Source organism: Dicentrarchus labrax, unplaced genomic scaffold (assembly GCF_905237075.1).
Source record: "Dicentrarchus labrax unplaced genomic scaffold, dlabrax2021, whole genome shotgun sequence".
Lineage (NCBI taxonomy): Eukaryota > Metazoa > Chordata > Actinopteri > Moronidae > Dicentrarchus > Dicentrarchus labrax.
This window is the reverse complement of record NW_026136715.1, coordinates 10,156,028-10,298,882: the sequence shown is the minus strand read 5'-3', so window position 1 is coordinate 10,298,882 and position 142,855 is coordinate 10,156,028. Positions and strand designations below refer to the sequence as shown.

The following is a 142,855-nucleotide window of genomic DNA, read 5'->3' as shown; positions in this document are numbered from 1 at the left end:
CTAGTAAGTTGAGGCTATGATCAGAGAGGGGAAAAGGTATCATACAGACTTGGCGGAGTGAGTCAGCGCACTAGCAGGTAATTATCCTCTGTGTTACCTTGGTGACCTGACGGGGCACCACCTGGCCTTCCACCATTCACAGCCCTCTGTCTGCTCCCATAGGAGCTGCCACACAGTTGTCTGCCAGTTCTCTCTCGCTTTATAGAACGTGTTAATAGGAAGGTAATGGAGAGCAGAAAGTGGAAGAAATGCCTAACTGGTAAATTAGTTTGGATTTATTAGAGGCTTTGGCTTTCAGACAGCATTGTGTCACCAGCTCACACAGTCCCGGCTGCGTGCTCAGAAGCAGTTGTGTCACTCTACAGTCACGCTACAGGCACGCAGCTGTAGATTTATAGCTGATAGCAGTGAAGCGGAAAGGTCCACATTAGTAATTTCAAATGAATAGTTCCAACATCCCCCATTTAAAAAAAATATATACTCATATCATCCGTTTATTCTCTCCCCACCCTTCTCTCTATTGCTCCTTACATTCCTCTCCACAGTGGGCTGCCCATGGTGCTGAGGTTAATACAGATGTTTCTCTCTGTCTGCAGGCCAAAGCAGCTGCAGAGAGAAACTTTATCTTTTCAGAGTCCAACAAGTCCCCTCATCTCGACCTCCAACATCATGTCTGGCCCTGTCTCCAATCGGTCCCACACGCAAGACCATCTGATACCAAATTTCCCTCCCTACCCTGCTGAACCAACAGTATTGATTATCAGCACTGGCCTCCTAGTTTTAATTAGTTAGTTATCATATGGTCCCAGCGGTGTTGTGTGGTGTTTAGTCTCCAACCTCCTGCTCTGGCCCTCACCTCCAGGGGTTTAAACCTCCCGTGCTTCCAGACATAAAACATTTCAACACTTTCTCAAGTTCTTTTGTGTATTTTTCCACTCCCCACCTCTCTTTCTCACATACATACACACAGATACACACATACGAATATTTTCTCTGAACCCAAACACAGCTTTCCCTTTCTTTCTACTTCATCTCTCACGCCTCTCTATCATAAACACACACACACACACACACACACACACACACACACACACACACACACACACACACACACACACACACACACTCTTGTACTTTTTCTCCATCGTTGAGTTGTGACAGATTTTTCTGTCTCAGTCTCTCCATGTCACAATGAAGGCTACTTCTCCAAATGTGTTTGAGGAGGTTTCTTGTCACATGAGGACCAGAAAATTAAAACACAAGTATGTGTTGAAGGCCTGTCATTCCTCTGTGCATGCAGCCTGTCCTTGACACTGTTAATACGCCTTCCTCCCTCCCTTAGATTAGTGTAAACGCTTCTGTTTACACTCCCAATGGACTTAAAGCACATGCATGTGTATGTACACGCATGCATATGTGTGGAGAGAAATTTTTTTTTTTGCCCAAAAGGAATGTTTCTGGAGCTAATTAGTGTTCTTGAGTGCATGCTTTATTGCCTTCTGCTGGACAGGGAGTGAGCAGAAGCACAGGAATGTAACAGTTGGTACAGATAGCCCTGCCTTCCTGTCAGGTAATTTCTCTTAATGTTCTCCACAATTTGATGTATTATGTTGAGGTCTGGTGTGTAAATAAATACCGCAAATGGAGACAAAGAGTCTCTACTCTCATAAGCTTCAGGCAACTTTACAAAGTCCACAGCCACAGAGATCCAGGAAAATCATGTTTTTTTCCATTTATTATCTCTCAGATTCACCTGTTGAACCCAGGAGTCCAGAATGACATCTGGATGTACGTAGCAGAGCCTCTGTGCTCTTGGCCAGGCTAAGGCACTTGCTGGGAGAGATGATGAAACACTCTGCGGGTGGGACTTGACAATGTGGCAAGTGGTCAAAAGGCCCAGATGTACTAAGCAGCAGGCGTTCTACCTCTGCTTCAATGATGGACGGACCTCCTTCATTGCCAGGAATGTTGGGCTCATTTTAGTTTTTCTAATAATTTCACTCTCCTGATCTGACATTTTCTTTTTTTCTTTCTATCTGTCCAAAAGTAGCTCCAATTTTGTGGTAAACTACACATCGTTTGCGCTGTAGACAATATGTGAGCACTGAAAAATGCACATAGAAAGAGGAATAATTGATACATTAAAGTGAGCGGGGAGATTATAAAAAAAGTGCAGAATGAGTGATATTTCCACCCGTTTAGCCACTTCTCTTTCATCTGGGTTACTTTGGCCTTGCCTTATCAGTGACCGGCAGCACATAAGACTCCCCTGCACTACTATGACGGCGAGTACCAAGCAGCGAAGCTGAGAGAGCAGATGTGGGCCAGAGCACAGCCAGAGATCCTGGGACCAACAGCTCCGCTGCTCCAAAAACAAATACAGCGCTCTTCGTTGGTACTGGGGCACTGATAGGGCCAAGGGAAGAGGGGGAAAGAGATGAGAGGAGAAGGAAAAGAGAAAAGGAGAGGGGAAGAAAATGAAACAGGCGAAGGAAAGGTGGATCACGAATGGATGCCGTGCATTTCTTGAAATTTAGTGCATTTCTTTATTTCTTTTCCTTGTGGGAACATAATGTGCTTTAGAGCATTCGTGTTAGTGCAGTTATGCGTGTTTGTGCATAGTAAAACACTATTTTTGAGCCACCTACTCTGCCCAGTCACCAGCTGCAATGTGTGATGTGTGTTAGTTCTCCTAGCGGAAGATTGCGTTAGCGGAAGCCCGTAATACTGACCAGATTCCTCACTAGGTTCCAACAGCCAAATCAAAGCTTGTAAAAGCCAAGCAACAACTGTACGCAAGTGTTTTTATGATAAGTGATGAAATTTTGCAGCATGGAATATGAAATGCATGCGGCAGGTTTCTATTTATTTAGGCAAGCGTGCAGCTGTATTTCCCTTGTGTTTCCTCCACAGCTATTTTGTTTATTTTAAAAAAAGCAGTGGGCTGTAATTAAACAAAATAAACAACAAGCTGTTAAAATCAGGGTGCCAATGTGCCCGTCATGTGTGCCTAAGATGCCGCTCTGGGATGCAGGAGGAAATTATAAAAAGTTTTATGTAGACACTGTGTAGACACATCTGTGTGTCTCTTTGTGCCAATGTGCGTATTGTATGTGAATTTTCCTGAGGTCTATAATAAGAGGCGGCTTGGCTCGTTGAGGAGGGTGTGGCCCCTGCGGCCACAAAATTAAAGAACATAAAAGCAAGGGGATGAGGGGAAGAGTGAGTGGGGGAAACTGAATGGCTGTGGTTCCACGTCTCTGAGTTGTTTTATCCTGCAGTTAAGAGGAAGTGCAGATGGTTACAGTGGTATTAGCAAAGAGAGATCCCTCACTGCTTGGCACAGATCTCTCCACATCCCTTCATCCCTGTCTCTCAACACATCATATTATTCCACAGAACAATGAAGGCTAAAGATTTAGGATGTGGTTTCTTTGTTGTCACCATTGGCTTTCACTAATGTACAATCTCTCTTGACAGACCTCTGAGGGAACATGATGATGTCTAAGTTCCAATTTCCAAGATGACTCAATTTGTCCTGCAGGCTCTTCAGTCACTGTAGTGTCGGCTCTTCAGATTCACCACTTTGGCTTATGGTAAAGGAGGAACTCATCCAAATTATACAGATCTGAACATGAAAAAATAGAAATATCAAATTATACTTTCTCACTCACCACTAATGGTATTGAAGAAATTGTACTCCACTGTGTATCTCTTGGGAGATGTTTTTTTGTTTTTTTATGTTAAACAATATCCATCCACCACCGTTGTATTGGGGGTGTAGACATTTTAGAGAAAGCGATATCTCAAAATCTTTGCAAATTAAAGGATTAGTTTGACATTTTGGAAAATAAGCTTATTTGATTTCTTGCCTAGAGTTAGATGAGAAGATTTATACCACTCTCATGTTACAGCTAGCAGCCAGCTAACTTATCTTAGCACAAAGGCTGGAAACAGAGGGAAACACCTAGCCGGGCTGTGTCTGTAGGTAACAAAATTCGCCTGCCGACACCTCTGTATCTTCTAATTAACATGTTATATTTCATTTGTTTAATTCAAACAAAAACCAAAGTATAAAAAAACACTGGATTTGGGGGTTTTGTGGGCGGTTGGCTGGGAAGGAACGGTCCGGCACAAAAAAACGAGCAAAGTGTTGTTTTTACACTTTGGTTTTTAAAATAAGATGCAACCTTTTAATTAGCTTTAGTGCTGGCAGATCAATTTTGTTATTCCCAGACACAGCCAGGCTAGCTGTTTCCCCCTGTTTCCAGTCTTTATGCTAAGCTAGGCTACCCAGCTGCTGACTCCAGCTTCATATTTAACAGACAGACATGAGAGTGGGATTCATCTTCTCATCTAAGCCTCTGCCACAAAGCGAATTTACCGTAATGTCGAACTGCTCCTTTAAATCAAAACTATCTGCATGGCGAGATACCAGTAGAAGTAGGTAAGTGAGAAAATATGTGATTTTGTAGCTTTGGATGAACAAACCTTTTAAAGACAGCTGCTGTGTGGTGCTCTGTAAAGGACAGACGTAGAGCGCCAAAAAGAGGCTTTACAGTCAGATACATTCCTGTGAGTTCCAGGCTGTTACATATCCAGTATAAATCTCTGGTCCACGATGCCCAGCGAAGCATGAGGTGGAACCCAGCACTACAGTTTACGGGTGCAGAGGGCAAGCATGTTTGATGGCCTCAGTGAGAGGGAGAGAGAGAGGTCAACAAGGGCTGCTGTGAGTATAATCTGAGACCTCTCGGTTGCCTTCAGGCTAGAAAACTCAAGAAGGTTTTGGTTTGACCGCAAGTCTTAAATGTAAAGACTCTTCTTCCTGTGGTTACTGCTTCTTCTTGCACACAGGCTCAAAGGCAAAACGTGATCGTGCACACACGCACACACACACTGCGGTGAGTTAATGATCGTTAAGTGCGAGTTAGTTATAGCATGAAACTCCACTGACCCATTCCCAGGGAGCCTGTGCTGTCAGGCCCTACAGCAGTACAAATACATCACACAGGCATGATGTCATCAGTAGTCGCCAATGGGCAGGATGTTTCCTAACGTGGTAATCGCCCTACTGCGGGCAGTCACCCGGTACCCAAGAGATCAAACCCTTTTTACTCTTTATAGGATAAACATCTTGAGCAATCTGCCCCTTCCTTGCACTCCGTTTTTCTTCCCCTCTCTCCTTTTAGCTTACGGAAACTATGACTTACTTGTTTCCAGTACTGTACTATAAACATTGTTGGAGTAAGAGCAACAGAAAGAAAGAAAGAGATGGATCATTATAGTGCATCAATCAAATGCATGCCTCTACATAGTGTTACAGTCCCTTTCATTTACCTCCATATTCTCATCATGAAAGGATCTGACCCTGCTTTGATTGACTCACTGCTTTTCTAGTTTCTGGTTTTGGGTATCAGGTGTGCTGTCAGAGTTAATGGGCTCCACAGGGGATGCAGAATAAGGTGCACATAATGGTGGTACAGTTATCTCAAGAGAACTGAAGGTGGGATTGGAGGGGGAGGGAGCTTAAGCCTTCAGTTCAGAGAAGTGAGAGTGGTGCCAGGGGTGAGATCCCCCCCCCCTGCAGAGCAGCGGAAGCGTGCAAAGCGGGACTGAGGGGTGTGAGGGTGCCGAACAGACACTTGGGCTAATGCGAGTCGTCAGATTTGTCCACTGCTGCTCCGGAGCCTGAGGTGTTGGAGAAGTGTCTTAGGTCTACAGGCTCGGCAGGAGAGGAGGAAGAGTAGAGAGAGGGGAGGGAAAAGGGAAGAGGAAGAGAGTGACATGCAAGGAATGAGAAAAAATAGTAAAAGAAAAAGGTTGATGATATTCTGTATTTTTGATAAAATAAATAGTGCGCTAGTCCGTCTCTCAGTACTTTCTCCACCTTGTCCATGGCTCTCAGCCTTAAGCATATTTGTTATCATTGAGGACATAAATAACAGTGTGGCTCACTGATATGTTTTTAACAGAGTCTGGAAAGAGTAATAAGCTTTGTTAGGCTTTGACTAGATAGACAACACTGTTAGGTAGTAGGATTGGTTCATTGGTAGACAAGAAAAATATAGAATATCAACAGACTAACCTTTAAAGACGGTAAAAAGTTTACTAGGGGAAACAGGAAGGTTTTGATTGATTCCAAACTTTTTGGATAAAACTTATAATAAAAATGAAGTTCCATTAAATTAAATTCAAAAATCACTGCATGGCTGTAGAGTAGTGAACCTCAAATCATCGTTGATTATTTTCTGGAAGCAGATCAGAGGTTTTGGCTGTTAGCAGGCACAGAGAACATGATAAGGAAGCTGTGTGCCCCGTGGGGAAGCATAAATCTTGAAAGATGCTAACACAGTGTTCACGCTGTAGTAAAGCTCTGGCTGCCAGGTGCACAGTAGGTTTAGAGGATGGAGAAGTCGTCATCATCCCAACATCTCTGATGTGTGCTGCTGTGCACGTGTGTGGCCTACACAAGTCAAATGATGTGGGATAACTGTGCATCATCAGCAGTTTGTATAAAAAGCAAATCAGATGTCAGACCAAATGATAAAAGCAGCACACTGTGTAAGTGTATACGTTTGTGTACTTGTGTGTGTTTGTCTCTTTGCATGTGTGCGTTGTTGCATCTCTAATTATGGATTACAGAAACCCATAATGATTGTGTTACCGGGCTGTGACGCACAAGACCGTTCGCTTCACAGGAAATACTTTGTGATAGTTGTTAGTGTGCATGTGAGTGTGTGTATGTGAGGAGCAGCGACCGATCCGGACGCTGGCTACTCTGAATGAATGGCTCATGTGGCATGAGGGTGTGTTCGCCATGTTTGTGGTGTATGTGCGCTTGCGACACAGGTGGGGCGATGGCTACTCACTTCCTCCCAGAGGAAGTCATAAATGCACCCGCTTGGCTTTGACTGTGCCTCTTCCCCTCATCTAATGACTGCCATACTGCTATAATGGCCTGTGAGAGAATAGAAAGAAACAGAGACAAAGGCAAAATCATGGCAGAGGCTACTGCTAAACTTTGTAGGCTGCTCTCATTTTCTCTCAAACTTTACAGATTAAATTCACGCTTTGAAGAGTGGAAATAGAAAGCGATGCAAGAGAAATTGTTAGTGTGGGAGTTTCACAGCAGCATCCAGCTGTTCTCTCAAGCAAAGATAAAGAGCTTTTGCAGTGAAGAGGTGGGCTGCTGCTCTGGAGGCTAAAGAACAGGTTTGGCTCTCTCCCCAAAGGGAGTGCACCTGCACTGGGCTACAGGAGGAGGGAGAGGTCCCTGGTGTGGTAAAAAGACAAGCAAGCCGCAGGCTCTGGACTGGAGGTAAAAAAGAGAAATGAGAATGTGTGAGAGGGTACATAAACCATAGAGCAAATCTTCCCTGGTTGGATAATAAAGTGAAAATAATAGTCCTAGTTAAAAACTCTAATTTGCTTTGAATCTATCATTTACAAATGACCACACAAAGAAATGTAAAACAATGACATCATCTGCTCATATCACCTTGATATAAATCCAGTGAAAGGCAATGATTTTGAGTTACTGCCCTGGCCTAAACAGTGGTTCCCAGGGTCCCAAGATAAATCTGAAGGGGTCATAAATTGACTAAAGAATATGACATTTTTCTGCCTTTTCTCTATTTTACATTGGACACTTTGCCTCTTCTGGCTCAGTTATAAGGCCTCTATGAATCATTCAATATAAGTAATTTGAGAAAGAAAAACATTTGGTTAAATACGTCATGCTTTGTTTTTGGGTGTAATACACCAAAAAGGTTGGGAACCAATGGGTGAGCAGCAGGTGAAGAAACATGCAGAAGACACCCATTAGCTTTGGACTTATTCAGAAGTTCAATGTATGCAACACATTCAGTGTAATGTTGTAAAGGGTGACTTTGAAGGTGGGGCTTGATGAAAGCCCTGATTGACGGGGTGGTCCACAGTACAGGACTGGTTCAAGTGTAGACAGAGAGTGGGCTTGTACAGTAGAATGGAAAGAGGTAATGAATAAGTTGGGATGTTGGTGGAAGTGACATTGAATTAAACAAGGTCTACACTGCAGTCCACATAACCCTGATCTCCATTGTTTTCAGGAAGAGTCGAACAGCTTATCAAACCAGTCCAATGTGTGCCCATAGCAGATGGAGGACAATGGGAGCCTAAAGCTAGGCCATGTAATGGCCCACAGAGAGCAGAGCTGTCCCTCATTGAAGAGTAATTAGATCCATTCTTTACTCCTGCTCTGGCCAATCATCTCACAGTGCTGCCTTTGTATAATGTCCTTCAGCAACTGGGTTTAATAGAGACATAAATGAAAGGGGATGTAGGGGAGAGTCCACCGGGAAAACTACATATGCGGGAAGAGGGGAAACAGGACTGAGGAAGACAAAGAGGCAGGTGTGCAGTGAAAAAAATAACAACATTTACATCATTGCACACTTATATTACTGACAGCTGGTATAGACCAAGTATGCTGTCATCAGAAATTCTTTTGAATTGTAATATTTGTGTGTCTGTGTGTGTGTGTCCTTGGCAAAGATCCTGGGACTTTTCTTGCCAAAGTTGCACAGAGTTCAGAGGCAGTCGACTCTGATAAAGAATTGTTGAGTATGGTCCTGCCCTACAGGGGCATGTGGTTGTTATATAACTTTATTAGTACTGTTTTTTTTACAATTATTTTTCATTATTGATTGATTGGTTAATTATGTTTAGCCATGCTGGCCCTAGGGATGTCTCCGTTGGTCTGTTGGTCACTTAGTCCGTCCACCACTTTGGTCGAGACTGAAATATGTTAGATGGATTCCCTTGACTTTCCCTCTAGCACCACCGTGAGGTTCACAGTTGTGGTTTGAGTGAAACATCTCAACAACTATTGGAAATTGAAGCTTGGCTAGGTAATGTTGGAGAAACTAGCAAGAGACAGCTAAATTTTGAAAGTATCCAACCAAAAAAATCCTACCCCCTACCCTCAGGTCTCCTTCCAAAGCCGCTCACCTAACACACATGAACACGCAGTGCCTGAGAGGAGCACAGTGCAGAGTTGTCATCACTAACCGTATCCAACTACCTCATGTGTCATTCATACATATTTCACATAGTTCAGGAAAATAATAAATTCCCCACAAACCCTCAATCCCTTGGTTCTCGCCATTGTTGAAAAGCCACACTGATGTTGACTTTGGTTTGACCTATTGATTCGTCCAAACTAATTTTGGGCCTTTTATTCACTGAATAAATTAATTGTTTCAGCAACCAGCACTAAACTATATAGACAGGGGTTAGACATGGACATAGACATGGTTTTTGCTAGGTTAGAAATCACTGAGTGTGTTTATGTTGTGCGTGTCTTTATGTATTTATTTGTATATCTATGGATGCATGTACGTGTGGGGGGTCTGTCTGACAGTTGATGAAGAGAGGTGGAGGGAGAGCCAAGAGATGATGAGAGACAAGGCGCTGACCCCTGGGATATCCTGCTGGGACATGAGAGGAGCAGGGTCAAGGGGGCCACATCTTGGGGGTGCAGGGAGGAGGTGGAGAGCGGGAGCTGGGATGAGGATGGGGTACGCCAAACATGGAGCCCCAACTCATGAGAACCAGATGAAGGGCAGACTGGATGACTCTCTGGAGCTATTAGAGGAAGAGAGGGAGAAGAAAGGGGCTCATAAAGCTGTCAGAGTCCGCCTGCATCTCTCTATCATTGGCTCAGTGTGTGCCAGATGCATTGCTCCTAGTGCTAGTCCTCATAAATGTTTCGATCATAAACCAACATGTGTACTGCATATCTATAGATGTTTTTAATCTGGAACTGAGCCAGAGTCTGAAAAGCTGTGTCAGCTTCTTGCTAACAACTGAGGTTGATGGACTGTGGAGAAAGAATAAATTGAGAGAAAAAGATATTTGCTCTCTCTACCTCTTTTGCAAACATGTTTTGTTTCTCTATAAGAGCAGCTCAGTACCACATGAAGTGTTTTTTGTTTTATACGATACCCCTCTTTGTCTTGCAGCACACATTTTGTATCCCTGTTGGTAAAGATAGATAGATAGATAGATAGATAGATAGATAGATAGATAGATAGATAGATAGATAGATAGATAGATAGATAGATAGATAGATAGATAGATAGATAGATAGATAGATACTTTATTTATCCCAAGGGAAATTCAAGTATCCAGTAGCATACAAAATGCTAAACATACATTTCATACATTAAACATACATTAAACTAAAATTAAAAACCCTAACCTTAAGAATAGAATTTAAAATAAAAGATAAAAATATAAAATATTATATATATATATATATAAAATTAACAGTGGCTACAGTAAACAGTGCAAACAGTAAACAGTGCAAATGGAGTGGAGTGCCAATGGAAGTAAAATAGTGCAAATGGAGGTAGAAATTGTCCATTGTCTATTATCTATTGTCCTCCCTGCCTTTACTGAGAGGTGTTGTACAGTCTGATTGCCAGGGGGACGAAAGAGTTTTTGAGTCTGTTGGTGGAGCTGGACTGGGACAGCAGTAAAGGGGGGAAACAAAAGAGATCATGAAAAGAAGCAACATGATCTGCAAACATACACTGTCATACTTTTTATGTTTCATTTTTATTTAATTTTCTTTTTTGCAGTGGAGCATGATAAGGAATTCCTACCAGTGCGGCGGCATCACAGAGAGTTCAGATTTGATCTATCACGGATCCCAGAGGGTGAGGCGGTCACTGCTGCTGAGTTTCGTATATATAAAGACTTCATCCATGAACGTTATGATAATGAGACCTTCCGCATCAGCGTCTACCAGGTGTTGGAGGAACACTCTGATAGGTGAGCATGGGTATCTGGTTATGTGTTTGTGGGCATTTTCATTTCTCTTAACAGGAAAAACACTGGTAATACTAATAACATTAACAATGGCTCCGTTCTATTCGAGTGTCCGAGTAAGCGATGACCCAGGATGCACAATGCCAGGACCCCAAAACTAAAGTAGCCAAATGGAATTCAGCCATCAAATGCCACACACCACAGCATTTATAGCCTAAGCTGAATCCAATGCCCTTCCCAGTTGGGCCTTTAAAAAATATAAAGCTTTAAATAAGTAGTAATCATAATTAATAACAATTAACACATAATTTAGGGATGTCACGAACCAATCTAAAAGATTGGTATCGGCACCAATCAAGGAATTTTTTAACTGATCAGTATTGGCCATATTGAGCTTTATTGACCCGAGCCAATCTTTTGTTTTATGTCTGCTGTCACACAGCTGTTTTTACTCACAACGCTTTCATGCACGGGGCAGCCATCGTCAGCTCTCTCTGCTGTCTGTCTCTCCATTCTGCTGAGCTGTGTGTCAGTGTGCTCATGGTGAAACTCTGCAGTGGAGGAGAGACAACGATAGAGATCTGACACAACCACACTCACCATGCTACTGCAAGTGCAACAAAAGCCTTGCAAACAAAAAGTCAATAAGAGTAATAATGTACTATATGCAAAACACAGCGTAAATAAACAATCAACAGAATACAGACAGTTCATTCAGGTTAATCAGGCAATAAACACTGGAGAGAGAAACAAACTCCAGACAGTGACATAGAGCGCCATAACAATTACAGAGAGAATTTGATATTTTATACTTTATAAAAATATATATTTTTAAAACCCATTAAGGAACAGCTTTGATGCAGGCATTTTTCTTGATGCATTGCAGTGCTATTCAGTTTTCAAGCATATACAATGGATTTATTTTATTAACTTTTATGTAGTTAGTGTGCACTTTGCACATGCATTATCTAAAGTATCAATAATGAAAATAAGAATAAATTGCAGCCCTTATCTGGAAGCTGTTCTAATCAGAACAGGTCTAAACCCATCTTCTCCTTGGGGTTAATCTGGGCCTTCCAGAAGGTGTATGTAACTCGGGAATGGCCCGTGTCCTGTTCTCCTTGACCCCTCCTAAAGGTTTCTGTTGTCCAGGGGGAACAACACAGTCATTTATTCCTTTGCCAGAGACAGGCCTGGGTACATGAATGAACCAGAGAGTCTGTGACACACTATCTGCCCAGTCAGAAAATAGGTCGGGATACATGAATGGCCACATGAAGAACAAGGGATTTTAGTCTCCAATGGTGGAAGAGTAGAAAATGCAGAGTTCATTGTTGGACAATGGGACTGACTTGGATGTGCACTATTTCACTTGCTACTTTTCACACAGTTTGTTCCTCTTTCGCAGCTGTGTTTCTCTCTCTCTCTCTCTCTCTCTCTCTCTCTCTCTCTCTCTCTCTCTCTCTCTCTCATTCTTTCCTCTCTCTTTCTATCTTTCTGGCTCCCTCACAAAATTCCAGCCAGTGATGGACTGTGTGTAGTGTGTGAAAGGACCGGTCGTTTATAAAGCCATTATTGTCAATTAAGAAAATGAAGTGTTCCCCTGGGCCTCACCATCTGGAGCCCTCCCTTCCTCCCCACCTCCCTCACTCTCTTTCTTGCTCCATCTCTCTCTCTTTGTTTCACTCCGTCACACTCCTCTGACTCCCTCTCTCCACTCCATTACTTTGCTTTGCGCTTCGGTCACTTAAGTTTATACTCTGTCACATGGTTTCAACCTATCTTTTGTAATTGTGCATATAATCACTGTTTACCTTTGTCCATATCTGACTTTAAGTGTGAAATTGTGAATTTGTGCTCCTTCAGGGAGTCGGACTTGTTTCTGTTGGACTCACGGGTGATCTGGGCAGCCGAGGAGGGCTGGTTGGTGTTTGACGTGACAGCCACCAGTAACCACTGGGTCCTGAACCCTGGCAGGAACCTGGGTCTACAGCTGGCCCTGGAGAGCACAAATGGTGAGTGTCTCTTAGATCAGTGTGTTCCCTGGCACATAGGGAGTCACAAGGGGCCATATTAGCGGTAGACAGCTGAAGATGAATAGTCTGAGAGTGTAAACAAGAATTATAAGCTTCACACAGATATTATTCATTGTTGGGTTGTTTATTTAAGATTGCATAGGTGTATTGTATTGCAGTATTGTATGAATCAAAGTAGCTTACACTTAAAGTAGTTACCAGTTATCCACCAGTTACCACTAAGAAAACCTTAAAATGTACTTATAAAGATTCTTAAGTGGATTGAGTTCATTTAGATTTTAATAGCTAAATAAAGGGGAACAAGTCATGTTAGATTTGTGTGGCTGGTAGCATTTATACTTTAAAATGTAGTGATCAACACCACATTGTTAAAAACATAATTACAAGACAGATCTAAATGTAATTAGTTGCCTCCATCCTTGAGGTAAACCATGCAGAAACCATTAAAAGCTGTTAAAGCCTCACAACCATCCAATCCACATATTATTCTCACAGACCCAAATGAACTGTATGTATCACTGTAATGTAGAGTTGATATTATTTGCTTAAAGGTCGAAAGAATCAGTTGATTCATACTTTGTGTGTACACAGCAAAGATAAATCAAACCTTGCCCCTCATCATTCATCATCATTCACCCCTGTCTTCATCCGTCATACCCTCAGCATCATTAGAAGGCATGCAGAAAATACACTCCGTTATCATAAAATACACTGCCTTATCATAGAAAACATTGTGTCATCATAAGGATAACATCTCAGCTGGAGTTTGTCATCACAAGGCCTGGATGTTAGTCAGTGGAACACTTTATCAACAAAGAGCGTGTTTGAGAATATTATCTCTCACAGGATGGCAGGATGTTACATGTTAGGTGAAAACAGACACTGTATTTCTTTCATGTTATCGGAGGGGAGTGCTGGAGAGGCTGTATCCATGAGTGTGTGTTTGTGTGTTGGATCGGGTATGAAGGGTTATGGGTGAGCATGTACAGACAGGCACACGGGACGTCCCGTCGCCAGCGGCGACCAGAAGCCTTGATTTACCACTAGACGGTGATCAGACACACATTCTTCTGTGAGAGAACTAGATAGACACTGCTGGTGTGCGCACACACATGTGCAAACACACACCCACACATTACATGCACACAAACACAAGTAGAGAGGCTTTGATGTTCAGTGCTACGTTTGTTCTTGGCATTTCAGAGGTTGAGAAGGGATGAGAAAAAGGGAAAGGAATTCACTGAGGAAAATATCATTTGTTAAACTGAATGCAGTATTATTGACACAACAAATGCTGTTTTGGTGAGTAAATAGAGGACCGCACAAATGCAAAATATACCCCAACACAGGCACACCAAGTGGGCACACATTTATTTGAGTTCAAAAGCATTCCCTGTCTTCTTATACATCACCCTGTATGAATGAAATCTACATTTCTGTGACCCCAGCACCTGTTGTACTGTTCTTTCTGTCTCCGCCTACAGGAGAGAGTATCAATCCTCGTGTGGCAGGGCTGATTGGTCGCAGTGGGCCTCAGAATAAACAGCCCTTCATGGTGGCCTTCTTCAAAGCCACAGAGGTGCACCTGCGAAGCATCCGCTCAGCGCCAGGGGGGGCCAAACAGCGTAACCCCAACCGTTCCAAAGGGGCAAAGAGCCAAGAGGCACTCAGAGTGGCCAATGTTGCAGGTAAACATGCAAAGTGTGTGTGTTATATATACAGTCAGTGCTGATTTATACTGTTGTGTTGTGAGGAATGTAAAGCTGGTGGTCTGGTTCTTCCATGTTAGCATTCTCTGCATTTTTAAGGTAGTGCCAACACATATAGTACGTACTCACTGACATGCAAACAAGCACAAGCATCCACAAATATACAATATATCTGGAACCGGAATAGCATGCCATTGGAACTGATATGATTCTCGCACGACAAAACATGCGATGCATACTCGGGGCCTTTGTTTTAGAGGTGTGAGAGGGCTGTGTTTATGTGAAGTGCTGAAACATTAGACTGTAATGCCTGAGCTTCAAATATCCCTCTGCTGTCTTTGTTTATTTACACAAGCATTACAGAACAGTTGGGGCCAAGTTCCCTGCATGGAGGTAAGGCAGCGCAGGCTTTTATGGTAGAACACATCTGCGGTGTGCTGTGGGGCAACCGGGGCCACAACACATGGGCCAAATGTGCCTGTTTGGAACTTTGGATAGCAGTGGTCTTTAACTGGATGATGAGAACCAGTCGCTCATGATCATTTCCAATGTGAACCGCTCTCAGGAACTAATATACCACAGAGCCCCAGAGGTAACCAAAAGAAGAGAGAGATACCATTAGATAGAAAACAGACAATTCTTTTTAACACACAAATGGGGTAAAGGGAAAAAGCAATGTTGAAATGAGTTAAGAGGAAAGAGAAAGAATAAATAAAGACCTGAGGTATGAAAAAAGGGGCGAGTCTACTCTGTGTGCACATCTGTTTCATCCAGTGGAAACTCAAAGCCCAGCAGAGTGACCTCTAAGCAGGGTGGCCCATTCATTTGAAACAATTACCAAACTGCTGCTGTATCTGGAGGTGATTTCCTTCAGCCATTGTTTAAAAGTTAATGTTTTGTATGAGGATACTGACTGTGTTTAAGTCTGTTCTTTATCATCTCGGCCTAATTGGGGTCTGACTACAGTAAATAGTTACTCTTGTAGCCGAATGGGATAATAGCACATGTATTGTAGTGTAATCTCTCTCTGTCTTTTTCTGTGTGTCTGTCTTTTTCCTCAGAAAACAGCAGTACTGACCAGAAGCAGGCGTGTAAGAAGCATGAACTCTACGTCAGTTTCAGAGACTTGGGGTGGCAGGTACGGAAAGCATTCCTCTCCCAGGTAGCCAAAATTGCTTGGCCCAACAGAAGCCTAAATAAGACACTCCTGTTTGCTGGTTGTATCCCAGAATCTTGATAAATGACACACTAGAATCAGCCAACATTATACTTGAGCCCAAGGGTGTAATTTAAACAGGGGACAAGTCAACCACTCTTTTATAGTTTCAGCTTGATGAACTTACTAAAGTCTCTGTGTTGAACTGTGTCCTCTTTCTGTCCAGCTGTTGATAATCCATTAAACATTTCAGTGTATTTAAGTTAAAATGCCACTGGTTCCAGCTTCAAAATGTGAATATTTTCTGGTTTTCTTTGTCTTCTACAACAGTGAATTGAATATGGTTGGGTTCTGGATTCTCTGTATGGCAAAACAAGCAATTTAAATAGTCAAATTTGGGCTGAATTCTTTTTATTTTTCACTATTTGCTAAACACGAAAAGCGAGTGTCCCACAAACACTGACCACCTACTTGTAATAAACTTCATGAACCCGGTATAATTCAACAAGTTAAATGTGTTAATACTAGTCCTACTGGTAAATTATATGAACGTTGGTGAGCAAGTGCTGTCCTGTATTGTCAAGAAAAACTTCCTGGAAAAATATTTTTTTTAAAAGAGGTGGACTCCTGCCAGGGTGAGTAAGGTTAAAGTATTCCGTGAAAGGTACAGGCTTAAACAGGAAGTTGTTACAGTTTGAACTGCGGATGTGGCCCTCACACCAAGACAATCAACAGTAGCGGCAGTGGTTGTGACACACAACTCATAGAGGCTGTTAAGGTACTATAAAAACCCTCAGCGTCCAATTGTCACAATTTGCAGCAAAAAAGCATACTCCTTAACTGAATCATGTTGTAGTCAGATCTGAACACACATTCAGTGTAACTTACACTTGAGCGTATCATTATTTGCGAAGTCCGAGCCCAAGTCTGTACTGGAAAATCCTATATCCAGCTATAAGTGGACCAGATCCATTTCAAATTCTGCACAAACACTGTGTCAATACTAAGGCATACTCAGTCTGACTCCACTCTCTACTCTGGTCATGTGGCCTCTTCACTCCTTAAACCTTCAACTCTCTTTATCTCTTTCTCCCTGCATTTTAGTTTGCTGCATGCTATATAATTCTCCAACCTAAATTTCTCTCCCTCTCCCTCCCCACTCTCAGGACTGGATCATCGCTCCAGAAGGATATGCAGCATACTATTGTGAGGGAGAGTGTGCCTTCCCACTGAACTCCTACATGAACGCCACAAACCATGCCATTGTGCAAACCCTTGTGAGTAACCATGAAAGCAGGGAACAAAAACCCAGCAGTCATGTTAAGAGTCTAATCATCTCCTCAGCTGTCAAGACAATGTAGCCGCTGTTTGAACTACTTTATGTAATGATCCAAAATGGTTGCATATTGTATTTTAGAGTAAACTGTGACACAGGATAAGGCCAAGACGTGGAATAAACTTTTTCCAACAGTACTTAAAGTCAGTGTACACACTGTGTGATGCACCCTTTATAACCAATTGTCAATATCCATTCATGGTGTAATGATTAATTAAACTTTTGAATTCCCTCTGCTCTCCCCAGGTTCATTTTATTAACCCGGAGACAGTTCCTAAGCCTTGTTGTGCCCCCACACAGCTTCACGCCATCTCAGTGCTCTACTTTGATGACAGCTCCAACGTCATCCTCAAGAAATACCGCAACATGGTGGTCAGAGCCTGTGGCTGCCACTAGACTGTCAGCTTCTTCACAAGGAGACACACACATATGCACACACACACACACACACGCAAGAGTAGAGAGGGCTTCTCCTTGCTGTCAGCGACCATTTGAAACGTTGAAACGATTACAAACTATAGTACACACACACAAATATGTTATGAACATTCAAGCGAGAGTTCAAGTGCAGAGTGTGGAAGAGATTCTCGTTACGTTTTCAAGGTTGTCCTGAAGTAAACGCGATGTTGAGTGGCTGACTAGACTCCTCGCCACAAGCGCGCACAAGCAAACAAACAAACACGCACACACACACTCACGTTTGTGCTTTCTACTGTGTATACAAGACATTAAAAGCAGTGATTGTACTGTATATTCATTCACAGTCAACAATCTTTTGTTTATTTCAATAATTGTTATTGTAGTTAATTCTCTTACTGTAGATTTTATTATATTATATATTTTTATGACTGAGAGACCCAGATGGATGTTCTGAATTTCTTCCATGTACAATACTGTGTAAATAATTTTTTCAAACAAAGCAAGAAGTGTATTTATTTCCTGGAATGTCACTTGGGTTTGTGTTTTCTCCTGTATGTAATGCTGCCTGTTTTCTCTCAAATGATAGTACACACTCTGAGGAAATGAAAACAAAGTTGACAGAAAACTACTTTGACATGAGTTCAAACGCAATGTGTCTCTTTCTCTCTGCCTTATGTGTATATGTACGTTACACACTGATGGTGGGAGGCAACTTGGACCTGTGGAAATGTCTACATATTTCATCAGTCGGCGCTACCTGACGCACATTTTTATAGCAACAATCAGCTGAACTGTCAGAGAAAGGGGGAGAGAGGGAGCTTTGTACAGAGCATTTTGTTCTCTGTGTAAGACATTTTCAGGTTTACATTCCTCTGCTGTAATACAATCTCTCATATTTAAAAGGTCTATTTATTGAAAGCTGGCTAAGATGTTCTACAGTGTGCTCCGATGTCTCAACCATGTTTTACTGCTGAACTGGTACAACAATAAACTGGGAGAAAAGCAACAAAAACCACCTTGATGTGTGCTGTTTAATCTGGATGGAAAATGGAATCAAATTGCCAAGTTGATGGAGGACACATGCTGGTGTTGCATTTTCTTACATGTTCCTGCACAAATATTTGCTTTGATTGTAGCTACATCTTTCTCCTGCTGACCCGAGATCTGTCTGAGAAGTGTTTCCACGTTCAAAAGCAAATTGAAAACCTTTCTGTTTTATCAGGCTTATGATTGATCTCATGGGTGTGTGCATGTGTCTGTGGTTTACGTCTGTGTGGTAGGTGTGGTTTTCTTTCTTTCACTGGGTGGGTGTCTTTTAATGTAAAGCACAATGAGTTTACCCATAATGAAAGTTGCTATATGAATGCATATTACATGACATTGTAAGAACTGCAAACTGCACATAGTGTGGCTTGTGGGAAAATACTGGCAGCTTGTGTGGGTGGCATTTCTGCCTATATAAAACCTTTTATAGCCATTTTGATGTGGAAGAACTGATTTCAAATATTTTAAGAAAATAGGGGCTCAGTACAATCCAATACTGTACTAATTATCTATTTAGTTCTTGACACTGCACAAGAGAGCTGTTGATTAAAATCTATGTTTAATTAGTGCTGGTGGTGTTGTATTAGACTTGCTATCATGTCCCTAATATTTTTTCCCCTAATCTATCTGATTTACTCATGCAGAGGAGCAAAACTACAGCATTCTGAAATAAACTACATACAACCTTTTAAATTGACATAATCAACACCTGTCTGACTGCATGTCAACAATTAAGAGTTCTCAAAATATGTATCACAAATCTGCTCTTCTGGCTTCTGTCCTGGTCATTTGGTGCCATTAACACCAAGCACCTGCAAGCTGTTATAAGACAGTCTTTTGGCATATGGTACTCCAGTACCTGAACAAATAAAGCAATTCTCACCAAGACCAGCACTACCAGTGAACAGCAGGAGTGACTGACAAACCAGCTGTTCTCTGATGGAGCAGGTCCTCTGACTAATGGCACTGGATACAAATGAGCCTCGGGTATTAATAACTAGGAAGATGTGTTTGCATCCTCCTCCATACAGCATGTTCTGTCTCTAGCACACAGTTGCCTGGTCTATCAAATGAACAGATAACGTTGTGTGGGAAGAGGCATCAACACAGTTCAATACCGCCCTCTGCTGGGGGGAACTACACTGCGCAGCGTGTTTACGCAGGTTTCATGTCTTTTGCTGTGAGCCCTTGGTCCATCTGTCTACTGTCTGTCTGTCGAGCTAATTGTTCACAGGTTCAGTATTATTACTTGAACTTAAGAAATACTCTTACCTTCAGTCAGCAACCTTAACAGTAAGGACAAGGGGAGGAGTCAATGAGAGAAAAAAATCCCTTAAACCCACATACTTTCATTTTCGCACGAATGTTTCGTTATGATTCGTGTCTGTATCTCTCTCTCTCTCTCTCTCTCTCTCTCTCTCTCTCTCTCTCTCTCTCTGTGTGTGTGTGTGTGTGTGTGTGTGTGTGTGTGTGTGTGTGTGCGTGTCTATGTGTGGGCTTTGGTGCTTTACTTTGGTCTACGTGATCATGCGTAGGCCTTACGCTGCCCTGTTTCCCACATGCTGATTCCTGAGGGGGCAAAGGAAAGGAGAATTTTCCAATTAAGAAAACAAAACTCTCATTTAATTAGTTATTTAGTAGCCTAGTTTGGAATCTGTTTGGAGTGTACAACTTATCTGTCCTTACCTTCCTTCCTTCCTTCCTTCCCTTTGTCTACTTCCATCGATTATGTATTCTTCAACATTATAAGGACTATTTAGGTGACTGAGTTTTGTGATCAGTGTCATATAATAAAGATTAAAGTTTGTTTTGCCTTCTGGCAAAGTTAAATAGACTCTAATAGAATAGAAAAACAGGGAATTTGCATTTTATTGTGGTTTCTTTTCACACACAGACATTCTCTCACGGGTTTATAATTCAGAGACCCACTCATTTATCACCCTCCTTCTTACACCTTACTTGGAAATGATTAAACTTTCGCTGCAACTCAGCAAGCAGTGGGAAACCGAAAGTATCAAATGAACTAAACTTTCGCTTTCGCTCCTATGAGCGCACAATTTTAGGTCGGACTTCTGCATTTAAGTTTGCGGCGAGGTCTGTTTGTCTAGAACTTTTATAAACTTGATTATATTATTTTGCTACAGGTTTGGGATTAAAATCGGTTCAGAGGCTTGAGGAGCAGCAGAATAAAACATTGTTTTTTTTTTCCCGTTTGCAAGGTGGGGACGTGATTAAAGTGCTCGAGCTATTGTGCACATGTATCTGTGACATTTGAAAGTGATTTTATTCTTCCTGTAAGAGACAGTCTGTGTTGAAGATGGAACCAGGAGCTAAAATGCACATGAAAGAGTGGCTGATAGCCCAGATAGAGAGTGGGAAATATGAGGGACTATGCTGGGAAGATGAGGACAAGACTATGTTCAGGATCCCGTGGAAACACGCAGCCAAGAAGGACTACAAACAGACGGCGGATGCAGCTCTCTTCAAGGTCAACAATTTCAGCCTGTTTCATAATTTAAAACTTATAAAGAAGATTTTTGTGAATTCAGTTGCCAGGTTTGGTCAGATATAATTCTAGCAAGTTTTGAAATGAGAAAGAAATTGATCTAGGTGTCCGAGTCGAATGAATTTAACCGAATTTAACTCCTTTTTGTCTTAATGTAGCCTATGTATATAGGATTTTTATTTAAGGCATATAACAAGTTTCTAAATTGACTGATAATAAAATAAAACCACTGCATATTGTAGCCTACAAGTTGAGCTACTAACATCGGAAACATATGAATTACATATCAGGCTAATAGCCTAAGTAAAATATCAGCCCAGTATAGACCAGAGTGTTTGGTGTTAATTGCCTAATTAGAATATTTACTAGGCTTGCCTTGAAGGCTACTACTGCAGTGCTAACAAAAAACATAATCATATGGCAAAGTTGTCAGTGGTCTCAAACAGCCAAGAGACAAAAGTGTAGCTATTTATGTCATTTAATTGGTTATCTCAGCAACATAGATTTGCCTGCATCCAAAAATATTGATTTTTTATTCATTATTGTTATTTGAATGTATGAATATATAAATTAATGAATGAAGCCAAATTCTGCCTTTCTAAGATCTGCTGGTTTCATTCACTTAAAGGTATTTAGTAGTAAAAATGTCAAAGTCTACATAATGATTTAATTTAACTAAATTAATTTAACTGATTATTATTTAATCATTAAGTAAATGTAAATAACAAGTTAGTTAATTTCAAATCTCAGATTTTCAATCATCACAATCACAATACCCACGCTTTATATGGCTATGACAAAACCAGGGCTCAGTACTAATACTGATATGAATTTGGCTTTTAAGAGCACAGCAAAAGCTGTAGGCTGTGTGGTGCTCATGGAATGAAACTTAAAAATCCTTCACTACTGAATGAATAAACCAGAATGCCACTCTAACCCAAAAACTAACCAGCGGCTAACAGAACTTAATAGCTTAAAGGTCCAGTGTGGAGGATGTAGTGGCATCTAGCGGTGTAGTTGCAGATTACAACTTAATTGCTTCGCAAAGCCTTACCAGGCATGTGGGAGAAACTGCGGTGGCTGTGAAATGCGCGCAAAACACAAATGTTCCTATGTAGAGCCAGGGTTTGGTTTGTCTGTTCTGGGTTACTTTAGAAACAAGGCGGCCAACATTTTCAGGTGACTATATGCGAATGACAACATACCTATGAATAATGGATTCCATTTCTGCCAATAGATCCTCCTAAATGTTACACACCTGACCTTCTCAACTTCACTGAAGTGAATGCGACTTCTGTTCATGTAATCAACAATCTGAACGCATTATAGTTCAGTGAACTCACCATTTTAATGTTGATCGGTGAAAAAATTTTAATTTAAAAATTAAATTACTAATGATTTTCTTACAGTGTACATTCAGTTTGCTGCTTTCACAATGTTCTGGATGCATATAGTTAAAGATAATTAACAACAAAACAACATATATTCCCGGGATACATTTCTTATAAAGAAAACGACCCTGCTCATCAATGATTTGCAATAAAATATAGTATACTTGAAATACATGATTAGATAATCAACCCGTTATTCCAAGAAAACAAAGGGTTTCCTCTTATTACTTGTAATGTTTATCAGAGATCATGCCAGCATGCAAAATGGCATATTATAGGTGTAGCATTGGTTCAACAATGCATGGAGGAATGACATGTAACATACAAGTTAATATTGAATTGAATTCAATTAAATTTTATTTGTATAGCACCAATTCATAACAGAAGTTATCTAAGGACACTTTTCAAAAAGAGCAGGTCTAGGCCGAACTCCTTATAGCATTATTTACAGAGACCCAACAGTTCCCACCATGAGCAAGCACTTGGCGACATTCTTATTCTTTTTCGTACTGACCAAAATGCCATATGCAACAGCCAGGATTTGTCAGTATTGCATCACATTGCCAAGAAATGAATCACTTCAGCCTCTCAGATCAAGGCACTAATTTTTGAGTTCGCCATAATTAAAGGCAAAAGTCGTTTTCTCGTGATAAATTATCTTGGTATCTCAAGAAGTAAGACTTGTTTCCTTAAGATCACAATATAAATTAACATGTGATTTCAAGATAACAGCGTTTAAAAAATAATTGCAAGCACAGCCGTTTTTGGCTTCTATAAGTTCCTTACTTCCCCAAACAGATTTTTTATTTCAAAATAGTTATTCATACAGACACATCTAATATTTAAATGCTCACATTCAGGCCTGGGCTGTGTACAAGGGGAAGTACAGGGAGGGGAGGGATAAAGCTGACCCCACCATGTGGAAGACCCGTCTACGCTGTGCACTCAACAAGAGCACAGACTTCCAAGAGGTGCCTGAACGCAACCAGCTGGACATCACTGAACCCTATAAAGTCTACCTTATCCATCACGACAATGTGCCAGCCAAGCCACCAGGTAAAAACCTTGAATACTTCTCCTTTCCATTCATATTGTCTTATTAATGTCTTAATACGTAAAATTACACCAAAATAAATAACAAAAAGGCCAATCAGAGGAAACTAAACAAGGAATAAAATGCTGTATTTATAGAATGAGCGAAGGTTTTAAGTATTTTGACCTTTTCTTTGTTCTTCCATCAGCTTTTCACCAATAGAGAAATCATTTTTGAGTTTTTTATTTGCTCTCATTTTTGTTCCCACTTATTGCTCTCTTCAGAGCTTCCCCAGATAAAGGATCAAGTGATCATCCAGGCTAAGAGGTCTCCAAGGAGCCCTGGTTTTCCGGACAAACAGGTAAGCTAAAAACATAGAGCCAATGAGCTATAAAATGACAAAATATAACACTGAACTTGCTGAATACTGGATTATATACTGATATATATACTATGTAGTGGACACTGTTATCCACGATAGGTGATTTCAGTCAATTCATGTGTAAGAACACTGTGTGAGTGCAGTCACTTTCTTATAAATAGGGCTAATTATTTCTGCTTTTTCCTTTTCTTTTTTTAATGTAATAGGTGAAAATTTGGAATGAAAATCATATTTTGATGGTATAAGTTATGTTTATAAAAATGAGACAATCCCAGTAAAAAGGTTAAGCGACCATTCTCACTGTCTCCAGACAAATTTTTTTCACCTTATGTATTTTTTGATACAACAACAAGACTATGAGTCACTAAAGTTAAACATTTTCATGGAAATGGCCCTCCTGCTGTATTGTTTGTTTAATTGGTTTGAGGGACTTTGTATTAGTGGAAGTATTTTTTTGAGCTGTCCACATTTGAAGATGACTTTACACTGTGGTGAAGAACAATGTGTTCTCGCAGCAGGAAACACAGGTTTTGGAGTGTGTGGGAAAATCAGTTTAAACTGATTTAATATTATAAAAAAATACCTGTTCCTTAAAATCTTCCCATGCTATGTGTACCTAATTTTGCTTTTTGTTTTTGTAGCTTCCTTATCAAAAGGAATCATTTCAAGCAAACAAAGAAGAAGGAAAACCATTTACTGGTAAGAGCGCACTGAAACTAGCACTTTTCAATAGAACTATAGAGGAACATGGCCATAGATAATAATAATAATAATAAACTTTATTTACACAGCACTTTTCAAAACAAAGTGCTTTACATGGCTAAAACAGGATTAAACATTTCAGGACCAAGGCAAATAAAATCAGACACTTTAAATAATACAGTTAAAGTAAAAGGTATAAAATATCAAACAGTAAAGATAAGAACATAAATGATATATCATATAATAATATATAATACTAAAAGAGATAAGACATGATTGATATAGTGGTGGTAGTATTAATAAAAGTCTAGAATATAGAAGATATTCTGCAAGCCTCAGATCCTCTGTCAGGGAGTTCAAGAGCTAAAAGCCCTGTCACCCGCGCTTTTTAGTCTTGAGCCAGCAGAGCCTGCCTGAGGATCTGAATCTGCACTCTGGAGCAGAAATTCAGCAACAGAACTGGGAGCTAAACCATGAAGTTCTTTAAAGGCAATCAATTAAATCTTAAAATCTGTTCTGGTAACCAGTGAAGTGAGGCTAAAATAGGAGTGATTATGATTTTGTCTTCTAGTATGTGTTTCAAAGCTGAGTAACTGCGTTTTGTACCTGCTGAAGGAGTAAGATTTTGTTTTGTGGCTTAACCCTGAATACAAGGAGTTACAGTAACCTAGCTTACAAGAAATAAAAGCATGAATGATTCTCTCAAGATCAGTCGGAGAGAAAAAAAAAAGACTTTTTTAGATGCTCCCTTAATTGATAAAAACAAGGTTAAACTTTTTTTTCATTTTCAAATGAAATGTTACTCCCAAGTTTCTGGCTGCAGGTTTGCCATTTGTAGACAGTGAGCCAAGATGTTTTTGCAAAATAGGCATGAAAAAAATGAATGAAATAAAAATGAAAATGATTTATTTTCATTTAGCTAGAGAACATTTTGGGACATCCAACATTCGGACAGAAAGGACAATAGCTTATGAAAATTGCCTTTTTCACTCGTATTTAGTGGGACTGAAATTTGTATTTCATTTGCATTACAATGGTACTGAATTTTGCATTTATGTATGATATGTAGCAGCATGTATACAAAGAATAACAGAGGGCCAGGGGTGGAGCCATGGGGAACAACACTGGTGCGACAGAAGATAAGGCATCACTGACCACTACTGAAAAAGTTGTATTTGATAAATAAAATTTAAAGGAGTCTTGGGTGGTCCAAAGTTCTCACCTACCACTTGGTGGGTAATGGGGTCAGAGTATTCATATAGTATTGAGAAAGTACTGATTGTATTTCTCTATTCTTCTTTAGAGGACCTGATGAGGGAGCACATGTATTGTGAGCTCGTAAGACAAAAACCTCCTGTAGCCTTCATCAGCCCTGCAATTACAATATCAGGTAAGAAAGCTTATTGAATTATACACAGAATAAAAACACTGCCACTGGCCTTTTTAACTGTATGACCTGGAACACAAGTTGCATTTTGTGTGTATAGACTTTCGTATGCAGGTGACATTGTTGTACCATGGCCAGAGGGTGATGAAATTGACCACCAGGAGCCCAGATGGGTGCTTCATCATGCAGGGAAATGTCCCCTTGGGAAATGAACGAATCTACGGGCCCTGTACTGCCCAGCAGCTCTCCTTCCCTTCCCCAGGCTCCGTATCCCTGCCGACATGCTTGGCTGAAGCAATGAACCGCCTTCTTTGTCATCTGGAGAGGGGTGTTCTATTATGGGTGGCCCCAGATGGGGTGTTCATCAAGCGATTCTGCCAGGGCAGGGTGTACTGGAGTGGTCCCATGGCCCAACACACTGAACAGCCCAACAAACTGGAGCGAGAAAAGACCTTCAAACTGCTTGATATACCCACATTTCTTAATGGTAAGGCAGTGCGTGCATACTTAAACAGAACAAAAAATGCGAAAACAGTTCTTTAGCTACGGGTCATATAAACCTATCTGGAACAGAATATATATAATACACATTTAGAGACAGAGACAGATTATAAGATCAAATCTGACTTTTCCAATATAAAATGTTTGTGTACAGAGCTCCAGAGCTGTTTACAGGGGAAGGGTCCTATACCTTCTTATCAGATTGAGCTCTGCTTTGGAGAGGAGTATCCAGATCCCAACGTATCTAAAACTAGGAAGCTGATCATGGCGGAGGTGGGTAGAAAAAGAACTAAGAATTGTTCAACTTTTTTTTCATCATCTTCTCTAGCACATTTACCCTGAAAGCATACGTGTAGATGTTGTTGTACATAAGGTGTCATATCTCAATTATTGATTTTACATTTGACCTGTAAATCAGGGATTCATTTTATAAAAGGCTTTATTTTTACATTAAGATTTTAAGATCTTTTGTTTAAATTTTACTATGACGGGAGGGAAAGCAGAGTTACACTCTTAGAGTGATGTGTGTCAATCTCATTTCCTGTAGGGTTTAATCAACAATCTACTTTCTCAAATGCCAAACACTGTAAGCTTAGTCTGACAAAGTTGTATGTGAGTTTTATGACATGTTGAACAGTATATCAAGTATTTCATACATAACAATCCAGGCACATCTTAATAATTCCTGTGTGAATGCTGTCAGTCAGAGTGTAGCGGTAGCATTTTCAACCACCAGTAGAGGTCCTCATAAGCATACTGATTGTGTACTACACTGTGTCCTGCTGGCCAGGTGGTGCCCTTGTTTGCAGTGGAACTGCTGCAGAGGTTCAACTTGGGAGAGATTGAGGAGAGCGGCTGACTCTCACCTCCAACACACAAGGAGAGAAGATGTAGGAAGACAAAGAAAGCTACCCTGCACCAGGGTAGCCATGAACAATATACAGGTGGATTTACTGAAGCTTTATTCCTTCCCTGTCATTACCATAAAATATATCCTAAGAGCAGAGCAAAAAAATACAGAGTATTTCTTTGTGGAGATGTATATAGGATAAAGAACAATGGAAGTGCTGCATTGTTGATGTATTCACAATGCATAAAGCAAAAGTAATTTTCTTTATTTTTGCCTTGTATTGATTTATTTTCCGTCCTCCATGCAGCTAGACTGGCAAGAGTTATCAGTTGCTGTTGTTATTACAGAAAACATCTTGATTAACCCAGTAGAACACAATGCTAACATACTATTAATGTAAATAAATTCCTAATTTTTCTGTGAACCCATATTCAGCATATGCATTAAATGATAATTTAAGTGTATAATACTTTACAACACATGCAGAGAATAAATTGACACCTTTAATTAAATCTATAAAGCTTTTTTCCTTTATTTCTAGCGAACATCATTTAACAGATTCACAATTTTTAAAAATATACATTTTTGTAGCTATAACATTTAAAAAGAAAAATCAACAAGTAAGGTTTTCTTTTTGAAAATAAAAAAAAAACAAACACAAAAACTAAAGTGAGAGAGTGTGCTGAATCAGAGGAGATACCCGTATCTGAGTTTAAAATACTTTCATCATTTTCCCTGCCTTCAAACATATACAGTACGTAAAAAATGAGATGGGAACAGAAGCGTACAGTACACAGGGGTCAAGAGTATTCACAAAGCATCATGTTCCAACGTGTTATTAGCACCATTACTCTTCAGCCGTACTGCACTTTTTACTCTTTCCATCATTCAGTTTTTAATGGAAAAACACCATGAGTGTCGAGGCGATGTGTCACAGACCTGTCTGTGTGGGTGGGATTGTCTGTTACGCAGTTTTCATTAGTGTTCTCCCTTTCTCAGAGATAATGTTAAGAACATATTGGAGGGTAATGCCTTGACGAACAATTGTTTGAAATGACTCCCAGTGATTAGAATAAAAAAGGCGAAGAGTTGCTCATACATTCACCTTGCCTGCCCAGGCCGACATGTAGACATCGGCTCAGAAGCAAGAAAATAAAAATAAAAAAAGAAAATGCATTGCAAAATTGACAGAGATTGCATTAAATCTGTTTAGCATATTTACTGTATATAACATCTGTAATGTAATATATATATTCAACTTTTGTTCATATATATCTGCACTTCTTCAATAGCGTTTACTTTCATAACACTGATTGAAAATTGATACCCTGCAGAAAACACTGTCAGTAAGTAGGTGTGTGGGACAACCATTACAAAAACAGAGTGAACACAGACAAGTGCTTGATTGTCTCACTAAATGTCTTCAGTGTGTCTGTAAGGAGCCATCCAGAGATCCTTCAGCTGCTGCTCCTTTCAGGGTTGTGCTAAGTAAGGTTAAGGGGAGGGAAGGAAGGGAAAGGAAAAGGAAGGATGGGTGCAGTAAGGGCTAGACTAGGGTGGACGAGGTTAATATTTGGGCAGCAGTGTGGACACCCGTAAATTGTGTTTTCTATTGTTTTTTATTCCTTCCCTGCAACCCTGCCTTGAGGTCTCTCCATTGTTTGTCTTGGTGGGTGCAACAGAGACAAGGAGGGTGTGTATGTGCTTATGTGTGTGTGTAAGTATGCATGTATACATATGCATTTCCAAGTTTCTACTGCCACTTCATTAGCTTGGAGCCATGAGGTAAATCCAGGAGGCCAGGAGCATCGCTTCCGGTTGAGGGAAGGGTGTCCGGGGCAGACCAGCGGCGTTTGCGTGGACGGGGCTGCTCCGGAACAGGAGGCTCTGCGGCCAGAGTGCGTGGAGGGGCCGGCACCGTAGGAGGTGGGTGGTGAGGAAGAGGAAGAGGAGGGGGAGGAGGTGGAGGTGGCATCTCCTCCCTGTGCGAGCTGCTGGACTCTCCGGCGGCCCTGGAGTGGAGTTGCGTGCGATGCGCCCTGGAGCCGGTACGTGTGTGTGTCCGGTGGGTTTGGGTGGGTGTGGGGGTTAGAGCCAGGCAGACATCCCCCTCCATGAGCTGGCGGCAGGGCAGGCCATACAGCTGGGAGGTTCTCTGGGGACAGCAAGAAGACCAGCCTCGGTCCTGCACAAAGAATGGATACTCCACCAAGACCTTCAGTAACTCCTACACAAAATCACAACATTGTTACACACTCAACCAAGAAGTCTCTCTGTCACTTATTATCACCACAATCTGACTTTGGTGCTTTAATCTGAGAAGATCAAGGCAACTTGAGCCCTACACTATGACTGATTTGTAATAACACTCTTATTATGTCATGCAGTCATTCATTAAATAATTTCTGATTATGCTGTAATGTAGAAATGTTTCTCAAGTGTAAGTTGAAGCATATATTTAAAGAAAAAGCTGACCTGAGTGTTGAGGTCTGTGAGGTGGACTTGCAGGTGGCTGAAGCCCTGTGTACTGCTGGGGGAAATCAGCAGCACAGTGCAGGTGCTGAGGTGGAACTCTGGGGAGGTATCTGCACTCCTCAGGAAGTCCTCGGTTCGCAGCTCCTCCACTCGCTTCAACCGCCCGCTGGCCAACTCAATCAGAGAACCCTTGGTGAAGTGAGGTAGGAGCGCAGGGGGAGATGGGTGAAGGGCTGGCGGTGAGGTGTGAAGATGAGAAGGAGATGAATCTCTCCCTCTGTCTCTTTCTCTGTCCCTTCGTCTCTCGCGCTCACTTTCTCTTTCTTGGTCTTTGTCATGTTGTAGGTGCTTTTCTTTGTCTTTGTCTTTACATCGCTCCCTGTCCCTTTGTAGGACTTTTTCTCTGTCTCTTTCTTGGTCTCTGTCCCTGTCTCTGTCCCGGTCTCTGTCCCGGTCTCTTTGCGACCTGTCATGGTTGTTAGGCAGACCCAGGGGTGAGTGTGGTGAGTTCCTTAGATTGTGCTGCCTGGGGCCTGGCTCCCTGTGCAGGTTGTACAGAGGTGTTCCTGAGGGGCTGTAGAGTGGGTAGGCTTGGGCCTGAGGGCTGGGGTGACACACTGATCCCAAGGAGTAGTATATCTGGGCTTCAGCTGGTGTGGCCCCAAGAGTGTCCAATAGCCCCCCTCTACCTGCCCTGGGGACTAGTCCCAGGGGATGGGGACTGGTGGAGAGTAAATTAGAGCTGGTCTTAGCTATCCCATGCAGATGTCTGTCCTGCAGTGAGGAATGTGGCTCAGAGCCCTCCTGAGCTTGTGAGTCTGACAAAAATGGCCCACAAGAATGGACACGGGATGTTAGATCTTCCTGCTGTCTCCGTCCACCATTGGTATGTGAGCTGTGTGGACTGACGTCCAGTCTGGTTCTGCTGCTATCGTTCCCATATTCTCCTGTGAGCAGAGGCCTGGAGGTTGAGGCAGTCCTGCTGCCTGGCCCATCCAGGCCGTTGGGCCTCTTGCCCAGGTACCTGTGTCTGGCTTCAACTAAGCTTGGCTCTTGAGGGTAGAGGGAGTGGTGACTAAACAAGTACGAAGGGGAGAAGAGAGAGGAGCTGTTGTCCCGCCGGCCGCTGTTAATGTAGGACCATATCTCTCTAGAATCAGCTGGGAAGGGAGTCTTAAAGGAAGAGGCAGAGGAGGAAGATGGGGAAGGTGGCAAGGAGAGGGGCCCTTCCCCTCTAAGCCACCTGGAGTGGTGGGGCAGGGGTGAGGGGAGAGGATCATCTCTCCAGGCGGGAGACCCTGAGCCCCTCCTCTCGCCAACTTGTCCTGGAAAAAGGGGGAGAGAGACAGAGGGAGAGTAACTCAGGTGCCATGGTAGGGGCAGGGGGAGGCCTGGTGCTGGAGCAGGAAGAGGTGGAGGAGTATGTAGGAGATGGGGGTTTGGGTTAATCAGAGCTCGATCCCTGTCACTGGCCTCCCTGCCTCCCTCTCCTCCCCCTGTGCTGGACCGACTCCGGAGCGGCACAGGGGGTTTAAACTCATCCAAAGGGACGTGGTGTTCTGTCGATCCTTGCCGAGACTCCCTCTTCTTGGGAGGGAGGCACTCTTTGCCGCGGTCGGGGCTGGGATTCATGGGTGGGCTCCAGCGGCAGAGGGGGCCCCCTGTGTGTGGGTGTAGGCTAGGTCACATGGGCCTCACGGGAGAACGGGGGCCGCAGACAGAGGGGAAGGCTGCTACACAGCATCACTGTCAGATCACTGTTGATTCCTTTGTACTGAAGCAGCACTCACCTACAGAGAAGATCAACAAGGACAAAAACAGAGATAAGGTAGGTGTGTGGACAGAGAGAAATAAGAGAGATTAAGTAAACATAGAAAAATCTGTCAGGTCCTGGCATCAGTTGTTGTTAAGACTTAGCTGTCAGTCTAGTCAGACACGCAAACAAACATTCAGCTGCATCAGACAGATGGAGAGAAATCGGCCAGTGACTCCATCATATAAACTAATTTAAAAAGGTTAGAAACTCATAGCTTTCTGATAGCTGTCACTAATTAGTCATTACCTATGTGCACTGCGGTGGGACTGAAACTACCCAACTTACTCGTTTCATTCAAACACATTACTCCCACATGTGGGCTAAAAATATATTTTGCAGCCAATGAAGTTCAGAGGCAGTGCAGTATGTGTGTGTGTATAACACACACACTGAGCACTCGCAGCAGGAGAGGTTTCATCTCTGACTCTCAGGGGATGATTGGAATATGTAGATATGTTTTTGTACCACTTTCATGAACCACCCCCACGACAGCTCTGGGTGTTATCTGTATTCTGTATAAGCTTACTACTAGCACCCCCCACCCATTCTCTTTCAGACACACATGGACAGCAACAGACACACAAATACTCCCTCAGGCGGCTGTACTTACTCCCCCAGTGATGGGCAAAGCTGGTCACCACCCACCCAAAAGCTGACAGAAACACTGTTGATATTACCACCAGTTGTTGTGGATACAGGATATGTGTCTTTGCATATTAATTACGTGTCGCAGCAGGGGTGTGGGGAAATATGTATGACTGTGTGTATGTGTTTGTGTGTGTGCATGCATGTATGCCATGTTTGTGTGCACGGGTAACTTTTTTACTAGGAGAAATGTGTGGATGTGTTTATTTGTTTAGGTCTTTGTGTGTTTGTGTTTGAGTCCTCGAATGTGTCAGAGATTTTGCAGCCTTGTTTCATTCAGTGAGAAGTGCGGGGGAGCTCTACTAATTCTTCTCCAAACGTATTAAATGAGCTCTTTTGAAGTGATGGTTGCCGCGCCAGCTGTTCCCTCCTCCTCCTCCACCACCACTACCACCACCACCACCACCATCGCTGCTCCCGCCGCCGCCGCCACAACACCACAGCACCAAGCTGCCACTCAGCCCCGCACTCACCCGCATGTCTGTCTCAACAGCCTACCAACTCCCTGCCGTCTCACCATCCACCCCACTGTCACCATGGAAACTGTGTCCACACACACACACACACACACACACACACACACATCCAGTCAGTTATAGAGGTTAGATGGGGATACTCCATGGAGAGGCGGGTAAACTGTTGCTCATCAAGTGACTTGGTCCAAAAACAGAATAAGTGTTAGAGTGGAGCAAGCTGTTTGTGCATCTGAGTGGAAAACTGAAAACTGGGTGGTGAGAGGAGGGGGATTCATTGTCCCAGACACTGACAGCATGGGTGTGATGGATTTGAATGTGAGAAATGGACAACTATTAGGTCAATGATTATGTTGTTATAAGGTAAAACCTTATGAGTTCAATTCAAGCGAAATATTTTCAGTTCAGCTGAACGATAACATGGCCTTCTGTGGGTGGGAAAAACACATTGACCTCAGGGGGTTCATGAATGTTGATATTTTTTAGATAAAAGGCCTTCAGACAGCAACAACAATTAGAAGGCATTCCTTACACATACACATACTTCATTCATAGTTTACTTGATATTTTTCTTGAATAATATTTTTTTATGAAATTTATTGTGACGATCTTATCAAGCTCTTAAATGTGACAACCAGTTAATATCATATAGTAATATATTAACCGTTAAGCCCTTTGACTAAATAGAAAGAAAATTATGAAAAATAAATGTAGCCAGTTAAAAATAAGAAAGAAAAAGCAAAGCAATAACGAGAAAAATGATCATCACAAAATTAATTTTCACAGAATTCAAAAAGTCAGAATTTCTCTATTTTAAAATTCACAGTTCTTTCACTTAAGAATTCTACTCTTCTTTGGGAGCACGGAAACTTGAACTAGAACCCAGATTTCTTGAATTCAAAAAAGACTGGTTTCAGTTTTTGTCCTCAAATGACTCGACACCCTTTGACAGCCCTTTTGAAAAGGTTGTCTTAATAGACCTAATATAAACTTGCCAAAAAAGTACAGGAAAACAAAGAACACATTTGTGCATGTGGAGGAGTTTGCAGAGAAATGTCTTCTAACAGAATACTCCTACACTGTGCAGACATGCACACAGAGCTGGAGTTTAGCTGGAGCTACTGTGGTCGTAACATTTAAATATATCAAAACCGACAGATCACGGGCATAATGACGTTACACAATGTTTCCAAAGAAATACTCCCCAATACTTTTGACTTGCTATGTAAGCATGAATTTATCCAAAAAGTCCTGTAAATTAATTTGCTTAAAACTGAGAAAAATAAAAACGGTCTGAATCACTTTGTTTTCAATGTTTGTATGTTAAAATGTGAAATGCTTACAACTTACTCTGAAGTAATTGTCAAATCTGACATATCTATTTGCACCACTCCACTTCATCCCGCCTTTTCTCTACACGCATTTCTCTGGAGAACTGTCAAACGTACCTCTATACTCATGACTGCAAACCTCGGAAAAACAGAACTACAGAATATTAGTCTCTAGTTTTAACTATTTTGCTATCAAAGACACACCAATTAATAGTCCAGCAGTACTTAGTGCAATAGAAAAAGGAGTCAACAACAGCTCTTTTAATCCAAAAGATCAGTTAGATAAAGTGGGTGGAGGCAGATAGGTTGATGGAGTTTGTAGGTTTTATGATGTGATGTGAGACTGACCTTAGTGCGGGCTGAGTAGATGTCCCAGTGTTGGCAGTCATTCATATTCCAGTCCTCCCAGAGGGTCAACCCACTCCTCAGCTCCTCACTGTGCTACACTGCTTCTCTACAGAACCACCGCCAGTTACAGCACCCGCAGATATCAGCAGCCTCCAGCTACACACTGCCTCTGATCTCTGTACGCATGAAATAACACCAGCGAGCCCACCAAACTGAGGGAAAGAACTGAAAACCTGCTATCCGTCTCTGTGTCTGTTGTGTGTGTGAGTGTGTGTATGTCAAGAGTGTGTGTGTTTGTGTGTGCAAAGGGCTGAGGAAATGAGTAATATCTAGCAGTGAGAAACATGTCTGCTATGCAGAGCCACACAGGCAGACCAGTTGCTGCTGCCGCCCACTTGCTTTAATCACTGTGAGTGATACAAACATGCACACACACACACACACACACACACACACACACACACACACACACACACACACACACACACACACACTCAGACACATATATGCACACACAAACAGTCCAGGATGCAGAACATAGAGATTATATATTGGACGGTATATGCTGACTATATGCTGCCATTGTATAATCTGATGTCATGGTTTCCACATACAATTCACCAGTTAAATGTGTCTTTTAACCTGAAAAGTCATTAATTCATCAATAATGAAATTATTATTCTATATTTCTGATAAACACTTTTCTGAAGACATGTTGGCACATTAAAGAGAGGGAAGGATGGAGGGGAGGCATAGAGACAGTTGATGAGAGACAGGGAGGGACGTGGTAGGAGGCTCATCCTACACACACTCTCAGACTTAGGCATTTGCTGCTGCCTCTGACTCAAAACTAAACCTCACATCCATCAAGCACACTCTCTCACACACACACATACTCACACGCGCGCGCACACACACACACACACACACACACACTATACTTTTTGTTTATCTGTAGTTTTCATCTGAATTTGTGCCCTTTGTTCTCATCAAAACATTTTGTGACAAACCTGTTGCTAAAAGAGCTTTTATGATTAAATTTGATTTGACTTTATATGCATGCACACACACACGCACATAAGAACATACTCTCATGCAGGCTCATACGCTAACAGAAGCACTGCAGGAGAGCACTGAATGATTTGCTTCAGTGATTCAGTCAGTGCAAGTGAAGTGTGTTGGTGTGGCTGGTATGGCTTATTAGGACTGAATTCGTGAGAGCAGTGTAGCTCATTCACGGCAAAAAAAAAAAAAAAAAAAAAAAATCAGAAACATATCAGTATGGAAACCTATTCTAGAAACAGGGCCAAGCTTCAGTTCATATACAGGCTTATGTAAATTACCAGCGCAGGAATGCAATACAGGAACGAGAACGTAAATTGGAGCACAGGGGGAAATAGGATTTAATGAAGCAATCAAATCATTATTGGTGGTTAATTGTGAAAAGCAATCTTTGTGTGCTATCATATTTCTGAGAGCAATTTATCCAACCTTTTAAACACACAACAAAATGCAGATTCATATCCACCAACCTTGTCTAACTTATCAACCTCAATGGAATGGAAAGTTAATCAGACTTGGAGGTGTGTGCAGACACATCAGCTTGAAGGCCACATTGAAACACTCTCACAGCGGGGCAACAATTGCCAAGGAAGTCTACTCTGACATTTCGGAGAAGATTACCTTTATTTTTCAAAGTGAATGCTGTTTGAAAATGATGTGCACTCAGATTGTGTGGGAATGAGTGCTGTCTGCTCTGTATCACAATTAATAGAAAATAAAGACACATATTTTTAATTTTTTATGGATAGTAGGGTCACACTTTAACATGTAACATGTAAATTTAATCAATATTCAGTCTTGGCAAACAAAAGTAATGACAATATCTAATTATTAGGCTATAAATAAATTAGAAAATGATTCTAAAGGTTATATTAAAAATACATCTATTCATAATTGCATTAATTCAAACAGGCTCAGTAGGCCAAGAATTTTAGATTTTTTACATATTTATTAAAGCTAATTTACAAACAGGAAATTTATAATTTTAAAGTAATTAGTGTATAAACCTTAATAACTAATTTGACTGCACAGGTGGCAGCATGTAGAAATAAGTTTGCTTTTATAAATAGGTTTCTATGATTATATTGTACAAAGCAACCCTGCTCATAAGGAGTCAGAGTTGACATGGCAATTTAAATAAAAGAGTCCAACACATGATTATCTATCCACATAAATAACACATTTTTAAACTAATAGGATTATAACTAAAGGTCACACATTAGTGAGAAATCATACTTTGTGTATTAAAATATAAAAGTAAACAAGTAGGAAACAAGTAGTAGTCAATAAAACGCAGAAAATAAAAAAAATATACTTTCTTCGAAACATAAGTGACACCTATGGAAATTGTACAATATATTTTAATATAATTCTGCATAAATCATAGCACTAGTTAGTATTTGATATACATAATAGTCCAGTCATAGTGATAGAAAAGGAAATAGAGCACAGACTGGGTTCACCAAAGGTTATTTACTACAATATAGAGGTATAGAAATGACTGTTGCTGTCTTCTTATGCATACATACTTTGATATTTAGCATATTGAACACACACACACACACACACACACACACACACACACACACACACACACAGACGAACATCAACACAAGGAAACACACAGTGGAGTCCCACTGTGCTGTCAATCATTTATGGTACCACTGAGACATTAGGCACACTCCTTCTCTGTCTCATGCTTGGTGTTTCTGTCTCTCTCTGGTTTTGCAGTATTTAATCTGTCTATCACGAACACACACACACACACACACACACACACACACACACACACACACACACACACACACACACACACACACACACACACACACACACAGGGTCAGGCCTTGACAAGAAAGGTCAGATGAGTCAGACAAACTATCATAGTGGTGTAAGTGAAAAGAAGCAAAAGGAGTCACAGACTTCCACAAGTGAGAATTCTAGAGGTGAGAAATTCTATTTAACACAGAAGATGTTCTGGTCCTTTTTGAAATCAAAATGCCATTTTGCATTGTTTTTTTTCCCTTCCTCATGCGTAGCCTCGTATGGGGTGTCTGATCACGTTTCAGGCTGAGTGGGGGATCTATGATGGACGTCTGATGCAGCAGAAATTTGTTGCTGAATGTAACAGATCTGGACAGAGGGGAGGAGTAGAGGAGAGTTGAGGGGAGGGGGGTAGAGGACACAGATAGACAGATAGACAGATAGATAGATAGATAGATAGATAGATAGATAGATAGATAGATAGATAGATAGATATTGGTAGGATAGAAATATCCTTGATTTTAGATAGATAGATAGATAGTGTATAATTTGTATTATGTGTTTTCTTGTCGAGTTTGTTTAGTGCTGTTCTGTCACTGTGTGGATGTTTTAATTTTGACCTGCCACGGGACTGCAGATGAAAATTAGCCCTAGACTAACTCTGATAACTCTGATACATTGCATCATATGGTTGCATTTATGTTTGATATTGTACATGGTCCCTTACAATGCATATATATACAGTATCTATAGATAGATACATAGATGAAAAGATAGATACATAGATGAAAAGATGGATGGAGGGAGGGGGTGAGGGAGGAGGGGAGTACTACTAGCCTTGTGTGGTGGCTTACTCCACAGGGAGCCGGGCTAAGCTGATAAAAGGACAGGGTGATACGGGCGATAGCTTATTTGGCAAAAGGCCAGGTCAGCCTTCAGGGCCCTGACCCATTCTTCAACAGGATGAGCCAGCAGCCCTGCCCGCAGCAGGCTCAGCCACAATGAGGATGGGCTTATGGCTCAGGAGTTACTATTAACACCCACATAACACACACACACACACACACACACACACACACACACACACACACACACACACACACACACACACCACACACTGGGTATGCTGCATGCACACAGAAACATAAACATGCATTCAAAGAGTAATTCTAAGATTAATTCCTTGTGCGAATATGCTCACTCTTCAGAGCAATGCACACCTTCATGTGGCACAATTTGATATCTGCTGGTTTTGATTATGAAAAAGATAAGAATCCCAAATAAACAGAATGTGCAATACCTCCTTACAAAGCACAGTTGTTAACCAAGTATGCAAACCATGACAAGAAAAGGGCTGATAGGAAGAGAGTACAACAGTGTGAGTGATGCAGACTAGAGGGTGACGGCTGTAATGTATTGCTGGGTTAATCCTTGTGAATCCTAACTGGTACGGCCTAAGGCAGGCTTAGTATAGTTCTGGGAGGAAATCCCCCTGTGTAGTGGTACAGGCCATTAGCCCCTAGGGTATAAATAGGGCAGCTATGGCTCCTTAAGCTGGCTTTTACGCAATATCAGTTAAAAATATGACTTGACTAATTACATGCAGGTCAGCCAGTCAGCAGAAGCAAAAATTGCTCCACCTCGTTCTCCTCTTCCTCTGACCATGGCAGACTACCGCAGTGTTCTTGTGAATACACACAGACATACAGTGCACGTTCAAGTGTGCACGCAGAGGTCGGCAGGGAACAAGTTAACAGTTAACAGGTATTCTGCAAACCTTGTGGCTGACATTTTTTAAGGCGGGTGTTATGTTGCTGTCATTCATTGACATTTCAGTGTCTACTGATGGGAGTTTCATTTTTGCGCTTTTCCATTGCCTCAGTCTGATAATATGGCTCTTATGAGGCATTTATACTAGCTATGTTTTCGACCACAAAGAAATGACTTTGGTTTCAATTTGTAGGCATCCTATGCATCACAAAAAAACATGAAACAAACATCAAATGTGCCACTATTGGTTAGGTGACAGCAATTCTTATGCAACTGCAGTGATGTCACATACTGCTGATGCACAGTCATGCTGTTGTATTTCCATTCTTGCAGCACACTCTTTTTTTTTTTTTCTAAATTAGTTTTCCAACTTTTTACATGCTCAGCTTCACTGGCTCACAGGTAGCAGTCCCTCTCACTTGTTTGTGACATGATTAGCCCAACTCCGAGCCCTTGATGCGAGTAGTACTCTCACACTATGAGATCAGTAGCTTATGAGGGGGGTTGAGGGTGGAGGAGAGGGGGAAGAGAGAGAGAGGAAGAGAGAGAGGAAGAGAGAGAGGAAGAGAGAGAGAGAGACTCAGCGACCGAGACAAAGTCTGATGGGGTAGAAACAGCTTGAAAGAGAGAGGACAAGAGTGTGTGTGAGCGTGTGTGAGTGTGTGTGTGTGTGTGTGTGTGTGTGTGTGTGTGTGTGTGTGTGTGTGTGAAAGAATGGGGGGATTACTTTTCATTCCAAAGATTTGTTGTTTTTGGCACTGTCCCCTGGCGATTGTCAGTCAAACTGGGTTTCTTTTGGTTCTCTAGTTTAACAGTAAAATGTCAGCAAGCTGTAAGCATAGTGATGACATCTCCATGGAGAGAGCATGGCCAGGTCTCCCGCTGGTAGCTCAAGTGCCATTCATTTTAAGAGAGACTGTCTAGACTGGCTTCATAGATACTGTCTGGAATACCTTTATCACTGCCGGTATTCAAGGCAACATTGCTATACACTGCCATTATTGCTATTGCTCTACAACCCCTCCCACACCAAATCTGCTGCCCAGCCACACATGGTCACAGCCATTTACTCAACACATGGCTTATGCTGTTTGTTATAAAGGGTACTGCAAATTATATTGAAATAGGATTGAGTGGGCTTAATGCTTGTTTTCAAAATGAAAAAAAGGGAGAGTCCCACTTGAGAGACAACCTTTATCACTCAGCTCTTTGATAATCTCTGCTAATAATTACAAAAAAAGATGCCAAATTAAATTAGAGAAAAAGCTGTTTTGCTGAGTGATTTTAATGTTGCGCAGGATTAAAAAAAAAAAAAGAATGTAAAATGAATAGGGAAGTATTGCAAGGGTAGGGAAGGTAATACACATCAAGCTCCAGGACAGGCTTTCAGGACACTATTGATGCTATAGGCTACAGGATGTCTCAGATGTTACACTTTCTGTACAGTGATACCAAAACCGATACTGTGCAATATATTGTGTTTGCGCACGTCTGTCTGTACGAGGGAGCAGATTTACTTGCATTAGATCCAGCAGGAAAAGAGGCAGGCCTGGCTGAAAAACTGTGGGTGTAAGTGGTGGGTGGCAGGGTTGAAAGGTCATTGACCCCTATTGTAGATGAAGTGTGGAGGAGGAGGAGAACATACTGCTTGATCATACACAAGGGTTAGCGAGTCAGGGCCAAAGAAAACGATCTGCACGAATGCAAAGAGCAAAGAAAAGACTTGAATAACTGACAGATTGCATACGCATGTTTGCACAGGCACTCACACGCACATCCACGTGCGTACACATATCTTCGGTTCACACATAAGTGGATGTTAATGTAAACGCATCCTATGAAATATCACTTCCCGCACCTTTCTCTCATGGTACACAGTGGCCGACAGGTGTGTCTGTCACCTAAAAGTAGTCTGGCACAGTGTCAACTGTATTCAAACACCTGCCTCTGTTTGGGATTATTCATCACACTCCTGGCTCCCCGGTTGAGTTCCCAAGCCAATTCTGACTGTGAGAGTGCTGATCTGGTGGCAATGGAGGTCCCCTTGACTGATTTGAAAATGGCATAAACGCAGAACAAATTTAGCATATAGGCCCTACCTTAGGAGAAATTAGTGCAATACCATTAGTTATTGGTTCCTAAATAACTTGAGGCAAGTTAATCGTGGATGTGGAGCCCATATTTCTTGATTTGTCAGTTCAATTTAGAATAATTTGAAAATTATTCAAGCTGCACTTTTTAATACACATTTTTAATTAAATGTAATTAAATTATTAAATGAAAGTACAGTACGAGCCGAACAGCAAGAAGGACGGGGGTTTGACTCCTTTTTCCGTTCAGTGAGTGGATGACATGGAATACGTGCAAAGACATGAAAGTCTGTTAATCCATAGGTGTGACTCTGCTATCTGTGAACTGTTCTCTTAGACACTGAAGATGAAACTCACAGAGAAGGTTATGACAGATACTTGCTGAACCTACAAAGCATATGGGTGAAAGAAGGGAATTTTCATACATTAGAGAAATACATGCAAATGCATAGTCTCTGCATGAATGTACGCTTCACTCTCTAACTTTTCCCTCTCTGTCTCTTTCACTTTCAGTCCCCCCACCCCACCTACCCTGGTCTTCCTCTCTGTCTTTCCCTCTCACTCATCTGGCTGGCTGTTTGAGAGCACACACTCAATGTGGGTGAGAGTGCTAGAGTAGAGTATATGACTGTCAACACAAGGTGCAGGGTGTGTATGTGTGTGTGTGTGTGTGTGTGTGTGTGTGTGTGTGTGTGTGTGTCTGCCTGTCTGTGTGGTGCTGTAGGTGGAGAGGCACAGCAGGGCGTGAAGGAGCGCTGTGATAATGACAGGCCATGCATTATATAACATGCAGATTGCATAAGGAGAAGATTATTTTAGGTCCAGATATTGAGGATTTATAAGTACATTTTTTACGTGGGTGTACAGCACTATGCACACCCCTAAGTGCACAAAAATGTTCTGAAATCTGCTCATTTTTGTGGTTTCTTGCGAGGAGTGTGGGGGTGTAAGTAAACTAAAGTGTATTGTGTGTGTTTGTAAGAAGGGGCATGAATGTTTTCAGATTTCTTTCATAGCTATCTGCATATCAAAACAAGTATGTGGGAATGTTGGCACATTTGTGTACAGTGTGCATAAGGGTGTCTTTATTGCAAGCTCCCACTCATTATCACTTCTAGACTTCAGAGAGATCCACTTGAAAAGGGCTGATTCTCCTTGTCGGGTGCAAACCTTGTAACTTCCAGTTTTTGATGATTTTCGTGTTTGAGCTTGTGTTAAAAAAGCACATGCTTCTCTGCGGGTTGAGCAAGTTTTAGGACTCTCTCTTGGCCACTCAGTCACAAGGTTGTGGTCCTATAGGATGTGTTATGTGGAGTCACAGAAGTGAGGCAGAGCCGTCTCCGTGTGCGACTGCCTCCTCTGTGCGCCTCGCTCCATGCATGAGTGTGCCCCTGTAAAAATAGACCTCTTAAAGGGCCAGCAGCCACTCAACCTTCTCCCACAAGAGGCCTGTTCTGCTCTTCAGGGTGACAGTGCTCTAAGAAACATGGGATGGGAGAACATGTTGTATTTCTCATTCAGCCCACAGAGACAAGTTGTATTTCTGTGTCCCAAAAGATATAGAAACATAACTACATTCAGTGTCTGTTTGTCATCATTATATCATTCATGAGGGAACTTCTCTGGTACACAGTCATAAAATAAAGCTCCAGGTTTTATCTTAGTAAGTCACTATAAAACACATATTAAACACAGGAGATTTGGGTTTTGAAGCCACTTGACAACAGCTGGAGCCCCACCTTTGGCACTCTCACTGATACACCACAGCGTCCTTGCTTCAACAAATCCAACTCAAGCAAAAACTGCTCCTAGCATGTGAGGAACACTTTCAATTGTGCACTCAAATCAAGCATTTCTAGACACAATCTCTCAGTGAAATAAGACTTCCTGTACACGCCAGCAGATCGTCCTCATAATTGAAATAAGTGAATTAAGTCAGCAGGGACAAATGTTGTACGTCTCGCTTGAAAGACATCTATAGCTGGGAACTGTTTGAACCTGTGAAATGTTCCTATATGCAGCATATGGGATGTCACTGCAGCAGAAGGACAGCGCCTGCTGTAGCAGAAATAGACATACAGAAATCATAATCGTGCATGCTGGCGTAGTATTTCTCCATGGAGAATGGCAATAAATAAGGTAGGATTTGAGTGGAATCAGTAACAGAACCCCAAAACGTGGCTCTGCGTTCCCAACAGAGGGCTGCAGAAATACACATTTAAAGTCTTCGACCAAGTAGTAATTAAAAATGAAAAACAATGGGTGTCTTTCCAGTGCATGTTTTCTCATGTATCCTGTACACTGGTTAAATAAGAAGTTATTTACAGACGGCTAAAGCACCTGCACATCTGCACATCCTCACTTTGATTGCATGAGCTCTTTCCCAGACTTGCCCCCAACATCTGCACCTCCTATTTTCTCTCTCCTCCTCCTCCTCCTCCTCCTCCCTCATTCTGTCTCTTTCCAAAATTTCCCCGACTCAACTAACCCCACCCTCACCAATCTCATATCCGTTCCTCCCAGTTTAAACGGGCTCCTCCAGGGCCCCTGGCTATCTCTGGACCAGGGCTATTTAAGCCCACTGCTCTAATTCTGAAAGTCCTGATCGGTCGTCAGTCTGAGTGATGGACCTCCACCTCTCTCTCCCTCTCTCTCTCTCTGTCTGTGTCTGTCTTCCTCACACACTCCTTGTCTCTGGATCAGTCACACTCTCCCTCTTGTTCACACTCTCTCTTATTCTCTTCCACGCGCACAAACACCCCCACACACAGGTGCCGACTTACAGGAGTGTATACCGCACGTTCATTCACACACACACACACACACACACACACAGACACACAGACACACACACACATACACACACGTCAGACATATTTTCTCCCTATAATTAACCCAGCTCACTCTCAGGATGACATGTACCTTCAGTAACTCCTAAACCTGTTTCCTCAGAGCATTCAAAACAGACAGCACGGTCTGTTTATCTCTTCATTCAAAGTTGCTAACACACCTGCGCTCCCGCGCTCCAACACACACACACACACACACACACACATACCACACATACTCAGAGGAGGAAGCGGTGTGGTCACATACCTCGCCGGGTGCCTTTGCGTAGCAGGTAGCAGAGAGTTTACTCATTGGATCAGGCAGCAGAGCAGGCACGTAGGAATATCCAGTTTTGAGACTGCGAGTCTCTTCCTCCTCTCTACTGCTCAGCCTCCCCTCCCTTCATCCTATTCCTGCCTCTCCTCCTTCTCACTCTCTAAACGCCTCTTTGCTCTCTCTCTCTCTCTCTCTCTCTATCTCCCTGTGAGTGCGCTCTCTTTCTCTCTCCCCAGCTTGCTTGATCTCTCCAACGCCCTCCCTCTGTCTCTCTCCCCTTCGCTCTAACTGACACACACCTTCTATCTCACCCTTACAACTTCAATCTACACTCATCCCTCTTAGTAAGTCTCTCTGACACACAGTGACACTTGATAACTTTTTCTTTCCCCTGCCTAATATGCTCTCTCTATCTCTCTCTCTCCCTCTCTCCCTCTCTGGGAGTGTATAATTAGACAGAGCTCAGTGGTAATACAGTCAGGCTCATTGTGGGAGCCTTAGCATTGCTGCTCATGTTTGGCTGATAGCCCAGCGGCTTCACTCATTAACCTCCCTCAGGCCGCAGAATGGACCAGCCCACGGCTCGTGCTATTTGCTGCAACACCTCAGCCTCTTAGCCCATCAGCCAATCACAGCCCACAGGGATGATGGGAAAGGTGTGCTTCCCGGGAACACAGTACTGTAGGTGAGTGAGCTAAACATAATCGCTAAGTATTGACATGTTAGGGCAAGTGAAGTGTAACACCAACTGGTCAAATCTGACAGGCTGAGGGTTTCATCACAGTCATAAAGACCCAGTTCTCTTTTAGCTTAATCACTTGGTCATGCAGTGGCATCATGTGCTTTTCTCTCAAACATGAAGACCACTCACACATCTTATTGTGAAACCACTGCGAGGTATGGGAATGTCCTGTGTAATGTAGCAGTAAGTCATATGCTCTCTTTACTGTACTGTGTGCTCCAGTTCCCATCACATATGACCTGGCATAAACCCTCAAGGCAGGCTTCCTTTAACTGAGAAAACTGTGTAGGGTAAACACCGTCGGGTTTTGAGAAATGAAAGTAAGTAACTGCATTTAAACAATTAGGATAAATTATATTAGAATAAATTATTATTGGTGTTATATATACATTTTTAAATTCAAGTTAAATGTCTCTTGTCTGAACTGAGCTGCAATCTTATGGTCTCAAGTTTCTAACTCACTGATAAACATTTAGTTTGAATCCTTGGCTGAAACTGCACATGGGTGAGTACTTCCACTATCTTTTTGGCTTTGTCATCAGGGGCAAACCATTTGACTCAGGTCCAGAGCTGGAAGTGTCAGACCAGGCCAGGTCACGTGAGCAGCTTATATGACTGCGCTCTCTCTACAGTACAATGTCTGAGGGAGTTTGACGACAACCTGCACCTACTGAGTTGAAAGTCAAAGGAGACAGTCGGAAAAAGCAATTATCAGTTTTGTTTTCTATTAAAATCAACGTGTTTCTTCAATTTATTTTATTGTCCTTTAAGTTGTTAAATTGTAACCTGGGAGTCCTGGGCATGGAAAATGTTAAATAAATAATTGATCATATATAAAACATGGCTTCTTAAAGGCACATGAAGCTCATAAATAAATACAATGTAAATATTTTATTTTTCAAAATCTATTTTTACTTTTACTTTTTTTTTTTTATGAATTAGGTTCTGGTTATATAAGGTACCTTACATGCTGTTCACCATAAATCAACACCACCAATTCATAATAGAGCAAGTATGGGTACTGAAGCATTCCAAAACAAATGCCAAGTTCGACAGGTTTATGCTGCTCACTCAAATTTGGTGATGACATGATGGCACCCCTGAAATAATAACCCCACACAAGCAAAAAAAATAAAATAGAAAAAGGAAAATAGAGCAGTGTACCAGTCAGTAAAGATTTTCCCACGCTGTTAAAACAATAAGAAGGAATATGTTGTGTATGACAGTTACAGTTTAAAAACTTAATGAAGCAAAAGTTTTAGCTGAAAGTACTGTAGGCCTCTAAATAAAATGCTCAGGGGTAAAGAAAGTTACATTCAGCTCAGCTCCAGTGTTACTAACAGTGTTTAAAATCACTTGAATTATTTTTTTTTTTTAGTAAAAGTGTATTTAATTAACACCGGGCTCAGCCGAGTACCTCTAAAAATAAAGACAAGATGAGCCATTTCCCCCAAACAAAAGTATCAGAGCCATGACTACAGCCACATCAGTGCCTTGTAAACTTCATAGATCATATTCTCTTTCAGTCTAGTAATAGTCAGAGCTATTGTAAGCTATTAAGTACAACTTTAGATTTTGACTCATCTACACACACAAGCTTAAAAATCTCCAAAACATTTTTAACTGATGTAAAGATATATATATGCTTTAAAAAAATATGTTTTCATAATTTGTGGTCAGTCATTCTTACTGAATGTTTTTTTTTTTTTATTAAAAATTATTTTGACAAAGGTCATCACAGATTTCAAGTCAAGCAAGCATTATCTTTTGAAAGTTTCTGTCTGACTGGAGCCCGGGAGTAGGAGGGAGATTGTGATCAAACAACCAGAGAGAGTGGGAGGGTGTGACTACAGCACTTATCGGGAGATCACATGGTGTGTGTGTTCATATGCGTGCATGTATCTTTTGCTCTTGTGATCATTAGGCACTGCACAGGCCAAACGCCTTAGTATCATTTCCTCTCTCCTTCTCTCTCTCCCAATCTCACTTCTGCATTTACACTACAACATCCTAAAAACACTGATGTAAATAGAACTGGGAAAAAACATTACTCTGTTTGCTGCGTGAAAAGTTGTATAATTATCAACTTGAACTTGGGATTGGACATTTAAAACTTTAAAACGGTGTCTCCTCAGTTCATTGATGATACTGCTGACTAGGTGAGGGAGTAATGACGCATCACTTTACCACTACACAACCAATTATGATGATAAACGCAAATTCAGGTGGTAAAATAAGCACACGATAACATGTAACCCCTGAAGGCTGTAAATCTGGCAGCAAAATAACAGTGTAGTGCTGTATTATGAACAGGGCATTGTACATTTTGAAAGAATGTTATATCAATCAAAGCACCAATTTTTATTTGGCTACGATGCAGGTTAGCATTTCCGCTATCACGTTTCCATCTAGGTTTTTTAAGTGTTGTTGATATGTCATCAGTATGATCTTTTAAAATGGTGTACATGAGCAATTTGGGTTTCATTAGACAGCTTCCCATAAAGGGAAATGTCGGTGGTTATCGCTGGAAGTGCAGCAAGCATTTTATTTTACAAACTGCACTTGTTGAATTTCCGTTGGCTTTACTTCCTCTTTGTTTCGGTACTTTCCTCGGGAGGGTACACAATCTCCCTGCTCTCCACACAGTTTTTGTTATAAATGTGAAGTGAACTTACTTAAAAACACATGTAACGTTAGTAACATTGTTAAATTTTAGAGTAGCAATTTTATTTCTTTATGCATAGCTCTTCTAATTGGGGGAGAAGTGGGTGTCGTTAAAAGTTAAAATGTACTACGGAGGCTGTGCTTGCTAGCATGGAGCATTTAGTGAGTTTACTCTCTGATGTTACACCAGCAGCATGTTCAATATATGTAAAGTAAATCAACAAAAACAATTATTTTGAGAGATGAGTCAGTATCAGTAATGTACATTCGATGAGTGCATGTGTGCATAGTGTGATTTATAGGGTGTCGTGCAGTGTGTAAAATTGACCAATCAGGGACTTTGAGGAGCATAAACAGACACAAATGCCAATAGACTGATCAGGGGCCCTCACATAGTCAAATACACCTTAACAAGTTTATAATAAATGTAATGGGTGTCAGGGTCTCTCTGGGTGAAACCTGACCCTGTTGACCCTTAAATCAGGTGCCTGGAAGAAATTCAGCACCTCACAATATAATAGTTTTAGATTCTGCGGTGGCCAACAGAGCTCAGAGATAGAAAACTTTCATCCATTGAGAAAAAAAGGTAACTGAGCTTATGAAGAACCAGTGAGTGTGTGGCAGTACCTCAAGCCAAAGATGGGGAATCTTTGACTGTAATGTGTGTGGAAAAATGGAATCACACAAACTGAGAAGAAGAGCCAATCACATGGCAGCGAGACACAAACCCGTGATTCCTTCCCACACACACACACACACACACACACACACACACACTCAGCAATGACAAAGCCAATGTTAGACGATTTCACAACTCTGTGTGTATGTTTTCTGTTTGTTGTATATACTGTACATACATGTGTGTGGATCTGTGAGTTTGGAAGAGCACAGCACGTGTGTGTGTGTGTGTGTGTGTGTGTGTGTGTGTGTGTGTGTGTGTGTGTGTGTGTGTGTGTGTGCATGCGCTCATGTGTGTGAAAGTGACTCACCCCGTGTCAGTTACTCCTCTACTAAAGTGTCCTTTCCTTTTCTACTTCACACCTCTCCAGTTTGCTATTTTGGGGCCATGTTAGCAGAACTAGTAGTATCCAGAAGATCACACACACACACACACACACACACACACACACACACACTGGCACACACACACACACACACTCACTACAACATGCAAAACCCACTGGGAGTGTTTTGGAAGAGCGAGAGGAGACGTGCATCTTTTATGGCGCACTGGTACAATAGCTGATTCGGTGGAGCAGACAGAAATATCCAGGGTTACTCACAAAGTGAAAAATATCGTATTGCATAAGATGGTGAAAGGACCTGACCACGTAAATGCAACAGTAGCTCTCTCCCACAAAGGCACGCACACACACTCACTCACACACAAGCATGGGCTCACATAGACACTAACACACACACACACACACACACACACACACACACAGTGATGTCCTAATAGTGTCCTGCAGGCAGGCAGGCAGAGGCGGGCCGGGGTAGAGAAACTGGAGCTGAGGCAGAGTGCTGACTCAGGGAACAAACCAGTGAGAGAGAGGGTGTGTTTGTGTGCGTGTGTGTGTGTGTGTGTGTGTGTAAAAAGAGAGAGAGAGAGAAAGAGAGAGAGAGAGAGAGAGAGAGAGAGAGGACATTGTGCTACACAGAGGCCTCACGACTTGCGTGTGCAAACCAGAATGTCCCGACTTTATATTGTTTTACCCGCCACTTTGAGGTTAAGGCCAAAGCTGACTGCTGGTGTGACAGAGGAACCAAAAACCAAAGTCTTACTCTTGTAAGAATTCCATTGAGAAAAAGGAGAAGTAAAAAGAAGAAGTCTATCTCAGTCTTTGTCCTTTTAGTTGTATTATTTCACTCCTCATTTGTTCTTGGGAGTAAATCGTTTGTCAGTGTCAGTGACTCTTGTTCCACTGTACACAAGTGTCAACTCTTGAAGTGAAGGATAATTCTAGTTAAGGACAAGCACAGCACAGCAAGAGACAAGAGCAGTCAGATGATCAGAGACAAAACCACAAATTTATCTAAACTTATAGGGAAGAGAAAAAGAAGGTGAACAGTGAAAATAATGCCTCTTATAAATATGGCTTCAGGTAGTTATTATTTCATTTTTCAATTCAAAATTGTTTGTGAAAAACACATGTCACAATTTTCAAAAGCCCAAAGTGACATCTTCAGATGTCCTGTTTTATCCAACCAATAGTCCAAAACTCAAAGATCTTATATTTATTTTCAGATAGGACAAATAAAAGTACCAAGTCCTCACACTGGACAACCTGTATCCACATAATATGTTGCTTTTCTTCACTACTTTTGCTTGAAAAAACAGAACCAATTAATTGATTATCAAAGTAGTTTCTAAATATTTTCTGGCGATTGACTAATAAATGAATCATGTTGCTTTAACCCTAGTTGTTCAAATGTATGAGCCGATATTTTGGGTATATTCACTTCTGCTTTCAGCAATTACTTATTTTTACTAAAATTAGTAAAACTGTTCTCGTAGCCAATAAAAATGACGGCCAGAGCTATGACCGGAGTTGTAATAAACCAAAATTATCCATCAATTTTTAGCATCGTCTGACCTGTCTAAATCAGTATTTAGGTGTGTGTGTGTGTGTGTGTGTGTGTGGGGGGCATGACCATGGGGTATGTGTGGGAATGTGAGTGTGTAATGTGATGTATATAGACTGTGCTCTAAACAGAAGAGCAGCAAGTCAGCAACATCCAGGTGGTTTTGGTTTACCCTCAGATTTCACTCCACCTATTTCTCTCGCTCTCTCTGTCCCTTCCTCTCCCCCTCTCTCCACTCGTCCCCTTGTTGTCTCCCTCTGTCTTTCCTGTTTCATTATTTGTCCTTTCTCTCTGGCTAAAAATACTTGCTGCCCTGTCACTATAACAGATCACCTCAGAGGAAATTTGCTGCCAGCATTGGACAGTGTTTGATACAGCAGCAACGCCACCCCCCCACACACACAGACACACACTGGACACACACATGCCATGAGCCTTGGATCATAATGGTGTCAGTGGACTAGTATTTGCGACTGTGGGCTGATATATAAAGTGTGTTTGTGTGCGTGTTAGACAAACAGGTGCAGTAACCTCATGAGGCTGACTGAGCTGTTGGAGGGTTGACAATGTAGGTGCAATAGTTACATTAGGTCACAGCAGAGCTGGAATAACAGATCCTGTCTCACTTACACACACAGACACAGTTGCACCTGTGCTTTGCTGTTCAAAATAACAGGAATATATTGTGTGAGAGAACTACTGAGTGGAGTGATGCAGACAAAGAAAATATGTGTGAGCAAATGTCCACAAGGGTACGTGTGAAAATGGGTTTTTATGCAGGAGAGAGAAAGAGAAAGAGAGAGTGTGAAAAAAGAGTGGGGTTGACAGGCCACTCTTGTGACTCGTAAGAAAATTAAATAAACAACAACTTCTCACTCCTGCTTTCACACTTGTATGTGCAACTCAACTGAGTCTGTCAGAGACGGCATAAGGTGTCACAGTTTAGTGCTCAGGAGAATTTTCCTTCGTGTCTCCTGTTCCCATGGCAACTGAACGGTGACCTGCGATGACCCCCAAGGACTGAAAGGGATGGAGGTGAAGTTGTCATTTAGTACAGGTCATTGGATGAATACTATTGCAGTCATCATGTCTTGCAGGTCTCCCTGCTGAACATAGCACATGAACATCGTCATCAGACCATTAATTTATTTTTTTATATTTATATGTTTAATTGTGTTTGTTATATGTGATATTTGTTTTTGTTTTGTCCATTCAGGGCTGCCTCCCTCTTTCTTGTTCGTCTCTACGCTCCATCTATCCGTCTCGCTCTGTATGTGTGTGTCTTCGTTTGTGTGTGTGTGTGTGTGTGTGTGTGTGTAAAAGCTTGCACCACAGCCCTGCTACCTGTATTCCGACAGGCCCTGTTGTCTCATTATCAGAGTGACATTTGTGCAGTCCTGTGGAGCCATCTGGATGCGTCCCACACACATGTGAGAGAAACCAGCCTGGGTTTGGATCTGACTCACATCAAACAGCCTCTCTGCCCACACACACACTAACACACAAACAGCAAATTCAGACGGCACAAATAGAGCAGTTTCCAGAAGCCAATATCTGACATTTAACGAATAGTGAGGTGACGGAGAGATTGATACAAATATTCCAACAGACACTTTACAACTTCACAGTTAGGCTTTCCAATCACAACAATGGAGGCTCACTGAAAACCGCTGCATATAAAACTGCGAACAGCTGTGGAGAAAGCACAGAACTTAGAGACCTCTCCGCAACTAAGTTTAATTTCAGTGGTGTGTGTTATCTCAAATGTGTGTGTGTGTGTCTGTGTGTGTGTGTGCATGTATGAATATATGGGACAGCCCCGCATTAAATGCAAATATATGTAGAAATGCCACAAGTTGGAGTTGTGAAACTACCTCTATGGCTCACTGGCACAGAAGAAGATAAACTTGAGGTAGCGGGCCCGTTTGATTGTAGTCCCAAAAATTGAACATATGATCAAAAATATTGCTTTACTGTCACTTTCAACAAGATAAAATCATTAAATTTGACACAATATTAACAAACAAAATGAATTGCACTGAAGAAGGTACTACCAACAATAGGAATGCCAATGCCATTTTTGTGTAATGCTTATGTTATTCATAATTCCTAGAATCACTACTTAATCATCATCAGAAAATCTGTGGTCTAGTATCTGTAACATATACTATAGTTAAGGGTGAATAGGACAAACAAAAGGCCCGCGTGACTCAAACAGAAGCAGAGTGTGTTAATTCTACAATTATGCATCTGGACCAATTTTATATCCTGGTTTCAGAGCAAGCTGTAACCTACTGAGGGGACGCTATGACTGTCGCTCGACATTTGTGAAAAGGCTCAATGCAGTTTCGTTATGACTGTGTCAACGCAGCGAGCCATAGAAACACACAAGTGCAAACACAAGTGAACCAAGGGACTACAAAGTTAGCATACTGAGTCATTATCAAATAAATGCTATTTGTGCAGTGTGAAAGGAGAATGTTCACTTAAGAGTTCTCTCACTAAGGCTCTCTATGCAAAATTCTAGGCCTCAAGAGTCCATTACCCGAGTAGCTGTGTGCATGCAGGTTGCAGAATGCCACTATGATGTTCAATGACATGCTAAAGCTCTGCTGCATGCAAGGTAGGCCTCTCTCTATCCCCTTCATCTCTCTCTCTCTCTTTCCCTCCTACCTTCTCTCATCTATAATTGATTGCTCCCACTGTACCAACTTCATTTGCTGGCCGTGAATAATGAATGAGACACGGAGTGGAGGCGCTTTTTCTTCTCCGCTGGTTTGATACCCGATTAGCCATTTACAGTGTATCTGTGCTATCCGTGACCAGGCCCGGGGTTCCCAACGTGTGCCACCAAGTGAAGAAACGTCGCTAAGGAGGCTGCCTCTGCCTCAGGGAGAAAAGGCAAGACAGTGTAAAAAAAAAAACATTCAATCAATCCTATTAATAAGCATTATATAAGACCTTGAAACAAGCATCATTTTTGACAAAGCAACAGGCATGTGCTAAAGCGACAAGCATGTTGTTTTAATACATGATTGAAGCTTGTGAGGCGGTGAAACAGTTGGGTTGTTGCATGGAAATGAAACCACTGACTTAGGGTGACTGCATAATTCCCATTCTAGCAATCTCACACTCTGTAAGCATCTTCACACACACACGGTTGCACATGCTACATAATGTACCTTACACACACTCACACACTTTCAAATACACATGTAAACCCACACGCATAGAGACAAACTGTTCTCTGCTGCAGTGAGATGTGCTCTTTTGAGGTGCATGTCATGTGATGCACATTCCGCTTACCTCCTCTACACAGCTCAATGGACTTTCAAGCTGTGTCCAACACGCACACTCACTCACTCACACTCAACTCACACTTAACCAGGATTATTAATAGCGTGTTTCAGTTCCACAATGCACCAGAGAAGTGCAAGCAAAGCAATTCACAGCTCAGGGGCCAAATGACGTACTGTTTTTTTTTTTGGGTGGGTAAAGTTACATCATCCAGAGACTCAAAACGGCACTTTATGAGCTGACACGAGTAGCATGCCCCCCTCACGCCCCCCTCCTCCTCCTCTACCTTCCTCCCTTACTATCCCAGGCACAGTTTTCCCACACACACACACACACACACACACACACACACATCCTCATTCATGAAAAAAGGAGATTTGCTGACACAGACATGCACACAAAACAGATAAAAGAGCCACATTGTTAGCAGTCTGCTGTTGGACAAAGTTGTAACTGACAGAAGGGGCTCTGGTGTGGGCAGCAGAGGGCTGACGACACAGCAGCTGTTCGACTTTCTGCAACCTGATGGAATGAGTGTGTTTGCGTTTGGAAGGACAGTGATGGTGATGAGATGATGAGGATGTGGAGGAGGACAGCAGTGTGGAGAAGGTGGAGGTGATTCCACCTTCAACTTCATCTAAAATATAATGCTTAAATGTCTGAAAAGCACCAACATCCTTTTCAGTCCATTTACATCTCTTATTTTACTCCTCCCTCTGTCACCTCCTCTTTTTTCTGTCTCTTTTTTCTGGCCGAACATCTATAAACTAAAAGAAATAACCCTAACACAGAGAGACCCTGAGTGTCTGTCTGAACCTCATAGAGTTTGAGACTGTCTGAGTCTGAATATGTCTTGATCTGCAGAGGTAGATAAACAGAGGCACAGTTATAAAGAGAGACGAAGGAAGGGTTGCGAGAGAGAAAAGAGTAAGAACACAAGAGAGCGTGAGTGCGTGAGAAAGAGAGATGTACTGTAGGGAGCTGGAGGGAGATGGAGAGAGAAACTAAGAGAGAGATGGAGGGAGAATAGACGAGCATGAGAGTGTGTGAGAGAGATAAATAGAGACAGAGCGAGCAGGAGGAGGGGGAGAGTGTAAACAGCAGAAGGTTCACTGGGTTCAGTGTGCAGTAGAGGAGCTGAAAGATGGGCATCAGAACTCAAAGCCCAGGGGGCTGGATAGTGGTGCGTGACTCACATATTCATGCATATATTCACACACACACACACACACACACACACACACACACACATACACACATGCGCATACACACAGAAATATCCAAATGCTATATTATTTCTAAAGATGAACTATTATACACACAATCCCCAGGCAGACAATCTGAGACATAAATAATGGAGCAATTTAAACGTGTGACATATTGGCACCTTTATCGGTATTATAGTACCAGCCAACAAATCCTTTTACAAGTAACTGATAGATTAAACTATTCTCAGGACATAACTTTATGATAGCATTCAGCATTAAACACTGTTTTGTTACATATGTATAATAGAAACGCCATCCAACAATGGACCATGCTGTGGGTTTTGTTGTGTTGACTTACAAAACACATAATATCATACACACGTTATGACATTTTTACAGGCAGGAAACACCATACATAGTTGTCCTTTATATTTGCAGGTCACCCAAACCATTTTAATGTGTGGTTTGCTTTTTAATCTGACAATGACTAATATCCACAAGAAAAGACTAAGTTCACTGCTGTATATCAGTGGCAAGGCTCAGTATGCCGAGTCAAACCGATACTGTCAGTCACCCAGTCCAAGCAGCCTGTTTTCTCCACATGAGTCACTAGATCTCATTTAGACACTGAAAAACACTGCACACACTTGCAAGGCTGACATCACAAACCATCATGTTAACCAAAAACTGATCCTTCCAAGTGCGCACTTTCACAGCTCATCCGCAGAGACGTATAACACAATCAAAAAGCAGAGCTTATTCCAAATTTGAGACTTTACTGAGTGAACTACAGATTGCAATATATACATATCCAGAGCAGCAGGAAGACAGAACAACACAACTGAGACATGCCAGATTATACTAAGCTTGGTGCTGTCGGAAAGTTTTTTAATGGCCTAACAGGTAGAGATACTGTATTGTCCCAGATAGTATTAAATGTGGCAGTTGTATTTATGAAGCATTGCTGATTTCAAAGATGCTGTCACTCACTATGTTGCATTCTTTACAAAGTCTGGGAAGACAAAGCTCTATTTCACACAAAAGGTTGTGCATCTCACAGCTGAAGCAAGCACAATCCTAACAACTTTCTTGTCTCACAATGGCTAATTAACACCTTGACAGAGCTGTGTGCTCCTCTCTCTGAGAACAAAGGCATTGCTACTGTCGCCCCTCCGTCCTGCCACATTTAGCAAACAGCACCTAGATACTGTCTAACAGGGAGGTTCAGAGGCACAAGTTGGAACACTGGCAGGCAGGTGTGCACGTTCGTGCATTTGCCACTTGGATGTCTGTTGCCATGGTGACCCCCAGAATATCCCCATACAGCACAATGTGATATTTTTAATAAAGTTTGAGGGCTTTGACTTTACTGTCTGGTACGGCTGTGAAGATGTGAAGTGAAGATGTGAACTTTTTTTTTGTGTCTGTTGCTGAGGTTTAGCTGTGTGTTGTTCACCCGAAAAAAAAAAAAAAAAATCCAGCAGCTTGTGTCAGCAGGCTTACTGTGTGTTGCTCAACCAAAACGTAGCGTGAAGGCAAAAGGAACACTAACTATAGTGACCATTAATAGAGTGTGTGTGAATGTGAATACATGTGTCTGTGACTATGTCTTTATGTGTGTGTGCATGCATATGTGCATGCGCAAATGTGTATATTTACCACAGTATGACTCACAAGCCACATCAGAGACTTTGCTGCAGAAAATTGAGACAACACAGTTTCAAAGAGGAAGCCAGCACTGATAGAGCTGAAAGAGCAACAGGCACAACACACACACACACGCACACACACGCATGCATACACACGTGCACACACACGCACACAATAACACTGTGCAACAGTCACTGGAAATCCCCTTTTGTTCACCTGAATGAATTAAACCTGGGAGCATCTGAAACCTGAAATTCAATTTTTACATGTGACTATGATTGTGTTTTCTTTCCTAAAGAAAACGTCTAATCAAAAGAACAGACTTTATCTGTTGCTGGTCAAACAACAAATCTTAAAAATCTATGAGTTTTCTGATATTGACACGTAGTACAGTATTCTTTGAGGGAATTTCACTTATGGAAGTGGCAAGGTCATTTTTGTGTTGCAAAAAAGTGGTGAAAAGTGAAAGAAATCATTGTGCTTGTATAGTTCAGAACACAGCAGGTGCTCCCTTAGTGTGAGCTAAAATGTAATACACAGTCTTCACCAGCAGATGCCAATATTGACTCACCAATGAGGTTAAAATAATGTACTCATTGTACTCTACGGTGGATGCGGCGTCTGCAGTAAATCTCCCTTCACATCACTGAAAAATGTCAATAGTGATATGAGTCATTGTCAAGACTATAAAAGGATATGGCCAACTTGTGGTGCTCCCAGTTCTAAACATGGGTGTGATCAGATGTCTAAATGGATTGCCTGTGAAACTGTTATTAATCATCTCAGAGTTCATAGTTGACCAGCATCAGAATGGAAGCTGAACAGGCCATTAATCATATCATATTATACTTCTCTATTTCCTTACGTAGTCTGCAATGAGTTTTCCATGACATTAGTGGTTTGCCTGCAGCAGCCTCTTCCAGCTGAAGTGTGATGTAATTGGCTGTTAGAAGCCTCTTATTAGGGAAGGGAGAGTCAGGACCTGCAGGAATCAATGATGCTAAGTGCCTATTAACCCCCCTTGTGTGACAGTTACAGTGTGAAGTTTTGCAGTAGTGCGTGTATTTGTGGGTATGTGTGTTTTTAATAGTGTGTTTGTGCGTGCGAGTGCTTAATTACATGTTAGTACATGCATAAGCTGTTGTTCACGCTTGCATTAAGAAACCTCTTTAAGAAGGGCCACAAAAAGTTTGATTTGCAAAGAATTTACGTAATTCTATTTTATTGCATTTTCCAAATGATATGCAACCGCAAATCTTTGCAAACTTACTCAATATCAGGGACAGAGGAACCTTCTGCTGCTATTAATTCATAATTAATGCTGTACTTTCTAATAGGCCATCAAATGTTATCAAGTCATTAATAAAGGGCAATGGGTTTCTCACCTTTTAATTAGCTGTCAAGTCTGCAGATGTAAATGTTAATAAGTGGTGCAGATGCTCTGCTGCTCTTTCCCAGAAGGTAAGTGGTCAAACTGTCCCTTTGACAGGCCCTCCTAATTACTTTAAGTGCTAGCTAAAAGACAAAGCAATGCTCGAGGAGGATTTACACCAGCCAGATTGATTTGGGATCTCAAAAGATATGAATGGCTAATTATTAATTCCTTTATAAATAATATGTGATTTGTAAACAGTTAAAGGGGAACCTCAATGATTATATATATTTATATATGTCAGTTTATCATCATGTTCAGGACAGTGAGCCTGTCAAAAGTATATAATGTCTTGTGAAAGGTTGTGTCAATAGCCAGTGTTTTGTTTGTCCATTCTGGGCTACTGTAGAAACATGGCAGTTTAACAAGGCAGACTCCATGGAAGGCATCTGGATAAAACGTCTCAATCTAAGGTAACGAAAACACAATGATTCCCATATTCAGGGGATAATACACTTATGAAAACATACATATGTACATGAATAATATACATACATAAATATAAATATACCTACATGAATATTGTATTACATTTCTGCCAAGAGATCTAACTACATGTTACACACTGGACCTTTAAAAGGAAGCCTGCGTTACAGGCTGAAGGAATAGAGCTTTAAAGTAGTGTACATTTTCCAGACAGTAATGGTGTAATGTAAAGATACTGTCAGGTTGAATTATGGGACGTGTAGGACCCGTTTTTAGTGCGGCTAGCCGCATGGTTGACAATGTTGGTCAGTCCGTCCACCACTACACTTTGATCCAGAGTGAAATGTCAGGTGAATGGATTAGCACAGGAATTCATGTCCCCCTCAGGATGAATCCTACTGACTTTGGTGATCCACTGACCTTTCCTCTAGCGCCACCATAAGGTTAACAATATTGGTTTTGAGTTAAGTATCTTGAGTATTGGATAGATTGCTGTAAAATTTGCTACAGATCTTCAAGGTCCCCAGAGGATAAATTCTAATTCTTAACTTTTACTCTGGTGCCATCATCAGGGCAAAACATGTATTGGTCCAATACTTTGGTTTATGACCAAAAACCTGCAAAACAAATTAAATTTCCACCAGTCTCAGCTGTCCTTTGTATTTGGTGGTAATTAGCAATGCTAGCATGCTAACAGGCTAAACTGAGAATGTAAACATTATACCTGCATTTTCACGTTACAACTGCCACTGTGAGCATATGAGTATGATGGTGTTAGCATAAGATCAAAGCACCACTGTACCTAAGTACAGCCTCACTAGCGTGGCTGTACGTGGTTTCTTAGTCTTGTTTTAAACTGTCTCTAGAGAGTTATGGAAGAGCAATACTAAATTCCTAGAATACTATTTTATAAGGAAATTTGCTGTACCGTTTAAAACCTTCATTATTTTAATCTTATTAGAAATGGGTACAGTTAAAGATAGATAAATGCAGAAATAGAATTATAATTAATACATAAACAAATGTAGATAATCAATTAATATAATATGACACAAAACAGTGCAGTGATCATGTAAATTTCAAATTTTCATTTCCAATTATGCTGAGAGAAATTGTGGTGATTTATTCATATGCAACACCTCTTCTCTTTTCATAGATCATTTCTAAAGCTTCATCCTACAACAAAGTGAATAAATAAAAAATATAAGGTAAATCAGTGATGGTTGAGATGGGAGAGGCTCATACTCCTCCTGATCCTGTTGACCCCCTCGCTGTCACCAGTTGGTACAGGCCACAATGCCGTAGCCCACTATCACTCTCCCCCCGTCCCTAAGCTGCACAGCTCCTTACAACCCTTTTGAGCCTGTCTAGCAGAGAGAGCAAGAGAATGAGTGTGTTTGTGTGTGTGTGTGCGCACGTGCTGTGTGAGAGACACAGAGAGGCAGCCGAGATGAGAGTGTGAAGCAGTGAGAGGGAAAACCTTGAAAGAACAGCAAAGGCGATCAGAAAGGGGGGAGGGAGACGGCGTACACAGCAAAAAGGCAGAGCAGAGTAGAAGAAAGAGAAGAGAAGAGGGGAGGGATATAAAGTGTAATGTGAATGTACTATCTTTGATAGTCCTGGTGCCAAAGTCAAGAGATGCAATGACTAGATGACCAACCACTACACGCACCAGCATCCTGTCCTGGAGCCTTGACAGGAGGGGACAAGAAAAATCCACACACACTCAAAGGCAAAACACTCTCTTCAAGCAGTCCCACATCCTCTGGATCATGTCGTCTACTGGGTCAGCCAACCATAACAAGCGTCTGGCATGTAAGTAACCAACAGTGTATGAGTTAAGAGAAATGTAGCTGAAGAGAAAGTGGCACTAGCAGACTTGTAGTACTGTCCAATATATTGTAACAGTATGTGCTGTATTACAATTTACTCTGCACTGATGTAACTTAACAGTGCTCGTTTTTACATTCTAAGCATGAATTTACTACATAAATTTCCACAGCACAGTCTCTCAGGATATTTTTGCATATCCCAGGCAAGGGAAAGTTTTACAGTGCAGAGGGTATTAATTCCCTTTACTGGTTCAGCTTTATATGAATCACGACTCATCATTCAGAGCCTCACAACAGAACATTCCTTCATGAGAGATGTTTAATTCTGCATTAGTCAGCTCTTTAGATAACAGATCCATATTAGCTGTACTTTATGTTACATACAGTGTGTATGGGAATTACTGCAAGCCCGTTACATCATTTTCTCTGGGATTCATTAAATTATTGCTCACTAAAAAAAACTTAACTGTACATGTTTAGTTTATTCTTTTACTTATTGATGCACCTTGAACAAAGCCTCATTAGCAACTACTGGAAAAAAAAACTTGTCCAAAGTAATAATAACAGCCGCAGGCCATCCCTTTTTAACTAAGTTAGCCTGACAGGCTTGATGGTGGTGCAGCACTGTTGATGCAGATGAGGTTTAATCACAGTGAAGAGATAACAACTACCTCTTATACTCTGACTAAGCCAAAGGATGAAGGTCTTTATATAGAATACGAAAAGACATGCTAACTGCTACCTGCTTGCCAGAGGGACATTGTCTTGCTTTCTAAGTGAACAAATAAACTCACATGAGCTGTTTTTTTATGTTTAAGTGTCAAGGCAATAAGCTGCTTCCCATACAACTTGCTGCTTTACTGAATTAGTTTCTGTGTGGGACATATGAGTGTTTGTTAATGTGTACAGACTAAAGACAGAGCACTACATATGTATAAGCTCTGTGTAGGCTACCGAAAGCCCTTTTTTGATTTACCTAAATAGGAAGTCGTGGACAAAGCTGGAGGACATCTTTGCATTTAGCCCTGAGTGAAGAGCCTTGATGGTTTTAAGAATGGGAATGCCCTGGGAATACATTATCTGATCAGACACTTACGGAGTTGGTCAGACAAGGTTCAGGCTATAATCACAACATTGTGATCATACCGTGAAAATGATAGTGAAGTCATGAAACGGATGTAGACTTCATTTAAATGATGTGCTTGAGGCTTCAGGTAGGGCTTCCTCCAGTATGACGTAGTTTGACAATGATGATGGTGAGACATTGGTATCATAAATGAGCACCCTGGGGTTACTTTCTACTACATGGCTGTATGTTTATGGATGTGTGTGTGGGTGTAGAGGGGAGTCGGGAAGCATGGCGGGGGAGGTGTCTGTTGTGTTGCAGTGATCTCACTCATAAATGATTTATGCATGATGGTCTGCTGTGGCTACGAGGCCAGCAGAGGAGAGTGATTGGTTCGGTAAATAATAGCAGTAATACCTAAAGATGATGTGGTTCTAAACTGCTGAGAGCTGGGTGACACCATCATCGGCTCCCGGGGGTAATTTGGAACTGCAGGAGAGGAGGGGTGGAGTTTGAGATAGATGGGCTGTCAAATGTGACTGGCCATGCAGTACCTTACTAGCTCTCTCTTTCACACACAAACACCCAGCCTCTGTGTTCATCGAAAACAGAAAGATGATCATGGGATTTCTTTTTCCGCTTGCCACAAGGGGATTGAATGCTTCACCATGTGACTCTTTGGTTCAATGGGAACATTTGTTCCCTTCTTCCAGTGCAGTTTCCAAGACCCTTGATGTATGACTGCACCATTAAAATGACACAGAGCGGTAATGACGCATGTATTCAGAGTTTAATGTTTTCATCATAAAAAAGATGCTGATAGAAAGAAACAACTGTACACTGCATGCTGAGGCAAAATAAAACAACCTGAGAGACTGATATTTGAATAGGAATATTCAGACTCGCAGTGTGGATTATCGGGAGCTGGAAGTGGCAAAAGGATCAGACTCTGGCAGAAAAAAATCATGTGCTTCAGCTCAACTGTCACCTCTGGCCCTGGACCACCCACCCCCACCCCCTCTGAAACTGACACACACACACACACACACACACACACACACACACACACACACACACACACACACACACACACACACACACACACATTCACTACCTCTACATCTTCTGTTGGATTCCTACACATAAAGAAGTGCTGATGATCTAATCAACAGCCATACAGGAGTGAAAAAAGAGTGAAAGAATCAGTATTATTGCAAAAAACAATTGGATTACAAAGAGGATAAAGAAACAAGAAAAAAGGGTATTAAACACATTATTTCTATTCAATGTGTGTTTGCCTTGACACACAACAAATGCACAAAAATGCACCCTTGTATTAGTCAGTATGAGGCTTAGCTGAGGCAAGCAGACTCACTGAAGGCCTTTGCCTCAAATCACTGACACTACAGTTACTTTATACCAGGAATAATGCACAGCAGGCTCAGGTTGCATAACACCACATTCGCCTTTCTTTGACAAACTTCTTTCTGTCTTTCTTTCTTTCTTTCTTTCTTCCTTTCTTTCTTCCTTTCCCACAGGAAGTCAGCCAACACATACATCCTACATGCATGTACTCACAACCAAGGCAGTAAGCTGTGAAGCCATGCATTACAATGCAGTAGGAGTCCAGTGTTGAAGGGTGTGCAGTTGAAGGATTGTACCAGTGTTATGTAACAGTAAGCCCTAGGTAATTATGGTTCAGTGTGGGCTGAATGGAGCAGGGATTTCTGGGTAAGGGGCATAGGTCTTGTCACAGATCACATGTCATGGAATGTGTCAGAGGGCAGCTCTTTAAATACTGTAAGGCTCTGTTAGTGGCCAACAACAATTGTCTATGTGATGACAGAGATGACAATATACCCATGGCTGTCATTTGTTTTATGGTTAACTACATTAAGGATCCAGAACTGGGTTTCTAAGGTCTAATTGGGATTTGAGCACATTGCATCTTATTTTTTACGTCTTAATTTCATCTTTAATCATAGCCTAGCAACTGTAACCAGGCACGGCAGGCACAAGCTAAAAATAAATAAATAAATAAAACTGTGTGTGTGTGTGTGTGTGTGTGCAACGTAAGCTCCAAATATTAGCATGTCTAGCTAGCTAGTTTAGAAGCAGTAGCAACCTAGCATTGTTTCCAAAGGCCAAATGCACTGGTTTGACATGGGTAAATATTGAGAACGTTCATAGACTATAAACACTGCATAAGAACAAGCTGCTCTTTATTGAAGCACTGTTACTGTAGGATAATGACTTACTTAATAATTTAACATGTTTCTATTGGCCAAATTTTCACAGCCAAAGTTGAACAAAGGTCAACTAACTCAAGAAAACGCAATCTTGAATTCCTAAATCACCCTGGCTTCAACTGAAATAAATGGGAGATGGAGTGACTATTCTCAAACGTTGGTTCTGATGTTACTGCACTATAAGGGTGGGAACTTGCAAAATGCTACGGTAAAACATCCTAATCTTATTTGGCAAGGAGGTGCAGGTTCAGTGCAGGAGCCTTCAGTCTTCATAGGCTCCACCTATGAAAGGAGTGGTGTTCCTGGTCCCTGAACTGAATTCTAATTCCTGGATCCTGTTATGCATTTGTAATGGCACCAACAATGCTACTGTGTCCCATCATCAGCAGAATTGAGTGTGAGATGTAAGACACTGCCAGAACCATTTTTTTGTGCATAGCAGTCATACTGAATTATTAATTATTCTGGCTTTCTTTTCAAATAGTATTGTTTTTTTCCTGTCCACTAGTGGTTCTAACGAAGCCATCATGTGTTTTAGTGCAGTGTCAGCAATCATAGACATAAAGTACATCTGGTAAATCAGTGATGAACCAGCAGATTTGAAAACTGGCACTTTACCTAACAAAGCAAAAGTCAGCCAGCATGGCTGTTCCCTGTTTCCTTGACCCACCTACGGTAAACACTTTCTATGTGATTTGTATTTTGCAGCCTAGATATTGTAAGTGTAAAACAGACTAAAAACTGAATGGGTTGCAGCGTCTAACCCCAGGACAGTTTAATTAGTCTTTGTGCTCACATACCATTGCGTAAATTTGTCTTGAATGTCACTGTCACCCATTGTCAGTGCTCGTACTTGCCGTTATTCATTATGCAACAACTACTCCTTTCCTTGCGTTCCTTTGGACAGCCTCGGAGACACTTAAACTTACATACAAGATAACAGAAAATAACATAGGACTCAAGATTGAAAGTGGAAAAATTACTTTACTTGATAAGCCAAACAACCCAATAAGGATGGTTGGCAGTTAATAACCCCTGTTAACAACAAGGGATTCCCCCGTTGGAGGCTATGAACACCATCTGGGTCTCACACAGAGCATGGTAGTAATGTAACCTCAGCCAATTTGCATGGAGACCTCCTACACATCTTCCACAGCAGGGGGAAGAAAACTCAGAGGTTATTTGGATGAGTCAGTCTTTTACATACATGTATTTCTCCCACGTAGCGGCAGACAGATGGAGACGTGCAGCCGAGTCTGTGCGTGGGCTGAGCATGTCCACTGGCTATCTCAACTTAAGCAGAGCAATGACATTTGATTTTAAGAGAAAGAGACAAAGAGAGAGAGAGGAAGACAGACATACTCAGAGAGAGAGAGAGAGAGAGAGAGAGAGAGAGAGAGAGAGCTCCCATAAGGCCAGCAGGCAAAACTGAAGTTTACGTAAGATGTGTAGTTTCATCATCATGACCAGAAGCCTGGCCATTGCTGTAACAGCCTATAATATCTGGTTTATTTATCTCAACCTTCCCACTGCTGCTGAATAATGACTTCTGGATGATCATGGACACTGGCATGTGGCAATGAGGTGGCAGGGGGTTTTGGCAGGTTGGCATGTTGAGGCCATTGGTCTCTTTAAAAAATTAGATGATAAAACCTTGACCTGGAAGGCCAAATATCGTGCAAGAAAATGGTCACGAGGAACTCAGTCACACTGTTCTTCTTGACGTGCGCTGTCTTACTGGACTGATCTGGTGGGTTTAGGTGGTGGTGTGTTCACATTTCTTGGGTATGAGTCAGTGGTGGATCTAGTACTCTTTTTTTTTGTTTTGTTTTTTTTAACTACAGCTGCAACAGTTACCTACAGCTGCAACAGTTAACAAGAAAATGTATGGTCCAGTGTATAACATTTAGGAGGATCTATTGGCAGAAATGGAATATAATATTCATACGTATGTTTTCAACCATTTCAAGTTTTATTTCATTTCAGGTATAAACAATATAGGAATCACTGTGTCTTTGTTACCTTAGAATGAGCTGTTTTTATCTACTGAGGGTCACCTTCCTTGGAGTCAGCTATAGTTAACTGCCATGTTTGTACAGCAGCCCAGAACGGACAAACCAAACATTGGCTGTAGATAGGGCCTTTGGTCCCTCCAGAAAAATGCGATTATGCGATCGCATAATTCAATGCATAATCAGCCACATATTTATATTTATGCGGGGGGCGCATTTTTTCAAATACGCTGCACTTTCGCTGCATAAATTGCCGATTTCCGCGCAAAATATGCGGGGCTTGCATGATTTCATTATCCATGAATTTTCGTTGCAAAAAAGTCACATATATCTTAGCAGAAAGTTGAAAAATGTTGCGTTTACTTCACTCAAGAGCAGCCATTTTCCCCTGTTGCCATAGGAACGTTAGGAAGTGATGTAATTACGCGACGTGAACATCATCGAAAAGCTGCAAACCCAGCGATGAAAACCTTACAGTTGTAAGTATATTAGTAGTATGTAAATTTACGTTACAGTAAGAGATTTCACTTTGTGTATTGGAAGCACTAATTTTAACAGAATATGTCTGTTTTGTATAGCTACCTCTGTAAAACAGGAAGCACACATTTTATTTTTTTATATTTTATTTGTTCATTTTTACAGAAGTTGTAGCATATTCCTTTTGTAAAGCTACAGAACTAAAATTGCATAAATATCCCACATATTCCATCGCATTTTTTAAGAAAACGTGCTGCATAATCAAGGATTTTTGCCTGCAACAATCACGAAAAAACTCAGCATTTTTCTGGAAGGACTGGACCTTTCGTGTTTTACATGAGTTTGGTGGCCACCGTAGTTTTTCCTGCACACTTCACATCCTGTTCGCTTTCCCGGGTCGTTAAATACAGACACCGTCAGTGTTTAGTTAGTTGCAACCTGCAATTTCACCACTAGATGCCACTTAATCTTACTCATTGGTCCTCTAATTGGCAACATTAATGTATTGTTTTTCTTTTAGTTTCTGTTATGTTCATTTGTCAAGCAAAAATGAAATTATTTTAATCAAAGCTGGCTTCTGGCTTCTCTCCAGAACTGTAGTTGCATATTAATTAGAACTTTAACTAGAGAACATCATGTGATGGGACACCACCCATGAGTACTTAATCATTATTACATTAGTACATGAGTGCACCACACCCATCTTTACAACCATAAAAGATGCACCTGTTTGCGTTACTGCATCTTTTATGGTTGTAACATTATTGTGTTGTCGAAGTCTGACAAACATACACACCAGGAAAAGTACTCAAAACCGCTTCTGTGGTAGTTCCTGCTATAGTAGGTGTCTTGAGGACCATATTTTGCCATAATGATACACACACACACAGACCTCCAAGGCGAAAACAGCACCAGCCACGCTGTCGCAACTGGTAAATATTAGACACAGAAACTTCCCAAATGTAGCTAACAGTTTGGTGATCTAATGTCACGAATACCCATTGGCATGTACTGTACCCACAGCAATGAAATAAACATCTCAGTATATCAAGTTTATCTAGACAGATATATTAGTGACACTGACATTATTTACAGTCTGGGCACAAGTTTATATTTAACAACACTGTAAGCTGTATGCAATTGACTGTATTCCTAGTTACTTCACTTACTTTTAAAATATCAGTGAGAGAGACTGTGAACTGGATTCCTGCCTCCACAGACAGCTTGAATGACAGAATAAATGGCAGTCGTTAGTGCACGAGAGTGGACACTCAGCCCTCCAGGGCTGTGGAAGAGTGACTGACAGATTGACTTGCTGGGTCTCTAGAGATGGGACTGTTTGAGGAGGCTGGGTGACACAGATGTGTTTGTTTTCAAACAAGAGAAAAGTAGTACTCAAAGGTCTGTAGATGAAGCGAAGTGAATGTTGTTACTGTGCATCCTGGATCCATCTGCTGGCATCATGTAAACATGTTAGTCATGGAAGTTTGCTACACATAACACACACTGGGTGACCAATGAGCATAAACTAAATAGCATGCATACACATATATGCACACACAAGAGCATGAATGCAAAAGCGCACAATTGTACAGTTTATGGGAACATGGGCACACACGCATTCTCAAACATTAAAACACTGGTGACATGAATCAAAGTGTCAGCTCATGGAGCCCAGTGGGCGAAGGCACAATGTGTGCCGAGGAGGATGTAGCACAGTTACACAACTACAGCTGGTTGGCCTGGCAGAGGTCAACGCTGGAAGTAGACCTAAGGACAGATGCTCTCTTGTTTTTCATAACATGTCTGTATTGTCACGCACTGAAATAACAACATATCTGCGTAGTATCACACATTGCTACCTAAGGGATCTCTGCAAAAACCAAGGGAGGAGTAACTGAAGCTCAAACAATGAGGCATGTCAAAACATGCAGGAACCAAAGATGCCAGCGCATTTATGCAAATTATTAGATATTTGCATATTGGTACCAATTTACATTACTCACTGCAATGTTAAAAAGTCCAACTGGGAGCAGGTTTACAACACATAAGCGTCCAGATTTGTGGTTTGTATAAATGTTTTTTTTAAAGGTGTGCCACTATCACCAACCAGTTTTTAGGCCATGACAAAAGAAAAGAAATGCTTTGAAAAACAATCATATTTATGTACAGAAATAGCGACAGAAAACATAAACTAAATGAGAGAGCGAGGGAATGGGGACAGCTGATGCTTCTGGATGGATTGGCCAGGTGCATCCAGATTCACTAATACAAACTCTGCCCACCAGGATCTGAAGGGAGACATAAAACACAAGCAGCAGCCCAGGCAATGACAGAGCCAGAGGGCCGTCATAGCCCGAATCATTACTTCAAAAAATAGTTGCAGCGGATATTCAAGCAAATGATCACATAGCTAATGCAATGCAATTAGTACAAATCTTCATTTGTTGTCAAAATATATTGCGTGAAGTCAGTTTCAATACCACATTGATTGGTATTTACTTAATGTATATTAGTACTAAATATGATAAAAATAACAGGGAGTCTGTTTTTTGTATGGAAAAATATCTGACAACATCAAACAACTGATAAATGTTTAGTTGGCTGTGTTTTTCAGGTGTTATGTTTGCTTTGGATGAGCATATGGCACTTCAGGAGCTTCAACTGAGGTTTGGCAACACAACGGTAAAAGCCTGCAGCAACCTGTGGGGCTTTAAAGGGACTTCTATCAAACATTTCCAGAGAACTGATGCAGGAAATGAAACCTATTGCCTTTATAGGTATTTGTTAGGTTACTGTTAGACGCTGGCATGAAGTACAAATGATTGCCATGTACTTTGTCTTACCGGAATTCAGTAGATACCTCAAATACCCTTTCAAGCTCACAGCATTTCATATTTTATGGATTGACAGTAGACAGTTGAGACGTGGAGATGTTTTCTTAAACGAAAACATAAGGCATGATAAGACAGATCACTCTAAATAAGCTATCAAGAGAAAGCAAATTCTTTTGCATTGCATTATCAATAAATATTGAATTTTAAGACACAATACTACTTTAAAAGACTGTTGAAGTGAATGTTTTTTTATGTGTTTTTTGTATGTGTGGTCAGCGGAGACAGACAACTCACAGAGGGTGTTGGACAATGAATCAGCCCAGCACCTGAAGCTGAGGGACAGACAGCGCTTTTTTGAAGAGGTCTACCAGCATGACGTGGACAACTACCTGCCCTCTGCTCACCTGCAGATTGACTGCAGGAAACGTGAGTAACTGTCTATTCTTGCCTTCTGTCGTTTTAATCCTAGTTAAATGTTTTTTGGGGGTAGGGAGTGTTTTCCAGCATCAGAATTGAGGTTCTAAGGAAAGAGGGTGTTGTGTGCTGTAGAGATTGAAAATTCCCTTTAGAAAAACTTGTGATAGATATGCCCCATGATGTACTGTACACAGACATAGTGTCAATATACAAATGATGTTTCACTTTTGGCATAAACAGTGTGATGTTATGAATGCTGTTCTGTTGTATATGTAGCCCCAATGGGAAGCATCTCTTCTATGGAGGTGAACGTGGACGTCCTGGAGCAGATGGACCTGATGGACATCTCTGACCAGGAGGCTCTCGACGTGTTCCTCAACTCAGGCTCAGGAGCAGACGAGGGAGCGCTGGCATCTCCACTACCAGGTACACCGACAGCTACCGAGCCACAGTTAACACAGTGCCACTGCATTTTCTTAAAGCCATTGTTGTATCAATTTTCAAATGCAGATTTTACAAACACAGGCCGCTTACATGTAACAACCCAGAATTTTAAGATGTATTACTGATATTCTGTATATATTTCTATCATATATATTTTTCCTTATTATTCACTGTTACAACCAACAGGGTTGTACAGTACATTTTGCCACTGGCAGTATGTGTCTACTTCATATAAAAACTGCTTCAGAGGCAAAAGGCTGTGCAGTATCAGTGTTTAGGATTTATATGGAAACAGAGACATTAGAGGCAGCTTTCATGGGCAAAAGTAAAATGAGTAACGTTTTTTATTTAAACTTAAACTTATTTAAAAAAAAATTTTGTAAACTTTTGTCACGCCCTAAAAACAGTAACTCTGATCTCTGCAATCTGCAATCTGACTTGAACCATCTAATGGAAAACAAAAAATATTTAATCTAATCTAGGTTTCTAATCTAGTTTCACCATGAGTTAGGAGAGTCATATGAGAAGATATGATATAAAGTTTCAGCTTTCAGCCATTCAGCAACAAATATTTGGGTCCACCGAGATGAAATAACTAGCACTGACAGAACAGGTACAGATATGTTCTAACAGCCTTTGCCTACAGAGGTTGAGGACGAAGACGAATATGAGGAAGATGAAGATGCAGAGGTCGTCTACAGGGAGCGCGCACCTTTGAAACGGCAAAATGAAGTTCACCGTGGGTCTCGCATGTCCTCTACGTCATCTGGTTCCAGTGACACCAGCGGGGGCGGAGTCGACACACCTGTGATCCAGTCTGACGATGAAGAAGTCCATGCCGACACTCTGCTGCTGACCTCTGTTCCCCATACCAGGGATGAAGAAACAGAGGAGGAAGACGAGGACGAAAGATGCCTTGCAACTAAGTCTTCATAAAGACTGAATTTGAAGATTTGTAGATTTGTAGCGTAAAAAGAGCCAGAGACCTCTCTCTGTCTCTCTTTGCTCTTCTTTTCTTTTCAGGAAAACCTAGCATGGTTGACCTGGCTGTGATTTGCTGTGTCTTTTGAATGTTTTCCTGAGTACACTGGATTTTTCTTTACAACTAATCTTCTCTATTTTTCCTATTAACTGTTAAATAATCTATTTTGTTGTTTGGCTAATCTCTTGGCAATGTAAATATTCCAGAATCCAAATGTTATTAGTCATCCCAGTCCTGTGCACTAACATGTTCAAGATTTATTCCTCTTGTTGCCAGAGAAAAACCACTCTCATGCCCACTTTGTGTCAGAAAGATACAGGTGCGAAACAGTCATGTGAAACAGTAAGTCTGCTTTAAAGACCTGCCATAAGTACAAGAATAGAAACAGAGTAGAGTCATAATCAGAAAGCAAATTTAGAACAATGCAAAGAAAAGTGAAGTCCGAGGCAATCTGTAAATCTCATTCGCAGGGGGGCTGAAGCTGATCCCAGATGACACTGGGTGAGAGGCAGGACACAATCAATCACAGTGCTGACACAGACACGGACAACTAACCTAACCTAACCTGCATGTCTTTGGATTGTGGGAAGAAGCTGTAAAAAACCCAAACAGGGAGAATATGCAAACTGCAAAAGGTGGGGGAGGATGGAGGAATCAAATACCAACACACAGAAAAGCTATTAATTAGTCTGTTTAAAGGCTTTGAGGTGTGGAACCATTAAGACTTCATAATGACAGGTATTGAGAGCATGTTTGAAGGGCAATCTGACTGAATTTAGTTCAAAGGCTCAAGGAACAAATTGCAGGCATCATGCATGTTCTCTTTGTGTTTTCAGAGGATTACTATGGGGTAGAAATTAGGCACTTTGAGCAAAACCCAACAAAAGGTTTCACTTGTTTGACAATGTTATCATGAATCTATTGCCATGTGCATGTGCAAACTATTAACAGTATCATGAATGGATTTGTGTTTGTAAATGCATGACATTTTGTTCTTGTTGTTTTCAGTTTTGTAATTGAAAAGTGATTCATTACTGAACTATGCAGGTGACACCTGTACTTGATAACAAGTTACTCCTCTCTTCCATGTGGGATGTAATTTGAGAGTTGGGTATTTATGCATGTGGAGAGAGAGTGATTCACTTGAGAAATATTTGTTTGTTTATGCACTGTGTGAAAGATGTATATCTATTTGTAAGGGGGACGTGTGACTGTACTGTCTGCCTGTGAGGGTGTGGATGGTAAACATTACAATACAACAGGTATGGTTGTATACTTATAATACTATACGTGGTTGAGCCCACATCTACATTCAAAACAAGTGATGTGTATGTCTTCCCTATTTGAATATCTTGCTAGGAACTAAATAAAAATGAAACAGGTTAAAACCATTGAATTTACTGTATGTTTGCCTGTGTTGTCTGTCTTTCACTCACTGGCTCTTGGTTTCTCTTTCTGCTTTTCTCATATATCTCACATTCTGCTGTTGTCATACTACCTACCATCCTCTCAGAAGACTTTAAGTTTCTAAACATCTTTCAACATTTTTTACAATGCTTAGAAGGTCTGCATACTCTCTTGAACCAATACTTCATATATACATTTCTAATGTTTCAATACTTTTGAAAATATCCAGGACTGAAATCACTTCAGGAGGGGATCTTTTCTGGGGCCAGTATGAATGGGAGGTATAGTATTAGGCCTACAGCAAGCAAAACCTGTTTCAATTATCATATGATATGGAAACCTCTCCTTTAAAGCAGACAGATACCAAGTTCAAACTAGATCTTACATGTCAAGAGTTGTTCATAAAGCCCAGAACTCTTCATACACGCACTGTAATGATAGTGCTCAAGGGAGTAAAGAATTTTTCTTACAGGGAAATTTCTAACAAGGGTATAGTGGTAGTTGTTCTTCTCCTCTCTGTGTTTTGATGTTTCTAGTTTTTGTAGTTCTATTAGTTTGCCTGTAGTTTAATAAACCTCAGGGAAACTTATATCAGGAATATTTTCAGGCTACTTCACTAAGTTCTACTCTTTATGCCTTTTTTCAATTATGTCTCTTCTGATTTAACTCTTAGACAGCATTACAGTCTTCGCCTATCACGGTGAGGATTAAAATATGGAACTGTTTGCCTATGCTGAACTGCTGACAAGTTTTGAGATGCTGGACTGTGTCCTACATGGTTTGTTTTTGTCGTCCACTCTAAAACTTTCTCCTTGGTAAAGAACTCGCGCATTGTCTCTTAATCACAGAATAGTGAGTCCAAGCCCGCTGTCATGAACTGAGCATTCCTTCAATTTGCCTGACAGATCCAGATATTTTAATGTGATAGCCACGTACTTATCAAAACTCTCCAACATAGTGGGAAACATACTGATACTTCTGGACCAAAACCTATAAATCATGTTCTGCAACCACCTCCATTGATTTCACCCTGCAACTCTGCATGTTGATATTGAAATTCTTCCTACTGCAATAAAACCATCCAATAAGATTATTGGAATTATGTTCTAACTTATCACCACCTACTTAGCCCTTTGTATGGCATGTCCTTCAGCTTCCTGAGAAATTTATGTGGTGGAGCTATGGTGTGCTGGAGCACTGTTTCGTTACCGGACTTCTGTGCTAGTCATGGGTTGTTCATAACGAACACCATGTTTGTACATAGGGATGCTCATAAGTGTACGTGGTACCAGAACACCCTAGGCCAAAGGTCTATGAATGATTATGTGATTGTATCATCAGACCTGAGGCCGCATGTATTGGACACTCGGGTAAAGAGAGGGGTGGAGCTGTCAACTGATCACCATCTGGTGGTGAGTTGGGTTAGGTGGCGGGGGAATATGGAGCCAGAACAGTCTCATAATGGATAAATGCACACAGAAATGAATAAATGCACAAAAAAGGACTCACAAATGTATTTGGGGAGTTGTATATATATATATGACTCCGATACACAAATGCATTTTCAATGCACACACAAATATGCTTCAATCCATATATAAGTAAAAAAAAAAATTCACATATAAAAATAAGATTTGTAAACATATTTGTGATGCGCACACAAATATTTCTTGTTTTAAATATGTGCAATAAAAATTGTACAAATCATCAGGTATTTGCAATTTTCATCAAATACATATTTGGAAGTTGTTACATTGATATATGAATTGTCAAACGCGCATTTGTCTCAGTGCTTTTAATTTGTAAACCTCCCTGCATTTGTGTGTGGAATTTTGAGACTCTACAAGGGGGTCGTCTGCAGCCAATCAGATGTCTCACTCCTTTACAGCCAATCACATGAGTGCCTCACAAAAAAAGGAAACATGGTGTCTGGAAGTGACAGCTGCGACAATTTAAGTGTAAGTGAAACAAAATTGTTGCGGTTGCCGCTTCCAGACGCCATGTTTCCTTTTTTCGCTGCCGTCTCCTCTGGCCCATCTAGATCATGATCAAGATCCATATCATTCGTTCATATCATTATCATATCCATTGCACGCTGTAATGACGTCAGTTAAAAACCCCTCGTGGGGAGGCACTCATGTGATTGGCTGTAAAGGAGTGAGACATCTGATTGGCTGCAGACGACCCCCTTGTAGAGTCTCAAAATTCCACACACAAATGCAGGGAGGTTTACAAATTAAAAGCACTGAGACAAATGCGCGTTTGACAATTCATATATCAATGTAACAACTTCCAAATATGTATTTGATGAAAATTGCAAATACCTGATGATTTGTACAATTTTTATTGCACATATTTAAAACAAGAAATATTTGTGTGCGCATCACAAATATGTTTACAAATCTTATTTTTATATGTGAATTTTTTTTTTTACTTATATATGGATTGAAGCATATTTGTGTGTGCATTGAAAATGCATTTGTGTATCGAGTCATATATATATATACAACTCCCCAAATACATTTGTGAGTCCTTTTTCGTGCATTTATTCATTTCTGTGTGCATTAAACCATTATGAGACTGTTCTGGCTCCATAGAGGGAAGCCATTGGAAAGACCTGGCAAACCCAAATATGTAGTACGGGTGAACTGGGAACGTCTGGACGAGGCCTGTGTCCGAGAGACCTTCAACTCCCAGAACACAACTAGACCAACAAACCCGCCCTCTGTGATAGAGGCAGGGCTGGAGTATGACGGGAAATCTGCATTAATTTCCCTATGGGGGCAACTAAAGAGTCAACAACAGTGAGTCCCTCCTCTCTTGTTTTACCACTTTCCCGTAGGCCGTAAAAAGTAAAATTGAAAACATAATCTGTAAATTACCCTCTTATGCCTTGTATCCTAACCCAATACCTTAAAACTGAAATGAGCTGGAAAATAATGCTACAAGAAGCACAAGTATATAACTGATTCCTACAGAAGATTGAGTTTCTTGGACTGAATTAAAAAACCCTCCACCCTAAAACCTTAAAACTTTGACTACCTACTTCCCACAATCTCTTTTGTCTTTAATTAAAAATCATTGTCATTGTCAAGCATAGGCAGCAAATTCAATTTTGGAAATGTCACATACCAGAAACTAATGGCACAAAACCACACAACAATTACCTTAATTACCTTTTCATAGTTTCTTTACAACCGTTGGGTTGACATAAAATTATTTTTTATTACATTCCCACACTGTTAAGACACTGACTGACAGAACAAGTTCCCAACTAACATATCTGCTAAATTCAGATTTAAGTATACTTTCTCTGGATACTATGTTTCTGGAACCCCACCTTTAAAACTGTTCAACATGCTGTAGGGCAAATCTTGATGTTTATCATCATGCTAGACAAAAAGAAAGATGGAAGAAAGAAATAACACACAGCCAGAACCACAGAATTATTTCTCTGTGGATTGTGCATGTGTTCCTGAGTTTCCTCCAAGGGGTAGACACACTGAAAACTGCCCAATGGTAAGAATATATACAGTCTGTCCATGTGTTCTACTTGCTCTCTGCCCTTTGTGGATAAGGGAAATAAATATGTGACACGATGGCAGTTTCTACACTACCCATTTATTAAGGACACACAAAATTTGTATTAGGAAATCCCCATCTTTGAAGTTTTGGAAACATGCCAAACAACTCAGCCACATATTTGCAAGAAGCTTCTTTGGCACACTAAAAACAAAGAAGTGAAAAATGTTATAAACTCTACATAGATCCTTCTGAGCTACTGTAGAAACATGGTGGTTCAACATGGCGGACTACGTGGAGGAGGACCCACTCGATAAAAACGTCTCATTCTAAGTTAATGATTATTATGATTATTGGGTATGAAAACATACCCATGAATGTTATATTCTATTTCTGCCAATAGATCCATCTAAATGTTACACACTGGACCTTCAAAAAATATATGCGATCAGCTTGTAAAATTTTAGGAAAATAATTAATTAAATAATACGTGACAATGAAACAAGTCATTCGTGTTAGTTTTACCAAGCAAGTGGATGGGTGGAGGCAAATCTTTTCATATAATGTTATGTTACGTTATATAAAGCACCATTTTCTCTCTCTTCACTCTTCTGTAAAAAAAAAAAAATCATCACTAACCACATTTATTTTTCAATTATGGTTCAGCCTTTCAAATACGGGTGTGCTCTGTTATGAACACTGAGTACTCATTGTCTTATGGCAACCTCTTAATGGATTGGAACTGTTCCACCTGCATGCTTTGTGTTATGATCTTGGGCAGAATCCATGCTCACATTGAAAGACATTACATAGACAGAGAGCGCCTAAAATCTAAAGAGCTAATCAGATTTAGAATAGCTTTATTATGTGTAATTTAATCCTTTGACTATGTCAATTTTAAATGAGCTGTCATTAAGACAGCACAAGAGTAAATACAGACAAACCTAGACCTAAATGGCGTCTATAACCAGTATGTACATGAGTGGAAAAGGACAGAATGTACCAATTGCATATAGACTGACAGCTGGTTTAGTGAGTGCGAGAGTGACAGACATTGTACAGTCACTTATCTTATACTTAAAGGATCTATGAAATTGAACTGCATTTGCATGTGATGTAGGCCAGACATAAATAAGACATGGTAACTTGAGCTATAGAGCTGCAGGGTGTACACCTGAGCCGAGCTCTGTTTCTCAGCACAGGCAGAAACCCCATTTAAAGTTCTCTCTCACAAAATGTTTTCAGATATCGAAGAAAATACACAGATGAGTGTACATAAAGCACGCCTCCAACTGGTCCTATCCTACACCCAAACTGTATGTACAAACACCACAATTATGCTACCTAACTGCGTGCATGAACAAACAGCTCTTTGTTAACTGAAGTCAGTCCACCTGTCGCCTGCAGGCATTGTGGGCTGTCTTTCGCACACTCTTATTCAAGTTCTCTTTCACTTTGTTGGAGTACTCCAACAGCGGATATCAAGCAGAGTGATATCAAGATGAGGACCATTTCCCTGCTTCTGTTGGTATGCATGACATTTGGAATTATTATTATCTATCAACTTATTATTTATAATGAGGCATGATACCGTTTAAACAACCGCTTTGGACATGAAACACAAAGTGAATGTTATGTTTATGAATGGTTATGTTTTTCACTAACTATTTTTTTAAGAGAGTTGTCTTGCTTGCAATTACTCGTAAACTTGAAAATAACAGCACAGAATGTCTATGAACATGTAACATGTAGTCACTGCTGTGTTGCTTAACAAAGTCTATAGGCAAATGCAGATGGATGAAGTCATCAAGAAAAACCAGTTATATGCATAAGCCTATATTATAGAAATAAAGGTTGTGGACATGGTAACACGGGCTGCTTACAATGCAGTTTAAACACCACCTTCATAAGCTTTACAAATTTTAAATGGAGTTGTTGGATTTGATTGGGTTATAATGTAGATTTCCCTGTTATTAACATCTTTTCACACATAGTCCTTTTTAAATTAACCAAACCCAGTCCTCCTCTTTTGTGTTCATATTCTCAGTTCATTTAAAAGAGGACTGGAGACTCTCCTTTCTCTATTCACACTATAGTTTCTCACCTGCTGGTTTCTCTATTTTTTATTAGTCATTGACTAAAGCCTATGCATTTTCACATAATTGTATTTATCTATTATGGCTACAATATTTATTCAAAAACCCCACACAGGTTGTAGTAGTTCACATTACACTAGCATTATACATTATCAAAAAAAAAATTATAAATTATTTATATATTAAACATAACTAGCTAAATAATGTTTCAGGAGCAGCAACAGTAAAGTTAACATCAGCTACGTCTCTATATAAACTCAAGAATATCTCACTGGAAACAAATTAAAACATCAAACACACATACATCAGTCCTTCCTCATGTCCACAACATGAAACTACACACAGACAGCTTTATTCATTATGACATTATAGTAGCGCGCTGAAACAAAAACCTCAGATGAGGCAGGTGGAAATGTCGCTGCTCTACTTTGTATTTGAGTTGTCCGGAGTAAACAATCCCGTGCTCTCTGCTGTGTGTCGGCCTGTGTGTGTGGATCTGAGCCCTGCTTCCTGTCCTGCAGAGGAGAGCGCTCGACCATAAAGGACCGCAAAACGTGGTAACACTACCCGCTGCACTATAGGCGAACCTGGAGTGCTCACAATGCACAGATTACGCGAATCGCCACGCAGATTTAAGCGAACCATTACTCAGGGTGTTTTCACCCTTTCAGCCCTCCACACAAACTCGGGTTCTGAGCTCGTTTGTAGTGTCCACATACGCTGACTATAACCGACCTGAGTCTGTTTAGAGGGCTTAAAAACTGAACTTCAGAATCTCAAACCCTTTGGTGTTTCAAATGACTTACTTCCTCCTAAAAAAATTTTTAAATCAAGCTTTGAGAAACTAGATTTTGTGGAATTTCTTTAATTTCTTTAAAAAAATATCCTTTAGTACTTGTACTGTAGCGCAGTTCAATTGAACATGGCTGAGGTCTTAAAGGCCTAACACACTCAACATTAAGACCATAAAAACTGGGTGCAGAATCCTAAATGTGTAAATGATAAAACAAAAGATTAGGACAGCACTTTTTTATAAACGTTTTAATATTGCCACATGAACGTTTGGGGCAAGATGCCCTTCTTTCACAATAAATATACACAGTTGGGGTTGATTATAGGCTATCACAACTAACACAACAAGTACATTCCAACAGGGGGACCTCAGACACAGATTAATTAAAGATACAGATATAATTTAAAAATAGCCTACATGAATTAAACTAATTATATGAACATCATAAGAAAACAAAAAGCCATTGGTAATGAGGGTGCCTATAATTAATCCCACCTTTGTATACTCCTTATGAAATTGCCAGAATACATGCCAAAGAAGGGCGCCTTGCCCCAAACATTCGTGCAAAAATATTAAAATGGGAGTGACGCTATCACAGTCTTTTGTTTGATGAGATCTGTGCTACCTGAGTGAATTAACGTGGACATAAGGTGTGCAGGTGTTAAATTTGGTTTCCATCATGCAAAAAAAAGGTACCTATTAACACATTCCCATTCTAGTGAGATTAGATAGAGATAGATTCTGGCTAGGTGGACATCAAGGAAAAGGACGGGAACGCGTGCACGTAATGACTATTCTGGTTGCAGACCTCTGACTCACTGTCAATATTGCCAATATTTTTGAATTTTTTGATAGTAAGGCGACAAGATGTTTTCCCTGTGAACACAGTGCCTTGAAATGAGTGCCCTGTACACTATATGCTGTATGTCAGTCGGATGATTGGTGCACTATTAAATATTTGACTGTACATTTACAGTAAATTACTGTCTATTAATTGCATTACTTTCACAGCTTGTTACTGTATGTGCATTTACAGTAAATGACTGGTAACTAGATACATTACTTTTACAGTAAATCACTGTGAAATGACAGTTGACAGTATCCTGTGAAAACATATCACTGTAATCTAGCAGTATGCTCCTGTAGAATTATTGCATTTAACTGTAACTTTTATCCAGGAGGCAAAATCTGCTGAAACATTCATATAAAGAAATATCTTTGATATAAATTTTAGAAATAAAAATTGTTGCTGCAACAACCATGTCCGACCTTTCCTGTCAATCTTCAGCTACAATAAAGGCATTAAGCCCTGAAAAAATATTAGAAAAAAAACAAAAAACAAGAAGGCAACTGAACTACAATGTCCCTGGTTTGCGTCTAGACTGCCATCTCATCCTTATCTCCCTTCATTTCCTGCCACATCTCTATTGTAATCCAAAATATAATAATAATACATTCTAACCTTTACTTACTAACTATATTTTGAACTTTTGGCCTTAGTTTGTGATTCAGGGTCAGTAATATAGGACCTTGGGCCTAGGCTTAGGAGTAAATGCAGATGATAAAGCGCAATGTCGCTGGTTCGCATCCAGACGGGGACTTTTGTTGCATGTTGTCTCTCTCTCGCTCTCATTACTTGTCATCTTTCCACTATCACTATCTAATAAAGGTATAAAATCATAAAAATAATTAAAAGCTCAGGGACCCACATGCTTTGCTGTTAGTTAAAGTTGTTATTAAGTTGTTAGATGTAATTTCATTATAATTAATATATAATAATAACTATATTGGGGATTCATACATTTAATAATATGTTTGTCTGGAAGACCGATTTCGTCAAGATCTAATAAAAATCTAAATGGGTGTTATTTTATCAGTGCTGTGAATGATTGCACCATACATAATATACTCTCCTCGTAGCACTCCTTGTCAACGGCAAATTAAGATAAATTGGTTTGTTTTTCTGTTTTTTTTCCACAGTCTAGACATGCAGGTTAGATGAATTAGAAACTTTAAGTTGCCAGTACATTTGAATGTGAGATCACTATGTTCTGTTGTTGTAGGTTGCCTTAACAGCCCTGCCAGAGTCTCACTGTAGCAACAGAAGGCGTTCCAAACGGGTAATTGCTTCATGTTTAGAATAGCAAACTCTGGCTGAATGTTTTACTTCTTGCAGTAATTCTAACAATTATAATTATCTACATTGTGGGTAACAGGAGCTTTTGGTGCGTTCCAAAAGAAGGTGGGTTTTGTCTACAATTGAATTAAAAGAGGAAGACCCTGGACCATTCCCCAAAGTCATTTCTCGGGTGAAAACATTTTTTTTTTTTTTTTGTAAACGTTACAAAATTACCATGTGACAGATCAATATTCTGGCCAATATCCAGGCCAAATATGCAAACAATAACAGCTGAATGGTTTGTGTCTTGAAACTAGATGTTTAATAACATGTCGGGAAACAACCATGAGTTCCGTATAAGTGGAATGGGTGTGGATGAGGATCCAAAGAATGTGTTCAGCATCAATCCACAAAACGGGAAGGTTTCTGCTCATAAACCTATTGACAGAGAGGAATACCAAAAACCTTTCCATGTGAGCTAATCTCCCCTCCTCTGATAATAAATACATATTATGTTGATTTTTAATAATTGATTTTAAGAAATAATTTATATGAGTACCTTAACCAACAGATCAAGTTTGAAATCTACGACAGCTTGACGAAAGAACCATTGGACAAGGAACTGGCTTTTGATATAGAAATAAAAGACATCAATGACAATGCACCTACATTTCTCAAACCTCGAATGCAAGTAAATGTGAAGGAAAATATAGAAGAAGGTGAGTATACAGTTTCCTACATGACTCATAGAGTATGCATTTTTTTTCAGCTTGCAGTCACTGAGTATCACACATCAAACAAATGCAAATAATAAACAGTGATATGGCTATTTCCTACTTCCTATTATTCGATAACACATTCATACTCCTTTCCTCAACTTCTTGAAGGGTACTTACCAGTGCAGCTACAGGCCATGGACAGAGATCAGGCGAACACGTCTAACTCCAAAATCACAATCAGTCTGATTAAACAAACACCAGAAGAGCCCAAGATTGATTTGAAACAGCTTGATGGCAGAATGGCCCAACTCATCTATGAAGGATGTTTTGACTATGATGTGAGACTCTGTGACTTACTGTGCCTACCTCAGAGACCTGCTGCAAGTGTATGACAAACACACATATACTGATTTTGTCAATATAATATGTAAAAAAATCTTTCATGTATGTTTCAGAAAGTAAAGAAGTATGAGGTTATCGTTCAAGCACGTGATCATGGAGAAGTGCCCCTTTCCTCCACTGGTTTTGTCACTATCAATATCATGGACGGAAACACTCATCAACCAACGTTCAAGGAGAGAAAGGCACAGATATATTTATCATTATTACTACAATTAAAGTGCTTTTTATAGTGATGTGTGATGTTAAATATGAAACTGTTCTGCTTTTCCAGTACAATGGGGTGGTAAATGAATCAGCCATTCAAGATGTGTTGAGAGTTGCGGTAGAGGACAAAGACACTCCTAATACTCCTGCTTGGCGTGCGGAATACTATTTCATTAAAGGGAATGAGGAAGGAAACTATGAAATTAAAACTGACCCCATCACTAATGAGGGTATTCTGAGGGTCATAAAGGTAATTCTGTTTCTGTGGACGGGGCTTAAAGTCCAGACAAAGTTTAATCGTTTATCATAGACAGCAGCTGCACCAGTACTGACCTAAACCTATGCGTTTCTTCCAGGGCAAGGATTATGAAAAAACTATTTTGACCAACCTGCAGATTGGAGTAAGAAATGAAGAACCCTTCAAGGTTTGTAAAGGTAAATCAGCTCCTGGAGGAGACACACCTGATTCAGTCGAGATCTCAGTCAAAGTGATTGATGTCAATGATCCACCGGAGTTTAAGAACAGTCCAGCAGATGTGTACCAGAAGGAAGAGGAAAAGCCAGGAAAGTTGCTGTTCACTCCAGTGGTTGAAGATGCCGAATCTGACAAATTCAGGTTTGTGTCTACATACTGTATATCTACTGAGCTTATTGCCAAATTGTGAATAGAGGGTGATTTATGCTGCTGGTCACTGATATCAACATTTGAAAGTAAAAACATAAAAAAAATTGTACAACACTATAGCATTTTTAGAGATGTTTCGATACCATTTTCTCCTTCCTGATACCAATTCCTATTCCTTAACTTTGCATATTGGCTGAAACCGAGTACTGAGCCAATAAATGCTCGTTATAAAACAGATATTTGTACCTATATATATGTGTGTGTATATATATATATATATATATATTTTATGTATACTACTAAGCCTGTATGATCGCTATCGTTGTTGTATGGCCTGGCTCAGGTTAAACCCTTTGTCAAAGTCAGAGTCAAAGTAGGGTGGGTCATGGCTTCACTATACCGGGGGGAGAGGTGAATGGGACACTGCTAGGAACTAGCAGGGGGTAATATATTACGTGGTTAGTGCGCAGGACCCGCATTTTAGGCAGTTTTGACCTTCTTTTTTTCCTGAAATTCAGTGTTTTGACTTCATATGGTGTGCTTCACTTCCACATCTCGTCATGTGATTAGGTTTGAAGTGTGTGAGGATCCAGCTGGCTGGGTGAGCATTGACAAGAAAACAGGAAAGGTCACATCAGTTAAGAAGATGGACAGAGAGTCTCCCTTTCTTAATGGCACAAGCATTTACAAAATCCTCATCTGTTCCATAGACAATGGTATGAAGGAGCTTCACTCTGTATTCTAATAAAACACAAGATTGATAATGTCCACTGGTAAACCAAATGCCTAGACTAACAAGGTGTCTTTTTCCTTTGCTGTGGCTACCAAGGTGAGCCTCCAGCCACAGGTACAGGCACCATCCTGGTGCACTTGGGTGATATCAATGACAATAAGCCTCAGCTTGTAAACAAAGGTGTCATTATGTGTGGAAACAAGAATAATAAGGTCAAGGTGACTGCCAAGGATGATGACATCCATCCTTACAGTGGACCCTTCACCTTCTCCCTGGGGGGTAATGACGAAACTCTGGAGAAACAATGGAAACTAGAGCCTGCCTATGGTTGGTGCTTATCTGTAACCCCTCCTTACAAAACAAGCAAACAAAAACAAAATGGTTCCAATTGAAAAGCTCACCTTTATTTACATCCTTCAGGCATGGAAGGTGGTCTTGTTAGCCGGAACCCACTTGCTTATGGTAACTACTCTGTGCCCCTGGTGATTTTGGACCAACAGAACATGATTGGACAGGATACTTTGGAAGTGATGGTGTGTGACTGTGAAGAGAAAGACGTTTGCCGTGGCAGAAAGCCGCTCTCAACCAGCCTTGGGGCACCTGGCATTGGACTGATCTTTGCAGGACTCCTCCTGTTTTTGTGTGAGTATGGCAGTCAGTGGCAACACTAACAAAACCAAGTTCATGCTCGATAAACCGTCAGGTACCCTTAAAAATATTTTAGATTCAAATCAACTTCTCTGAGTAAATGAAATTGTCAAGATTGCTAACTCGTTCTAAGATCAACTAGTCATTTAACTAATAGAGGGGTGAGGAATATGAGGATTTATTATTTGAACACAAACTAGTCAAACAGCTTTATTTTGAATTATTACAAGATAATTTTTTGATAATTGCTAGATCTCCAGCAGATCAAAATAATTCAGTCATAATTTTGGTTAAACAAAATTTGTGAATTGAAGTTGGTGTGTGGACATTAAACATGTCATAACTTAATTTTTGCTGGTCTTGCTCCCATGCTGACATGTTTATACACTCCTGTGTATGACCTTCATGTGTTTCACTGAGAGCAAGGCTCTCTTTTTCAGGAATATCCTGAATAGAGACGTCACACAGTTACCCAAATTCACACTTGGTAGTGCGAACACTGTTGTGTGTGTCTGCAGTACTGCTCCTCATCTTTATCTGTCAGTGTGGAAAGGAGGAGTTCAAGCACATGCCCATGGTGGAAGAGGGCAACCAGACACTCATCAAGTACAACCAAGAAGGAGGGGGCTCCGAATGCAAGGTGTGTTGGTTATGTTCTGTGTGCAAATTAGATAGTAAAACAGTGAGTTTGTGTGTGCTATGTTACTCCACCAATCACACTGTGTTAGCCATTTGGTCTCTACTCAATTTATTCATTTGTGTCTTCTCTGCCAGACTGAGCCAACTGCTGCACCTACAAACAGTGTGGCTGTGACGGATGGCATAAGACAGGGCACCGTGAAGGTACTCCTCCTCTTCTCCCTCAGCCTCTTTGTCCCTTTTTTGTGGTTGACTTGTTCACAGGTGTGTCAGTGTGGGTGTAATTTCAGTTTAAAATGCTTTAGGTAGAATGCAAAACAGAAGTTACATAAAGAAAACAACTAGTGCTTTGGAAAATGTTGCTCTTAATCCTGCATCCCCATGATGACAGCTATAATCCAGTTACTTTGTAACTTTTGTTTGCCCATTTACCTGAGGTGAAGAAAGATAGACAGGCATGTGACGTAAGACCGGGGTTAAGATGCATGTTGTAGACACTTTTACGGCATAAATAGTATAATAACACAAGTAGCTCACAGGGTATCAGTATCAGCAGTATGACACAATACAAAAACATCCTTGATTGCCTGGAGTACCTCCAAAGAGAGACTGTCTGATCTGTTTTAGAATAATGGTAAAACAAATAAAAATAAGAAGATGTATTGATCATAGTACTATCAGCCTTTGAATATGAGATAAAGGTTTGTGGTACACCAATAGATGTATAGGTTTAAGGAGTTGACTGAATGTCATGTATGCACTGACGAATCTACAGTATATGAGTCATGAATGTAAAAATGTTATTTTCCAGAAGTTAATCCTTTGGCTGCATTTTTCTTTTCAAACATTTGATCAAATGCTTTGGGAATTGCCACAGACAAAAATACAATTCCATTTTTACTGGGCTCTGCTTATAAGATTGCTTTATTCATTTGTTTTACTCAACTAGATAGGTCAGATGTCTTCAGTAATGGCCCAGGACATGGGTACATACAACAGCTCAGGTTTCACCATGGTGAGTAAATAGTCTCCTTTGTGTGTTGGTAATTCTACAAGGCAAATAATTATGATGATTTAGAGGAATGTTTACAGCACAGGTTGAAATGATGGTTTTCTGACTAAATTAGCTTACTAACTTGTAGTTAGCAATTGGGAGGACCTGTTGCTGTCCTCTACTATGCCTCCCCCCTCACTCTAATTTAACTTTACTGTATATCCTCTACAGATGAACTCCAACATGACCTCACTGGGCATGCAGCATCAAAGAGACACTCTCAAAAGCAACAGAGGACAGACCAGGGTAAGTGACTACAGCTATTATTATAATAGCCCCCTTCTTTTGCATATGCTTCCTAATGAACGTGTTATCACATGGTATCTGTGAGATCCATTGGTGTGTTAGGTGTGTCTTGTAGAGTCTGCACACTGCCAGTTTAAATCCACAAGGTGGTGCCACAACCAATTTAATGCTACATGAGCAAGACCTGTTTTGCACTGTGTTCCACAAACACACATACTGAAAATAAGCAGGATTTCTTTATGAGCCCATTTGTTTATGTTAGTCTTGTCTATTGTCTAGAAGTTCACATGATATCTCAAAAACGTGTTTACTGGTTTTTCAAAGAAAACACACACACACACACACACACACACACACACACACACGCATACACACACACACACACACACACACACACACACACACACACACACACACAAACACACATACAGTGATGGTCAGATAAGGTCAAGTGAGGGCAGCAAAGACTGAATTTGTTAATTTCTTTAATTTCAGTATTCTACATGGACTACAAACAGGACCAGCACCCACCAGGTAAGTAGTGCTCTTTATTGAATTAGTATGTTTTATTAAGTAGGCAACATAAACCTTGTTTGGCAGCACTGTACACATTTGTTAATATACATTATGTTAATTATAAGTAGAAAGGTCATTTACATTATGTTTTCTCACAATCCTCTCTGTGAACAGGGTGGCTCATCAAGGTACAGCCGCTCTATCAGCATGCGGTCAAATCAACACATTGCAGATCACATCGACAGGGTAAGAAAATGTGTCTTGAATCTACCACCTTGCATGGTTGCTCACTGCCATTGGTGTGTGAGGGTGTGTTTGAATGGGTGATTGGCAAATTGTAAAGCGCTTGAGATAAAAGTTCTACATAAAACGCAATCATTTATCAAATGCAACCATTTTACTGATGATTAAATTCAATAAACTGTACAAACTGTGCAGCACTGACTGGTGGACCGGCCATAATCCTGTTGTAGTGAATGGGTTTGAATTAAACTTAATGCCTATATACATAAATAAAACAAAATCACTATAAGGTTTGCCCTGACTTTGGGCAATGATAGAAGTAGTTTAGTGCCGTGCATACAACAGTGTATATCCAGGCTGAATGTATTTTCAGATGTATTTTGGTACAAGCTGTTTTTGACAAAATGACCCAGAAATCTTTTTTTCAATCCCACAGAGACTGTACATGATTGAGGGAAACCATGTAGACCACCCAGAGTACAAACCCCATGAGTATGCCTACGAGGGACAGGGCAGCAAATGCCAGTCATTGGATGAGCTGTCACTGAGCAACATGGGAGATGATTTGAACTTTCTGAATCATCTGGAGCCAAAGTTCAATACCTTGGGAGGCATATGTCACCAGACAATTCAAGATAAAAACATACAGCTTTAAAGGGAACCGCTGGACTGGGATTTTTATATCAACCAAGTTGGTCTTCGCTCCTATAGTTTGAGGTTGTGATTACGGACTGATTTAACTGGATCTTTGTAAAAAGGGATGTACCGTCGCGTTTGGATTTTGTGCTTAAACTTCTCACATAAACTGGCTCACACATTTTTATAGCCAGATATTGTTCTATATTGGTATTTATCCACAAAACAAGGATTATGTAGTAGAGGCTGTTGTTTGCTTGCTTCAGGATGGAATTAACGCATTGTGCAAACTTTTATGCTCTAGAGACTTTGAAATGTTCTGTTTTTATAGTGACTGGGTGCGTTTGCTTTTTTACTTTAGGAGTGATTTCTGTGGAAATATTTCTTAACGTCACTTTTCTAGTGGTTTTCTTTTGTAAAAAATCCTGGATAAAGATCAGCAGAAATCTGCCTGGTTGAAACTATTATTGTTTAACAGTAGCTAAGGAGTAGTATTGTTCCTACTAAATGGAGGTACTGTAACTGTTGTTTTTAATGATCTAGTGATACAGTGGTGTGTAATTGACACTGTCTGTATGACTATATTTCAGCATTTGCTGTCTTGAACAAGCATTATTTTAGAAAACAAATTGAAATGTAGGATTTGGGGTGATTATTTTTTTACCTGGAGAGAGGGAATACGTGTTCAATTATTGAAGCAATTGCAATAAAATCATACCATACTAGCCTGTCCCACTGTATTAGTGTTAAGACCACATATACTGTCATTAGAGGGTTTTCATTTTCAAGTACTCACTCTCAATTACATGTACACTTGTATACTACCATCCTAAACTAAAAACTATGTCATGAATTTCAGAAGACAAAGAGCTTGTCAGTGAGGGAGTGGCGGAAGCAGAAATGTGATACAGCGTGCAGAAAGTGAGTTGGGTTGAATGTTTTCTCACCATGGATATCATTCCAATCTCATCTAACATTGTGTAGCATAAGGGAGCTACATTCTGAACAATGTTTTTAAAACCAATGACAGCAGCTGTCTACAGTGTTGGTACTGTACAATTTAAAGATTGTATGTCTACATGAAGCTTGTGTTATCACCAGTTTGTTTCATCAGCTCCCAGTGTCGATGCCAAGACCTACCTTCAGCCTGTGTGATTTAATTTGACATGTTTTTGTGTTCCCTCTGTAAACTGTTGTTGAAAGTTAAAATGGGTGACCTTTATATATAAGCAGAGCTGGTTTTTTGATTACGGGTGTGACACAGAGAGTAATATGCAAATATGACACTCGTCTGAACTAGTCTGGCTCACATGCATAACCATAAACAAACTGAATGCATATCAAAGTTCAGATTCAGCACAACCAGACAATAGAGGACACTGAAAGTGCTGTTACCACAGGCTATAGCAGGAAATAAGAAATATATGCAAGCACCCAACAAAAAACACACACAAAACTGATATACAAAATATACAAGGGAGCATGAAAGTAACCCTTAGGAGCATATATGGGCAGAAATAGAATATAAAGTATGTTAATTTGCAGTAGAAAGTTCATTTACATTATGTTTGGGCTATAAGAGCTCAGTGTGAACAGGGTGGCTCATCAAGGTACAGCTACTCTTTCAGCATGCAGTCAAATCAACACATTGCGGATCACATCGACATGGGGAAGAAAACTGAATCTACCACCTTGCATGGTTGCTCACTGCCATTGGTGTGTTAGGGTGTGTTTGAATGGGTGGCAAATTGTCTGTGTCAGTGTTTTACTATTATGCTGTTTTTGTATTAATATTACTGCTGTATGCTGCTTTTTACTGTTCTAGATGATTAATTTTAACTACTTTGTATACTGTTTGTGATTTAATCCACAGCAGTGCCTCATATTCTGCAAGATCATCCTATGTTTGTATTGTCGCTGTTCTGTGAGAACAATGTATCACTAAAAAGTGAACTTTTCATGAGCTCAGAAAAACAGTCCCATTTTCAGTTTTGTTTTCTCTACCCACAAAGGAACACTTAATGCATCATTTTATCTGAAAATCACATTAAATCTCACCACATTTGGAGATACACGGACAGGAAGGGAATGAACATGCAAGCTAAACTTTGTTTTCCTTGGCAATATGATACAGGTTTTTATTACCTCATGCAGCTGTTTTCTTGAAATGTGATTTCATCAAGGCTGCTGGTAAATGGTTGAGGGGAGAGTTAGAACAGATGATTCATGCTATGCTTTGTTACAGTGGTAGGTAATCCAATCCAACTTTATTTTTTAAGGACTTTAAAAACAACCAAAGTTGACCAAAGTGCTGTACAGGAGAATAAATAAGACATCATAAATGTAAACAGTGATGGTGATGATGAAGACCACTGTGAGGAATATAGACAGTGATGGCGACAACACTGGAAAGTTCCTGTGGCAGATAACACGGACGAAGTCCGACGGTGATGAGGTGCTCTACAATGCTACCTCAGAGCCTGATGTCAACATTTCCGCTGTGAAATGTTTAAGAAGAACGTAGTTATGGAACGTAGGAAATAAAGCCTATAGAACTTGAACGAAGGCCAATGTAAGCATGTTTTTCGTGAGCTGTCGATCACTTTGTTGTTGGTCAACATATTTTTCAGTGTTATCACAATGAGCACAGACAATACACATGATCTTTGTTAAAAGGACAGAGATACAATTAGAAGATTAATTAGGTTGATGAGCTAGATATAAGCAATATACAGTGGCAAGAAAAAGTATGTGAACCTTTTGGAATTTCATGGCTTTCTGAATAAATTTGTCATAAACTGTGATCTGATCTTCATCTAAGTCAAGGGTATTGACAAATAAAATGTGTCTAAAATAATAACACAACATTTTTTTGATCTTTCATGTCTTTATTGAGAGCAACCCAAAAAAACTCATAGTGCTTGTGGAAAAAGTATGTGAACCTTGAGTTAATGACCTCAAAAAAGCTAATTGGAGTCAGGTTTTAGCACACCTGGAGTCTCGTTAAGATAATAAGTTTGGAGGTGTGGACTACAGCTACTTTGACTGATGAAAACCCCTCAAACTTTTGGAGTTTGCTTTGCTCAAGAAGAACAGGCTTATGTGAGCCATGCCTTGCCAAAAAGAGCTTTCAGAGGATTTACGATCAAGAATTGTTGATTTACGTAAAGCTGGCAAGGGTTACAAAGTTATTTCAAAGACTTTAGAAATTCATCAGTCTAGAGTTAGGCAAACAATCTACAAATGGAGACACTTTGGGACTGTTGCTACTCTACCAAGAAGTGGGCCCCCAGTCAAAATGACACCAAGAGCACAACGAAGACTCATCAATGAGGTAAAGAAACAACCCGAATGACAGCCAAAGATTTGGAGGCATCATTGGAACTTGCTAACATCTCTGTTCATGAGTCTACAATACGTAAAACACTGAACAAGCAGGGTATCCACGGCAGGATACCACGAAGGAAGCCACTGCGCACATTGACACTCCACAGCGGTATTGGCAAAATGTTTTGGGGACTGATGAAACTAAGATTGAACTATTTGGAAAAAACACACAGCACTACATCTGGTGTAGAAAGGGCACGGCATATCATCATGAAAACATCATCCCAACCGTAAAGTATGGTGGAGGAAACATCATGATTTGGGCCTGCTTTGCTGCATCAGGGCCTGGCCAGCTTGGAATCATTGAGGATGGAGGTGAATTCCCAAGTATATCAGACAATTCTTCAGGATAATGTGAGAATGTCTGTACGTCAGCTGAAACTGTGTAGAAGGTGGGTGATGCAACAGGACAACGACCCAAAACACCGGAGCAAGTCCACAACAGAATGGCTTCAGAAAAAAAAAATCTGCCTTTTGGAGTTGCCAAGTCAGAGCCAAGACCTCAACCAAATAGAGATGCTATGGATTGACTTGGCCATACACATGAGACGTCCAAAGAATATGACAGAGCTAAAGCAGTTCTGTCAGGAAGAATGGGCAAAAATTCCTCCTCAACGATGTGCAGGTCTGATCCACAGCTACAGGAAGTGCCTGGTTGAGGTTATTGCTGCCAAGGGGGGGTCAACCAGTTATTAATTCTAAGGGTTCACTTACTTTTTCCACTGCCATTTTGAGTGTTGAATGAGTGTGTTCAATAAAGACATGAAAGATCAGAATTATTTTGTTATTATTTTAACATTGTTTGTCAGTACCCTTGACTTAAATGAAGATCACATTTTGACAAATTTATTCAGGAAAACAATGAAATTCAAAAAGGTTCACATACTTTTTCTTGCCACTGTATGCAAGCCAAACAAAACAAACCTATTACTTACAGACACCAAATGATACTACTGTTGACTCTTCATGGAAGAAACAAAGTATCTAAGTCTTTATAAATGCATCTGAGCATGTCTCAATCGGACTTGCAGAGACACAACAAACGATTCCTGACCCACATGAGCTCACCAAAGTAAAAGTGAGCTCAAATGTAATGATTAAGGAACTTGACTTGATGAAAACAGATTCAGTTTTTTTTAAATAAAAACTGGAGCAGAATATGATAAAGATAATAATCATACTGTAGTCTGGTTTGTAAACAGCAATGACATTGTACCTACAGCACACTGAGGCAGAGTATTAAATACATTTAAACATTGATATTATAATATAATCATGCTGCTATTATGAATTAAACTAGAGTTTGAATTCTGAAAACTTCTTCCCACATCTTTTCACAAAGACAAACTTGATGTCATGTGGATCAAAACAAGGGCCTGACATGTTGTTTCTTGACTGAGACTTATGCAACATTTTGAGTTAAAAAAAAAAAAAAAAAAAAAGAGCTGATATGATGAGCAGAAGTTGAATAAAATAGTATTAGTAGTAATATTAGTAAATTTGTAAATTAGTAAATAGCAATATTGAGCTTTTAAAATTCTTATTTTTAAAAGCTCAGTATTATATTTATCCATATCATACTGTATATTCATTCATATAGAACCATTTGTTTCTGCTTTCAAAGCATTTTTGAAAACCCACTCATTTTTAATAAAAAGCTTTATTTGGACTCACTTTTACTTATGTGCGTTCATGTGTTTCACAGTATGTATTTTGACAGGGTTTTTGTGTACTTGCAACATTGTGAAATAAAGATAATGATCATTATTACATTCTGTATGATATACATGAGAAACTGTTGTCTTGCCACATTGGTGTAACACAAACACATATTCTTACACGTGTACACATGTACACACCCATCTGCTATGAAGTTTTATGATAGGCCCTGACACCCTCCCCCCACCCACAGATATACAGCAGCCAGAACCCGCATTGTCATGTAGTTGAATTTCTGTGTTTTCAATGAATGCTGCTAATGGACTAATCTGGATAGACTATGGGGACGATACACATCAGTCTCTTCGTGATGCTGGCAAGATTTTCCTTATTCCTTATTTATTTCACAAAATGATTTTCTTTCTTGATGCTTACTCGTGCCATATATTCCAAAATGATTGTTTTCATCCAGCTGATTCGAAGAACATGAGGGTGTACGGATGTATTATTTTAACCTGCATAAATTAAGAGTAACTAATATGTTTTTTCAGATTTTGGGAGTCTACAGGTCATCTTCAGAAATTTTACAGCGACAAAAAAGAAGGTGGATCATTGATTCCTTTAGTATTGATGAGGGCTATAAAGGACCATTCCCATATTCACTGGGCAAAGTAAGTACCTACTGAGAGTCACAATGCATAGATATGACAAGATGCAGGATTTTTTTTTACAAACTGTTGTGTTTTGACTCCCTACAGATTACTATAGAGAAAAACCTGACCCTTTTCAAAATACATGGTCAAGGTGTTGATGAGGAACCCAAAGGCGTACTCCAAATCAACGAACACACAGGGGACGTTACCGTCCACAGGGCTGTGGACTTTGAGAAATTCCATGTTTTCAGGGTTAGAAAGAATTCAATAAAACAGCATTATTACAATAATCTCCAGCACAAAGGATGTGTGTGGAGCATGGTGAAGTGTTTCATATTTCACAATTCTTGCCTTTCCATTACAGCTAACATTTCAGGCACTTGATAAAGAAAGTCATGTAATAGAAACACAGCTGGGCATTGAGATAACAATTATCGACTCAAATGACAACCCTCCAAAGTTTGACCTCGAAAGTTATGAGATCTGGATAGAAGAGTCAAAACTACAAGGTAACTTTTTGACAATTTCCTCATGTAATCTTAACTGCTACTATTATGGCAAAACTAAATGGCAATTTACATAATTTACATAAACAAATACAATAGTGAATCTGACAATGACCTAAAATAAAACAACTTCTTTATTATGACACGGACAGGCACTGAAGTGATCACTATTAGGGCAAGTGATGATGACACCAGTAAGAACAATGGAATATTTAATTTCAAAATAGTCTCAGTCACCCCAAAACCACATGAGCTGGAGTTCTACTTAACCCAGAACAATGCTACTAGAACTGCAACAATATCATTTAAGGGGTGTCTGGACCATGAGGTGAGAAGACTCATTGCTTAATGGCATAATTTTCAAATGCAAAATATCAAATCTGTTGATCTTGGAAGTTCCATCTCCTTAAATTTGAATAATATAGCAAAATCAAATATGTTTAAATATTCATTGAAGTGGTTGTTCTTTTTAACCGATCAGACTGCAGAAAAATACACCATTGTAGTGGAGGCCAAAGACTGTGGAGACAAAATAAAGCTCTCCAGCTCCTGCACCATCATAGTCAACATAGAAGATGGAAATAACCACCTGCCTTATATCACAGGACAAACAGTGAATACTTACTTCTTTCAATTAACTTGATGAAGGCAATGACAGCTGTTGCCTATATTACAGCAGTATTTTTTCATAATAAAAGTTACATTTATTTTTTTTACCTCAGGGTCCAGGGAGGGTGAAAGAAGACGACGAAAATGTTCTTGTTTCCCGTCTGCAAGTTAAAGACAAAGACACCAAAGGTACAGCGGCCTGGAGAGCGGTATATAAGATCCAAGGAGACAAAAACAACAACTTTAGAATCACAACTGATAATGAGACAAATGAGGGACTACTATATGTGGAAAAGGTATTTTATCTTACATACATTGATCTTTTCACACTACAGTCTAATAATTATTTGGTAAAAAAAAATTGTTTTGGTATCTTCAAAAACCATTTACTGTAGACAAAAAATTAAACCAATACAACAAGCATTATGGTTTAAGATACAGAACCTTTTACCACACTTTACCACAGACTTAAATTCCTGAGTATGCTGTTTTACCCACAGATCCAATCCAATCCAACTTTATTTGTTAAGCACTTTAAAAACATCCAAAGTTGACCAAAGTGCTGTACAGGAGAATAAATAAGACATCATAAATGTAAACAGTGATGGTGATGATGAAGACCACTGTTAGGAATATAAACAGTGACGGCGATAATGCTGGAAAGTTCCCGTGGCAAATAACATGGACGAAGTCCGTCGGCGACAAGCTCGATGTCCGGGCTGCAGACGCTCTTTCACACAGACGTGCCCGGGGTTACACCACCTGTTGTTTATGAGCACGGCAAGTCCCCCTCCTTTCTTCATGCCGGTCGCGGTGGTGTCCCTGTCAGCTCGAACCGTCTGGAAGCCGGGCATGGTGACGTTGGAGTCCGGTATCTGCTCGTGTAGCCACGTGTGTAGGGTTTAAACCTCCTCTTCTTCATCCTCCGTTTAACCCCCATTCTGCAGCCTCGCCGTCTCCTCAGCTCCTCCGGTATGGAGGCTCTCTCTCCAGTCAGGATGGTACCTCAGGGCGATCATCTGGTCATGGGTGTAAACAATGCGACTCGCCGTCGCCATGGAGACCCGTGCAAACAAAAAATAAAAAATGCTCAAAAACGGCAAAAAGGTATTTAGGCGACGTGAACAAACTAGTAAGAAAGTAAGAAAGTAAGAAAACAGTTAAAAATAGCAAAAAACACAGGCTAAAAACACACTAAAACTACAACAGTAATAGGAGCTGCCATAACAGGCTGCCGTTGTCGCCGGCGCCCATCTAGGTCTAATGTCTGCCCTTACCTAATGTCTAACCTTTAGATATCATGCTGTATTAATAATATATGCATCCTGTTCAGGTACCAGTTTGAAGAATCAGACAGAGAGGTATAAAGGCTTAATCCAAAACAATTATGCTCCACTGTAGTACATTTACGTTTATGCGACAATTTAAACAAAACAAGCCTATATTCTTCAAAACTAGTTTTTATGTTAAATATTTTGGCCTTTTCTAAGAGACCACAAATGCTAAAGAGAATGAGACTTGGATATTCTCAAATGTGGTTATTCATACAATTTCAGTTTTTTAGTTCTGCACTGTAGAAAGACTGACAACCTGTGTATGATGAACTTTATGGCTCTTAAAAAAGCCCTTCGATGAAACTCTTTTTTACCTTTTCTACAGCCTCTGAACTATGAAGACACTCCTCTGAAGAACTTGACTATCAGTGTAGAGAATGAAATCCCTTATCACTCATGTAAAGTGGTGAAGCGCACATCCACTGGTCTTTGGGTCATTACTGATGGTGTCACTATTGGCAGTGCAACTGGTGCAACTGGTGCAACATTAAGTCTGTCCATCCGTCAAGTGACAGTGACTGTGGTGGATGTCAATGACCCTCCAATCTTCGACAAACCTAACCAACATGTTAAGCTGAGTGAGAATGTTGCACCAGGACAATATCTGGTGACATTTACAGCTAAAGACCCTGACATCGCAAGTGCAAACACATTTGTGTAAGTCATGAAGATACAACAACATTCTACATTAGTAGATCAATAGAGAACTTATATGTAACACATTGTGTATGTGTGTTTCAGCTACATCAAAGGAAACGATCCAGCTGACTGGGTCACAGTAGACCCTAAGACTGGAAAAATAACCACATCGAAGATCGTAGACCGAGAGTCACCCTTTGTGAAAAACAATATCTATAACGTCACAATATATGCTGTTGACAATGGTATGAACTGCAGTTGTTTTTACATTCTGTATATTTTATCAATCACAGTTTCTTTATCACATTACTGAAAATGGAACATGTGTTTTTGGTGACCAGGTAAACCTCCAATGACAAGTACTGCAACCCTCAGCATCCATATTGCCGATGAGAATGACAATACTCCTACCCTGTCTCAAAGCACAATTGCCATGTGCCAATCTGATGGGCCCTCTCTTGCCAACATCACAGCCTTGGATTTGGATGAAGAACCCTATGGTGGACCTTTTCACTTTAAGCTCCTTGGAGATGTTGAGGGCAAGTGGAGGGTTGACCCTCCTCAAGGTGACCTCTAATTCTCACAACTCCTTTGGGGTTCGACCATAAAACTCGTGCAAATAATGCCCTGTAAATCACCCTCTAAGTTTAAAAACAATTTGTCTTTAATATGACTAATATTATTATATATTATTATAATATTAATAATATTATTTTTTTATGTACAGGTGATTCAGTGAACCTGGTGAAAGAGAACGTAGTTCATTCTGGACACTTTGAGCTGTTACTGGAAGTGTCTGACCTTCAGCACCAGACCACTGTCCACAACCTGTCAGTTACAGTGTGTCACTGCTTAAACACAGCGAGGCCAGACTGTCGGTCCCGCAAAGCTACTGGCTCTGCAGCAGGAGGAGGAGCACTCGGGATCATTTTTTTCAGTATACTACTGCTTGCAGGTAGGATGCATATCCAAAATACTTGAATCATTGTTAATACGACTTTATTTTAAACATAAAAGAAGACAATTGGTGAACAGGCTTTTTCTTTCTGTGCACCGACATTGTGGAACAGTTTACCTCTGGACATCAGGCAGGCATGTTCTTTTGAGGTTTTTAAAGCAAAGCTAAAGACCCATTTGTTTACTGTTGTGTATGAGGCCTATTTCTCTGTATGTTTGCCTGAGAGTCCGAGTGTGTGTTTATTTTTGTTTTAGTTATTTGAAATGTTTTTAAACTGTATTTCCTATGCTCTGTACGGCACTTTGACCTGAAAGCGCTTTACAAATAAATGTATTATTATTATTATTATATATTACAAAAACACATTTTCATTTTAACTAAATTAAATTAAACTGATATTAAACAACAGAATATTATATTTTGGTCATGAGCCCATCCCCAGGAGATTAAAAGCCTCATTTAACACTGTATGATCTGATCTGTGTGTGTGTGTGTGTGTGTGTGTGTGTGTGTGTGTGTGTGTGTGTGTGATCTTTGTATCCCAGGGGCACTACTTGCTGCTTTTCTGGTGTCATGTAAAATGACCAATATCAGACCATTGCCAAATGAAGGTACAGGACAAAGTCTGATAGTCGGTAACACTGAGGAACCGGGAACTGACTGCAAAGTAAATACTTTTATTATTATTAAAATAAACTATATTTCATTATTACTGTAGGCTTATACAATTTCATTTAATTTTATTAATTTAAATTAATTTTAAGTGCACTGATACCTGGAGGTAACTTGTTGTAAAAAAACAAAAATTTCAACAGGTGAATTTTGAGGCATTAAACCATGGACAGAAAGTTCCAACAGCAACGATAAAGCGAGTAAGTGATAAAAAAAAACGTTCATTTAATAACAAGCTTATGAAGCATACTTTTCTTAATGTGCTATGTATGTAGTACTTATGTGTGGTCATGACTTGACTTGATTTGGCCTTTTTTGCAGTCAGACATTAGGAAAACAACTGCGGGAGGGCGACTTTCAGAGAACGCCACATACCAAACTAAATTTAAGGAAATTAACAGCTTGCATGGGGTAAAGAAATATCTTTTTTTGGTCAGAAATAAATATAAATATTCTATATTAAAATTAGTCTTGTGATATTCTAGATTCTTTTATTGTCAATTAATCTACTTAATAGACCAAAACCGGCAATGAATTGATACTGCTGTCTGTGTAGCAAAAGCCTGATAAAGGTTTTCCAAGTGCACCATCCTACTGCTAAATACTTGCTAGTGCATCAAGTCTTCAAGTAAAACTACAGTACCAAGTTGATCTAATAATTACAAAAAAAACCCAATATATATATATATATATTAACACTATTTACATTATCAGTAGGAACTTAAAGTCACAGATTGGCTGAAAAGTGGAAAAGACAGAGTAACACACTGTTGGTTTTGGTGTTTTCATAAGATTTGATGACAACCAGAAAAGAAAAAAATTCATATTAGTCTTATCCTCTAAAGCGAGTAAGTGATAAAAAAAAATATACGTTCATTTAATTACAAACTCATGAAGCATACTTTTCTTAATGTGCTATGTATTTTTTTTTTTTCAAGTACTTATGTGGTCATGACTTGACTTGATTTGGCTTTTTTTGCAGTCAGACATTAGGAAAACAACTGCAGGAGGGCGACTTTCAGAGAACGCCGCATACCAAACTAAACTCAAGGAAATTAACAGTTTGTATGGGGTAAAGAAATTTATTTTTTTGGGTCAGAAATGGAACCGTATTCTATATTAAAATGAGTCTTGTGATATTCTAGATTCTTTTATTGTCAATTAATCTAATTAAAAGACCAAAATGAATGAATGAATTGATACTGCTGTCTGTGTAGCAAAAGCCGGGTAAAGCTTGTCCATGTGCACCATCCTACTGCTAAATAATTGCTAGTGCACCAAGTCTTCAAGTAAAACTACAGTACCCAGTTGATCTAGGAATTAAAAACACTATTTACATTATCAGCAGGAACTTAAAGTCACAGATTGGCTGAAAAAGTGGAAAAGACAGAGTAACACACTGTTGGTTTTCATAAGATTTGATGACAACCAGAAAAAAAAAGAATCTAATACTAGCCTTATCCTTTCAAATTTTTCTCACAGTGACAAATGGACACATTATTTATAAAATTAGGTGTCATGGCTGGACATGTTTTTTTTCCCTCTTGCAGTTGATAACTGACTCCAACTGGGAACAAAGAAGAAGCTACAGGGAACATGAGTTTACACGCAACAGCTCTATGCGTTCGGTACTGAAATTATGATTAATATCATAATTAATATTACTATTGTTATTATTATTATTATTATTATGGAAGTTCACTACATCCCAGCATATTGTACTAAATTAACCACTGGATATTGCAGTCAATGGGCGCATCATCAGCAATGAGAATGGGACATCAGCACAGAAACTATATGGTACTATAATCTACACTACTATAGCCCTTGTCTTCAAATTTATAAAAAAAAAATTATATCCTGAAATGATACATCTATCTGCTTTTGATTTCCCAGAGAGCTGTGAGACACAGTACATATTCTGCACAACAGCAGGTTGATGTAGGCCGATGTGAAACTCTGATCAAAGTACTAAAACAGGTAATGACAAGGATTTAATCAATCAAACAAAGCTAGAGTTTTTTTTTTCTTTAAAAAAAGATTAACCTTTTCTTTTTTGTTTCCCTGTATACTGTAGAGAGTGACCAATCTCCAGGCACCAGGAGAGGAGCTGGGTGATTATGCTCCTCATGTGTATGCTGACGAGGGAGACACAGGGGCCGGCTTTGACCTTGATGCTATCTCCATCCCTGAAATGGCTTTTGACCTAGACTTAAAACCAGACCTGATTGTCAAGTTCAGTACGCTGGCTTCAATCTGCATGCCTAGTGAAAGTACTTCTTACAGTACTAAAACTTCCTGTGTAATGGAAAAACTTGAGACAGCAACTCTAATCCAAGTGGAAAGCCAAAAAACTAACATGAACATTCAATCACATTTCTAAACTGTTACATTTATTTTGGGACTGGTCAGTTTTTACATTTTGATAAAATAACTTTAATCTTACTTCCTTGAACTAGTTAAACTATTTTGGGACGTTTAGTCTTTCTTCTTTCAAAGCAATGTAGATGGTAGATAATTAATTAGCGGGTGATTCTGAGGGACTAGTGATTAATAATTGTATTATTATGAGAAATAAGCAAGACCAAGCCACAGTTAAATAGTAGTGTGTGTATCAGGGCAGAGTCGTGGTATGAAGCAATAGAATCTTCAGTGGAAACCGAATTTCATGCTATTTCCAGAGAACCATTATCAACTTGTCAAGCTGGTTTTCTGTTCTGTTTAGACTGTAGATCAAAGACAAGGTGATAAGTGAAACAAAGGTGTGTGATAGCGTGCTTGTTTGTTCATCCTGTGGGCGTGTGAGCATGCATGGGCCGCTGTGTGGGTACATACCCACGTAAAGACTTAAGGAATCATATCTTTTATATTTTTTTAAAGGATGATCTTAACTGTCCTCATTTAATTTTACTTAAATCAAATTTTTGACACAGAAAATATCTAATGCATAGATGAGTGATCACAAGTGAACTTTGATACAAGATAGATATAAAATATAGATATAAAAAAGATATAAAAAAAACCCATAACCAAAATAAAATTTCAAGTAATTATCTTCTTTATCAATCTATTTCCTATGAAATACTGACTCCTTGTGGTTATTCAATGTTAATAACACTACCTGTATCCATGCTCAACACACAATTTAACCATGAATTATAGGTTTTAATCTGGTAAATATAGATATATTTAAGGGTCTTTCAATGTGAGTGACTAGTGATAATGACCTTATGAATCTGGAACTGCTGTATGGACAGTGATTACGTTGATCATGGCTGTAAGCAACTATAATTTATGTGAAACTGCTCTCGCTTCAGGGGAAAAAAAGTTTGAGTGATCTGTCCTGGGGCACAGAAATAGTACAGATAATATAAATTCCTAATGTACTATGTCTCTGATAACCAAAAGGTTTGGACGTTTTTCTGATTGTGTGGCTCTCAATAAACGACACTCATTGCATCAGTAAATAGAGTGTTTTGTTGTTTACAGTTTCAGTTTGCAGGACACTGGGTAGGAGCTGCTGTTCCAAAATAGTCGCAAATTCTCTCCACCACGCCTGGACAACAAAGTCTTAAAAAAACTAAACAAAACCACCCTAGCACATACAAGTTAACAGCAGTCCATTCTGATGACACATAGATATAGACATGTCTATCAGTAATAGACAGTACCAAGCAATGTAACAGATAAGACCAGAGGTTCTGCTGACAGTGAGGTGAGGGTATTCTAAGGTAATTAAATAGGGTGAAGTCACAGTAACATGTGTGAGCTCTACCCGGTCAGGCCACTGACACACAAACAAGGCGTTAAACCCTTTGCTGACAGGTTGGCTCAACCAGGGCCACCCTGGAGGCTGTGGTGGAGGTGGGAAAAACAACAAATATTAAATGAACGGATGAAACTGAAAATGAGAAGGTATTTATTTGTGAAGCAGAGGCAATTTTGTTCAATCATAAAGAGGTTTAGCGTATACCACGTGATCATATTCTACAGAAGAATGCTACAGCACTAATTTACAGGAACAGCAAGAGATCTCTTACCTGGAGTGTTCCTCTCCTTAAGGACTCTGTGGGGGGAGCGAATATTATCTCCAGTGTTTGTTGCTTCAGCAAGATATTCCTCCTGGGAACCCGCATCCACAGAGCCACATCTAGAAAAAAAGCATGCTACTGTAAACAAGAAACACAAATCTCAGTTTGAATAATACACCTGAGAATCTGAAACTACATTAAGATTTTAGCATTGTTTAGTCATTTTTAATATTTATTTTTTATTTTTTTATTTTTTTATTTTTTTGTGGACTAATTTACTGTGTGCTAAATGTTGATTTTCCACAACAGGAGCTTGTTTTCAGCAAAAAAGCCTAGCTAAACCCACTTTACACTTCCTGCCTAGCACCAAACAGTTGAGTAACTGCATAAAAGCGTTAAGGCTAGTTAGCTTGTGAACTGAAAGGACAATGACTTACATTTGTATCTTGGGCAGAAACTAATATTTTTTTTGTGTTTCTGCCCACTAGTGGCCAAAATGTGAGTATGCAGCGATAAATACTACTGTATTATAGTCTTTTTAAATTTAATTTTATTTGTTTATTTATTTTTTTTTACAAAATTTACAGTCTGGTGATAATTTTAATTATTAAAAGAGGTAATAATAATTTCATTTATACGCATTATATAAATGAGTACACATATCCACACATTTTCCAGATGATGATGCAGATGAAAGTAGTCCCCGAGGATTCTGGCCCATTTCTCACTCTTTCTAAACATTCCTCTCACATGCTGAGCTGTGAAGAGACAGAGGGAGCAGACATCATAGTCATAAGCCACACCACAATTAAAACAAGCTAAACAGATTATAACCACGATGCCAGAACAGCTCTCTCAAGTATAAATCGCATCCTATTGCAGTTTTATGCGTAAAGAACAGCACTCGTTATAACATAAGTAATACTAACTTATGTAAGGTAAAAGAAAAGCTGTGACACAGCAGTCTCCGTAACATCAGTCCCAGCCGAGGAGGCAGACATAGAGGCCATCCTTTAAAAGGACAAGAGATCACAACAGTGGCTGCTTTCAACTGAAGCTGCTACTTCTTAAATATAATTGTACAGAAGTGCAGGCCATTTATTATCCCAATGTTCATTTTCATGAATCTTCCCTTCAAATTCTCTGAAGAATGACAGCTTCCTTTATCTGTCTCCACTCCTCTTACTCAACTTACTCAACTTACTGCATTAGTAAAACATCAAAATAGACCAAAGCAGACCTGAGTGGTGCTTCCAGTTTTTACATAAATACAATATATGAGTAGAATTTTCACTAGAAACGCACCTCAACGGGCTGTTGGGAAATAAATCCATAAATACACATCTGAGTCATTGTGCTTACGCAGGCTGTGAATAGTTACGAGCAGCAGCACTACCTAGGAAACATCCAAAGCCTGTTGCATACAAAAACATGAGTGATATGCGGTAAGAGGGCAGTTGTGCCTCACCCTGCTTGTTGTTCTTGATCATCAAACGAAACAAACCATCCCCTCAGGAATGACAGTCAGTTCACAACCACAGCTTTCAATAGCTTACTTCTGATTTGCATATCTACCATGCTTGCTGCATTAACTTTGCATTAACTTTTCATTGTCTACTATTTCTCCAATAAGCACCATTTGTTTAATTTCTGTACAGGCAGTGACTGAATGAGGGACATCACAATCCAACAAATGTCATCATTGACTTCCAAAGAGCTGTTTACCAAAGGCACGAAAAACATGTAATCTAAAATAATGTGGCATACTGCCCCCTGCTGGTTAGTTTAGGAACTATGTTTACTCTCATTACCATGCTGCAGCACTGATCCTTATAAATAATTGATCAAAATACATTATAACCTCAAGCAAAACTTGTATGCTTGGATCCTTTATTCATTTGTTTTATTGTTTTTCTTTTGTATTGTCTGAAAAATTACCAAATAGAGTAAATGAATCATATTTAATTTGTTTCCCCGTCAATCTGCACACGTCTCAACACATTTTGAAGTCTACACTTTTCCTAGAAAAATCCTCCTTGATATCTTCATACACACAAGTATCCTTTAATAGACTGAATTAACACAATTTATTTGTCCCAAAAGGTTTACCCCAGATTGGCATTTAGTAATCCTAACATTAAAAGTACACTGTCAACTCTTAACATGTAATGTCACCAAAATCTGTACATGTTGTGTAGCATAAAGCTGTTATAAGCTATATTCAAAGTTTGAAGGAATCCAAAAAAATCATTGTATTGAACAATATGCTGCAGGTAATTATAAATGACACATTGTGTTTTGTTTATATATATTTATTAAATGAAATACATTCTATATCTTCCAGAACAAATAACAGTAGAGCAAGAATAAATTGTTTTTTCTACCACTTAGTGGGCTTGCCTTCCCCACTGCCAGCTCCTTGTAGGTAGCCGTCATACAGCTCTCTGAGATGGAGGATAAGCTCTTCTGTGTTCTGTCCTGTAAGAGCCGACACAGGAATGACCCGCTGGGTGACCAGGCTCTTTAAAGTCTCTAGCTTCTCCCGGGCTTCGGGTATGTCCATTTTGTTGGCTATGATGGCCTGAGGTCGCTGGGAAAGACCATGCTCATACTGGTCCAGTTCATAACGCAGGTGCTGGAGCTGGGTCCAGGGCTCCGGAGTCGAAAGGTCCAGAACAAAGAGGAGGAAACGACAGCGCTCTATGTGACGCAGAAAAGAGAGGCCCAGGCCTCGGTTTAGATGGGCTCCTCGAATGATGCCTGGGATGTCAGCAACTACACAGCAAGGATAAAAGCGAAACATGTACATTATACTGAAAAAAGAAAGCCAAAAATAATCCAGAGCGAGATCCGACTTTGCTATACTGCTGTAAAATAATAAATAATAATAATTCTATATATTAACATATATTAATGGTTTGCTTACAATCAACTACCTTACCTGCAACTTGCTCATGATCCCTGTACATGACAATTCCTACATGTGGATTGAGTGTTGTAAAAGGGTAAGCAGCCACAGCAGGCCTCGCGTTGGAGATGGCTCTCAACAACGATGATTTCCCAGCATTAGGAAACCCAACCTGACAGGTTTAACATAAAGGAAAAAAATCAGTTAATTACAGTTGTGTTGTTTAAAACAATATACCAATGTTACTTTAAAACATAAGCATCTTTTTCTCACCAGTCCAGCGTGTGCCATGGTGCGGAGCTCTAGCTGGAGGACCCTCTCCTGGCCTGCCGTTCCTGGGGTTGCTGTCAATGGGGCGCGGTTCTCATTGGACAGAAAGAATCGATTCCCCTTCCCACCGGCCCCTCCAAATACAGCCAGATACTCCTGGTCATTCTCAGAAAGGTCCACTACTGTCTTTCCATCTTCCTTTATTACAGTGCCTAATGGTACCTTTAAAAAGGAAAAAAAAACATCAAAGGCCAGGTTAGGCAGTAGGTTTGTGGTAGAAACATGACACGTTATTCACTATCCAATGCATGGACTCACAGAAATATAGGTTGTGCTGCCATTCTTGCCATAACAGTTCTTACTGCCTCCTGATTGCCCGTCCTCTCCCTTGTAAACCGGAACTACTTGCGCCAATGATTTGACAAAGCGGTCAGCTGAAAGCACACAAATAAGGAATAGAGTTAAAACATGTTTTGGCATGATGCAGAATGAATTAAGCTTTTTTATTTTAAACAATTCTTCATAAAGTAAACCCCTGATTGTTTATGATTCTCAACCAAATCTAGTCCTGAATTTTAACATAATTCATGTTAATAGAAATTGTAGAATACACATGGCAAAACAGACTTTGACACATAACTTACCCTTGATAATGATGCTGCCTCCATCACCTCCATTACCTCCATTCGGTCCACCCCACTCTTTTCGGGGCTCACTGAGAAAGCTGCAGGCCCCTTTACCGCCTGATCCAGCCACCAGCCTCACACGCCGTTGGTCTATAAAGTGACGGGTCTGTGGGCCAAATCAAGAAATAATTAGACAGCTGGTTAATCCAAACTTCAAGCTACACTGATAGTTTGCGAGACGTCAACAACACAACACTACTGTGGATTACACAAAAAGAATATGGAGTTTTTAATGCTTTAACAAGGGATTTACTACAGAAATTCTACCAGTGGTACATCAGCTGTAGATCAGTTGGACATTTTTAATGATTAAATAAGTAAATAAATATTATACTTAATGTAACTCTTTCCCTAGGGAGACGCTTTGGGGCATCCCTTCATGGAGGATTAGTGAACTGGTGATAAATATGTCAGTAATACATGTTTCTTTTAGCATTTTGCACAGGATATAACCGGTCAAATGTGTTGCAGAGATTAAGGCTGGATTTGGAACTGGTATTGGATATATTCCTGTGATGGGATTTTTCTGTTCTTTAACGTAATTCACACACAAGAAAATGATGGACGCATGTAGAGCATTTTAAATGGAGACACACCGAGCAAATGACCCAACTACAGGAAGACATTTTTCTTTATTTTGAAGGCAACTTGACTAATAGATTGCATTTATTTTGTTTACTACTGGGGAGTCTCCACACATACATATAGCTAAAACAGTAGGCTGACTCCATCCTTAAAAACAAAGAAACCCTCTAAAAACTACAGAGAAATAGAGATGAAAAAACGTATTGTTAAATATTGATAATACACATAACTTACCAGCTTCTTTTCCGACAGCTCGGTTTTCTTCGGGTTTCCTCGGGCTTTGGAGCACAGAGTGCAGGAGGTGCTGACTTCTCTGAAACCAGCGGTGACTTTCCGCCTCCATGCTGCTGATACTGGGGGACAACTGTGACTGAGCACACTCAGCTCCTTCCTTCCAACCTCTTGTCCCAATATGTATCCTAAAAGTATGTCCGGAGACAGCCACCGAGGACTTTTAACTCTCGTCAACGTCGCCAACATCGTGTCGTCCCAACAGACATTAACGTTAGTTATGATTCTAACGAAGCGAACGGCGGTTTGACAATGTCACCTCGACCGTTGGCGAAAACAATAGCTAATAAACCTCTGGTCAAGTTATAATGTCAATTCATTTGGACATACGGTTCTTAAATAATCGTTTAGACATGTTCAGCAACACATAAACTACCTATTACTTCTTACACAGCGGCACCATGGATACGGAATCCTTGAAGGGACAGGTTGGATGCGCGATTGCACTAATTTACATGTATTTTGTTGTGGTTGTAGTCCTCTACCGCCACCTAGTGTCTTGGAATGTGAAATACACACGGGGACATAAGAAAAGTAAAGATACAAGATAGTGTGCTGTTTTAATATTTTTGACCTAAAACCATTGGCAGTGGACCTGTCAACGTTTTTAATCCAGTGTCAATTAAATTGTTATTGACCCATGTCTGTAATAGTTCATATAATAATAACGTTTGAATGGTTCTCAGGTCCAGAAAAGGTTCATTAAAAAGTACAAAATATTTTTTGTGGCACATTTTGTTGGGCAATCTGACAGAAGTGCCAGTTTCGGCATTGACTACAATCTAAATTTACTAAAATATGCAATAAAATCTCCACATCTGACTCAATGTCACAGATACATTACATTTTTTAATATATTTTATTGGTTTTTTTTTTTGTTATATTTATGAATTTTCACTTTTGCAGTACTAATTTTTTTCTTTTGACTTTCTCTTACTATGTTTATTGTTATGCATCAAAATACCAATGTAAATTCCTTGTATCTGAAAACCTACTTGGCAATAAATCTTATTGAAAGATGTGTTATTTGTGACATTTCCTTAATAACAAACTACAGGCATACAAAAGGTGAATGTCAGTTTATTTTTATATAACAAACAGTAACAAAAGACAGCAGAAAGGATCAAGCAATGCAGTCTTACAATAGATAAGTAGATAACATTCATATTTGGATTATGCACACCAAATCTCTCTCTCTCTCTCTCTCTCTCTCTCTCTCTCTCTCTCTCTTTATCTTACATACATACAATCAAACACACACACACACACACACACACACACACACACACACACACATACACAGTGTACCACCCACATCAGTGACACACCACATAGAACTGGAAAAGACGTGCCATACATGTTTAGTTCACAGTAAAATGAAACACTGATACAAATTCAATGTAGTATAGAGAATCCTGTGATTGTCACTGTTGAGTGGTACATAGTTATTTAGCTGTTTGACAGCCAGGTATCTCCCATTCCTGATTAACCCTGCAAAATGACTTCAACTATTGTGTTATTTAACCCTTCTGAGATAAGCTGAGTTACTACAGAACACACTGAAAAGCTGGACCCTCACAGTCACGCTAATAATCCTTATTACTGCTCAAACTGTAAGAAACAGTGATTAGTGAAATTACCAGAGGTGTTGTCTGACTTCTTTTAAATAAATAAATCAATAGGTAAACAACATAATATATGCCCATTTTGTAATCACAGATAGATAGATAGATAGATAGATAGATAGATAGATAGATAGATAGATAGATAGATAATGAAATAACATAAATAAATATGTAAAATAAGGCAAGTGTGCTTGTACAACGTACACTTATCTAAATCTTGACTTATTTCTAACATTATTTTCTTCATCTAATACAAAAGATGATGGTACAAGTTTTCACTGAAAAAAAGCTTTTATGTTTGTGATGAAGTACTTCACATAAGTCTATCCATGAGTCACATAAATACAGAAAATAATTTTCTTAAATATGACATGTCAGTTGAAACCTGCAACGTAACATTTAATAAGATTAGACAAACCAGCCCTAGTCTTTGCCATCATTGTATGTCAAGAAGCTAAAATTAATGATATATCATAGTGATGATATCAGAACCAACCTCAACATGACTGACTGAGTGTATTGCACTTATTGAAGTTGAGGTGCAGGACCCGTTACTGTTCTGTCCCTGTGTTACTTTGGCTTTTTGAGGATCATTTGTTAAAAACAGCCTAAATTTCACTACAATACAAAATATCAAACAATACATACACTGTCACTGCAAAATAAAGTGCCGACAAAGTGGCGATATGTTTTTTTTTTTTTTATGTAAAATCGTTACTGAATGGCATCAGAGTTGTGTGACCCTTCTTAACTCTGTGTCTTAACTCTCAGCACAATACACGATATGTCTGTGCACATCGATGCCACTGAAAACATAGCGTCAAAAATACTACCACGATGTATGATTATCATGGACAATGGTACACACTTTTAAGTCTGGATCAGTCAGCTATCTATTGTGCCAATATACCTCAGTAAGACATATGTAGAGAGTGAAAACACATAATCTTAGACCACACAGCAACACATCACAGTTTGACTAACACAGACAAACCCCCTGATTAAGTCAGGTTTAAGGACCAACGTTTTCACCTTCATAAAATGAATCTCCCTTATCGTGAGATATAACAGTCTCAGCTAGGAATGAAAGCAAGAGCTGGACCGAGTCTTTTAAATAAATATCAAGGAACATTTCCTTCAAGGCTAATTTGCTTTTTATAGCCAAAGTCTCACAACCCACTGATCTGCTTTGTGCACCGAGAATAAAAAAAAGAGGCTTGTAAACTAAAATAAACATTAAACTCGAGGGATAGGATAAAGACGAGCGAAAGGCGAAGACAAAAAAGAAAGAGAAGCATAACTTTACTGCTCCTTTTTTAGTACCCTACTTAATCCAAATGGACTCAAGACAGGTAATTACATTACCTGTCTTGAGTCTACAAGCACCTTGACTTTTGTTAAAATGGCCAGTAGCACTTCACCCCCAGTAGCTTGCAAAACATATGAGGAAAGCATTTTGTAGATATTTATTCTTACTGTAGCTAGAATGGTGATTAATAAGAGGATCATAAATCTGATGCAGCCAGATCTTCTACTCCACAGCTGAGCCAGCGTGTCACTGTTGAAGTGTTCCTTTTTCATTTTCTTCCAACAGGAAAACGACTTGGTACCTTATTGCTGATAATTTCCATACTGACCCTGCAATGTAAAACAATTTATACTAAGAGATTAAATTGTATTTCATACATTGTGTTGTTCACATTTGTTTTACTAGTGAGACAAATACATAGTGCAAAAGTATATTTTTAAGTTGCCAAATTCTCCCTATATCCATTAGCTTTCCTGATATTTTATACTTGATCATGTAAGAATCTAAAGACGTAAATATGCAGGAATCAAGAAACAACATTTATGATAATGATTTAGTAGATCTGAAGAGATCAGGGGCTAGAGAGTCTATATATCGGTAGGTCCCTGTGTATTCATGCCTCAAGCTACACTGACAAAAGAAAATTGTTAACCAACCATAAAAACAATTGTTTTTCCAGTCATGTTAAGTAGTGAGATTACCACTATTGCTTTGAAATTGCTTTGAAAAAACTTAATTCATTTGTACTTTACTAATTGAAGTATTTTTTTTAAAGTTGGTCCAACCATTTTCTTTTCTGTGATTCTTCAAAAAAAAAACATGCATGGGGTGTGTACGAATATGTTTTAGTCAGATAAATCAGAGATTAGCAGCATCAGATAAAATATTAAATGGTATGAAGCATCTGTTGTGGCAAGCAAGATTAAATCCATTATTTGTTAACGTTGTAGTTTAATTTAATAATTAAAAACTGACTGGTGAGTTCCATCCAAAAATTGTTGCACAGCCAGTTTCAGAGAATCTGAGAAATCTGAGAGAGTATGATCTTATTTAATGTACCTGTTCATAGGCATAGGGCCTCTGCGTTTGTGCTGCAGGGCCTCCTTGTGAGGAGCGGTAGGACCCATACTGTTGGCTTTGACCCTGCTGATACTGAGAATACTGGGAGGATCCACCCTGGCCAGGACCTATAACAGAGGGGTTACATTCAGTTCATTTGTTCATTTATTTTGTGTGAGTGTGTTTATGTAAATGCACAATACACAATAGGTTGCATGTGTTATTCTAACCGTATCCCTGTGGCTGTCCACTGTAGCCTTGTTGAGAGGAGTACTGCTGCTGGCTGAAAGGCTGCTGCTGGCCAGAGCCCTGCTGATAAGGTGCCTGTTGTTGACTGTACTGAGAGTTACCTGCAGGTATTAATACACAGGTACACCTGTCAGCTTGGAAACATTTGGAGAAACCGAGGTTGTGAAGGTGTAGGAAAATATATCTAAAACAAAATGATAAAAGGAGTGTTACCTCCTTCATAGTAGTGCTGTGAAGATTCATCAAAGGACCTGTCGTAGCCTTGCTCACCATATGAGGACTGTTGATATGAATACTCCCCATGACCTGTAGAGAACATGATTCAACACATACAAAAACTCCTCTGCAATGGCAAAACCCACTTACATACAAAAGAGAAATTATTATTTGTTTGAAGCAAAAACATTCATATTACATTTGCAACCACAGAATTTCAAGCACAAACAACATTTTCAAGGTTTCACATTCAGTATGATGCACAAAGAAATACCCTGGAGGAAGTTTGTGGCCTTTCCTCAACAAACTGCTATAGCACTCTGAAATCTGAAATTTCGGCACACCAAAGGGGACAGTATGGACACAGACACATTGGAAAGAAATAGGATTGAGACCAATGTCAATATTTTGTAATTGTTTTCAATACTTTTCATCTCCCACAATAAGGGAAAAAGACGAAGACTGGGAGGAAGAGCTAAAGCTTCAGCGCTGCAGTAAATCTGGCTCAGGCCTGAGGGATAGTCCTAAAAGTAAATGACATGTCCTATAATGGGGGTTTGTGTGTTTGAGAGCTGTGTGTATGAAGTTTATGGATGTGCATGATTACCATCAGGGTAATACTTCTGGTTTATGGGCTCGCTGGAGCTCTGAGTGTGTCCATACTGCTCTCCGTAGAACTCGTCTTGTCCCATGTACTGCTGTGCAGATCCTGCAAGACAGGCGACACCACGATTGGTTAAACAGTTGGTTGGACGGCTGAGTTGGAGACTAAAGGGGCTGTGCCAGGACACTTTAGGAAATTTGAAGGTGTGTGTATATGTGTGTATTAAAAATTAATGAAAGACAAAAATATAAGATTATAACAGACGACATTATGGACAGCTTTCTTGAAAGTTGGATGCTATTATGAATAATTGACAGTAGAGTTAATTAATATGACAGTTATAATTTAGTTTTAAGCTTATGTAGTGTTGAATTTCACTGGTGATGATGTTCTATGGGTTGAAATAATAATATGCAAGAAGCTATTTTGGGCTAACCCAGATTTTGGAAATACTAATTAAAGTGGAGCAATTACAATGAATAATTCCATGATGAATTACATGCGATGTAATTTTTGCAGAGAAAATGAGGATTAGAGAAAGCCAGTTATCAGGGAGAATCTGATCTCTGCCTGGTGGTGGTGTGCAGAAACTCCAGATTCCACTCATTCCTTTTCCCTTTCAATTTCATCTAATAAACTCAACAAAAACTGCACTGAAGAGCCATGCGCAGTCTAATCTTTTTTACAAACCAAATGCAGAGATGAGCTGTGGCATAAAAAACATTTTAACTTCTACAACAATAGCGAAAATTTTCATAGCAGCATATCTGATCATTCTGGAAAGGACCAAGGAGCCACAGCTGATAGAGGAGCCCTAGCAACAGCCCCATGACCAATGGCTGGAGAGCCAGTCACCCAGCTGAACTATGGACAACAACTCCATAACACAGTTGTATCTGGAAATACTTCACCCAGTCATGCAAGGATAATTGTGTACCAGGGTGAAAGAGGACTTACAACCCTGGCCTGTTACCCTGGAAACAGTATCCCATCCTTTTTATATATCTGAGTTACTATGTGCCTAATCTACACCCTTCAAAAGACATAACAGGACAGGATGGAGCTATTATTAGGTACATGCTGAGACAGCACAAGTTAAGTGATTTACAGAGACAGGAACCTAATGTGACAAGAGTGATACATCTCTAGTCTGCTTCTTAAAGTTGCAGGAAGACACCTGTGATAGACTAATTTGGAAACAATCTATATCATGCTCGCTTTATGATCATTGAAGGCAAAAAACTAATACCATGCATGCACTAATACTTCAGCAGCAAACTTTGCATTTCCATCAATCTTGAAACTGTGAGGCTGGCATCCAGAGCTAATGAATACCTGTTGACCATTTCAGTCCAAATTGTTCCAAACTCTAGTCACACATCCATCTATGCACTTCAGCATTCAAACACAACACAAACAAACTCATTGAGACCCTTGCCACACCAAACTAGCACAAAGAAGTCTTATCACCTACCTTGCTGTGAGGAGCGGTAGGATCCCATGGGTCTCTGAGACATCATACTGTTTCCTTGACTGCCCTGACCCATCATGCCCATGGCCTGCTGTCCCTGATAGTGCTGCCCACCAGTCTGGGCTGAGGAGTAGTGTGGGGTGGCAGACTGTTGGTGCATCATAGAGACTGGGAAGGAGGTGGGATTATGGGGGGAGAGATCTCATACATTAATATACACAGACACACATACTCTGAAATGTCCATAATTAAACTGACAACAACAAATATAGAAAGAGGTCCATGGCCATAAGGGCACGGGGTAAAGCCAAAAGGGGTCCAAAACAGTCAGAGGTCTCTTAAAGAGAACTCTCTTTGAGGAGATGCTTTCAGGAGGCCGCTCTGAAGTATAAATGCAAACAAAGCCAGTGAAGTCAGTGCATAAACAGAGGTACAGTAAATACACATGGACATCCAGGGAGAGGAGGGCTGCATCTCAGGGAGTCAGGAGTCAGAGATTAGGAGAGGTAAAGCCTGGAGCAGAAGGAAGAAGGGAGGAGGCACGACACCCCTCTGATGAACTGAATGTGTTTGCTTATTTTGAGGATTACACTGACTAATTTACAGATTGATGAATGCAGATACGCATGTGAGCAAATGTTTTAAGCAAGATCAAGGGGCCGTGAACTGATTTAACATATGGTACTCACCCTATATCACTCTCGTCCTCTAAGTATCAAATTTTGCGTCATACCCAATTAACAAAATAAAATCAAAAGAGACATCTTGCATCTTATATATATTCTATAGTTCATGATGATCCAGTCCTAAGTGTTTTGGTGTGTTCAATTCATAAGCCTGGACCAATTCCTGATGGCTCCTCTATACCTGGCTCACCTTGGTTAGACTGCATGTTGAGGTTGCTGCGGGAGGAGGAAGAGGAGGATGAGGATGTGGAGGAGGAAGAGGAGGATGAGCCATAGCCAGGCCCAGGGCCCTGGATCATGCTGCCCTGGGAGGAGGGCGCAGCGTGGCTGTAGCCGGAAGCTGAGGCCGAGCTACCGTAGCTGCTGGCTGGCAGGCTGAGGGAAGCGGAGGGAATAGCCGACTGCACCTGACCAGACTGCTGCTGCATGGGGGCATGGTTGGGGCCTGACGACACACACGCACCAGTCAGAGCAGCCAGCACACGTTCCCATGAGGTGCCATAGCATGTTTATCATGGACCCACATTCAGTTCATCTTTACAGGAAGCTTGCATGGTAGTAGTCAAGGATCAAGGTCCGTCAGGATTGAGTAATGAGTGTTAATGATGTGTGTAAAAAGAAATTAGAAACACAAAGAAAGCAAAAGTCCATATAGCTGCAATCCGACTATCAGATCATTAGCTGAACATAGAACCACAGATACTTGCAGGCAATAAGACAATAAAGAAGAGAGACAGTGTGACAAATAAGACATGGTGTCTGCACACAAACATGCAGCAGAGTCAGGATCAGATGAGAACTCAAGACAGGGGATGGAACAACAAGATGGACACGTCTGGGTTTGTGTGGACAATAAAGGTCATGAAGTTCACAGATTGTATCTGAAAAATGCACATTTGTGTTCAAATCTCACCATTGCTCATCTGGCTCTGCATCATTGATGTGGGGGGCAATCCTGGTGCCATGTTGTCATTGAGGTTGCTTGGAGTGTGTCCCCCACTTTGGCCCATCCCTCCGGGACCCATGGACATGTTGGGCGTGGGAGGCTAGAAAGTAAAAATATAGTTGATGAATTAAAGTAAAGACTCCTAATTGCTGTCCTCTGTGTCCTTTCATATGTTCTCTATTGTCTGTTGTTTGTTCTACAGATTTATCAGTGGACAACTTACATGACAAGTGAATGTTTACTTAATGTTCCATATAAAATGAGTTCAGTCTACTCAAAGACTATGTTCTCAAAATGAATTTATTATGAAGATTTACTTTAAAAAAGTAGATACGGTAAGAAAGGTGATGAAATGGCAGGAGTAGAATGCATCTGATGAAAATGAGACATTTACTGTGTTACTCATAGGGGACTCACTGCAGGTAGTAGTGACTGCATGTTCTGATTCGAATCTGCTATTGTGGCCAAGTAAACAAGATTTCTGTGCAGGATCTGCTGATACCTGTCAAAAAGGGAAAATGAAACATAGATTTACTCACTTTTACCTTAAAATTACATTTACAAGGCATCTTTCAGGAATAAACAAAAAAGAAGACAAACACTTACTGTGTGCATTCAGCCGTCTTGCCTTTGCTTTGGTAATCCATTATACACTGTATTAAATGATGATTTTCATCCAGCATCTTTGGGAGACAACAAAACAGCTTCAGTTATCTGAAGTTCAGTGTATGGTAAATTACACAGAAAAATGCCCCATTAAGACATTGCAGTGATGTTGTCCTGGATTCTCAGAACTTCAGCCAGCCACAGAAAGAAATTCTGGGTCAGTTGTTCTTTTTTTCTCCATAATGGAGCCAAATGAAACAGCAGCTTCTCACGGTCTTTATTTAGGACATCGTCCCTGTCTTAAGGATGGGTGGTGCGTTTGCAGAAACACGGTTCAGTCAAGGATAAAATCAGCATCAGTCTAAAGGAGCATGGAGCTCAGGGTTGTCCTGTGTTTGCTCTGTTTCACTCCATCCTACTACTACCATGCCTCTCTCAATGGATGCTTAAATATGTGCTTGCAACAAAGCGAATGTCCTTAATAACCATTTAAAGCCAACGGGACGCTGTCTGATAAGGAACTGACACCTAGCTATAACTAAATAAAAACCCAGCAAAGGTCTTGTGAATGTGTTAAAATTCTTGGAAACAAATCACAAAATCTAAAGCTGATATTTCATAGGTTAAAAAAAAAGAATCATCATCTCATTTGTCAGGGAACAAGCAAGCGAGAACAGCAGCATCACAAGGAAACAGCTCCAGCGCTGAGCCTGTACAAGCGGTCGCCTTCCTCACCGTCACGGCTTTGTTTGCTTCACACCTTTCAATTGACTGTAACGTTACAATACCAGTTGCCATTTCTTCTGATCATTCACCACAGGCTACTTTCTCTGCACTAGCGGCGGAGACGCACACTCCCATCCAGACTACAATATTGAATTACAAGCGCCGCGAACCCCGTCAAGATTTATTACCTTTTGAATCGTTTGCTGTGTCACCTCCCCTTTACTCCTGGGGCGCGCCGATGAAAATGCCACCGACATTTTGTCATATGGGAAATAAAAGCGCTTCTTTTATTCTAATATTTATTATCTTGAGCGCAGCCCCTCTATTTGGTTAGGATAGTTTGTCCATTGCCAAGAGATGGAGGGGGGGTATTGACAATGCCATCTCTCTGCCATCGAGGAAGGAAAATTAGAAAACACAGGAATTCTCTGGATGCATTTAAACATGATTTTACTGGAAGTATTATTTATGTCAAGCAAATAATGATACGGATAATAAACAGTTGCATGATAAGGGAAAACCCGTCTCCCTCGGTTTTTGGTATAACCCGGACAGTGAGTAGCCTACCACTTTCCCTCACTGTAGACCGGGTATCTTTTGATTCATTAGAGCCAATCAGCCTTCATTGTGCGCGCTGCTCGCAATTGTGAAAGAGTGGCCGCAAAAGTTGTTTGTAGCACATTCAGAAAAAATAAATGAGTGCCAGATTATGATACAATAACATCAAGTGAATATTCGTTACAGTATCTCCATGCACCGGCATGTTACAGGGACTTCTGCACAGTTTTCATATCATTTAAGGGGTTTCGCAACTTGGGATATTGTAGTGTAATCGAACAAAAAAACAAAAACAAACACCTGATCCTTAACATAACTTATAGCTTCATACACAAACAGAACTAAAATGAGGATCAGCTGCAGTGCCAACCCAATATTTGAAGCTCACTGTGCACATGCCACTGACTAAGGCTAGATTCACACTGAAGGCACATAATAACCCAGATCGTTTTGTGGTCCAAATCAGAGACTGTTCTGTTTTTGTTGCAACGTGGCCTCAGTGTGAATAGTAATATCAGAATAAATGTGACTTTTATGTCACTGTGGATCGACATTCTTCATGTTTGTCTGTGACCTGTTACACTGGAATCTAATGGGCACATTTAAAAAAAATAAATCAATCAGATCCGAGCAATAAATCAGAATTGAAGGCTTGCATGGGAATGTAGCCCAATATGACAATATAACATCAAGTATACCCAGAGAGCATGAGACAAGCATATCAGCAATTTCCAGTTTATTTACATTAGTCTCACTTGTTGCTAAGACAGTATAAAGCAAAGCACAAGCATTAGCTTTTAAATACATTTAAATTCAGTTATTTTTATGTTGATAACATGTATAGTTTACACCTTCTTAAACACATGTACATATTAGAAAAATTGAATACAAATTAGGATGATTACTCACAAAAAGAAAAGCCAGACACTTTAAATATGAAAGCAATACATTTTAGGAGCAAAAATCTTCCAACTAGCAGAAAACAAAACAGAAACTTAAACATTCACTTCCTATTTTTAATCTGAAACAAAAAAAACAAAAAAACAACAACCTTCTGGCAAACATGATGGGGAAGCTATGGTCACATATAGGGAACCATTTAATGAGCCATGCATCCATATTCAGAATGGGGCCAAGTGAAAAAAAGGACAAATAAAAATACAATCCTGGCAATATGAGGGCAGGATAAGTGCCTCAGGGGGAAAATACAGAATTCTTCCTACAGTGCCAACAGGGCTGCTTTTATTGGTCAGTAATGGGTAACAGCCCAATTTGTTATAGAGAAGGGAATTATTGGAGGATGGGGTTGCTTTAGTGCCTTGGTATCTGACCCTTTACAGTTGTCCACTCCTGGTTCTGTAAGACAGAGTCTGAGCAGTGCCCCGTCCTCTCAGTCCAGTATATCCACCTCTGAAGCCTTGGCCCCTCAGGAACCGTCCAGGGACCCCAAAAGTCTCCAGATTGCGCTTCCGCTCTTCTGCCCATGTTAGTCTGAAACCATTGGTTGACACAAAAAGAGGCACAAGCCTGTAGATCGACAAACAGGAGAAATTAGTGTTTGAATATTGAGGATAAAAAAGCCACTTGGTTTACCTGAACTTCGTATCAGACGAGATGTTGTCAAAGAAAGACTTTGCTTTGTCGTAGTAGCATTTTGATCCAAAATGATCATCCTCTGCAGTCAAGTTCAATTCTTCTTTTTCCTTCTCTTCCACCTCATGATTTCCATCTGCAGACAGAAACATTACTGTAAGAACCCTGGAAGGATACGTGGTGGAAGACTAGGTTGAGTTTTAACTCATGTGCTCATCTTCACCATCCCAAATCCTACACTCGATAATGAAATCACATACTGGACAATAGCAAATCTGTTCAATTCTATTGACTTTTACTAATTTTAAGTTTGATTCTGTTGCACTAGGGCCAAAATGGAAATCAAATCTTTGCACATGTGTATAGAAAGACAGAACATATGTTATCATAAAGTACCGTGCATGAATAAGTCTGTCTTGCCACTGCTGAGTCTATATCTACAATTTAGTGGATTCAGAGCTCACCTGCAAGACAGTATTAACATCTATATGTAGTAAGACATGGTAAGGTTTAAACTGACGTGGTCCTGTAATAAAATGTGTGTCAACAACTAGTAGATGAACATGCAGTGGTGCATTTGTGGTCGCTTGAGCTGATACCTTTCATATTCATCCTGTCCTTCACCTCTCTCTCCAGCTCCTCCTTAATAAACTGGGCATTTGAGGAATCAAAATCAAAGTCTGTGTCAAACTTAAGGGTAGCAGAGGGAACATTAGCTACCATCAGCTGGCCTCTACTACGGTTCCTGCGCCTCCGAGCTCCTAAGAGCAATAAAAAATAAAAACAAAATGCAGTGAATGTCAGCAGGACCTTCTTTTGTCATTTGAATCCCGAAAATTCAGTTTTTCACTCTTTTACAAACCTGTATGGTTCACAATTACCTTGTCTTCTTCTCGGTGGTGGCCTGTTTTCAGAATACTGCTGCAGAGTTTCCTGCTGAGCACTAGGCAGACCTGGGCCTGACTTCACTTGAAGTTAAAAACAGCATTTACACTCTCGTGCACAGATGGACATGTAGAATTCCCTGAACGCCCCACACAATCTTTCAAGAGTGTTAATCATAGCTATCCCCTTTAAAGGTCCATTAGTGAACACAGCATTGTATTTTGCCTTTTATCACTACAATTCTGTTTACTTACTCATAGCTCCAGTGCCTCTTCTGGTCTGGAAACTCTCTCTTGGGGTCCTCTGGGGCCTCCTTCTCTCCCACCGCTGCTCCTGTTCCTGGGATTCAGTCGAACCTCTCCTCTGCCTAAATCTGTCCAGGTGGAGGGTTTGAACAGCCTTTTCCACCATGGGGCCTCTTCTAACCTGTAAGCCTGGAAGTACATGCCCTGCACAAGGAACACAACCAAATATTGTAATATATGAACTACCTACTTAAACGTATACAGCTACACTAAGGGTTAATGGTCAGTTTACTTAAAATACATTTGCATTTTTTTGCTTACCAAGACCAAAAGCTGCAGCATACTGTTGATTAAGCAGAGAGCTGGCAGCAAGCTGGTTGTAGGCAGGCATCCTTAGGGGGCTAAATGGTCCACGAGCTGAATAGACACCTGAGCCTGCACTTGATGACTAAATAAAAAATAAAAAATAAAAAAGTTAAACAAGTTAACACACATTAACTGGGATGTCCACTTTTAGATTCTCTACTGTGGGGTGTGCGCCACGCATGTCTTGTATACCTGTACTATTGCAGGATCCGGGGGTAGGCTGTGGTGAGATCTTGGAGCTTCACACAGTGTGATATCCTTAATATCACTTCCCCGGAAAGTGATGTACTCATAGATATCATCTTTGGGTGGCGTTGGTCTGTCAGTGGGTCGTCCCTCGGTTCCAAAACACTTGACTGGTTTAGAGAAAATCTTTGATAAAGCTAACAAAATGACATTGTGCTGCTATTTAAGTCTTACTTTTGAACATGCTGACAGGCTGTCAAGCATAGGCCCACACCACTCACCTTTTGCCAGCACTACTGTGGAGTTCACTTTATCAATCGTATACAAAATCCCCTCATAACGATTTTGAGCTTTTGAAATTAACCCTATTTTACAGCCAATGTAAGGCTTTGCTGAACTCATGGCTACAGAAAATTCAGGACATCTGCATTCAAGCCATGAAGCGACCAGAAACAATTTATAAGCTTCCTCAGGTGACTTGAAACCACGCCCTCTGATTGAGGCTGAACGCACCTGGCAACGAGACAACCTCTAATTTACTATCAGTCCGGTCAGTCCCTGTGCTGAACTTCCCACATATGACTCATAATGTCTGATATTTAATATAATCGACATAATCGTCTTATGTTTGAAACATTTATTTGGACTGTGTGGTATTTTGTTCTGAAATTTATTTTGATAACATTTCTCTGAAGTGTACAACAAGTTGCCACAGACAGTGCAAGTCTGCACTGTCATGAAGCCTGAGGATAGTGCAGCAAAACCACTATGAAAACTGGTAATTGTTGATCTCCGCTCTCGAGTTTGACACCCAGACTGCTCTCTGTCTGTGAGCGCTGAAGCAGCTGCTGCGGGTCTCCTGGAGAGAGAAAAAAAAAAAAATAGCAACAACGCAGCCATTTTGAGTCGTCTACGATAAAGTCAAATGGACACAAAATGCTTCGCTACTGTGCATAAATCTGCAAAGATGTGTTGCACAATTTGTACACTCTCTCAGAGAGTCTCCACGATGTGATAAAGTCCCACCAGGAGCGGCTCTGTGAGTGGTATCGTTGTTTTCCCGTGGAACAGCCAGACAGCGCTGACACTCTACACACTGCAACTCACAACCATTTGTTCCAACCTTTATTTTCCTGGAGGAGCCAATCACAGCGCCCGGTGAGGCCGCGTCACTGCGGGTACATCCAATCGGCGCATGCGTCTCACGAGCGAGCGTAGCTGGGCAAAGATGGCGGCGGGCTCCGATTTGCTGGATGATGTTTTCTTCAACACAGAGGTGGACGAAAAAGTAGTTAGTGATATAGTCGGATCTCTGGAGTCTGAGCTATCGGGACCAAGTCGCGTCAACGCAACAGCCAGGGTCCAGTCTGTGGCGAATTACGTCGGTAACTCAAGTGTAGGCAGTAATTCCAATGTTCAGGGCAGCAAAATGGGACTTTCACAACAAGAGCTTGCTAAAGCAGGTAAGATAGCTGCCCACTCCGGTTAGCTAACATTAGCTCATTTTGGTCACGTTGTTCAACTGATAGTAGCTAACTTGGCTTCACTTGTGTGTTTCCCGAAACTAATGCGAATCGGAGAGTTGTTCGACACCCCCCCTTGTTTTCATGTGTTTCCGCTGCTGTAGGGACAGGAGTGCAAGGAGGTGTCAGTAACAGTACGGGGTCCCACGGTTCAAGCATGGATGGAGCAACCGGGACAACATCGGCGGCGGGACCGAGCATGACAGCCGCTCAGACTCAGTCCAAGCCGGGGGCAGCTAGCGGAGTCGTTACGGTAGTATCAGATGTAACATCTGGCGTTGGAAAGCCTGGAACCACTTGTGTTCAAACTTTGAATGGAAGTACTGTGGTCATGAACTGTCACATCGCCGGAGGCACATCTGCTGACAGCAGTGGCAACAATTCACAGCCCGCTGTCACACTTGTCAACAACGGACCTGTCTCTGTGAGCAAAGGAAGCGCAGCTGTCCTGTCCGCAGCGCCCAGCACTATTATACGGACTTCTTCGACGAGTGCGCACAACACTGTGATTTCGTCTCAGCCCTCCGTGAAAAGTGTACCCACAGTCACGCTCGTGAGGCCACCTATGCAAACCCCCACTCTCACCTCACAAAGCGGCGGCAACCCGACCACAGTTTTAACATCAGCAGCCGTCAGCGTTAGCAGTGCGACCGGCGCTCTTGTCAACAAATTCGACTCCACAAAAACTATTATTCAGACTGGTGGACACGTCGTGGCTTCAAGTGTCGCTACGGGGACAACGGCGACCGTGAGGAGCCCTACTGTTTTGCAAAACTTGAGGACTTCGGTACCGTCAACAATCGCTGCCACACCTCCTGGCGGAATACGAGCTATTGCTCCACAGGTGTTGGCCCCTCGACTCACTCAGCCTCAACAAAACGCTCCAAATATCCAAAACATTCAGCTCCCTCCAGGTAAAGTTTACAGTTTAAGAACATCTGGAAGTTGTCTGTAACCAGTTAGACGTGGAAATGGGTTTGTGTTCAGGCTCTGTCAAGCTGCAGTAACTTTGTCAGAAAAGTTTTTTTGCTATCAAACACATCTTTATTTGTGCACGTTTTTGTTTTAGCTGATCTGTGAATAGTCAAGACATTGTTTTTAGAAATATTGTAGTAAGTAGAGGGGACACAGAATTGTTTGTCTTTTGAGGCCACAGACAACAGATTAGAGGTGGACAAACTGCAGACCAGATTAAAAGCCTTGAGGGCAGTCAGCCAGTTTATTCCTCCTAATGTCTCAAACAAGCATTTCGTTTGTAATCTATTGATTCTTATTACTTTGTCTTGTCAGAGACAATAGCAAACTGTTCTCATATCAACGCCTATTTACTGTGTATCTTTCCCCTGAGTGTCTGTGTGTGTATGGGTGTGTGTGTGTGTGTGTGTGTGTGTGTGTGTTTTAAACAGTTTGCAAAGGCTAATTGTTAGACTGTCTATAACCTTGTTATACTTCAAGGATTTGCGCTGGCAGATTTAAATTTTACCCGTAGCGTCTATTAATGGGATGATTTTAGATTTTCTTTGGCATACAACTGTATGAATTGTTCAAATTTAGTCATATCAATACATGGATATTAGCCATATCACTTATCACACAGCCACCTGTTTGATGGAGAATGTATAGGCTACAACAGCAGGCTCCTGTGCAGGGTAATACGCTGCTCCATAAAGTATTAACAGCAAGGGAAAAGTTTGACTTTGTTGTTGTACTGTGTGGTGGATGCTTGCAACATATAATTACATGTTGTGTTGTGGCTTAAAACTTTTTTTGATTAATGGCACCATGTTTGTCCTCATTTTTGTCTGACCTGTCGGTGACTGGCTAGAAATCTCTGAGAATAGACCTCCCAGCTAGAGCTGCAGATGAGTAATTCATAGCCTAGAAACTCCTTGCATACATACAGTACATTGGTGAGACTTATCAGGACAGAAAAAAAACTGACTTTTGACATCTTAACCCCCGTGACATTTGCCTCTCGCAGGCATGGTCCTGGTTCGCAGTGATAGTGGGCAGCTGCTGATGATCCACCAGCAGACCTTGGCTCAGATGCAGGCTCAGTCGCAGTCCCAGAGCGCCATGACGCCACGACCTGCAGCCCCCACCAGCACTCCACCTGTCCAGATCACCTCTCTACAGGTACAAGGACTGCTGGATACAGGACTGTCACACAGAAAATGTGACTCATTCATGTTAGGTAGTAATGCACAGATTTGATATACTGGAGCAGTACTTACAAGGTAAATGACCTTATTTAACAGATCAGGTAATAGCCAGATGTGATTGATGCACTTTAAATAATGTTTCTTTGTCACTGTTGTTATATTTGTACCATAACAGCACAATTCTGTAAACTCTTTTTGAATAATATTATTAAAATTGACACACGCTTTAAAAGAACGTTGGTGTATCGACATTTTCACCTATAGTTAAGACGTGAGGTGTAGTTACAGCCTCATTTTACATTGCACACACAAGAGTGATCCCAATCAGTTCCACACTGTGGGTACTGTATATTGGCCAATACCCTAAGTTTTAATGTATCAGGAGATAAAAAGTGGGAACTGAAAACGGAAAATTTGTTTTTTGTGACAAACTGTAAAGAGAAAGGCCCTTTTCCATCTGATACATTTTATAATGCACCCTGATTTAATAACAGTTTGGTTACTGGTTTCACATGCACACACTGCGTGTATGGTAAATGACCAGTGTAAGTCATTCTCAGAGTGGACTGATTTAATTTAGCTTGTGTGGAGTTTTGCATCCAACTGACTGAAGAAAACAAAAGAAACCTGCCAAAATGGAGAACTGTTTTATGAAATGAATCGATCTCCTATTATTATGCAGGCTCCAGGCGCATCACTGCAGGCTCGTCCGGTTACCCCCACCACCATTATTAAACAAGGTTCCACAGTCCAAACCACTGTGACGGCCACCACCACGCTGCAGAGGCCTCCTGTACTGCAGGTAACTCCGCCAACACATCCCTTTTAGGTATCTGAAGTGCAGGGTATGAAGTTATCAAGCACCAAATACCATTAAAAACAGTTAGATCCATCTGTGAGGGCTGTTCACCACAAAGAGTGGTAGTTGTTACACAAAATCTGGTTCATGCTGACATGACACTCAACCCTTGGACGGTCAAGTTATAGCAAACCCATTGCTCTGTATGAAACAAGCTGTTGATTGGCTGCATGTTACACTCTGAGAGCAGTCCATTTGGCTTAAATTGAGCCACAAATGTAAAAGATGTTTCACAGGCTCTGAAAACATGTTTCTCTCTCTACCAGCTGCTTTGGCAGGTAGATGAGTACATTTTCTAGGTAGATGAGTAAATTTTCTACCTGCCACTCAGAATTTTTACTCGCCACTTCTGCAACGAGTACTCAGGTAGATCGGCACTTCCTGTGACTGCAGGCCGATGACATCAATGGCATCGATATCATAATTGCCAATGTAGTCTCTCCTGCCCACATCACTCTAGATATAAAGTGGTTTAAGGGTCTTCCTGACCTCATCAAAACCCAACCTGTCAAACTGTTACCCTTTTCCTAAAGTGCATTTTTTAATAAAGGACCTTTCCATTTTCAAATGTTCCTGGCAATGTTTCCCACATATTTTGCATTTTTATTTTTATATTATTTTTTTAATCCGTTCAAGAGGAGGACACCATCCATGATCTATTAACTAGTGAATTGTCCCTTCTTGCTGTCCCCCTCCTGCTGCCTACACAGAGAAAGACTCTCTCTGGTATTATGTGAAGATGCGGACATGGTGAATATTTTACAAGCACGGACCAAGTGAAGCAACAGAAAAAAATCTAAATCAGTCACAAGAAGTTGAATGCAATTAAAGTGTTTGAAGAAAACATGTTGTTTATTTTAATGAAATGTAGAATGTCCAGTTGGTCCCGTCAGTGGAAAATGATGGGACCAACTGCTGGGAAAAGCTCTGCGGCACTCCTAAATCCTGGAGAAGATGGGAGTAATTTCTCAGCATGAGAAAGTCAATATAAGGCTTTTAGACCTACCTAAATCAGGACTAAATGCACCTCTCTTGGACTGGTTTGGATGGATTTCCTCACTCTGACTTGCTAGATTAAAAACAGGCCCAGAACCTGTTTCATAGGTTGTATTGTCATCTTGTTTTGCCTAATAGCTGTGCAATGAAAAGACAGATTTTTGTATCATGGCCAGCACATTTGTTTTCAGTATTCTCTGGGTGGCTTGTTTGTTTTCTCACTTTAAAAACCTTACTGGTTGTGTCAATCCTTTTAGTGAGTTATGATTTTGTTCAGGTTGCCATGATATTTTCCATAAAGGTTAATAGATTTTTACTAAACCTTATTAACTAGTTTGAATTTTCTGTTTTGCACATCATGTTTGTCTATTGTACTTCCTAAGACTACAACTCCTCCTCCTGTGATTATTTGAGCAAGTAGATTACATACAAAGTCAATGCAAAGAAGCAAATACACATGAATAAACAAAATTTTTGCAAAAACGTGCGCAATTCATTCATCCATTTATTGAAAATATTGAAGTTTGAGCAAACAGTTTGTGCATATCACAAGTAATGTGAGGCGAATATTCGCTTCATGTTTGGTGGGAACGCACCATAAGAGTTTCTCTGTGGTATTGAACGTACAATATCTAGCACAACTCTTTCCTGGAAAAATCCAGCTGGCGGGAAACGTCGTATTATGTCCTAGTAAAGCTGAATGCACAGTGCTCCGGGACCAGACATGTCAAAACTGTTATTCTGACCTTGTCATATTCCTTCCTCTCGTCTCATGACTGCACGTTCACTGACTTATATAGAACACCATCATGCTGGGAGGAACTGCCACCACCCCGGGACAGCCGCTAGGAACGCCCACCACAGTGCAGCCTGGATCTGCAGCCACAGCAGTTACGCAGAGGGTAGGGCCCCTCGGGGCCGCTGGGACCGCTGTCACTCCAACAGCTATCACAGCTGTAAGAGAGAAGTACTAACCTTGAATGCTTTTGTCTTAGAATTATTTCAAAGCTAACTATAGATTATACTTTTAGAGTATTTCTGTGTGCTGTGTCTGGTTCACATTTCTGCTGTAAGAATGCCATTTTGTGTTTATGTGCTTGCAGGAGACACTGGAGAATGTGAAAAAGTGTAGAAACTTTCTCTCCACATTGATCAAGCTGGCATCAAGTGGAAAACAGTCTTCTGAGACGACCGCCAACGTCAAGGAGCTGGTCAAAAACCTACTGGTAATTTCTTTCTACTCCTTTTTCTGTATTGTTTTCCATCATCTCCTTCATCTCTTTGTCTCACCATCTCAATGTTAGAACTTGATCTCTTCATTCATCCTCATACCTTTTTATTGTCCTTCCTTCCTTTGTACAACAGGAAGGGAAGATAGAGCCTGAAGATTTCACCAGTAGGTTATACCGGGAGCTCAACTCCTCACCACAGCCGTACCTTGTGCCTTTTCTGAAGGTGAGATCAGTGACACACCAGCAGATATAATGGTTGATGGTGCAAACTCAGACCGTCTTCTCTTACCAATATGCTCCTAACCAGGATTTACACTGCTTAGCGTCTACTATAGCTTACTTCATGGTTACTATTAAATGCATATAAGTTTACTGTAATCCTATTGCAGGCATTACAGACTTCTAGCCCTCTAAACCACATAATCTACTCTCTTTAATGACAAACAGTACATGAACATCATTAAAGAGATGTGAGTGTGAGTTTAGTAATTTAGTTTTCATAAAACATAAAACACTGTTTCAATAATGTTTAATGAACTGAAAGTTCACAGCTCAGTTTAGCAAACACATTTACACACAGACAATAATAATGTGTGGTTTGGTAGTTCTGTGCATGGTACTGAAGTTGCAAAACCAGGTGTTTTAAACAGTTATGGCCAGGGAATCAACAGCACAGCAGTGTGGTATGAATAGGTTTATTATCCTGCATCAGACACAGGGTATATCTATTTAAGTTGTATATGTTCTCTTGAAGCACAGTGTGTCTGAGTGTTGTGTATGGCATAATGCTACTGCTTCCCCCTACTCCTCTTCAAAAATAAACATGTGCTCTTTCAAAATAAGTGTACTACCATCTGTACTGTTGTACACACCAAATTGAGTGTATGTGCACACAGATATCCTCACCATCACTCAACTTTCTTAGGACACACATTTCTCCATACAGAGTTCACTATTTCAAACCTGTTCAGACAGTTCTCTTTAGTAAATAATCCAAAGCTCACTAAATGAAACTAAAGTAATTTCCAATAATACAATACAAAATTGTACATAATCACTATACGTGTATAGGAGAGCTACAGAGTAGGGGTTTAAAATTAAAAGCAGCAGGGACACAAAAAAAGAAAGTGTTCATTTATTTTGAAACATGTTCAACATTCAAACATTTAACAGCGCTCCAGTGTTCATAATTCTTAATGTAACATGATATTGGCATATTATCAATATGAAAAAATACATAACAAAAATAAATCACACAAATGTCAGTAATGCTCCATCGTAAGACTCTGACCTGTATACTCTGGAGTATGAAATAATTAATCCACTCTGGTACTACTTGCACTTGATGCACTTGTATGCTGTTCATAAACGGGGCGTTTTCAGGACCAGACTTTTCATTTCCCACTCGGGAGTGATATAGTGGCCCATCACCGTGAAGTAGCTCTCTGTAACCCTGGACGTCCATCTATCAATGGTGAACGCAGCTGTCTGTGCGGCGGACAATTCCTGTACAACTGCAACTCGGGCTCATTTATATAGGGCAGTCACAACGGCTGACTAAAATGCACACGTGAAGACGCATTGTAGAGGGGCTCAAGCACTTTGACCATGTGCTTAAATTCTGCATTCTTTACGGCCGAGTATGGTCGCATATCCACAGCAATAAACACTGCTATAGCAGTACTTATTTATTTGGTAAGGTTTAAATCTGCAATGAGAGGCTGCTTGACACTGTGGGGAGAAGAACTCGCCTTCCAGTCTGCTTTTGTCTTGTTCTGCTAATCCACACACTCATGCATTAGAATTTTTGTTCTGCAGGTTCGAGTAGTAGACATAAATAAACAGTAATTGGGTCACAGGGTGTACCGAACCAGGGAAATTACATTACAGACCAAACGTCCTGTGCCAAATGGTTCGGAACGAATACATATCATTATATGGCCAATCTGTGAATTTTGAAATATGTGTTCACTAAATGCATTTTGTGTCAAAGTGATGAAAAGTGATCATCCACATTGACTTTTGTTGTGCCGACTGTGTGAAGAGTTTTGAAAAAGTGAACTCAACAAATGCACGTTACCAATTGCTTAAAGAAGAATTTTGAATTTGCCACATTACATATAAACTTTAGGCAAAGACAGAAAATAGACAGAGCGATTTGCTTGTACAACCATATACGAGTAAATTTATTATCAGGCTTTTATTTTCTCTGCAAGAACTAGCTTTTTTCTTCTTTTTGATATCACATCATTAAATCCATTTAACCATAAATTAAAAATCCAAATAAATCTAACAACACATTAATCAGTGCCCCAGGAAATGCTGTTAAGTAGTCATTATTACAAATAGCTCTTGTGCTGTTTTCCCAGTAGGATGTCCGATAGCTGAAAATGAAAAAATGTGAAAACAAAGCAACAAAAAAATAGAAAAGCCTTTTATGAAGTGCTTAATAGATGTATGTAATAAACTAAATTCTTTGTACCTCTTTTTGTTTTCAGTACACTATGTGATTGAAACTGCACCATTTATCCCTAAGTACTGCTACTTTTACTTTACAATAACCAAATCTATCCTGTGTGGAGAGGAGTCAGCGATTTTATCAGACTGAATATTTGGTCACTCTCTCTGCCCCGTCTACTTGTAGAGAAGTCTCCCAGCGCTGCGTCAGATGACCCCAGACTCAGAGGCCTTCATCCAGCAGAGCCTGCTGCCTCAGACCAACACTCCAGCAGCAGCAGCAGCCTCCACAGCCCTCACCGCTGTGGTGCTGCGACCTCCTCTATCTACCGCCTCCACCACAGCCACCAGCACTGCCGCGACCAAAACCACAGTTATCAGCCTCACTCAGGCACCCCACAGTAAACCTGGACTGGTAATTTTCCTGCTTGTGGGAATTATAACCTCTATCTGAATTCAGAGATTGGCATGCACATAAAAGCGGAAAACTTGCATGTAACAGTTAATGCTTCTATTCTTGTCTGTGCTTTTATTCTCATTCTTTGTCTCTGAATGTGCGCAGATAGTGCCCCAGCAACAGGGGACAATGGTGAGGCCCCAGGTGACGCTGGCCCAGTCTCCCATGGTAACATTCAGAGGACAATCTCATAGCCGCATCATTGTGGGCCAGCCGCAGATGGTCAAACAGCTACAGACAGGTGTGTGTTCAATAGTCACTTACACTTCTTTTATTTCTTACATCTTGTTTTCAGTAGGCATATAAAATCTGTACTAATGCTCTGAATGTTGGATGACGTTATTGTCTTTATTTTGTAAATCATACAGTGCTCAGTGAAAAACCAAAATACGTTGGTTACCTCCAAGTCTTGTCTGTATTTGGTCCATCACCCATTGACCATGTACAGTATGGAAGTGCTGCCACCTTGTGGATACTTCTGTAATTGCAGGATGCTTGTACATTTGATTCTAAATCGATCAGAAATTAGATTCACACCATAGTGAATGTATTAAACAAACAATCTGCACTTTATTTTTCTCACTTGGCAACAAAAATCTGAATTATCTTGTGTGTCTGTGTTGTGTGTGTGTCTGTGTGTGTCTGTGTGTCTGTCTGTGTGTGTGTGTGTGTGTGTGTGTGTGTGTGTGTGTGTGTGTGTGTGTGTGTGTGTGTGTGTGTGTGTATTAATCCCAGCAGTGAAGCAGACGTTGGCTCCGGTGGCCAAAGGAGTACAAATAGTCAGTCAGGCCCCTCTCACTGCTGCTCAGAGGAACAAGCTGAAGGAAGCAGGAGGGGGAACCTTCAGGTTTGTGCCAGATTAAAAGTGTCTCTTAAACACAGGTCTCCAAATTTTTAGCATTCCAGGAGTTTTAGAAGTCCTCTAGTTTCAGTATTTTTGCATTCTCAAAAATCTTTGATCTAAAGAGTTTTTAAATTATTATGTTGGATGTTTGAACTATGTCAGCAGTTAGCAAGACATGCAAACTTACTTTTTTCTCGGTTTAACAAAATCAATTTGAAAGTTCTTGGCGTGTATTTTAGAGTTGGAAGGACAGAAAAGTATTCAGTAGTGTTTTTTTAGTAGAATGTTTTTTCACTGGCTGCTATCCTGAGTGATGTAATACTGAATGTCTCCTTTTTAACCATTGGTTGGTTGAAAAAATTTCACTTATTTCTGACATTTTATACACCAAACTATTAATTGGTTAATCAAGAAAGTAATTGTTAGATTAATCAATAATGAAAGTAATTGTTAGTTTCAGCCTTAGTTTCCAGACTCAGATGATGACCCAGCATGTGATACTATATACCTATATACAGGACATTATGTTATTCAGCTGTCATCTGTGTTGATTCAATTTTGTGAACACAACAGCTCAACAGACATACAGTACATCGCAGAAAACTACAAATTAAGACTCCGCCACTTAATGGATGATTATATTAAGTTCTGGTGGACCTTGCTCCTTACATTTTCATTAATTTTCACTTGACACAGATAGAGGATGTGCTAAATATCAGTAATCAGGCATTGAGCATTGACATGGATGAAAAAGATATAGATATCACTGCAGAATTGGTGGAAAGCTGTTCATGCATCTGCGAAAACAGATTTAATATGCACCATGCAAAATTGAGTCAATAAAATTGAAAGAAAGTATTCAAACATTCAAAAACTCAAAAGAGAAAAAAACATCATTAAGACCTATTTTATATTCTCTCAGGCTTTGATTTTGTGTATAACATTATTTCACCAGTGTTGAGCCACACATTTATATGTGTCCAGGATTTTTTGATCATTCTCACCACTGAACCAGGCCGTTGTGTGATGTAAATGAATCTGTGTAGGTGTGTACTTTAACTGTCTCTCTTTGGGAGATTCTAGGATGTAGACTTTATTATCCTGATTTCTGTTCATATTTTACCACCCTTGTGTTGTTTAATGATAAGGCAGTTAACACAGACACATTTGCTAATTAATGCAGTAATTATGTTAATTAATGACCCCATATGCATAATTGGTTATGGGTAATATATCATGATAGTTGCACCTTTTTCTGACACAGTCAACAAAAACATATTTCTGCATTTATAAAGACAGTTAATGTCACCTAGGGGCAATTTGGCTTACAGACAGCAGTAGATAGGATTTATTACAGGGGTATTGTATCAGATTGCATTAGTCTGTACAAGTGTAAGTAATAGACTGGTTAATGATGCGAAACAAATTTGTTCGTAAAATAGTAATATTATTGAGGGCCCCATACACTTCTCATCTAACTGGTACCATGTATCAAGTTGCTGTCCATAGTTATCTCACAAAAGAAACTATTGTGTGTTTGGATATATTTGGGGGGTGAAGTGGGGAAGAAGAGATTAAACCCTGTGTTGTGACAAATATGTTGCACTTTTACTACTTCATCCAGGGACGATGATGATATCAACGATGTGGCCTCCATGGCAGGAGTCAACTTGTCAGAGGAGAGTGCCCGTATCTTAGCAACCAACTCTGAGCTTGTTGGCACGGTGACTCGTTCCTGTAAGGATGAGACCTTCCTCTCCACCTCTTCACTCACCCGGAGAGCTCTGGAGATTGGTGAGACACATGAACTGAAAGAATGTATAGCACGTTGACACTGTTTCACGCTGTTTAAATCTTTATCCTCACTCCTTCTGCTTTGAAGGTAAGAAGTTTGGTGTCAGCGAGTTGGGCACGGATGTGATCAACTATATTTCCCACGCTACACAGCAGCGACTACAAAACCTGCTGGAAAAGGTGTCACAAGTAGCACAGCAGAAGAACATCACCTTCAAGGTGAAAATTATTTATTGTAATTTGAGAGCTGGTGAGACCCATTGCTATTTACTGTTAACTTTTCCTGTTGTAACTTTCTGTCCTTCTTTGCGCGTCATATTTCATTCATCCTTCAGGAGGATGAGCGGTATGAGCAGGTTGGTGATGTGCGGGCCCAGCTTAAATTCTTCGAGCAGCTGGATCAGATGGAGAAGCAAAGGAAGGAAGAGCAGGAGAGAGAGATTCTCTTGAAGGCTGCCAAGGTAACAATATATTAACAAAGACACAGTATCATTGACAGAATGGAACCTATATATTATCTTAATTGCATAGTCAAGGCAAATGAGTGATCTTGGGTCAGTGTCATCATTATACATTTCTTCTGCTAACTATCATGAGAGAACAGATCTGCTAATAGGGTGAGTGAATGAATGAATAAAACAACTGAATAAATTGAACATATCCCTCTTGAAATATTAAAATGTCCTCTACCTTACTGCAGTCTCGGTCACGGCAAGAGGACCCTGAGCAGCTCAGACTTAAACAGAAGGCCAAAGAGGTAAGTATATGCTGCAATAAATTGACTATATGATTGCTTTCTGTGTGAGGCATTATGGTGAGTTCGTCTACTAATCTGTGTGTTTTTGCTTGTATTCCAGATGCAGCAGCAGGAGCTGGCTCAGATCAGACAGAGAGAAGCCAACCTAACAGCGCTGGCAGCAATCGGCCCGAGAAAAAAACGGAAAATTGACTCTCCTGTTAGGGGTGCAAGTGCAGAGGTGAGGACTATGGAACCATTTGCCATAGACGGGTTGTGCTTATTTTGAATTATTTCAAATTTGCAAAGCAAAGGTCAATAAAAGGCTAATTGTCTTTCTTGTGCTTGACACACCAGGGCTCAGGATCAGGCCCCTCCCAGCCTGGAGGCTCCGGTGGAGCAGGCTCCAGACAGTTTATGCGACAGCGCATCACCAGAGTCAACCTCAGGGACCTCCTCTTCTGCCTGGAGAATGAAAGAGGGACCAGTCACTCACAACTGCTCTATAAAGGCTTCCTCAAATAGCACCCGCATTAAAATGACTAGTGTCGCTCAGTGGCATTAAGGAAGCAGAGTTGACCGTCAGCTCAGACCCTTTCTGCCGGTACTTTCTTTGATCACCCACTGCTGAATGACGAGACATCTGACTGTGGGAAGAGAATTATCTGGAACACTGAAAAGACGTCAGCTTTTAAAAGTCTCTTAAAAGCACAGGCCTTTTTGTATTTTCAGCAAAGAGGTGGAGCAGATGTTGGAACTCGGCCCTGATTTCAGCGTGCCTCTCAGCTCGGTTTTTGCTCTGTAGAGACCAGTGGCACCCAACCACACTTTACTCATGCACTGCCTCATGCTGCATTCAAGAAAAATGTCTTTAACTAAACTGAACACTTGTCAGGGTCGTTTCACTGGCATCTGTCTTGTAGCAGCAAATCTCTATGAAGTGGTTCTATTTTAGATCAGTGTGCGACTGTTCAGGTGCAGCAGCCTGATTTTACAAAACTGCAGTATTGTTCTTTTTTTTTGACCATGTTAACATACACTCTGTTTATTTAAGTTGTCAACAGAGATTTAAAATTATCACACATTTATACTCTATTTTAGCACAGTTTTAATGTCTGGACTGTTTAACAGAGACTAATCTTGACTAGTCTTGTCATCTGCTGAGTTGCCTTTTTACCAGATTAAGCCATATGGATTAGAATGTGTTGATCAGCTTCAGTAACTTCATCTATCCAACAGTTCACTCCAGATTTGTAGAATATGTGCTGTATTGTTTTTGTTGTGCGCTTTCTTTGTTTGTCTCTGCTTGATTGGAAACAAAAGATGATTATATGTCATGTGTTGGTATCTGAACTCTTACCACAATAGTGTTTCTACTGGGAGAGTTGAGTGGTTGGAAGTGAAATTCCACTTTTTATTCGGGTTCTAGCACATTTTATATACAGACTACATAAACTTTACATTCTTTTCAGTCATTTTTCAAGCTATACTATACTTGGACCTTTACCATCTCCCCAGCAGTCAGCAGTTTTCAGAAATTTCTTCAGTAACAATATAAAATTCAACTTACTGAACTGGACCTTCTATCACAGGGAACATCCTGACCCTTCATTGTTGCACACAATGATTTAACAAGTCTGCAGATTTTCCGAAGTTCTAAGCATAATGAAACATTTACATTATAAAAATAATAATGTGGATTTGGCTCTGTGTTTCTTGAATAATATTAATATTGAATATTGCAGCACTTCCAAGCAATTTTCCTGCCTTTCAGAAATGTCACCCAGAGAGCTACAGACCTTTCAAATAAGCAATGTTGAGGTACTTTTTGGCTAAAATATCTTTTTAGCAGGATGTTTTCTGTGATGGATTGCCCTCTCAAGCACATTTTAGTCCTGGCTGCTTGATGTTACTAAATCGAAACTAGTATGGTACAATTTGGAAAAAGAAGTGGTTGTTAATAATGTAAAGTATCCAGGGTCTGTAGCCCTTGTGCTATAATGTGAATTTTAAAAAATGGAGTTCGGAGAGCTGAATCGCAACAATGTTATCGATTGCAGTCATTTAAGTGAATCAAACTTTTTTTTTTTCTTTCTTTCAATAAGTTGTATGTCCACATTTTATATTTATCAATGATGGAGGTCATGTTGAGTAAACATGGGCATGAAATGCAGAGCGAGGACGGCACTTTGACAGATCAGTTTTCTAAAACTTGTCGATCAGATGAACATACCCACTTTATAACTTTTTATATTTTTAGTGCACATACTAATTTTGATCTTTATACCTTTTGTCATTTTATGAAAGAATGTTTATTGGCAAATTTTATTACTGTACATACTTAGGTTTGCTATTTGTAGATTTATCAGTTGACAACTTCTAATTGGGCAAGTTTGTCTTATTATTCATATATTTATACAGTAGATATATGAGAAATAAGACAAATGTATGATGCTTTCTTGCCAGTATCTTGTACATTTTGCACAGCCACTTGTTTATATGTAAATATCTGAATTTAAAAAAAAGTTTTTAATTGCTATTTTACAATGGATTGAGAGAGAATGATCTCTATTAAAACATAAAAAATCAACAAATATCTTGATTGTCTTAATTATTGTGGCAGGTCTGGACCTTTTTGAGGTGGGTTACTTACTGCACCCAATAGTTCATACTGATTTAATGAGAAAGGGTCTGAAAGTAGTACAACCAACTCAACCACAAAGCACATTAAAATAGGATACTAAATACATTTTGGTATTTCTAAAGACAGTGTTTAGAAAAATGACTTCTGCTGCAAACTTTACTGTATTTTCTCATTGATTTGAGTTTTGATACAAGGTGCTATGTGTTGCTCACCACTAATTAAGCACAGGGTTAGTTCAGGCAGGCCAGAAGTCAGGCTCAGCTCAGTTCCAGCTATATCAGCTGATCACAGCTAATGTAAACACACATCAGCTGATGGCTCAGCTGATTGCTCCTAAGCTTCCTATTGGAAACCATACACAGTCAGCTGACAGCTCAGCTGATTCCCTCAAGCATCCAATTGGCAAATATCATTCATGACGCCTTATTTAAGCTGCTTTAGAGATTCGAAAAGATACACCTGAGATGTTTTGATTGTTACTTGTTTACTGAAACTTGTACATTTGTCATTTCTTGGTAAATAGACTAAAAATAAATGTCAATGTTTTGCCAGATATTTTACTCCAAATTGTTCTTTTAGAAGGGGAGAAATTAGAAAGCATGCACACCCTTGTAAATGCTGATATATTCCGAATATGTGCCTATACTAGTGGCCCATGTTTGTTGTTGTTGTCTTGATACTCAAGCATAGGCAAAAAATCCCTAAGAAACGCACCCTCTTGAGTGCTTCTATGGTTCATAAAACATGATAAAGTACTCTTCATTCTTCAGTCTCTTGAGTACTCTGATTAAAATTGTTTTCTATTCCTAAAACAATCATCTGATGATCAACAGTGCTTTTGTGCATGCTCTTCAAAATGATTAGCACAAATGTCCTCCCAGAAAAGGAGGAATGTTGTGTTATAAAAAGCCTATCAGGTCTTTGCCAAAATGCAAGTCTTCGAACACACTTACTCCTCTAAAAACGGAATTTTTATTTTTTGAATGTTATGTACTTATTAAGCTGATGCTTATTCAGTATCATTGCAGAGGGAGAAAGATGAAGACAAGTCTTCAGTATCAAATAATTAGGAGCCCATTACTGTTGGATAATACAGTACACAAAGAATTAATTTCCTTCTAACCTTGAAAAGTGATCAAAGCACGTTTTGTTCATAATAAATAACATTTTAATCATTGGCTCTGACTGTCTCCCCACTGCCTCCTTATATGACAAGTATAGCAGGATTTTAATGGCATTCCCTGTCTGATTAGGTACGAAGTGTGTGACAGAGCACATAATTGACAAATCAGTATAATTTCATTGGAGTTTGTTCAGATGTAATTACAATCCACTCTTAAACCCTAATAAATACTAAAAGGTATTGATTGATTGACTGAGAACTAAAGAGGTGAGTGTAAGTTTAGTGATGTTATATCATTTAAGCTTGGAGATGATACAGTACAAACCATATTTCTTTTTTATTATTATTTTGATTACTTTTAGAGATGCAGTTACCGCACTTGTGGTCTCATGCTACATCATTTCATTGCGAGAACTTTTAAATCAACAGAATAAAAAAAAAGTCTGAAATTCACATTGACCTTGGCTACTGCACAGACTGTGAGTGAAACTTAAAACTGAGGAAAACATGAAAGAAATAAGAAGAATATCTGATTTTAAGGGAAGTGTACCACATTACTGTAAGGTTAAGCTTACCCCAGTATGTATGAGGTTTAAAGACAAGACTCCTCATGATCAAAAAACCCCAAAACAAATATGCAGATCTGTCATGTGGCTCCTTCACTAACAATAAGAACAATGTGTTGTGGACTTACAGCAACAGTTGTTCTTCATTACTATATTTCATCATCCTTTATGCAGTATGTGCACTTTTATCACTATAAATTCATTCCAGGCCTCTTAACTTTATTCCTCGATGACAAATCCAGCCTAAATCATTGGGTCTTTTTTCTTATAATGTTCACGAAAAAGCCTATTGTAGGCAATAAAAATAATATTTATGAGTTCTGGGATTGAGTGGATGAAGCTGTTCATGGTACAATAGTTACAAACTTCTGCTGTCATTATTCACTTGCTGGAGTGACATTTTATGGATACGGGATATTTTAAAGTGATCTACTGCACGGAAGGCCTTTTGATTGTTACGTGCAAAGAGGGAGTGCAGAATGCATTGGCAAAAAATCGAGTTCCTTATAATATATGTCCTTCTCCTTCTACATCTCAACATTGTTTTTGTTAGTGTCCAAGCAGATATCAAAATCTCATTCTTCTGGGACTGTTCAGGAATTGTCTGTGATCCATCATTAAACTTGGCAGGGTTCCGGTCAGTGGAGAAAGCAGATTTAGTGTGTTGTACTTGAGGTGCACTGCAGAGGGGCTCCATAGGAGGGCACTGTTGCACCACCTTTCAAACAAACACCTCCCGTCTGACAGTCGCAGAGCCTGAGAACATGTGTCATCTGTCATCATGGCTTGTATGACCTGCGTGCATACATTGCATATCTTTTATCACCATTTGATATGAAAATAACTGAGTCCTGCAAATTAAAACAGTATATATTTTCTTAAATGCACATGTTACTTTTGTTTCTACAGACACCAGCTGCTGTATGATCTTATGCAAGATGTGACTTCCTTACTTCTGCTGCGTGGAAGATTTGAGGATGCACAAAACACACACAGAGATACACAGAGATGGACATCTCCGTTAAGGATCACACTAAAGCACTTTCTTGTATTCCTTCAGATTTGGTGGATTTGAGGCTTAGAAAGTTGTTTGTTCAGCAGACAAGGTATCTTGTGCCGGTAGTTGCCCCAACCGTTGTCTTCGTTGTCCTGATATCCAGGCATAGGCAGACTTCTAAGTCTTCTCCAATATGAGTTGTCAGGCTGTATTTGCTTATGTTACTCTGGGACACCAAACTCAATTCCACTGTCTTGTTTGATTTTGCATAATGAGAGGCTGCTGGTTGCTCACAGGATAATGTCTTTGAGTGACAGCTATGAAGATGAGCGAATATATTTCACACATTTTTATATATTTTAGAAGTGCAATATACTCCCTTAAAAACGTCCAATGAACCACGATGTCGCTTGCACAGTCTTGCATGTGGTTTAAATATAACTCACAGACGCTTGTCTCCGGTGATTAGAAATGAGTTTCATAACTTTTTGGGAAGTATGCACCGTGAAACATAGATTAGTGTTTGTGACCAGGAATAAAGTGAACATTACTCTTCTGCTGTGAAAAGATAATGAGATGAATTAGACCTGTTTATCACATGAAAATGGTTGCTAATCGTTCAACACTGACAGCCTATGTCAGGATTTACAGAAATAAGTGATGATGTACAGCTGAAAGTGAAACTCCTGAGGTATTTATCATTATTAATCAACTTTAACTTGGTTTCAATAATTAAAAAAAACATGAAATATTTGTAATTAAATAAGGAGCAATCAATGATAAAATCAGGCAAAAACCCACTCAAAACTAATCAAATGCTTGTAATTGGCTTCATCGGGAAAATGCATTTGTAGTTTAACTATGAAAGAATCAGAATCTGACAGTTAAGTTGTTGTTGGGTTGACACCACCATCAGTTAAATCTGATCAAACACTTATTTGTGTGTAGAAGTAACAAACATAACCTTTTCCCATCCCATCACATCCATCAAAGCAGGAGATCAAACAAAACACAAAGAGACACAAAGGTATAGTCTTGGTCTCTTATTCACACTAGCGGCTCTGTGAGGCTGTATTTAGCAGACGTGGGACCAAACAATTCAATTCAATTCAATTCAATTCAATTTTATTTGTATAGCGCCAATTCATAACAGAAGTTATCTCAGGACACTTTTCAAATAGAGCAGGTCTAGACCGAACTCTTTAACATTAATTACAGAGACCCAACAGTACCACCATGAGCAAGCACTTGGCGACAAGGGCAAGGAAAAACTGCCTGTTAAAATGATGATATACTTTTTCTTTTCTTTTTTTGATTTTGTAAAGTTGAGTCTAAAGTCATCAAATTTGTGACTTGTGACTCGAGTCCATTTAGCTTTGAACTAAATGATAACATTAGCACACTAACATGCGCACAATGACAATGCTAACATGCTGATGTTAATTAATTCAATTGTTGTGTGGAGACATTTAACTTAAAACCAGTTATGTGATCCTGATGATGAAGGGCAAGGCAGGGGATCATGCATCAGGAAACAATCTCTAGGAACCATGAATGTGAATATAAAATGTATAAGACAAAATAACAACCTACACAAAACCCAAGTTCTCTATTAAATGTGGTTTGCCACCGTTAAGCTGTTATGTGTCAACTTTACCACGGTAATCAGAACAGCAACAGTCAAGATATAAACCATGCTTACCTGTTCAGCAAAAACTCAGCATGATTTAAAAATTCTTTCAGATCCAATGCCAGTGTTTGTTTTTTCTGTTATTTCTCTGTCAGAGGATTTCAGGAGGAATACTGGAGGGTTTGGCCTTACAACTGTCAGAAGCTCTGTATTTTGAACTCTGCTCCCATCACTTGGGGAGATGATGCTGGTTGAGACTTGACGGTTAGAAGGATGCAACCCCAGCTTTAGTAAATGAATGCTTTTATGGCCTGTAAATAAAACATTAAGTTTTAAACAAAACCAAAACAACAATGTTAATATATTAGAAAAACCGCAATTATAAATCTTGTGACCTGGTGAGGAGATACATGTCTTAGCTGTATTACTGTGAAGTTTTACTCTTTTTGATTTTGTTACAGCACCATCCAACAGTGCCCACAATTGTAAAATGCCCTCACGGCTACACCTTTGACATTTTGAAAGTCAGCATCGTGACTTCCTGCAAGGACTTTTAGAGATTTGTTGATGCTGTAACAAAAATTGCTATTTAAAACCTTTAAATTTCTTTTGCTGAAATGCAAGGATTTTACCAGCCCATGTTTTTTGCTCCTTTTTTTCATATTTATAGTGGGAAACAATGTTTCTTTTACTTCCATGCTGGAATACCTATTGCGGCCTTAAATGCCTGATTTTATGGCAGGTTTTCTAAAAAAAAATTGCTATGCATGTGGTATTGTTTTCAGGAATTCTTTGGCAATGAAATTGTGGAGAAAGTTAAAATTGCTACAATAGTTTGGACTGCGTGGACAGGGTACCTATCTGCATGGTTTGCATCTTCACAACTAGAGAACAACAAGGAAGTGAGTTTGGTGATGTGTAGGTCAACTTTTGTGGAGGATCTACAATGATTTGTCAAATGTGTGGAAAAGTTGTGATGAAACTGCAAGGTTACACAGAATTCATGGGTATTGGAGGAGTTTGTGTTAATTGTTTTGATCGCAACGTTGCAACTTTCCCGGAGACAGGATGTTCTCTCCATCCTCACAATGGTATTTGTACATCATCTTAAAAAGAAGATTAATGCTATTTGTCTATAGCATTGCAGCTATAAATAAGTATTGAATTAATTGTGCAGAATATATAGATCTATAGTAAAGACGGACCAGCAGTTGCTTAGTACAACAGTAAAATGTTACTCCATATGCATACTAAAATAACTGCCTGACAAAAGAAAAAAAGTCTAAATCTAAAATTTAATTTGGTGATGTTGAAGCGTTGAAAATGAACAGATAGATGTCAAGATTATATATTATCTCACTGATCAGAAATGCCAGTTTGATTTCCAAGTTAATAAATCAGTAAGAAAAAAAGTCTGTCTTGACATTCTGTAGCTCTCAGATCTGAAAGCTTTGGTTTAGGATTCTAATGAGAAACATTCAAGATTTTAAATACTTGAACAGTTTGCTACTTTTCACCCAGCAGTGTGTGTGTGTGTGTGTGTGTGTGTGTGTGTGTGTGTGTGTGTGTGTGTGTGTGTGTGTGTGTGTGTGTGTAAAGGAGACTGTGAGGGAAAAATGTGCTTGTAGGAGGCAAATTTTCAAGTTTTTCTGCAAGGTTAAAGTGATCATTGAAACAGAAAGAAAGGCAAAAAGGAACTACAATAATTATTTGTGGTGTATGTTTTAAGCCCAAAATGATGTACACAACATTCTACAAATCAATGTTCATCACGTATATTATAGCACTACAATAGTAGTAGAAAATAAGAAAGGTGTTAACAGCCATTTACTTACGATAAAAATAACTATGTGTTGTTGTTTTTTTAGGTCGGAACCTCAGGTTGGAAACAACTGGTTATTTCGACAGATGATTGACTGGTTGGAGTGGTTTCAGTGGCTTATAAATGCTGGGCTGACAATTGCACAGTGACTTGGCATCCATGCAGGAGGCAGGTTCCCAAATCAAATTTTTCTCTAAAAGGTCAGGGTAAGCCCATGCTGTAGTGGAAACTTCATGGCATTAAATCAATCCGTGGCTAGACAACCTCTCATCGCTATCAATAACATTACAATTCTGAGTGATCACTATCATCCCATAATACATTTTTCTTGTGTACTGGATAACATTACTCCACTTGGCGGGGCATCCATGGCTATCCAGTGGTTTCTCTAACATGTCAGTGGTGTTGGCCTCTTCACAGCTGATCATTTATAAGGAATACGCACAGCATTTCCAACCTACTGTCATAAAGGCAAAGAGTCGATGATTCAAAAATAATTATGTTGGCAATAATTAACACTCACTTCTGTGAAATGACTGTGCCATAAGAAACATCATGTATTATCACAGACCCTGCTGGTGTTTTCTGTATTTTCACCATGCTTTATACGTTGGATATGGATTTCCATTACTCAGCTCACTCTGGAAGCAAAAGGACAGGAGAGACAAGGTCCCTCAGGGCCGAGAAACAACCTCCGCCTGCATCCTCTGCGCATAATTGAACAAATTAGCTATGAACAGCTGTTACCTGTTAAAATGACCCGCTTTCATTTTATCGCCATGGACAAGAGGTCTGATAGCATCTGCATGCTACAGCTGTCAGCCATTCTGATAAGCTTGCCGATTCCTGCTTTCAATATATCATGACAAACATAATTACCTCAACATCTCTTTTTATGGATTCTACAAATCACCAGGCACACAGAGCATGCCAAGTGTCCATCAATTACAGCCATGGTCTGCTGGTAGCCCGTCCACTTGGCTGCTTGGACTTTGTCAATTTACTTTTCTTTAAAAGAAGGTCTTTAAATTAACACCTAAAACAGTTTTCATTTTAAAATTAAGATTATAGAGTGTGATAATTGTAGAAGAACATGTACCTCACGGCCTAACCTCACAGCCTCCCTGCTAGGTCTCATCAGTGGTTCAACCTCCTTCATACTACCACGGTTGAAGCAGAGAGAGAACACTGCTCTGACATTGTCCTTTGACTAATCAAGCAGAGTGAGTTCAAGAAGGGAGACTTTGGCAATAATGGCCTTTCATAAAGTGTTGGCTTCATATGGTTGAAGTTAAGTGGCTGTAAAAGAATAGTTAGAGTCAGAAGTGAACAGGTTAATTGCCTTAAAGTGGCTTTACAGAACCGACTTCGTGGGAGATTTTAGTTTAGTGCACTATGAAGGAGGACATTTCTATCCATTATCTG

General features: G+C 40.1%; 9 protein-coding genes and 2 long non-coding RNA genes across 24 annotated transcripts in view; 5 read left to right on the top strand and 6 right to left on the bottom strand.

Annotated features, from left to right (window-relative positions):
- bmp7b (bone morphogenetic protein 7b) overlaps positions 1-18,484 on the top strand; it is a 23,036-nt gene extending 4,552 nt beyond the window's left edge. For both annotated transcript variants that reach the window (XM_051424800.1, XM_051424801.1), the window contains 6 exons: positions 10,626-10,818; positions 12,682-12,830; positions 14,336-14,539; positions 15,622-15,698; positions 16,883-16,993; positions 17,299-18,484. In XM_051424800.1, coding sequence (XP_051280760.1) covers positions 10,626-10,818; positions 12,682-12,830; positions 14,336-14,539; positions 15,622-15,698; positions 16,883-16,993; positions 17,299-17,448 — 884 coding nt within the window. In that variant the 3' untranslated portion in view covers positions 17,449-18,484. The remainder of the gene's footprint in view (positions 1-10,625; positions 10,819-12,681; positions 12,831-14,335; positions 14,540-15,621; positions 15,699-16,882; positions 16,994-17,298) is intronic.
- On the bottom strand, positions 8,631-19,890 carry LOC127377146 (uncharacterized). Of its 2 annotated transcripts, XR_007887637.1 has the most exons (4): positions 19,789-19,890; positions 12,630-12,814; positions 11,272-11,366; positions 8,631-9,627 (listed from the first exon to the last, which is right to left on the bottom strand). It is a non-coding gene; the product is annotated as an uncharacterized LOC127377146 (long non-coding RNA). The 2 variants fall into 2 exon arrangements; XR_007887636.1 differs by having other exon boundaries at positions 8,631-11,366.
- Positions 19,891-20,533: 643 nt separating this feature from the next.
- irf10 (interferon regulatory factor 10) lies at positions 20,534-27,780 on the top strand. Its single transcript, XM_051424802.1, has 8 exons — positions 20,534-21,004; positions 23,274-23,469; positions 23,731-23,807; positions 24,470-24,527; positions 25,834-25,920; positions 26,018-26,404; positions 26,573-26,691; positions 27,209-27,780. The coding sequence occupies exons 1-8, from the start codon at positions 20,834-20,836 to the stop codon at positions 27,275-27,277; spliced, it is 1,164 nt and encodes a 387-aa protein (XP_051280762.1). The 5' UTR covers positions 20,534-20,833; the 3' UTR covers positions 27,278-27,780.
- Positions 27,781-48,727, bottom strand: zmp:0000000926 (uncharacterized). Of its 3 annotated transcripts, none has more exons than XM_051424799.1 (3): positions 48,543-48,727; positions 29,744-31,533; positions 27,781-29,495 (listed from the first exon to the last, which is right to left on the bottom strand). In XM_051424799.1, the coding sequence occupies exons 2-3, from the start codon at positions 31,373-31,375 to the stop codon at positions 29,022-29,024; spliced, it is 2,106 nt and encodes a 701-aa protein (XP_051280759.1). In that variant the 5' UTR covers positions 31,376-31,533; positions 48,543-48,727; the 3' UTR covers positions 27,781-29,021. The 3 variants fall into 3 exon arrangements, with proteins under 3 accessions (XP_051280759.1, XP_051280758.1, XP_051280757.1); XM_051424798.1 differs by lacking the exon at positions 48,543-48,727 and adding an exon at positions 44,139-44,519; XM_051424797.1 differs by lacking the exon at positions 48,543-48,727 and adding an exon at positions 34,357-34,772.
- Positions 48,728-59,465: 10,738 nt separating this feature from the next.
- On the top strand, positions 59,466-71,868 carry LOC127377647 (dysbindin-like). Its single transcript, XM_051425736.1, has 4 exons — positions 59,466-59,967; positions 68,902-69,051; positions 69,319-69,468; positions 70,133-71,868. The coding sequence occupies exons 1-4, from the start codon at positions 59,925-59,927 to the stop codon at positions 70,420-70,422; spliced, it is 633 nt and encodes a 210-aa protein (XP_051281696.1). The 5' UTR covers positions 59,466-59,924; the 3' UTR covers positions 70,423-71,868.
- Positions 71,869-76,750: 4,882 nt separating this feature from the next.
- Positions 76,751-89,046, top strand: cdh26.1 (cadherin 26, tandem duplicate 1). Of its 3 annotated transcripts, XM_051424570.1 has the most exons (19): positions 76,753-76,925; positions 80,350-80,406; positions 80,503-80,595; positions 80,723-80,878; positions 80,977-81,124; positions 81,293-81,462; positions 81,580-81,708; positions 81,798-81,980; positions 82,087-82,346; positions 82,926-83,071; positions 83,185-83,415; positions 83,509-83,730; positions 84,255-84,376; positions 84,511-84,579; positions 85,325-85,390; positions 85,601-85,675; positions 86,171-86,209; positions 86,366-86,437; positions 86,871-87,795. In XM_051424570.1, the coding sequence occupies exons 1-19, from the start codon at positions 76,899-76,901 to the stop codon at positions 87,087-87,089; spliced, it is 2,484 nt and encodes an 827-aa protein (XP_051280530.1). In that variant the 5' UTR covers positions 76,753-76,898; the 3' UTR covers positions 87,090-87,795. The 3 variants fall into 3 exon arrangements, with proteins under 3 accessions (XP_051280532.1, XP_051280530.1, XP_051280531.1); XM_051424572.1 differs by lacking the exons at positions 86,366-86,437; positions 86,871-87,795 and adding an exon at positions 88,667-89,046 and having other exon boundaries at positions 76,751-76,925; XM_051424571.1 differs by lacking the exon at positions 80,350-80,406.
- Positions 89,047-91,287: 2,241 nt separating this feature from the next.
- LOC127377030 (uncharacterized) lies at positions 91,288-103,285 on the bottom strand. Of its 3 annotated transcripts, none has more exons than XR_007887605.1 (3): positions 102,987-103,285; positions 102,188-102,276; positions 91,288-101,637 (listed from the first exon to the last, which is right to left on the bottom strand). It is a non-coding gene; the product is annotated as an uncharacterized LOC127377030 (long non-coding RNA). The 3 variants fall into 3 exon arrangements; XR_007887603.1 differs by lacking the exon at positions 102,987-103,285 and adding an exon at positions 102,824-102,940; XR_007887604.1 differs by lacking the exon at positions 102,987-103,285 and adding an exon at positions 102,448-102,495.
- A 347-nt stretch (positions 103,286-103,632) lies between these two features.
- Positions 103,633-106,685, bottom strand: mtg2 (mitochondrial ribosome-associated GTPase 2). Its single transcript, XM_051425906.1, has 6 exons — positions 106,202-106,685; positions 105,341-105,488; positions 105,015-105,130; positions 104,700-104,918; positions 104,460-104,598; positions 103,633-104,293 (listed from the first exon to the last, which is right to left on the bottom strand). Exons 1-6 carry the CDS (start codon positions 106,445-106,447, stop codon positions 103,899-103,901), a joined length of 1,263 nt encoding a protein of 420 aa, XP_051281866.1. The 5' UTR covers positions 106,448-106,685; the 3' UTR covers positions 103,633-103,898.
- Positions 106,686-107,322: 637 nt separating this feature from the next.
- On the bottom strand, positions 107,323-116,095 carry LOC127377656 (calcium-responsive transactivator-like). Of its 4 annotated transcripts, none has more exons than XM_051425754.1 (11): positions 115,944-116,095; positions 115,030-115,106; positions 114,841-114,925; positions 114,391-114,523; positions 113,668-113,922; positions 112,795-112,959; positions 111,324-111,425; positions 110,714-110,806; positions 110,482-110,601; positions 110,252-110,379; positions 107,323-109,521 (listed from the first exon to the last, which is right to left on the bottom strand). In XM_051425754.1, exons 1-11 carry the CDS (start codon positions 116,010-116,012, stop codon positions 109,495-109,497), a joined length of 1,254 nt encoding a protein of 417 aa, XP_051281714.1. In that variant the 5' UTR covers positions 116,013-116,095; the 3' UTR covers positions 107,323-109,494. The 4 variants fall into 4 exon arrangements, with proteins under 4 accessions (XP_051281714.1, XP_051281715.1, XP_051281716.1 ...); XM_051425755.1 differs by lacking the exon at positions 115,944-116,095 and adding an exon at positions 115,765-115,916; XM_051425756.1 differs by lacking the exon at positions 111,324-111,425.
- A 937-nt stretch (positions 116,096-117,032) lies between these two features.
- Positions 117,033-120,802, bottom strand: lsm14b (LSM family member 14B). 2 transcript variants are annotated; one of them, XM_051425102.1, is made up of 9 exons: positions 120,712-120,802; positions 119,870-120,447; positions 119,595-119,758; positions 119,358-119,484; positions 119,046-119,240; positions 118,788-118,874; positions 118,506-118,667; positions 117,907-118,042; positions 117,033-117,804 (listed from the first exon to the last, which is right to left on the bottom strand). In XM_051425102.1, exons 2-9 carry the CDS (start codon positions 119,988-119,990, stop codon positions 117,648-117,650), a joined length of 1,149 nt encoding a protein of 382 aa, XP_051281062.1. In that variant the 5' UTR covers positions 119,991-120,447; positions 120,712-120,802; the 3' UTR covers positions 117,033-117,647. The 2 variants fall into 2 exon arrangements, with proteins under 2 accessions (XP_051281062.1, XP_051281063.1); XM_051425103.1 differs by lacking the exon at positions 120,712-120,802 and adding an exon at positions 120,615-120,698.
- LOC127377328 (transcription initiation factor TFIID subunit 4) lies at positions 120,734-135,242 on the top strand. Of its 2 annotated transcripts, none has more exons than XM_051425101.1 (16): positions 120,734-121,051; positions 121,216-122,025; positions 123,093-123,247; positions 123,956-124,075; positions 125,929-126,084; positions 126,232-126,354; positions 126,494-126,583; positions 129,005-129,232; positions 129,380-129,515; positions 130,013-130,121; positions 131,743-131,912; positions 132,001-132,131; positions 132,248-132,373; positions 132,613-132,669; positions 132,770-132,889; positions 133,006-135,242. In XM_051425101.1, the coding sequence occupies exons 1-16, from the start codon at positions 120,784-120,786 to the stop codon at positions 133,171-133,173; spliced, it is 2,967 nt and encodes a 988-aa protein (XP_051281061.1). In that variant the 5' UTR covers positions 120,734-120,783; the 3' UTR covers positions 133,174-135,242. The 2 variants fall into 2 exon arrangements, with proteins under 2 accessions (XP_051281061.1, XP_051281060.1); XM_051425100.1 differs by having other exon boundaries at positions 120,735-121,051; positions 130,010-130,121.
- The last annotated feature ends 7,613 nt before the right edge of the window (positions 135,243-142,855 follow it).

What these genes read in the sequence shown, in the direction of transcription:
- zmp:0000000926 (XM_051424799.1), bottom strand. Translation starts at nt 31,375, where the DNA reads ATGAATCCCAGCCCCGACCGCGGCAAAGAGTGCCTCCCTCCCAAGAAG. An exon ending in TCACAGACCTCAACACTCAG is followed by an intron (nt 29,496 to 29,743) that starts GTCAGCTTTTTC and finishes GATTTTGTGTAG; the next exon opens with GAGTTACTGAAGGTCTTGGT.
- mtg2 (XM_051425906.1), bottom strand. Translation starts at nt 106,447, where the DNA reads ATGTTGGCGACGTTGACGAGAGTTAAAAGTCCTCGGTGGCTGTCTCCG. An exon ending in AGCTGTCGGAAAAGAAGCTG is followed by an intron (nt 105,489 to 106,201) that starts GTAAGTTATGTG and finishes TTTGGCCCACAG; the next exon opens with ACCCGTCACTTTATAGACCA. An exon ending in CCATGGCACACGCTGGACTG is followed by an intron (nt 104,599 to 104,699) that starts GTGAGAAAAAGA and finishes TAAACCTGTCAG; the next exon opens with GTTGGGTTTCCTAATGCTGG.
- irf10 (XM_051424802.1), top strand. Translation starts at nt 20,834, where the DNA reads ATGGAACCAGGAGCTAAAATGCACATGAAAGAGTGGCTGATAGCCCAG. An exon ending in CTGGTTTTCCGGACAAACAG is followed by an intron (nt 23,808 to 24,469) that starts GTAAGCTAAAAA and finishes TTGTTTTTGTAG; the next exon opens with CTTCCTTATCAAAAGGAATC. An exon ending in AGAAGGAAAACCATTTACTG is followed by an intron (nt 24,528 to 25,833) that starts GTAAGAGCGCAC and finishes ATTCTTCTTTAG; the next exon opens with AGGACCTGATGAGGGAGCAC.
- LOC127377647 (XM_051425736.1), top strand. Translation starts at nt 59,925, where the DNA reads ATGTCGTCTACTGGGTCAGCCAACCATAACAAGCGTCTGGCAT. An exon ending in CCATAACAAGCGTCTGGCAT is followed by an intron (nt 59,968 to 68,901) that starts GTAAGTAACCAA and finishes ATGTGTGGTCAG; the next exon opens with CGGAGACAGACAACTCACAG. An exon ending in GCAGATTGACTGCAGGAAAC is followed by an intron (nt 69,052 to 69,318) that starts GTGAGTAACTGT and finishes TTGTATATGTAG; the next exon opens with CCCCAATGGGAAGCATCTCT.
- cdh26.1 (XM_051424570.1), top strand. Translation starts at nt 76,899, where the DNA reads ATGAGGACCATTTCCCTGCTTCTGTTG. An exon ending in CATCTGTTCCATAGACAATG is followed by an intron (nt 83,072 to 83,184) that starts GTATGAAGGAGC and finishes GTGGCTACCAAG; the next exon opens with GTGAGCCTCCAGCCACAGGT. An exon ending in GAGGGGGCTCCGAATGCAAG is followed by an intron (nt 84,377 to 84,510) that starts GTGTGTTGGTTA and finishes CTTCTCTGCCAG; the next exon opens with ACTGAGCCAACTGCTGCACC.
- LOC127377656 (XM_051425754.1), bottom strand. Translation starts at nt 116,012, where the DNA reads ATGTCGGTGGCATTTTCATCGGCGCGCCCCAGGAGTAAAGGGGAGGTG. An exon ending in AAGACGGCTGAATGCACACA is followed by an intron (nt 114,926 to 115,029) that starts GTAAGTGTTTGT and finishes CCTTTTTGACAG; the next exon opens with GTATCAGCAGATCCTGCACA. An exon ending in GCAGAGCCAGATGAGCAATG is followed by an intron (nt 113,923 to 114,390) that starts GTGAGATTTGAA and finishes GTGTGTCGTCAG; the next exon opens with GCCCCAACCATGCCCCCATG.
- lsm14b (XM_051425102.1), bottom strand. Translation starts at nt 119,990, where the DNA reads ATGAGTTCAGCAAAGCCTTACATTGGCTGTAAAATAGGGTTAATTTCA. An exon ending in TGCTGCAGCTTTTGGTCTTG is followed by an intron (nt 119,241 to 119,357) that starts GTAAGCAAAAAA and finishes TTCCTTGTGCAG; the next exon opens with GGCATGTACTTCCAGGCTTA. An exon ending in ACCACCGAGAAGAAGACAAG is followed by an intron (nt 118,668 to 118,787) that starts GTAATTGTGAAC and finishes TATTGCTCTTAG; the next exon opens with GAGCTCGGAGGCGCAGGAAC.
- LOC127377328 (XM_051425100.1), top strand. Translation starts at nt 120,784, where the DNA reads ATGCGTCTCACGAGCGAGCGTAGCTGGGCAAAGATGGCGGCGGGCTCC. An exon ending in AAACATTCAGCTCCCTCCAG is followed by an intron (nt 122,026 to 123,092) that starts GTAAAGTTTACA and finishes TGCCTCTCGCAG; the next exon opens with GCATGGTCCTGGTTCGCAGT. An exon ending in ACCTTGTGCCTTTTCTGAAG is followed by an intron (nt 126,584 to 129,004) that starts GTGAGATCAGTG and finishes GTCTACTTGTAG; the next exon opens with AGAAGTCTCCCAGCGCTGCG.